At 38.0% G+C, this 134820-nt stretch overlaps 12 protein-coding genes, 1 non-coding gene and 1 pseudogene across 17 annotated transcripts; 9 read left to right on the forward strand and 5 right to left on the reverse strand.

Annotated features, from left to right (window-relative positions):
- The first annotated feature begins 2132 nt into the window (after positions 1–2132).
- On the forward strand, positions 2133–10476 carry LOC131307963 (uncharacterized). Of its 4 annotated transcripts, none has more exons than XM_058334740.1 (18): positions 2133–2288; positions 2415–2475; positions 2821–2857; positions 3835–3965; positions 4104–4190; positions 4286–4364; positions 4747–4880; positions 5172–5311; positions 6049–6099; positions 6206–6288; positions 6384–6438; positions 6550–6667; positions 7005–7521; positions 7623–7836; positions 7979–8049; positions 8542–8710; positions 8804–8933; positions 9526–10476. In XM_058334740.1, the coding sequence occupies exons 1-18, from the start codon at positions 2184–2186 to the stop codon at positions 10227–10229; spliced, it is 2886 nt and encodes a 961-aa protein (XP_058190723.1). In that variant the 5' UTR covers positions 2133–2183; the 3' UTR covers positions 10230–10476. The 4 variants fall into 4 exon arrangements, with proteins under 4 accessions (XP_058190723.1, XP_058190725.1, XP_058190724.1 ...); XM_058334742.1 differs by having other exon boundaries at positions 6550–6661; XM_058334741.1 differs by having other exon boundaries at positions 4107–4190.
- A 6665-nt stretch (positions 10477–17141) lies between these two features.
- On the forward strand, positions 17142–22948 carry LOC131307965 (beta-galactosidase 3-like). The gene is made up of 18 exons (XM_058334745.1): positions 17142–17432; positions 17534–17629; positions 17723–17835; positions 18125–18191; positions 18275–18367; positions 18690–18824; positions 19040–19128; positions 19213–19318; positions 19577–19664; positions 19772–19890; positions 20339–20503; positions 20622–20800; positions 20894–21003; positions 21155–21264; positions 21538–21648; positions 21741–21854; positions 22342–22544; positions 22641–22948. Exons 1-18 carry the CDS (start codon positions 17265–17267, stop codon positions 22756–22758), a joined length of 2184 nt encoding a protein of 727 aa, XP_058190728.1. The 5' UTR covers positions 17142–17264; the 3' UTR covers positions 22759–22948.
- A 5731-nt stretch (positions 22949–28679) lies between these two features.
- On the forward strand, positions 28680–34523 carry LOC131307964 (beta-galactosidase 3-like). The gene is made up of 18 exons (XM_058334744.1): positions 28680–28930; positions 29046–29141; positions 29259–29371; positions 29472–29538; positions 29674–29766; positions 30049–30192; positions 30366–30454; positions 30535–30640; positions 31024–31108; positions 31201–31319; positions 31750–31914; positions 32143–32321; positions 32415–32524; positions 32671–32780; positions 33055–33165; positions 33282–33395; positions 33758–33960; positions 34054–34523. The coding sequence occupies exons 1-18, from the start codon at positions 28760–28762 to the stop codon at positions 34169–34171; spliced, it is 2193 nt and encodes a 730-aa protein (XP_058190727.1). The 5' UTR covers positions 28680–28759; the 3' UTR covers positions 34172–34523.
- On the reverse strand, positions 34247–38067 carry LOC131307966 (purple acid phosphatase 2-like). Its single transcript, XM_058334746.1, has 8 exons — positions 37511–38067; positions 36771–36971; positions 36545–36656; positions 36105–36334; positions 35547–35685; positions 35083–35303; positions 34717–34838; positions 34247–34618 (listed from the first exon to the last, which is right to left on the reverse strand). The coding sequence occupies exons 1-8, from the start codon at positions 37694–37696 to the stop codon at positions 34420–34422; spliced, it is 1410 nt and encodes a 469-aa protein (XP_058190729.1). The 5' UTR covers positions 37697–38067; the 3' UTR covers positions 34247–34419.
- A 3439-nt stretch (positions 38068–41506) lies between these two features.
- Positions 41507–45225, reverse strand: LOC131307967 (purple acid phosphatase-like). The gene is made up of 8 exons (XM_058334747.1): positions 44595–45225; positions 43949–44149; positions 43738–43849; positions 43398–43627; positions 42809–42947; positions 42461–42681; positions 42091–42212; positions 41507–41995 (listed from the first exon to the last, which is right to left on the reverse strand). Exons 1-8 carry the CDS (start codon positions 44775–44777, stop codon positions 41797–41799), a joined length of 1407 nt encoding a protein of 468 aa, XP_058190730.1. The 5' UTR covers positions 44778–45225; the 3' UTR covers positions 41507–41796.
- A 12487-nt stretch (positions 45226–57712) lies between these two features.
- LOC131307969 (pentatricopeptide repeat-containing protein At4g37170-like) lies at positions 57713–63380 on the forward strand. 2 transcript variants are annotated; one of them, XM_058334749.1, is made up of 3 exons: positions 57713–60212; positions 60294–60422; positions 62437–63380. In XM_058334749.1, exon 1 carries the CDS (start codon positions 57876–57878, stop codon positions 59970–59972), a length of 2097 nt encoding a protein of 698 aa, XP_058190732.1. In that variant the 5' UTR covers positions 57713–57875; the 3' UTR covers positions 59973–60212; positions 60294–60422; positions 62437–63380. The 2 variants fall into 2 exon arrangements, with proteins under 2 accessions (XP_058190732.1, XP_058190731.1); XM_058334748.1 differs by having other exon boundaries at positions 57713–60422.
- A 30-nt stretch (positions 63381–63410) lies between these two features.
- LOC131307175 (DEAD-box ATP-dependent RNA helicase 35-like) lies at positions 63411–65589 on the reverse strand (annotated as a pseudogene).
- On the reverse strand, positions 64559–67523 carry LOC131307970 (FHA domain-containing protein At4g14490-like). Its single transcript, XM_058334750.1, has 3 exons — positions 66197–67523; positions 64854–64998; positions 64559–64750 (listed from the first exon to the last, which is right to left on the reverse strand). The coding sequence occupies exon 1, from the start codon at positions 67427–67429 to the stop codon at positions 66197–66199; it is 1233 nt and encodes a 410-aa protein (XP_058190733.1). The 5' UTR covers positions 67430–67523; the 3' UTR covers positions 64559–64750; positions 64854–64998.
- An 8637-nt stretch (positions 67524–76160) lies between these two features.
- Positions 76161–77170, forward strand: LOC131307971 (major allergen Pru ar 1-like). The gene is made up of 2 exons (XM_058334752.1): positions 76161–76448; positions 76625–77170. The coding sequence occupies exons 1-2, from the start codon at positions 76265–76267 to the stop codon at positions 76912–76914; spliced, it is 474 nt and encodes a 157-aa protein (XP_058190735.1). The 5' UTR covers positions 76161–76264; the 3' UTR covers positions 76915–77170.
- A 2092-nt stretch (positions 77171–79262) lies between these two features.
- LOC131307176 (E3 ubiquitin-protein ligase RSL1-like) lies at positions 79263–83495 on the forward strand. The gene is made up of 2 exons (XM_058333586.1): positions 79263–79935; positions 83327–83495. The coding sequence occupies exons 1-2, from the start codon at positions 79319–79321 to the stop codon at positions 83493–83495; spliced, it is 786 nt and encodes a 261-aa protein (XP_058189569.1). The 5' UTR covers positions 79263–79318.
- A 4165-nt stretch (positions 83496–87660) lies between these two features.
- Positions 87661–93172, forward strand: LOC131307177 (E3 ubiquitin-protein ligase RSL1-like). The gene is made up of 4 exons (XM_058333587.1): positions 87661–88461; positions 90601–90714; positions 91058–91243; positions 92971–93172. Exons 1-4 carry the CDS (start codon positions 87899–87901, stop codon positions 93170–93172), a joined length of 1065 nt encoding a protein of 354 aa, XP_058189570.1. The 5' UTR covers positions 87661–87898.
- Positions 93173–99337: 6165 nt separating this feature from the next.
- On the forward strand, positions 99338–101206 carry LOC131307972 (uncharacterized). The gene is made up of 2 exons (XM_058334753.1): positions 99338–99719; positions 101040–101206. Exons 1-2 carry the CDS (start codon positions 99391–99393, stop codon positions 101089–101091), a joined length of 381 nt encoding a protein of 126 aa, XP_058190736.1. The 5' UTR covers positions 99338–99390; the 3' UTR covers positions 101092–101206.
- A 5127-nt stretch (positions 101207–106333) lies between these two features.
- LOC131307179 (formin-like protein 3) lies at positions 106334–108363 on the forward strand. Its single transcript, XM_058333588.1, has 2 exons — positions 106334–106767; positions 108333–108363. The coding sequence occupies exons 1-2, from the start codon at positions 106334–106336 to the stop codon at positions 108361–108363; spliced, it is 465 nt and encodes a 154-aa protein (XP_058189571.1).
- A 10071-nt stretch (positions 108364–118434) lies between these two features.
- On the reverse strand, positions 118435–118541 carry LOC131309039 (small nucleolar RNA snoR100). Its single transcript, XR_009194713.1, has one exon. It is a non-coding gene; the product is annotated as a small nucleolar RNA snoR100 (small nucleolar RNA).
- Between the last annotated feature and the right edge of the window lie 16279 nt (positions 118542–134820).

Here is a 134820-nt window from a genome sequence, read left to right on the forward strand (position 1 = left end):
CATTAATCATTGGTTAATTGGTGAGGTTTTAACAATTTTAAAGTGGTTTTCCTTTCAATTATCAACGATGGTAGGGGGAATGTGGGGCCCCCCCTTTGCGTTAGAATCAAATTAAAAAAAAAAAATCTTGATTTGGTGATGGCTGGAAAATGCTTTTGTGTGATGGGGATCAGTTTTCAAAATCTTAGGTGATGTAATTTGTGACACGGATAGGGACCCATGTGGATAATGTTGGTGGGTCCCACGTTGGACATTAGTAAGAGGAAAAAATAAAAATAAAAAAGCCTACCAAGCCTCTTTTCTTGGTAATATTTAAAGTCAAAAAAAGTGGCGTTGCCCTAGGCTCGAATTGGAATGATTAATTAAAAATATGATACAGAGAAGCGTATTGAAAAAGCAAGTATAACGCGAAAACAAATTTTTTTTAAAAAAAAGATGTTGATTAAAATATTAAATTTTGAGCCAAAAGATTATAAAGATTCGGTAAAAAGTGCTTTTGTACACGTTTACGCATGTCCTTCGTAAGCATGAGACGAAACGAGACGTAGTTGATAAAAAAAAGTTGAACGATGAAGGAGTGATGGTTATTCGTTCGAAATAAATTGGTTCTAGTGTCCTATAATTGGATTGACATCCACAAAAAGACTGATTTTGAAGGACTGAGTGGACCATCGGGAGACGATGACGTGAGTCTACTCGGCGGTGTGTGCTAGTCACCTAACCAACGATCGTGCGGAAAGATACAAACGTTGATTGATATCCGCAATATGCGTGTTGAAATATGGGTAGCTTAAGCGAGTTGAAAAACCTTGTGAGCATACTCTACAAACAAATCTGTATGAAAGATGACTTTGAGGTCCTGTTCAGCTGCACAAAAATGATAAGAAATGATGGAAAAATCAACTTCTCTGTGATTTGCTTCAACTTTTTTATTGAAAAATACTTTCCTGCAGAATATGTTTTGCCAAAATGAAGAAATTCTTGTTTTTTGCAAGATTCTGTCAAGAGATCACAGAAAATAAATTTCATTTTCTTTTACTTCCCCTCACTTTACTTTTCCTGAAAACCAATTATTCATTCAATATTTTCGACAACTGAATGGAACCTGAGTGACCAAATCAGGTTGTCTGCGTACTGTGTCTACTTTGAAGATCAAATGACTTGTTCGGCCCGTAACTTGTTCGGCCCGAGGCCCGTTCTTTTATCCTTAAAGGATGTATGAACTACAAATGCCTTGGCAATCTTTGGCCCACGGGAAAAATTCGTAATAACTTGTTTTTTTTTTCCTTTCCAATATTTTATACTCCATGTATCAGCGGAGATTAGTGGAAAATTAGTAAGTTAGTTCATAGGGAGTTTAGAGGGTGTCCATAGCCCTGAACCACTACCATCCATCTCTCATGAGGCTCGAACCCAAGCCTCTACTAAGAAAGCGGTGTGTGATCCAAATTGAACTTTGAGCTCAAATTACTAATAACTTAACTAACTTATATTCTCCATAATTTCTCCTTTAGGTCATGTTTCCTCCAATTTTTTTCACTCCAACTTTTTGGTTTAGTTTAAGTTTTTCATACTAAACTAATTTTTTTTTGTCAAAAGTTAAGTCGTTTCCACTAAAATAAAACATCAAACACATTTTCTTCTACTAACCCAACCCATTTTCTACGACTTTTAGTTTAGTGAAATAACTTGACTATATAGATAGCTACTAGAAAACACCGTTTAGTTTATATTCTCTCATTTTCTCTTCCTTTTTTTCATGGGTTCCAAACAAGCTAACCGCAAAAAATTCTTATAGTTTCGTTAAGTTTTCAAGTCGAGTTTTTTCTTTTGTTTTGCTCGGATTAGTCAAGTTATTTCAACTCAAGGCTAAGTGGAGTTTGAAATTTTTTAACAATTTTTTTAAAAATATTCAAATTTTCAGATTCATCTCGACAATAGAAAATTAGAAATGCACTCCTATAAAAATGTGTACGAAACTTTGAAAAAAATTTCAAAAAGACAAAATACTAAAAAAAAAATAGTCCACCAGAAAAAGTAACAATCGGGTCTAATCGCACCAATAGGCCCAACCCAACATGTCCGATAGGCCCGACCCAACTTGTTTGCAAAGCCCATAAATGGCTGCCAGAAAAACTCTAGGTCGCTCTCCTCTTCAGTTTCTCTCCCTTGGCAAACGAACGATGGCGAAGGAGAAGACGACGACGAGCCAGCAGGATGGCCAACACAAACACTGCCCTAACACCGTCTTCGTCAGCAACTTTCCCTACTCTTTCACCAACTCTCAGGCACCTCCTCTCTCTTTCTCTCTACATATTTTTATACGTATATATGACACATATAATGATGTATTCTGTTTGAACATGCGTTTTGGTATTGAACGTGTTTTTGTGTTGGAAACTTTGATGTTTCAGCTGGAAGAAACATTCAGTGAAGTCGGCCCAATTAGACGATGCTTTATGGTTGCCAAAAAAGGTAGTATCCTTCAGCAGTAATTTGGTTGTTCGTGTTCAATTCTTTGAAATGGTGTCTTTTCACGTATGGTTAGTTTTGATTGTGGGGAAGACAGACAAAAAAAGAAAAGAAACTTTTTTAATTGCAATGTGATGAGCTAGGAAACTGATTGTCAAAGCTAATAAGTGACTTCAAAATGTTGGTTTCTGTTTTCTGTTTTCTTTGGACTTTTGGGCTTCGTCAATGAGGCTCTATTCTAGCTCATTTTGATGGTTTATTAAATTTGTTCAGTGCTTACTAATACTAATACTAATACTAATACTAATCGTAGTTCTTCAAATTTTTTTTTTTTTTTTGTGTTTGCAGGATCCACTGAACACCGTGGTTTTGGTTTCGTACAGTTGTAAGTTCTTGCTTTCTGTCCTTGATTCACTATTTATGTTAGGGTTTTCCGACCAGAATGAGAAATTACACTTGTTGCAATGCCTTCTATACCTATCATTGTTTTCACCCAGTGCACAGTATGCCATATTTTCTCTTTTCCGAAATTTTGAGACTTTTGCATTTTTCGCATTGCTGTGTCGATTTGGGATATTGGGTAAATCAGTATGCTTTTAAATTCATTGAAAATTAGTTTGCAATTATGGAGTGCATTAGTAGAGAACTCTGACCAAATCTTGTTTTAAGTATTAGGACCTAATAATTTGCATGACTTGAGAAGAGCTGAATGAGAGAATATTGGCAACTATGAATCTGAAGTCCGACTTGTAATTGTCTAGCCGGATTAAGTTCAAAGTTACCTGATCCTGGCTGGATAAGTGTTTAAGTAATAAAGCTGCATGGCCTGCTTTTGTATTAGGCATTTTCGGGTAACATGTTCTACCCAGGTAGTTCATGATCGGGTTCCTCTGTTTCTCTATTAGGAAAGTGAAAGAGGTTTCTCTAGAATAAAACTCTCTGAATTTTGCATAGCAGTTCGGAATCAGAGAAAAAAGACGGAACAAGTTTCCAAACGAGTTAGCTACATTCTTGCACATTTCGGACTTTTGTTGTAACAGAATGCAAGTATGTTAATTGGAATAGGAAGAGAAACATGGCAAAGCAAAACTTATTTTGTTTCTTGGTATGCAGTTATGTTTTCATGACTTTTCATTAGGACATATTGTATCTTTTGTACGTAGGATCCTATGGGATATACCTCCTCTTCCTTCTTTTTTGTCAATCATAAATGTTTCATGTAAGTGGTTAGTTGAATTCTTCCCAATGTCTCATGGCGCAATGCTTTGATGTTATGCAGCTTTTTGGTTAATACATTTCTTGTTTTGCTTTGTTTACGTATTGTTCCCCTTTTAATCCCTCACAATTTTGCATGCACTTTAGTGCTGTTACAGAAGATGCGACCCGAGCTATTGAGCTGAAAAATGGTTTATCTGTTGGAGGCCGGAAAATCGGAGTCAAACATGCTATGCAGCGTGCTACACTTGAGCAACGTCGATCAAAAGAGAATAAAGGTTGATCAGACCCGCTTTTGTTTCTTGATCTTTAAGTTTTATGTCATTGTCTTATTACTCGCTTTTAGACATGCCTGAGCTGGCTCACATTTCCAGTGGTGGTGCTAAATTTTCCTTTCACTGTGATCTTTTTATCAGAAGATCCTACAAATACAGAGGACGAGAAGGGTGATGTTTCTTCTGAGGTAGTCAAGCATAAGCAAGCTTCAAAATCTGAAGATAAAGGTACTGGGTTGTTTTGTTGTGACTAATATGTCCATAATTTTTTTTTTTTTTTGTTATCATCCACTATTTGACGGTTGTGTTGTTTCCAAATGTAGTTGAATCTGCAAAACCTAGGAAAGTCACAACAGCTTTGAGTGGTACAACTACTGGAGGAATAGGTTCAGATAAGCAGAGGTACCTAACTATTGACTATTCTGCTTTATGTTTCATGTCGAAGATCTTGAAGTACAAGGTGGGTGAGGAAGAGTATTGATGTAGTCATTTCTAATATCTTTCTTCGTGTTAGCTTTAGGTTTGATGATCTACTCTTTAACAATGCTCTTGGTGCTTAGATTTGTCATTTACATGTCCATAAAATGGATTATTCACTTTAACTGTTGAAAAGGATTGGTAGCAAAATTGTAATCTAAGTGGATTGCTTGCTTATTGCTGGAACATTTGACTGTAAAATTATAATTTATGCGGGTGGCGATTGCTGAACCATTCTATGATACGTTTCTGTTATTGTATTTGTTGCGTTATTCTCATATTATGTGTTTGTGTTGATGTCAAAAAGGGTTGCTAGGACAGTCATATTGGGTGGGCTTCTTAATGCTGATATGGCGGAGGAAGTTCACGGTTGTGTGAGGGAGTGTGGTACTGTATGTTCTACTACTTACCCTCTTCCAAAGGAAGAACTGGAATACCATGGTGAGGTCATTTCCGCTGTTTCTTCACCTGATGATGAGACCCTTATTTTCCGTATTATGTCTTTTGTTTCTTTCTAGGTATTCACGTAAGCTGAGTCTACCTATATCTTGCTTAAATACACTGAATGACTCAGTTATCATGTTGAAGGATGTAATTCATTTAATAATGCCAATACTTTGTTTTATACTTCTCATTTCTTAATTATGCCAATAGTGCTAGAATCCGGGACCACTGTACTTATACTATGGAGTTGAATGATTAAGAGGCCTCAAACATGTGAAATTGTTGCAGGGCTTTCTCGAGATGGGTGCAAAATGGATGCTTCATCAGTACTTTATACAAGTGTTCGATCAGCTCGTGCTTGTGTTGCTATGTTGCACCAAAAAGAGATTAGTGGAGGATCTGTTTGGGCAAGACAACTAGGTGGAGAGGTAATGTTTCCTGGATTTTTTGATGGTATTCAATTTATGTTCTTGTCCTATTAAAAGAGACTCACTGTTGTTTGTTAAGATTTCAATTTGCTTAACATACTGTAATAGCTTTCAAACAGTGAACAATGTTATCAAGTGTTTTGGTTTTCTTTCTCATTCCCAAGAACTTGCGTGTTAATTTGTTTAATCCGGCACTTTGAGTCCATTTGGATGCTGGAAGTTGTTTATGGTACGTAAGAATGTTGGTTCTATAATATTGAAATGAAAACCTACCTTAGAGTGTAGTTAATGCTTCTTTTGGTCTTAACTTAAACTTAAATTTTTTTTTTTTTAATTCAGTCCATTCTTCGTACTTATTTCCCATCCTTGAACTTAACTTATATTGTAATTGTATGTGTGAGGCAATTAAGTTTAAGTTTAGAAGAATGGTCGAACTTAACTTATTTTCATTTAAGTTCCAAAAGGGGAGAAAATATAAGCTAAGTTTAAGTTAAGGCCAAAAGAACGCAGCCACACACACTTACATAAGTTTAAGTTTGGTGATAAATATTGCCACACATACTTTGCATAACTGATGCATTGGATGACTGCTGGAGACTGTGCCACCATCATCTAGATCTAGGTTTTGGTTAGGTTTTAATAGGAGTTCGATATGGACATGCCGACATGGTAAGCATTTGCCTGCTATTTGATTAATGCTTTAGTGAGTCTAATATCTTAGTTCGCTTTCTTACCAGGGCTCTAAGACTCAAAAATGGAAGCTTATAGTCAGAAATCTTCCTTTTAAGGTTGGTTTTATCAACAATATCACTGTTTTCATACATATGTTTGCATTCATATATCAATGTTATGTATCACTGGTTTCATACATATGCTTACAAATTGTAAGCGCAGGCTACTGTTAGCGAGATAAAAGATATGTTCTCATCGGCAGGCTTTATATGGGATGTGTTTATTCCTACAAATTCTGAGACAGGGTACATTTTCTAGTCTGACTGTCATTCTTTGCTGTCCATTAGATGTCATTTCCTCATTTCCTCATTTGTTTATACTGGTTATGCTATTTTTGCAGGTTTTCAAAGGGGTTTGCATTTGTTAAGTTCACGAGCAAGCAGGAAGCAGAAAATGTATGTATCTTTACATGTGATCTACACCAAATGCCATGAAAGCTTTAGAGTTCTCCTAGGTTACACCTTTATAGTTTTACTCTTTTCATCTTCTTTCACCCCACTTTTCAGGCCATTCAGAAATTTAATGGGGAGAAAATTGGTAAAAGACCCATTGCAGTTGATTGGGCTGTTCCAAAGAAAGTTTATGCAACTGGTTCTCAGACTGTTGCTTCAGAAGATGGTAAAAGTACTCAATTGTCTTCTACCGTATTCAATTGTGTGTTAACAACTTAACATATCAAGTATCAACCTTCTGCTAGGTCTATATTGAGTTACTTCTTATTTCGTAGAATAATTAGACTGTTTAATGCATTTGTTTCCAGCCATTTTTGTTGCATTGCAGTTTTTCATGCTCTGATAACTTTATGGCTTGTGTGAGTAGTTTCTTGGAATGCTTCTATCGGAGTGTTCAACTGAATCCACTCCTTTTTGTAGATTGTTTACCCAAAGTGTCTGGATGTTTTTTACTGTGAAGTTAGGATGATAGCTTTGCATGTCTCTGAAGCATAACTTGTGTTTTACAGGACAAGACGGGAAGGGTGATGATGGTAGTAGTGATGATTTAGAGGATGATGATGTGGGTAGTGGTGAAAATTCCCAACAATCTAATGGGGGTGACGGTGCTTCTGATGACCCTGATGTGATAGGGAAAGAAGACATCCCTCCTGAATTTGATTTTGATGAGGAAGCAGATGTTGCAAGAAAAATTCTAAAGAATTTGATCTCATCCTCAACTTCAGAAATATCTACTTCTCTCAATTATGATTCAGACCCACCCAAGGAAAGCAAGCATGATGAAAGGAATGATGTACCAAACAAGCCATCTGACGAGTCTGCTGATGTGTCAGGCATAACAAAACCAGATAATTCCGAAAAAATTAAACTGAGAGATTTCAAAGAGGGAGATGGAGAAGATGACTTGTTGAGAACAATCTTCATAAGCAACCTTCCTTTCGACATTGATAAGGAAGAGGTGAAACAACGTTTTTCTGGATTCGGGGAAGTGCAATCTGTCTTCCCTGTTCTTCATCAAATCACCAAGTATGAGTAGCATGTTTTATCCTTCATTTCAAATATTAGTTTTTATATTTATTTGTTTGACGGTAAATCACTGGAATGCTGTGTTATCTTTACCATATTAGGCGACCAAAAGGAACTGCTTTTCTCAAGTTCAAAACAGTTGATGCTGTGGATGCAGCATTTTCAGCAGCCAATGCTGCAGCTGGTTTGGGAATATTTGTAAAAGGTAGGCAGTTGAAAGTTCTGAGGGCTTTGGACAAGAAATCAGCTCAAAATAAGCAACTGGAGAAGACCAAAAAGGAGGAACATGACCACCGCAACCTTTACCTGGCAAAGGTGAGTTATGTGACTCCACTTTCGTCTCTCTCTCTCTCTCTCTGTTGTCAGGCTGTTGTTTTCTGCAATTTTATTGGGCTACAGGTGATCATTTAAGCGTGCTATTTACCCTTTTTTTTTAACAGATTTGTTTTATTTCCAGGAAGGTCTTATAGTTGAGGGGACTCCAGCTGCTGAAGGTGTTTCAGCTAGCGACATGTCTAAGCGTCAAATGTAAGTACTAAAAGCCTTGTAATTATTTATTTTCGTGGTAAAAATCAAGAGAGAAAAAAAGTATATTTTGCTTCAACTTTTTTTAGTTAACATACAAGGTATCACTCCTTGGGCTTGTCCAACACATTCCCTGGATATGAAAAATAGAAATTAGCCGTCCAATATAGCATTTTGGGTGTCCCAAACGGGTTGTCCGGTTAGATCTGACGTCAAGGTTTCACAACATAAGTTGCTGTTTGCCAATAAAAAAACACATAAGTTGGTATTTTTCTTTAGGAAGATTCTTATCGAAATCAGTTTTTTTTGGGGGTTGGGGAAAAAGATATGTTAGAATTAGAAAAGGATGAATCTTGAGAGTATCCCTGAAAACAGCTGAAAAAGGGATATGCAACAACTAACGAGATATGTTTTATCCACGTCAGATGTGCTTCTTGTTGCTTTTATGGAATTTCACTTTTCACAGCTAGAGTTTAATGCATGCATACTACACAGGTTGGAAAGGAACAAGACGATTAAGCTTAAATCCCCGAACTTCCATGTTTCAAGGACGAGACTTATCATGTACAATATGCCCAAGTCATTGACTGAGAGAGAACTTAAGAAGCTTTGTATAGATGCAGTTACATCCCGGGCTACGAAGCAAAAACCTGTGATTCGACAGGTCAGCTGGAGAGTAATCAATGCCTATAGTTTTACCATCTGCATAATTCTGTTCACATGATAACAGTTCCCCTTCACTTCGCTGCTCATGCAGATAAAGTTTCTGAAGGATTCAAAGAAAGGAGAGGTTGTCAAGCAGAACCATTCACGTGGAGTTGCTTTTGTTGAGTTTTCAGAGCATCAACATGCACTTGTGGCTCTGAGAGTTCTTAACAATAATCCTGGTAATTTGTTTCCTTTATAAGTGGGAAATTGGCATATTGTTCTGTTCGTTTGGTTATTCACATCATTTTGGTACACCCAGTAATTGGTTCAGAGCTGAAAACAATCAGATCGTATGAAGATAGTTTGGTGATTAGATGCACATTCAGACATTCTGGATATTAGTGGGTTTTTGGTGTGGGTGGGATCTGTTTATGCGGTCTGTGTGGTCTTTATTTTCAATCTTTCACACCTCGGAGAAAAAAATTGCAATTAGAACCTTTTGCAAAACCTATTGTGTCATCTTTTTAAGGTATGCCCTTCATGCTTGTGACGTTTCACAGTCTAACTGGAGATCAAGAGTTAATCCATCCATATATTTCCTTAACATTGTTACGATTTCATTACTGGAAAACTAGAAACAAATGACATAGCTCTCAATCTCATGTCATATGGGACGATGTGAGAAATATGGAAGCTATTTTAGGGGTGTTAAGCATTCTTACACAATTAGTACTTGATCCCTCTCCCTTTACACATGTAATTTATTTGGTTGTCTGAATTTTCTCTTATATGTGGTGAAAGTGCTAAAGGGTCATTTGTGCAATTTTTCAGAAACTTTTGGCTCAGAGCATCGTCCAATTGTGGAGTTTGCTCTTGATAATGTTCAAACGCTGAAGCTCCGAAAAAGTAGGTTTGAAGCACAACTACAGGGTTCACATGGTGATGCAGGAAAAGGCGTGCATCAAAACAGTGATTTGCAAACATCTGATGCCCAACCAAACAAGATTTCCGGAAAACGGAAATATGAAGGCAACGCTTACCCACTGAAGGCTCCTAAAACTATAAAACGAGATGGAATAGAGCATAAAACACCGGGAGGGGTTGCCGCTGAAGAAAGCAGAACTTCTAAGAAGCAGAAAAGTGATCGCACCAGCGGAAATGGAAACAAATTCACGTCAGTTTTAAAACAGGATCGCTCAAGACAAATGGTAAAGAATAATCAACATGGACGGAGTCACAAGGATCAGAAATCTCACCCAAGTGAAGATCAGGCAATGAATGCTCTTAAATCCACATCTTTAGAGGGTGGTCTTGTGCCCATGAAAAAAAGGAAGTTGCCTGATCAGAAAGAACAGCAAAAACGTCCTAGTTTAAAGAAAAGAAACAAGAACAAAGACCCTTTAGGGCGAGATGTGGTGGACAAACTGGACGTGCTCGTTGAGCGATATCGAGCCAAGTTTTCGCAACATAATTCTGACAGAACGGATGGTGAAAACCAAGGTTCTAGACAGATTCGAAGATGGTTCGAGTCCTAATTCTATTATTGTTTTTTTCGTAGCTTCGGTTTGATTCCTCTATAGATCGGGTGTGTTAATTAACTTGAAGATTTTCAGTGCAATTTTGAAGAACCTTAGAATTTAGGCAATCTGTTGTGTGTAAGTTATGGTCTAGTGCTTGGAGATGTCTTTCCAGGATGGGGTTATAGTGAATGAATAAAGTTGTGGGATGGTATTATGGAATTTTCCTTCGATTATTATTGTTGTTATTATTGTCTTTGATAAATTGTCCCAAATTCTTGACAGCAGTTAGAGTTACGGTGTTAAGTTATTTTGGAGAATAAAATTAGGGGAGTGATTATGCCACTCCTATTTTTGCTAATGCCACTCCCCATTGTCTTTATTAGATGATTTAATTTGTGAGAGAATGGGAGTGACATTAGAGAAAAGGGGAGTGACAAAATCAATTCCCTAAAATTAATTTGAAGATTTTCAGTGCAACTTTTAGTGCTCCCTCCGTCATTATTTATTTGTCATTTTTCGAAATTCATGTCATTTTTTAATTGATTATATCTTGTAATTTATAATCTTAGAGGCGATTTTGAAGATATTTTTTAGAATAATTAATTAAAATCTATCAAACAAGATTCATATTACATATAAAAAGTATTAACAATTAAAAAACATAATCAATTTTCTACTCGGTTAGAATATTACAATATTACGAGGGACTAAAAAATTGGGATGGGAGAGTACTAACTTTTGCCCAATCTACCGATCAGTGTTTTTGGCCTTTGGAATTTACTTCAAAATGGAGTAAAGTACAGTTAGAGCTAATGAGTTTTTATTTTGGCTTAATAATCTTGCTTGATTTTTTATTTTTATTTTGGATTATAGAAGTTCCATTTGGTGACCTTCAAGTTCAAGTTTCTTTACAGAGAGGGAGAGAGAGAAGTTTAAAACATTACATCCAAATTATAATAGGAATAGGTTCCCATCCATAAATGGACGTTGTCCTTTTCTGGCCCCGGACTTGTACAAATATCTTCTCCTCTTCCGAATTGTTGCACCCTCTGTCTCCTAAAAATTTTGAGGTAGTGCCGCTGGCAGCGGCGGTGGTATTGCGGAGTTAGTCAGAGAAAAATGATTGGGAGAGAGTTGGAATTGAGACGAGTACGAGAGAGAAGAATTTGAGGGTTTGACTGTGTTGCTGAACCACGATTGTTGTAAAATTTTAAAGTACTCATAAGCGAAGTATAATTATGTAAGTGCGATGTCGAACCCACATAGGCTTGTGTATTTTTATAGGAAAACTAAATAAACTTAAACTGACTAAAACCCTGACCAGGCTGCCCTAGTCGACAAAAATTGTGATTTGTATTTTAACTATGAACTAAAAATAACAATAGTGAAAACAAACACATAAGTTGACGATTGAACGAACTTGATCAAAGGAAAGTGACAAAGGTTTCAGAATTCACATTTTTTTTGCCGTTTAAAAAAAAAAAAGCCAGCAAGTCAGTCAGAATTTTGGTTAATTGTTTCTTTTATTTTTCTTTTACACTTGTTGAATTGTAAACTCATTCATGATTTGGTTCTGAATTCTCTTACTAGGACCATGGAAACAGTAGGAGAATGGATTATTGTTTGGGCTATGGCTTGCTTCTTTTTAATTTAACTTTTTTCTTTGTTTTGTGTTTTATCATCTTTTCTAAATTTTTGTAGGATTTGGGTGATATTTTTTTGGATTAATCATTTAGCCTCAACGAGAGGAGTACATCTAAAATGTACAAAATTATTACCGAAAGCAAAAAAAAGTTCACTAAAGACAAAAAAAGTATCAAATGACTGCCTTATATGTCTAAAATGTCGTCTTATTTGAATATTTTCAACATCGGTCCATATTTTTCTACTTTTTCGATTCGAATGGTCGAGATGAACGGTTAATCCCAAAAATGAAAACAAAAACCTAGACAAAAAGTTTCAAAATATAAAAAATATCAAAATAAGTTCCAGATTTATAAGTTAAAAAGAACGCAGATTGTTTGAGCACATAGGTCCTTTTTATTGTTCTCTATCAGTGTAATAGCACATCCGTGCCTGAAGGCACGACTCAAACAATCAGCACACGCAAATAAATACTGAAATCGCGTGCAATATATCAACTCCCTGTCCAACAAATTCAACCATGCGAAATCTAATAACCCATTATCCATTGACATAGTTAACTTGAATCAAAATACCATCCAAAACACCAAAGAAAATAAAAAAAATGATACACATCAATGAAAATGCGTACCCAACACAAATATTTATATAGAGTCTGCGGTCAGTCACTTGGTTATAAAAAAAACCATGCGGATGTTTATTGATATAGCATATAGCATTAAATTGCTACAAATATAGAGTCAAATGAGCAATTAATTCTCCAATTCTCTACAAATACTTCCCAACTAATACATACTCGTTGATCTTTTTATATTTTCCTTGTTAACAATATTTTTTAATAAACTAATGACATTGGGCATGTGATATTTTTATTCCATCGCATACTTGGACACTTGTGATTTTTCTTGGTAATTGATAGTTGATTAACTTCATAATCACATGTGCAAATGGTCCATGAAAAAGAAGAAGCATAAAATGGTTTACATTTACTGTATATAATAAGAAAGAATGGTTTACATGCATGCTCACAGAGAGCACTATTAGAGCTTGAAGAGCAAAAGTGTTTTTCAGCATACAGTGATCACCAAATTGGACCGGGCAACATCCCGCTCGGATCTTAATCCGAGCAACGGACGGTCAAGACATTTATGCATTCGGATTAGATACAAGCCCTCCGTGTCAAAACGAGCGGCCGGATGGGACACTCCAGCATCTCCCAATCCCACCAAATTAACGCCAATAAATTATGTAGAAATACAAACTAAGAAATACAATAAGATAAGAGGCTTGAAAACAGCTAAGGAATAAAATTACCTTGTCACGGTACTGTCAATTAATTTGTGTAGCTGCTTTAAGAACAAAGAAGGCAATCAAACATAAATTTGTGTAGTTGCTAAGCTAATTGTTTGACTTCAAATTGGAACCCTCAGTATATACACTCTAAGATTAAGTTACAAAAGGTAGAAGTTTTCTAGTAAAAAAGCCGAACATTGTACCGGGATTGTCCCACCTCTTCTAACTAAGCCATGAAGATGGAGAAATTTTTGGGTGCCGGGTGCATGAGTATTACGTGATGAGGTTTCTATACAGTGATCAAGTTCTTGGAAGAATAAATCGAAGGGAGATTTTACATATCATTTACCGTTTTTAAAATACTACATCAAAACGAGCAACTTTGTAGAGATCGAGCAACTTCAATTGACAATCGAGCAACTTTAGAGAATAAAATTGATATCACAGCCACTCTTTTGCCTGTCATCGATAATCCAAATTTAGAAGTTGGGGAAAGAATAAGTTGAATTGAGGTTGGGGCTGAGCATTCATGAGTGATCATAGGGGTTTTCCATTATTAGAAGCCTTGGTTTCCTGTGATTGATACAACTTTTTCCTTTACGGGTCCGTTTGATTAGAGTGAAATAATATTATGAGTCCACTTGCTTAGAGTAGAAATAATAATAAACAATACAAGAAAGAGCGAAAAGTTGATAATTCTACTTTTGTGGTGTTTAATTGATTGCATGCCATGAAAATAGAAGAAAGTGGTTTTTCTAAATTTCCTATCATTTCCCTTTTCTTTGGACGTTATTACAAAATCCAAACACAAATTTGAGATTTTAACCTCAAGGAAAGAAATTAATGGGTTTTCTTTTTCTTGTTTGATTAGAGGTGTATTGCTTTCGTTTTGTTAATTTACTTGCTGTAGGTTGGTACATCCAGTAGCGGATACAGGATTTGTACTCAGTAGGGGTCCGAATCACATATATTTTTACATTAATAAAAAAACATATAGTCTATAAGATAAATTTTGCTACTTACTAATTTTGAGAAGAAGACGAGATTGTGTACATATATGCATATTTGCAATTAATTTTATAACCACAACCAAAAAATAGTCTATAATTGAAATTTTAGGAGTGTTCTTCACACATTGTATAGCAACTTTATGAACTTTTCTTTCATTCTAGCTAGAGACTTACAGGACCGATCTTATAGAACTTTTCCAAATTAATTTAAAAGAGAACTTGGAAAACAATTAGAGAGATAATTGAGAGGGTGTGCAGGGGCCCGGGCCCGGGCCGACGCTTGCACCTCCCTACATCCGCCCCACGGTACATCATTATAGATATTTTGCATGAATGATGAGGGATGGGCATGCATTGGCATGAGTTTTCCCTAGCCTCCATGGCTCCGTACTACCCTAAAATATCATTACAGAGAGAAGAAGATCAAGATCATGATATAACGTTGTCTGCCAATTGCTTGCCATAGCTCATTTGGCAGGTAGCTAGCTCATTTGACAAATACTTCCTTATTCAAGAGGAAAGTATACAGCCAAGAAAAAAATAAGAATGCCAGCCAGAAAAAGCATGATCACATGCTGTGCTGCTTTGTCTCTTCTTCTTCTTCTTCTTCTTCTTACCCTTTTAGGAGTAGTTTAGCTAGCTATGGAAAACACTAGTTTTCATTTCTTCTGCATCTTGTGATCTTGTCTTGAATCACTTAAAATTTATACACATTAAGACGACCAAAATATTCAAAAAGCACGCCAAATCGTTGGCCAAAAGAGTTGGATTTGTTTACTCATCGACCCATCTAACATTTGATTGGATTTTTTGCTCCGATTTAGTTCCGAGTGTGCGAATGGTGGACAAACTCAGACCTTTAATGTGCGAAAAAGTGCAGACGTGGCACAACCTTAGCGCTCGGATCGAACATCTCCAAACCATAGCCGGACTAAAAGATGGTGTAAATACATTTTAAAGAGGTCCGAACCCGGATCCAACAAGGTGCAGTCTAGGTTGCGACATAAATCAAAAGCATCAAAATACTGTATTTATTGAACATTGAGACAAGTCATATACAAGAATCTAGACAAAAATCTCGTGAACAAACTTTCATTGCTGAACCTATTTTGTCACTTGGTTTGTTCGTTGGTCCTCACAGGGAGTCACGGAAATGGTGCAGAGGCAACTATAACTCTTTTTTTTTTCCAGGTCCGTTTACCCGCACCTCAATTATTTTCTTCCCATGTCCGGTTGAAGGCTGGCCATCTACGCTGGTATTAGGGGATTCACAATAGATTTTTTTTTTCTTACGACCTGACCCCAAGAGGTTGCCAAATTTCGAATTCAGGATGCCCAAGTTTACACTTCATCCCAATAAAGTACTACCTCTGTCCCAATTTAATTGTTACTTTTGGAAGTTCGTGCCACTTTTCAATTGATTATATTTTGCAATTTATAATGTTTTAGGTGATTTTGAAAATATTGTCTTATAGAACAAATCGAAATCTATCAAACAAGATTCATATTGGATATAAAATTTATTAACAATTTAAAGATATAACTAGTTTTTTTATCGACAAGTAAATTAGGACGGAGGGAGTAAACTATACTTGAGCTAGCCCTTAGGTGAGAAAACTATACTTCAAAGTAGTGTGTGGACAAATATTAAAGTGAAGAGGGTTTGAAGAAATGGCTCTCATTCACATGTGGGAAAGGTATTGGAGTGTGGGGTCACACGAGTCCTAATTTTCAAAAGGCCACTCTTACATGTACAAGCATCCTATGTGATGGATGCCCCAATTTGCTATGCTGTTTTTTCTTTATTATCCTATGCTTCCTATTATCCTACGCAAACATTTCATTTAAAAAAATGAGCTAATGAATGTGTTATTGTTGGGGAATTAAGTCGCTCATTTCACAAGCAATCAAAGCATCTAAATTTTCATTTCTTTTTTTTCTAAAATCAAAGCATCTAATAGCTGTTGGAACTTGTTACATACATACATACATCCCCGCCACGAGATCCCCTGTCCGAACAGGGGCCTGTCCGACCCCCTCTTAACCGTTGATCTCGCAAATCAACGGTTGAGAAGGGCCGAGCACTCTTTACTCCAAAATGACGTTGTTTTGAGCAAGAAGTGCTCGATCCATCTCAGCCGTTGATTTACGAAATCAATGACTGAGAAGGGTGGGATAGGCGCCTGTCCGGATGGGGTCGGCTAAGGGATCCGATCTCTACATCCCCACGTCCATCTCTCTCTCTCATGGATATGGATTTTGTACATGCATCGATCCCCACATCTCTGTCATACAGTACGCTGATGAAAGATTCTGTTATGACAAACACATGAGCATGAGAGATTATACGTACCACATAAAGATTATGTGCTGGTTGCTCAATGAAAACTGAATGACTAAAAACTATATTTTCTGTGATTTTTTTTGAGAAACAAAAAGGATAATAAGTGTCCATTTTGATCATTCAATTCGTTACTTTTTTTATACTCATCCATCTCATATAGTTTTTTTATACTCATCCGTCTCATAATTGAATTTCGGTTATTAAATTCTCACTTGTTAAGTAGACGAGTATTTAATATGCCCTTAAGATCAAAACAAAAGTACTTTTTATTAAAATCAACCATCTATCGCAACTGTTCAGAGTTCTCAAAATGGACGTGCATTTTGAAACATTACATGATAGAAGAATTGACCAAAATTGTACAACGGAAGGATCAAAGTCGCAAGTTTTAGATTATCCCGAGTAATTAAAAAAAAAATTCAACTTCATTCCGTAATAACAAACCACACGATTAAAAAAAAAAAAAAACTATTTTGGGTAGTTTATTTTGCCAAATACAAATAAAATGAGATATTGAATCTGATTTTTTTAAAACCTCAACCGTAGTTCCCGAAACGCCTCTTTAAACCTCTTTAACACGTACTCAGCCGAACACGGCCTTAATATTTGGCTTTCCCACTTCTCTTTATGACTTTTGAGTTGGTCTCAGTGCTCTGTTCTTTATTATCACCACCTTGAATTGCTTTCCCTCCACGGGAGAAATATACTCTCTCTCCTTCCCCCACCTCTCTCTCTCTCTCTCTCTCTCTCTCTCTAGAAATGGAAGCTAACTCTGCTTCCAAATGGTGTTTACTCTGCTTGTTTTTGATTTGGGAAGTCCAATTAACACAATGCAGTGTTACTTACGATAATAAGGCACTGATTATCAATGGGCAGAAGAGAATTCTCTTCTCTGGCTCCATACACTACCCAAGAAGCACCCCTCAGGTCCGAAATACTTTCCCTCACTTTCCCCAGAAAATGTAGCTCCATTTGGAACATTTTCTTGGCAAAACGTTTCAGTAAATCGATTTTTTGGTATCATCCAGATGTGGGAAGGTCTTATACAGAAGGCCAAAGATGGAGGCTTGGATGTTATTGACACATACGTGTTTTGGAATCTTCATGAGCCTTCAGCTGGCAATGTACTTAGTTTTTTTTAACTTCATTTTCCTCAATTTTTTTTCTGTGTTTCTTGGTGAGAATCTAATTAATTTTTTCTGTTTGTGGGTTTTTAGTATAATTTTGAGGGGAGATATGATTTGGTTGGATTCATAAAGATGGTCCAGAAAGCAGGGCTATATGTGCATCTGCGAATTGGGCCTTACATTTGTGCAGAATGGAATTTTGGGTGATTACTTCTCTGTTTTCATATTTGCTAGGTTTTTTTTTTTTTTCCGATGGAGGAGCTGTATTGGACCCGACCGCGCAACCCAAACCTCCGGGAGCTAGCGCGATTACACCAGTCACGGCCCTCCACTTATTGTATGGTACTCACCCGGTGGAAAATCGAACCCCAGACCTTAAGGATTACCCCAAAACCTAGGCATCCGCCCGAACCACTGGGGCAACCACCCGTGGGTGTGTTTATATTTATGCAAATGTTTTTTGTTTTTTATTTTTTCCTGTTTTGCTTTTAGGGGTTTTCCTGTTTGGTTGAATTATGTTCCAGGCATCAGCTTCAGAACAAATAATGAACCCTTCAAGGTCTCTCTCCCTCTCTCTGCACTAATCAATAGTCAAATTTCTATGAATTTTTCCATTACTTTGATTGATTCTTGGTTTTGCAGATAGCAATGCAGGGGTTCACCCAAAAAATTGTCCAAATGATGAAGGATGAGAAGTTGTTTCAGTCTCAAGGTGGTCCCATCATCCTCTCTCAGGTCTGCCTTTCCCTCAATATTTTACTGCGTTATCGTTTTTTTTTTTATCTTTTCCTTTTAACAATGTGCTAGTAGTATATCTATCCTTTTTGGATATGAAAATAAGGCAAGAAACAAGAAAAAAGACAATGTACTAATGAGATAAGGTCATGTCCGATTGAGCGGACTAATAACGAGACACAATTAGTAACACGGCATTACCAGCGAACCGTACACCTTATGTTTTGTAGCATTCTTTGTCGAAGGGATTACTTAAAACGTACAATGCGTAATGCCTGTAAGAAACCGTTGTTTCACATGTCGGATGCATTTATCTGGGCAGATTGAGAACGAGTATGGGCCACAAAGCACCAATGCTGGTCGTGCATACATGAGATGGGCAGCGGAATTGGCAGTTGAATTGGGTACAGGAGTCCCGTGGGTTATGTGCAAGCAAGATGATGCTCCGGATCCAGTGGTAATCAATCTCGCTGCATTTGACAAATGAAAATTATCTGTAGCTTAGCTCCGTTTACATTTGTATGATTTGTTTGTCCGAGTAAATAAGCTTTATGCCATATTCTTCTTTTAGTTTTCTTGCAAATTGTTCTTAGTCACTTCACTGTCCACTTGTGAAATTTCTTAGCAATAGCCAATATGTAATTCGAGTTACTTGCAAAATCTTGGTAACAGATAAATACGTGCAATGGCTTCTATTGCGATTATTTCTCTCCAAACAAACCTTACAAACCTGCAATGTGGACTGAGGCTTGGACTGGCTGGTAAGTTGAAAAGCTAGATAAGGTCTCTTGCAAACCTACTCCGTTTAGATGACATATTTACTTGCTCTCTGGTCAATCTATAAGGTTTACAGAATTTGGCGGCCCCATTCAGCAGCGTCCAGTTGAAGATTTAGCATTTGCAGTTGCCCGGTTCATTCAAAAGGGAGGCTCCTTTGTGAATTACTACATGGTTAGTGTCGACTGCACGTTACTATGTTAAAATAGCATATTGTTGAGAATTGTCGCTCACAGAAACACAAAGTTATTGTTGTGAATTTGTGATCATGAGCTTGGTTAGTGAGAAAATTAAGGAAAAGGAGTCAAATGGGGACTAGCTTTCTTAATTTGCTAAGAAAACATACTAGAAAATGAAGCTTAAAATCTAATTCAGCTGAACTGTACAAACTTTATTCAGTAGTCGCAGTTGTAATCTTGGTTTTTTCGACAGTATCAAGGAGGAACAAACTTTGGAAGAACAGCAGGCGGCCCTTTCATCACTACCAGCTATGACTATGATGCTCCTATTGATGAATATGGTGAGAAAACCTAACACTTCTAATGCACAAAAATTAAAACTCCACTCTTAAATTTGTTTGAGTTTTTTTTGTCTGTAGCTAATTGCTTGATTGTTCAAAATGGACAGGCTTGATTAGGCAACCTAAGTATGGCCATCTGAAGGAGTTGCATAGAGCTATTAAACTATGTGAGCGAGCGTTAGTTTCTGCTGATCCTACCGTTACTAAGTTAGGAAGTTATGAACAGGTTTGTCGCCTTCTTCAATTTCAAGGATGCTTACCGAACTTTGAGCGAGAATGAATTCTAATGAGGTGTTTGGATCATGGATTTTTGGAGGAAAAGGAAAAGACAAGAAGATAATGAAGTTGAATGTATTTCTTTGGATGCCCTATTCTTTTCAGTTCCCTTGGTAAATCTGTCCACTAATCCAATATTCAAACTCACCAAAGCAACTATACAGCTAACATATTCCAGGGCAGATAATCGAAGAGCGCATGCTACAATGTTCCCATTTTCGCCAAATCAGCAGGCTTTTGAACAACTTGTAATAATTCTACTGGCATTGGCATACTAGAAGACACTATTTCTTGAACTTGTTTTGAAGCTTGCCCTATTATCTATCTTCTATTCCTTGATTAAACCATTCATGTTGCTTTTTTGTGACCAAATTGACCGGGATATTAACATCTTTCAGGCACATGTATTTTCTTCCAAGTCAGGAGATTGTGCAGCTTTTCTTTCCAACTACCATACGCAGACAGCTGCGAGGGTTAGATTTAATGACATGTACTATGACCTCCCTCCTTGGTCCATCAGCATTCTTCCCAATTGCAAAAATGTCGTCTTTAGCACTGCCAAGGTAAAAGATGCAACTGCTAGTTTAAGGCGGAATTGATTATGTTTCCATGTAGCTAACTGATTTACTACTAAGGTTCATATACTGAAGTTTTACAAGAGTATGAGATGGTCCTTCGCAGGTTGGAGTTCAAACATCCAAGACGCAGATGTTGCCAACCAATGCTAAGCTTCTCTCTTGGGAAACATTTAGTGAAGATTTGTCTTCTGCTAATGATGATATGGAGTTTAGAATAGTTGGTCTATTGGAGCAACTAAATGTTACCAGAGATTTCAGTGACTACCTCTGGTACTCGACTAGGTGAGAGATTGAATGGAATTAAAAGTATTGCATTTTAGAATATTTTCGTAACTTGTATTGGTGTTACGTTTTCTGATAAGATAAACAATCCAGTGTTGATATTAGTCCATCCGAATCATTTCTTCGTCAAGGCCAGCATATCACGCTCACTGTGCAGTCAGCTGGTGATGCATTGCATGTGTTTGCGAATGGACACCTATCAGGTAAATTGTTGAATTCTGTGTCTTTAAATTAGTAGTATTAAATTAATTCCAGCAAGTTCTCACGTAAAGTATCAAGAAGAGATAAGAATTTAGTAGCGTTTTTCGTTTTTCGTTTCACTTGAGAGATCGTTCTGTTGTGCTTGAACTACAGGGTCTGCTTTTGGATCTAGGAAGAATAGAAAATTTACTTTTACAGGAAAAGTCAATCTACATGCCGGAAGAAACATAATTTCCCTTCTCAGTGTAGCTGTTGGATTGCCGGTTAGTTTCATAAATCTTAGCATCAGAATGAAATTTTTATAGAAATGCAGGAATTCTATACGACATAGCCTACATATGCTGCATTTAAGAATAGGAAACACCAAGAATAGTTTCAAAAATATTCATCGATCATATTATTCACTGTTTAAAGTATTTCTCAAATAGATTTTTTTGCTTTCAACTACTACTGCAACTGATGACAGAAGTAGTTGCTGTCTTTTATTTATTTTGTTAGTTTACATGAAATTTATCAAGATTTGTTTGTTGTTGAAGAACAATGGGGCCCATTTTGAGACATGGAACACAGGAGTACAAGGACCAGTTGTTCTACATGGTCTAGACAAGGGAAAGAGGGACTTATCCTGGCAGAAATGGTCATACAAGGTTAATGAATGAATCCTATTGACTTGTGTATAATCTTTTGAGTTTTTCTTCTTCTTTAGAAGTTTCACCTCATTAGTGCCTTGATTCCTCAGGTTGGGCTCCGAGGAGAAAGGATGAATCTAGTTTCTCCAATTGAAGTTTCATCTGTTGGCTGGATGCCCGAATCCTTATTTGCAAGAAGTCCACAACCCCTTACGTGGTATAAGGTACCAGAAAAATGGAACACCTCTCATAGTATACATTTAGCTAACGTTAGGAATTAGGATGGTATCGAACGGAATGTATCCAGTTCTTTGTTATTTCCAAGTAAAGGTTGAGATGTTCTGTCACGGGTAATTACTTCAGTGACCATGCTCCATACTCCAGAAATTCCTTTTTTGAAAGTTACATGTAAAGGTAGTTTTTTTTTAACAACACATACATGTAAAGGTATGTAGTGTCTAGTCAAATGCTGAACTAAAATAAGACTCAAAGATCATTGAATAATGATGAGCTGCGTCAGATCAAATTGAACAGAAGTGAGATAACCTAAGAACAAAATGAAGATATTTGGTGTTTGTAATTGGCATTGAGTTTTTCGTTTCCTGTCAGTGAATTCATCTTAAGATCTTTTCTAACCTGAATCATAGAACTCTCATTCCGATTGAAAGGAAATTAAGCATTATTGCTCTGCTAACCTGTTTTGTATTGCAGGCTTATTTCAATGCACCGGATGCAGAGGAGCCACTGGCTCTAGACATGGGCAGCATGGGAAAAGGTCAAGTATGGATCAACGGGCAGAACATTGGGAGATATTGGACTCTCTCAGCTAATGGAAACTGCACGGGGTGTAGCTACTCTGGAACATTTCGACCTACAAAGTGTCAACTTGGTTGTGGGCAACCAACTCAAAGATGGTAAAGACATTCTGAAGAGCATATTTTTGTTTCTGTTTTCTTTACGAAACCGGTTAGATAGCCCACTGCTAATTTCATGAAATTTTGGGTGTGAAGGTACCATGTTCCTCGGTCATGGTTGAAGCCAACTCATAATCAACTGGTTGTTTTTGAAGAACTGCATGGAGATGTATCAAAGATTGCTCTTGTGAAAAGATCCGTCACTTATTCCTAGGGGATGAAAGACAAACGCCCATTGTCATTGTATGCTTCTGTTTGCAAATATCGGGAAAGCAAATAAAATCACACATAAGTTATAAAGGCAAATGCAAAATTTTACAAGAAGCTTCTCAATCACAATGCTTGTAGTTGAATGGAAAATTTAATGCAGAGTACACCAAAACTAAAGAAGCAGTACCACGCCATCCGTGCTTTTGTGTTTTCGTCTTTTTGTTTTTACGATAGACTTGATAGTTGATATGATGATCTTTGGACGCTTGTACAATCATCAACAGAATGTCAATATCGGTTAAAAAATCACAACGAATCAGCTTCCACAGCATACCCATCCTGATTACGGTGCCAACTATAATTAGCATGCGTCTGTTTCTTAATATCAAAAATGGCATGACCAAAATTGGCCTCGCGAAAAGCTGAGTACTTTGCCTGTGGCTCTGTCATGCTGCACCAAAAAATAAGAATTCCATTTTCTTGTGCCGAAAAATTGGGGGAAGTCATATCAAAGAATACCAATTCCAAAGCATTACAAATTACGCAAATCTTACTTGGCTGCCAACCCTTCAAGAATTTCAACCATCACCAATGGTTATGCATACAGAGGCAGATTGGTCTTTTACTGGAGCACAGATGCCATACAAAATGTCGTAAGCAACATTGAATACGTTACTGTGATTTAGTCATGTGAATTCATTAGCAATAGAAACAAAGAAATGTTTCCGCAGATGGGGAATGTCCAATATATACATCCTTTCTTCAAAATTCAAGCCGGTAATTGAAATTTTGAAGTTTCTTTTGATTGTCAGGTCAACAAAAAAATACAAATTTGAAATTGAATTTCATGTATTTCCAACAACTTTGACGACATCGTAATCGCAGAAAGATAATATCTTACATGATAAAAGTGCTCTTGCCAATCGTTCATGACCAGCAAATACAACATCCACTATGTGCTGTACAAAGTACAAACCATGGCTCATACATCACTCTCATAGTTTCACCTTCAGACCATCTCTTGTGACCTGAACTGTAGAGTCTGGCCCGTACTTCGGTCCAGCCTAACAGACATGCGCCTCTAGCGTTGGGGTTCATCCGGCTTCCTGTAGTTGAGTGCTTGACAGATGATTCCGTTCCTGGTTCGGCCCACTGCACAAGGCAGTGGAGTCCTCAGGCCATTCTCTATACATGAGGTTTGCCCAGAATTCCTTGGAGAAAAACAATATAAACACTGGTGGGAGAATGTTCTTCTCCATCGGAATTGGTGCTCATCAACTCTCTCTCTCTAGGGAATCTTCTCTCTGAGAAATTTTGAAAGGAATGTCTCATATTTACAAACAACATAGACCAGTGTTCAGGCGTCAGGTGGTGTGATAATGTGCTGACACGTATCCCTTCTGTACCTCCTGACCACAGGGATGATATCACCCATCGCGATTGTCTCGTGGGTATTCGGGTGCGCAAGTGCCCCTCTCCCAGCGAATCCCTCTTCTTTAATAGCCAGCAAGCTACTAAATTCCCTTCATTGCCAATTGGCTTTGAGATGGATATAAAGTTTCTACAGTTATGCATCAACTCTACCAAAGAGTAAAAGAAGGTCCCGTTTCCACTGAAATTTTTGCACCGTAACTTATTGAATTTTGTGAAGCCGTTAATACTAAACTAAGTTTTTTTGTCGAAAGCTAAGTTGTTTCTACTAAACTAAAATATCCGACATGTTCTCTCACAAAATACCCAACACATTTTCCATAACTTTTAGTTTAGTGAAAATAACTTGGCTACGAATAACTATTAAATTAAAGATGTCCACAGCTTCTAGCTTACCGGAAATGCCCCCAAAGTGTTATAAAAGCTTTGGGTTTTCAATTATAAATTCATCTAATGACTAATGATGGATTCAAAATTTTAGTTCGGGATTTTCTCTTTCCACAGTGTTTTGCAATGTATTACTGTAACTTCTTAAACTTAACCAAAGATTTTTAAATATCGACACTAACATTGAGCACGCGGTTTCGCGCCAAGCACGCTCGGGTGGCATTAGTATACTAAAAAATTATCTAATCTGCCGGTATTTGAGATGAGATCAGCCCTTACATTAATATGCATGTTTTAAACCCCAATCTGCTCTAAGATTTCTTCTACTAGTATTTTTTTTTTCTCACTTGGGACCAGTCTCCTCATAGGCAAGTTGCACATCTGAAATTCATTTTCAAATCCCCAGCAACAATCTCGAGGCATAAGACAACCATGCATCTTGCAGCTGCATCTGGATAAGTTGAATCTTGAGGCATAAGACAACCATGCTTCTTGCAGCTGCATCTGGATAAGTTGCATTTGCATCTGTTGTTGTTGTTGTTGTCGATCGTTGTCGTTGTCATTGTCGTTGTCGTTGTTATCCGTTCAATGTGTTCAAAACGTGATTTTAAGGGTACCCGCGAGAAACCAGCAAAAAAAATGACCGGGAAGGGCTTCATCAGAGCAGTTTTTGTTTGTTTTTTATCGAACGGTTCAAACAAAAACTGCTCGGATGAAGCCCTTCCCGGTCAATTTTTTTGCCGATTTCTCGTGGGTAACCTTAAAATCACGTTCTGAACACATTGAGCGGCTCAGATCATCGAAATTCGATCGGAAAATGGGAGAAATGAGGAGGTTCGCATTTTAACTAAAATAAAGACTCCCTCATTTGAGACTGACTGTGTGTGTGTATATATATATATATATATATATATATATATAAATGAAGATAAGACCATGGTAGCTCCTCGGTTAATCCGCTGGATGAATGGATTTTTTTACATGCATCTTAAGTCTAGGGCTGCTAAACGAAGCAAGCTATTCGAGTTTAAGCTCGTGTTTGTTTGTTAAAAGCTTGTTATATTATCGATATCAAACTAACCAGTCTCCTCATAGGCAAGTTGCACATCTGAAATTCATTTTCAAATCCCCAACAACAATCTCGAGGCATAAGACAACCATGCATCCTGCAGCTGCATCTGGATAAGTTGAATCTTGAGGCATAAGACAACCATGGATCCTGCAGCTGCATTTGGGTAAGTTGCATCTGCATTCTTTGTTGTTGTTGTCGATCGTTGTCGTCATCGTCGTCGTTGTTTATATATATAGAAATGAAGATAAGACCATGGTAGCTCCTCGGTTAATCTACTGGATGAATGAAATTTTTAACGTGCATCTTAAGTCTAGGGCTGCTAAACGAAGCAAGCTACTCGAGTTTAAGCTCGGTTTGTTCGTTAAAAGCTTGTTATATAATCGATATCAAACTAACTAGTCCCCTCATGGGCAAGTTGCACATCTAAAATTCATTTTCAAATCCCCAGCAATAATCTAGAGGCATAAGACAACCATGCATCCTGCAGCTGCATTTGGATAAGTTGAATATCGAGGCATAAGACAACCATGCATCTGGATAAGTTGCATCTACATCTGCTGTTGTTGTTGTTGTTGTCGTCGATCATTGTCATTGTTGTTGTTATTGTTGTTGTTTATATATATAGAAATGAAGATAAGACCATGGTAGCTCCTTGATTAATCCGCTGGATGAATTGATTTTTTTACATGCATCTTAAGTCTAGGGCTACTAAACGAAGCAAGCTACTTAAGTTTAAGCTCGTGTTTGTTCGTTAAAAGCTTGTTATATAATCGATATCAAACTAACCAGTCTCCTCATAGGCAAGTTGCACATTTGAAATTCATTTTCAAATCTCCAGCAACAATCTCGAGGCATAAAACAACCATGCATTCTGCAGCTGCATTTGGATAAGTTGAATCTCGAGGCAAAAGACAACCATGCATCTTGCAGCTGCATCTGGATAAGTTGCATCTGCATCTGGATAAGTTGCATCTGCATCTATTGTTGTTGTCGATCGTTGTCGTTGTCGTTGTCATCGTCGTCGTTGTTATTGTTGTTGTTACTGTCGATCGTTGTCGTCGTCGTTGTTGTTTATATATACATAAATGAAGACAAGACCATGGTAGCTCCTCGGTTAACCCGCTGGATGAATGGACATGCATCTTAAGTCTAGGGCTGCTAAACGAAGCAAAGCTACTTGAGTTTAAGCTCGTGTTTGTTCGTGAAAAGCTTGTTATATTATCGATATCAAACTAACCAGTCTCCTCATTGGCAAGTTGCACATCTAAAATTCATTTTCAAATCCCCAGCAACAATCTCGAGGCATAAGACAACCATGCATCCTGCAGCTGCATCTGGGTAAGTTGCATCTGCATCTGTTGTTGTCGATCGTTGTTGTGGTCGTCGTCGTCATCGTCGTTGTTATTGTTATCGTTATCGTTGTCGTTGTTGTTATTATTGTTGTTGTCGTCGATCGTTGTCGTTATCGTCGTCGTTGTCATCGTCGTTGTCGTCGTCGTTGTTGTTTATATCTATAGAAATAAAGATAAGACCATGGTAGCTCCTCGGTTTATCCGTTGGATGAATGGATTTTTTTACATGCATCTCAAGTCTAGGGCTGCTAAACAAAGCAAGCTATTCGAGTTTAAGCTCGTGTTTGTTTGTTAAAAGCTTGTTATATAATCGATATCAAACTAACCAAGCTTGAATATTTTTTTTTTTTTGAAGCTTGTTAAGATTTCGAACGAATTCTCAAACACATACGTGTGCTACTACTCGGCAATTCTTCGGCTTAGTATGTATAAAAATTTAAGCTACTTGAAATTTGTTCGTGTTTAGCTTGATTAAAGCTCGTTTGATATTGGTTCATCTCATAAATAATTGAACAGATTTTTTAAAGCTCGTCAAGTTATCAAACCAAACTTGATCAGCTACCTGCTTGGGTCGTTTTACCGCCTCTAATCCCCACATCTCTCCCTCTCATAGATATTCCCCCGGATGAAAGATTCTGTTACAACAAACGTACATAAGCATGATGCCGTAGAAGAATACCAGTAGTAAAAAATACGCGCGACATAAAGATTGTGTGCATGGTTGCTAAATGAAAACTGAATGACTAAAACTATCTTTTTCTGTGATTTAATTTTGAGAAACGAACAGGACACGTGTCCATTTTGATCATTCAATTCATTAGTTTTATACTCCATCCGTCTCATAATTGACGTTTCGTTATTAAGTTCTAATTTTAGTAAAGCGATAAGTATTTAGTGCACTTTGATCTAATTAAAATTACTCATTATCAAAATTAAACCCAACAATAATGAAGGTATTTTTGGAAACTTACAAATACTTTGACATTGACTTTTCAATCCAAAATAGAAAATTGACTTAAATTATACAGCAGAGGAAGTAAGTCATAAATTATACAACAGAGGGAGTAAGTCGTAATTTTCAGATTGTCGCGAGTAAAAAAATAAACTTCATCCGGTGATCATAGCCACATGATTTTCAACATATTGTATTAGTAACGACTTACAATTTATTTTTTTTTATAACTAAGTGTTCGAACCGATTTATGCACATCTTAAAATGACCGGCATCGATGGTTTACTGTCCAAAGAAAAATATAAAGGAAACCCTGGATCTGAACTTTTTAAACCTCAGCTGTAGAAGTTGACTAAACGCCTCATAAAGTAAACCTTTTAACATGTATTCCTATCTGGCCAAACACGACTTTAATATTAATTAACCAAAAAAAAAAAAAACACGGTCTTAATATTTGGAAGGGGTTGTAGTGTGGTAGCCAAACTACACCGTGTAGTACAGTCGATCTGATCGTCTATCTTGATATGAACGACTCGGATTTAATTCGAACTCCTACAAATCTGAGCCGTTCATTGTTCAGAATTAAATTCGAGCCATTCATTGCCGAGATAAACGGCCCGATCGACCGCACTACAGGATGTGGCACAGGTGGCTTCCCACCCTCTGCAGTTCTCTTTATGCATTTTGAGTTGGTGTCACTGTCAGTGCACTGTTCTTTATTACCACCTTCAATTCAGTGCTCTGTTCTTTATTACCACCTTGAATCGCTTTCCCTCCGCGGGAGAAATTTACTCTCTCTCTCTCTCTAGAGATGGAAGCTAACTCTGCTTCCAAATGGTGTTTTTTTCTCTCCTTGTTTTTGATTTGGGGAGTTCAATTAACACAATGCAATGTTACTTACGATAGGAAAGCTCTAATTATCAATGGGCATAAGAGAATTCTCTTCTCCGGCTCCATACATTACCCAAGAAGCACCCCTCAGGTCAGAAAAAATTTCCTTCACTTTCCCCAGAAAATGTAGGCTCCATTTGGAAAATTTTCTCGGCAAATTGTGTTAGTAATAAATCAAAATTTTTTTTTCTTGGTGTATTATTCAGATGTGGAAAGGTCTTATACAGAAGGCCAAAGATGGAGGCTTGGATGTTATTGACACATATGTGTTTTGGAATCTTCATGAACCTTCATCTGGCAATGTACTTAGTTTTTTTCTTTCTTACTTCATTTTCCTCTCTTCTTTTTCCCCCCTCTGTTTTCTTGTAGTTTGCAATTGGTGATTTTCTAATTTATTCTTTTTGTTTGTGGGTTTTTAGTATAATTTTGAGGGAAGGTATGATTTGGTTGGATTCATAAAGATGGTCCAGAAAGCAGGGCTATATGTGCATCTGCGAATTGGGCCTTATATTTGTGCAGAATGGAATTTTGGGTGATTACTTCTCTGTTTTTATATTTGATGGGTTTTTTTAGCTCATTTTTTTTTCATCCCAATGATTTATTTCTTTCTTATTTTTCTGTTTTGCTTTTAGTGGTTTTCCTGTTTGGTTGCACTATGTTCCTGGCATCAGTTTCAGAACAGATAATAAACCCTTCAAGGTCTCTCTCTCTCTCTCTCTCTCTCTCTCTCTCTCTCTCTCTCTCTCTCTCTCTCCACACTAACATTCACTAATCAGTAGTCAAATTTCTGTGGATTTTTCCCATTACCTTGACTTCCTCTATTAAGTTTTGCAGATAGCAATGCGGAGGTTTACCGAAAAAATTGTCCAAATGATGAAGGATGAGAAGTTGTTTGAGTCTCAAGGTGGTCCCATCATCCTCTCTCAGGTCTGCCTTACCCTTGAATGTGTATCCTTTTCTGATCTAAAAATAAGGCAAAAAACAAGAAAAATATGATTGTATTAATGAGAAAAAGGTCATGTCCGCTTGAAAGGACTAATAATGAGACAACTAGCAACGGCACATTTCCACTGTTTTGTATGGTTGCTTGTCCAACGGATATGTAAACCCTCCACTAGTTGTCACGTTCAGATAACGTGAGCTTACATATTTGTAGGGCCTGTGAAAAATAGTTGTTTCACATGTCGATACGTGTATATTTCTGGTCAGATTGAGAATGAGTACGGGGCAATAAGCAAGTTATTCGGCAATGCTAGTCTTGCATACATGAGATGGGCGGCGAAAATGGCAGTTGAATTGCGTACAGGAGTCCCGTGGGTTATGTGCAAGCAAGATGATGCTCCGGATCCAGTGGTAACCAATCTCATTGCATTTGTCAACTGAAAATTTTCGTTTTCTTGAAAATTGGTATTATTCGCTTCACTGTCCACTTTTGGAATTTCTGAGCAATTAGTCTAGTATTTAAGTCTTTCGCATTAGCAGCAGCCAATATGTAATTCGAGTTACTTGCCAAAACTTTGTAACAGATTAATACGTGCAATAATTTTTACTGCGATGATTTCTCTCCAAACAAACCTTACAAACCCACTATGTGGACCGAGGCTTGGACTGGCTGGTATGTTGAAAAGCTAATGTCTCCCTTAAACCTACTCCGTTTAGATTGCATATTTACTTGCTATCTGGTCAATTTATAAGGTTTACGGAATTTGGTGGCCCAATTCCGCGGCGATCAGTTGAAGATTTAGCGTTTGCAGTTGCCCGCTTCATTCAAAAGGGAGGCTCATTCGTGAATTACTACATGGTCAGTGTCAATCCCATGTTATTATGTTGTTGTGAATTTGTCAATTTGGGTAATGAGAAAAAGCAAAGAAAGGAGTTAAAAGGGCCTAAATTTCTTTATTTGCTAAGAAAAAACATACCAGGAAATGAAGCTTGAAATCTGATTCAGCATATAGATTAAGATAATTGTTCAAGTTTTATTAAGCAATAGAAGCTTGAAATTGTGATCTTGTCAGCTATTTTTTGTGGTGTTGTTGTTTTATATGTTTATTATTCAAAAAATTGAGAGGCTGAGTGGTGGGTTGAGTTTTCTCGAGTAGCAGTTGTAGAAGAGTCTTATTTGCTCTTTGAAGCTCTCTCTATGCATTTCATTTCTTTTTGTACGGATCTTGTTGCTTTCGACAGTATCAAGGAGGGACCAACTTTGGAAGAACAACAGGCCCTTTCATCACTACCAGCTATGACTATGATGCTCCTATTGATGAATATGGTGAGAAAAGCTTAACACTTTTTTTTTCCCCATTCTTGAATGTGTTTTTTTTTTTGTCTGTAGCTAATTGCTTGATTGTTCGAAATGGATAGGCTTGATTAGGCAACCTAAGTATGGCCATCTGAAGGAGCTGCATAGAGCTATTAAGCTATGCGAGCGAGCTTTAGTTTCTGCTGATCCTACCGTTACTAGGTTAGGAAGTCATGAACAGGTTTGTCACCTTCTTCAATTTCAAGGATGCTTAACTAAGCAACTTAGAGTGAGAATGTGTTCTAATGAGGTGTTCGGATCATGGATTTTTGGAGGAAAAGATAAGAAGCTAATGAAGTTGAATGTATTCTTTTCAGTTCCCTTGGTAAATCCCTCCACTAAAACATGATGCAAACTCACCAAAGCAACTATATGGCTAACATATTCTGGGGCAGATAATCGAAGAGGGAGGCATGCTACAATGTTCCCATTTTTGCAAATCAGCAGGCTTTTGAACCTTTTTTTTTGGATAATTCTGGTGGCATACTAGAATATACTCTATTTCTTGAAGTTTCTTTGAAGCTCACCCTATTATCTATCTTGTATTCCGTGATTAGATGATTCATGTTGCTTTTTTGTGACCAAATTGACCGGATATGAACATCTTTCAGGCACATGTATTTTCTTCCGAGTCAGGAGACTGTGTGGCTTTTCTTTCCAACTACCATATACAGAGAGATGCGAGGGTTAGATTTAATAACATGCTCTATGACCTCCCTCCTTGGTCCATCAGCATTCTTCGGGATTGCAAAAATGTTGTCTTTAACACTGCCAAGGTAATTAGAAAACGATACAAACTGCAGGTTTATGATCTTATATTATGCCTTTCTTATATTGCCTTAAATCACTTGGAGCATGCTCTCTTCACCCACCTTAAGTACATCACGTGTTCACCACATCAATGGACTATCCTTTTCTTAAGCAGTTTGGAAGAACACTATTTAGGATTTTCTAGGATAAACATATATACCGAATTTTTACGAGTATGTGATGGTCCTTCACAGGTTGGAGTTCAAACATCCAAGACGCAGATGTTGCCAACCAATGCTAAGCTTCTCTCTTGGGAAACATTCAGTGAAGATTTGTCTTCTGCTAATGATGATACAAACATTACAACAGTCGGTTTATTGGAGCAACTAAATGTTACCAGAGATATCAGTGACTACCTCTGGTACTCGACTAGGTGAGAGAATGAACGGAACTTAAAGTATTGCATTTTAGAAGTTTTTGATAACTTGTATTGGTGTTAAATTTTCTGATAAGATAAACAATCCAGTGTTGATATTCGTCCATCTGCATCATTTCTTCGTCGAGGCCAGCCTATCACACTCACTGTGCAGTCAGCTGGTGATGCATTGCACGTGTTTGTAAATGGACAACTATCTGGTAAATTGTTGAATTATGTATCTTTAAATTAGCACTAAACTACTTCCAGCTAGTGCTCACAATCACGTACATTTGCAAGAAGAGATAAGACTTTTGTTTTGTTTTTCGTTCTCTTGAGAGATCATTCTGTTATGCTTGAACTATAGGGTCTGCTTTTGGATCTAGGGAGTACAGACGATTTACTTTTACAGGAGAAGTCAATCTGCAAGCTGGACCAAACATAATTTCCCTTCTCAGTGTAGCTGTTGGATTGTCGGTTAGTTTGACAGAACTAAGTATTTGAATGAATTTTTATTTTATAGAAATGCACAAATTCGATACGACAAGCCTACATATGCTTCATTTAAGCATGGGAAACACCCACAATAGTTTCAATAATATTCATCGCATTATTCACTGTCTATTAAGTATTTCTCAAAGAGATGTTTTGCTTTCAATTACCATTTGAACTGATGACAGAAGTCGTTGCTGTCTTTTATTTATTTTGTTACTTTACATGAAATTTACCATGAATTTTTTTGTTGTTAAAGAACAATGGGCCTCGTTTTGAGACATGGAACTTAGGAGTACTAGGACCAGTTGTTCTACATGGTCCACACAAGGGAAAGAGGGACTTATCCAGGCAGAAATGGTCATACAAGGTCAATGAATCCTATTCATTTACTTATCAGAAAAAAATCCTATTCACTTGTGTATAATTTTATGAGATTTTCTTCTTCTTTAGAAATTTCACTTTGTTAGCGCTTTGATTCCTTAGGTTGGGCTCAAAGGAGAAAGGATGAATCTAGTTTCTCCAATTGGAGTTTCACCGGTTGGCTGGATGCCCAAATCCTTATTTGCAAGAAGTCCACGACCCCTTACATGGTATAAGGTATCGAAAAAATGGAATGCCTCTCATAGTTTACATATACCAAAAGTTAGGATGGTATCGAATGGAAGGGGTAATTACTTCGGCGACCATACTCCATACTCCAGAAATTCTGTTTTTGAACCTTAAGGGTAAAGGTAGTTAGTGTCTAGTCAAGTGCTAAACTAAAGACCATTGACTCTGACAGCATGATGAGGCGCATCAGATCAAATTGAACAAAAGTGAGATAACCTGAGAGGAAAATGAACTTTTCATTTCCTGCTGGGGACTTTATCTCAGATTTTTTCTAATCTGAATCATAGGATTCAGATTCTGATTGAAAGGAAACTAAGCAATATTACTTTGGTTACCCGTTATTATTGCAGGCTTATTTCAATGCACCGGATGGAGATGAGCCATTGGCTCTAGACATGGTCAGCATGGGTAAAGGTCAAGTATGGATAAACGGGCAGAACATTGGGAGATATTGGACTCTCCATGCTAATGGCAATTGCACGCAGTGTAGCTATTCCGGACATTATAAACCTACAAAGTGTGAACTTGGTTGTGGGCAACCAACTCAAAGATGGTAAAACTTGAAGAGCATCTTTTTGTTTCTGTTTTCTTTACTAAACCGGTTAGATGGCGCATTGCTAATTTCATGAAATTTTTGGGTGCGAAGGTACCATGTTCCTCGGTCATGGTTGAAGCCAACTCATAATCAACTGGTTGTTTTTGAAGAACTGCTTGGAGATGTATCAAGGATTTCGCTTGTGAAAAGATCATTCACTAATTCCTAGGGGATGAAAGATGAATACACATTGTCATTGTATGCTCTATTTGCAAATATTGGGAAATCAAATCTAAATCAGATATAAGTTATGAAGGCAAATGCAAAATTTTATAGCAAGCTTCTCAATCACAATGCTTGTAGTTGAATAGAAAATTTAATGCAGAGTACACCAAAAATAAATAAGCAGTACCACGCCATCTGTGATTTCGTGTTCTCATCTTTCTATTTTTACGATAGACTTGATAGTTGATATGATCATCTTTTGACGCTTGTAGAATCATCAACTGGATGCCAATACCGGTTAAAAAACCACAACGAATCAGCTTCCACAGCATACCCATCTTGATTACGGTGCCAACTATAATAAGCATGCGTTCGGTTCTTAATATCGAAAATGGCATGACCAAAACTGGCCTCCCGAAAAGCTGAGTACTTTGGCTGTGGATCTGTCATTCTGCACAAAAAATAAGACTTCGTTTCTTGCGCCGAAAAAGTGGGGGAAGTCATCAAAGAATACGGATTCCAAAGCATAACGAATTATACAAATCTTACTCGGTTGCCAAGCCTTCAATATTTCCACCATCACCAATGGTTATGTATACAGGGGCAGATTGGTCTCTTACTGGAGCACAGATGCCATTCACAATGTTGTACGCAACATTGGATACACGTTCCTGTGATTTAGTCATGTGAATTCATCAAAAACAGAAATAGGAAATGTTTCCACAGATGGGGATGCCTAATACATGCATCCTTTCTTCAAAATTCAAGCGGGTGATTGAAATTTTGAAGTTTCTTTTGATTGTCAGGTCAGCAAAAAATACAAATTTTGAAATTTAATTTCGTGTAATTCCATCTCAACTTTGCCTACATCATAATTGCAGAAAGATAATATCTTATCTGATTAAGTGCTCTTACCGATCGCTCATAGGCGTGAACATGGCCAGCAAATACAACATCCACTTTGTACTGTACAAACCATGGCTCATACATCACTCTCATTGTTTCACCTTCCATGTAATGGTATTTATAACTATTATACCATGGGGAATGCATAAGAACAATCAACCATGGTGTCTCCTTCCTGTTTACTTTTGGTAGCTCTGCCTCAAGCCATTGGTATTGAGGAGTATATTTGCCTAACATCAACCAAAGACAAAATGGTGAACATAAGAAGAAAAATCATTTCCCATAGAATACGTATGCAGAAATAGAACTAACCACAGAATGAGCCACACGGTGCAATGTTGATACAATTAAGTATGCATGCAGCCCATGCTCATTTTCAGTACAGCTGTTTTATTTGGCTGCGAGTCTTTTGTGCATAGTTTGGGATACAAATGTCCGGAAATGAAGTAGTGAAAATGGATCAACATCCTTACCGTATGCTGAATAGGAAGACAAGACAATGATGTATGCCGAAGCTCTCTTGATTGAGTACCAAAAGGGAGCAGTACTATCCGATGCTTTATAGGGAACATAATAACGGTGAGTATAAGGCTTAAAGGGTTCTGTTTCGCCCTACAAAAAGGACACAATTTGGTCACATTACATCTTATTGAACACCTCTTTAAAGCTATAGCAAACTTATGAACAAGACTTGGAGTATAAGACTTGGAGTATACGAGCATCTTATCGTGCAGAATACATTCAAATGTTATGATTTTTAGAATTTTTTTTTTCTCAATCAGCAGTTACAAAAGTGTCTGCAGCAATCTACATAATCGATCACACAAAGAAAGTATATTGCATCAGAGAAGTTAAGATATACTCCGTATTTATCAAGAAACATGGCGAGATAACTTTTCTGAAGTCATATTCAAACTTTGGGGCAATACAAATCCCATTTTTGGAAAAAGTAGATCGTGCAATTTCAATTTGGGCAAAAAAGAGATTAGTTGCTCCTGACCTGAACAAAGAAAACCATGTATAATGCTTACAATTTCAGGGGCAAAATCAAGCTCATGATTTCCCGCGGTCCAGATCCAAGGTTGATAGGCGGTAATTCTCTCAACAAACCTTGCCCAAGTATCCCATCTTGTATTATCATGATTTGGGTAGTTATCTGCATAAGAGAGGTCTCCCACAAAGAGCACTGTTTTTCCCTTTGATGGGTTTAATGCATAGTGAGTAAGCGTCTTGTTCGAATCATAGCTTTGACCAAGATCCCCTACAAAAGGTGCACAAGAGACTAAATGAAGAAGAAATGCAAAACAAAACACAAACAAAGGCCCAGAGATCCACCAGTGGTAAGTTAGCAACACCAATAACAGCCGCGGGCATGTATAGAGCTGGTTAAAAGAAGTTGGAAAGAAAATGTAGACTCCGAGAGAAATTGTGTTACTTGTAATAATTAAAAATGCACATGTTAAGGAGTTACCTATAAGACCAAACGTATACGGGACATCCGGACCAACCTCAGGGGGAGTTGTAAACCAGAAAGTTCTTGTTGTTTGTCCAGTCCCAACTTGATAGTAATATTTTGTGTTGAACTGCGCGCCAACAAATCGAGAAACTGAATCAGTTTTTATACTTGTACCGCTGTTCAACGACAAACTATAATCTAATATAGCCAACAAATATAGAGCATAAAGTAGAGAGGGGACCTTCAAATTTGTAATGGTGCAGTGATGAATGTAACCAGAGGTATAATTGTAGAATTTGTAGGTGACAACAATGCCCTTGGCCTTGTTCTTGAGCTTGCTATTCTCACTCCAGTAAAGGACTGTACTTGAACCAGGTTCATCCATGGTGACCCATGACACTATCATCCCCTTCCCCACATGATCTCCTTGTGTTATATGTACCTTAATTACAGATTACCCATAAGTCAGAACACACTATAGAATAGCCCAAATTAAATGAGTAAATAAAAAGAGTTTTCTCCATATAAAAGCAAATTTTCTAGGGAAAAGCATCAAAATTGTATGGAAGGTAGGGGTGGGTTTTACCAAAAAAGGATTAAAATATGGGATTTAATTAAAAAATTCCAAAAGAGAAAGATGAGAAACAGTTCTCTCCCCAAAACACATTTTAATTCAAAGAACCACCAAAAGGGATCATAAAAGCTTACAGAAACACTTCAAGTAGTAAAACATTTACTTGAAAATTGTGAAAGACAGTGGTGAAAGGAACATTGAACCGCAGAGAAGAAGAAAAGGGAAACACCAGCACGGTGGTTAAGGCTGGAGGTTCAGTCCGGACGGAGTTTTGCTCTCGCTTTAATTGGGCTTCTGCTAGTGGACGGCCGAATTGGTCTCCGAAATTAGTTGAGATGCGTGCATACCGACTCGGACGCTTTGAGCTATCAAAGAAAAGAAAGAGAAAGGAAAAGGGAAACACAAACCTGTTGGGGCGCATTGTAACCAGCAGGCGCGCGGAAGACATCACTGTGAAGGGGCATATCCACAGTTTTCTCGACAGGCCTCACGAAAGCACTAGTGGTTCCTCCATTACAGAAGAGTGCTACTGCATTCAGAAACAAACCCAATATTGCAAGGCCAGAACACCCAGAAACCCCTAGAAAACCCATGTGTGTCCTGTTGAAACCCAATCTCCTCCACCATTCATTCACAGAATTCCCTATATATACACATTTATAGCATACAGAGACTTTTTTTTATAACTCAAGGCGTTCAAGCCAACTTACTATTTCCATCATCCACTTGCGAGAGTTTTAATAGCATAGTGTGATTTTACTCTCATCAGAATATAATTGCGTCCGAAGTTGTTTGATGCATATGAATTTATGTGCATTGAACGACTTGAGACATAATTGTGTCGTAAAATTGTTTACATAGACACATACATTCAAGCTTCAACGGGTTATAGTCGTGATCAGGACGGGGTGTCTGCAGCTTTTTAGCAGTTGCAGGGTCAGAGAAACTAAAGAGACGTACGTGGATTTTTTTTTCATTTACTTAAAAAGTTAAAAGTTTGACTTGTGAAGTCATAATTATCCACGAGGGAGAGGTGCAGATTTTTATTTTTATTTTTATAATCAAGAAAGGTGCAGATAATTACAAGAAAAAATGTTTAGCGTATGGTTCCGGGACTGTTTGGGAAAATAGAAAGAAAAAAAAGGGGACAATTTGAGACTTTGAGTCCAGTTCTATAGGCCTACCACCAAGCTTATATAGTCCCCGCTTAATTAATAAAAATCAACTTAATATTATAAGCATATTCGCAAGATTACCTTTCCCTGCTTTAGATGTGGACGAATCTTTATTTTTTTTTTCTGATCCGCAATGTGGACGAATCTATGGTAGGCCGAAAAAAGTGGGAAAGTGCGAAAAGTTTGAAAAAGTGAAAGAGCCCAATATCATGCCTCAATCGTGAGAGATTCTTCAAATTATTGGGGCATCACCTGTCTGGGGATGCTGCCAAGCAGAACCCTGTAAAGCGAGTGCATAACGATTGATTCGGCTTTTTATCTTGGCAATCAATAACTTAGCTCTTAACTGAGTAATCAACAATTTAAATTTATATGTGCTCAGATTCAATCCGAGCCATCCGTGTTGAGATGAACAGCTGAATCGATCGTTCAGCACCGCTTTGTAGGGCAGCAAGCAGCATCCCCTGTCCTACGGGTTTTTAGCCTATAATCCTTTTTCACTAAACGTGGTGTGACTCCACTCCACTTGTAAGATAAGTCTTGAGATATTCTTTATTCCACTTTACTTCACTTGATAATATATTTTTCACGCAATATTTCTGATTATTGAACATAACCTATTGTTGAACTCTCGAATCTTTTTTCTATTTTGACTTTTTCTTGCTAAGAGCATATCCAGTCAATTTTTAAATCTTCATTTTAAAGAATCTCTCCTCCAAACTATGCTTCATTTGAGTTTTTCAAAATGGAGTTCTTCAATTATGAGAATAATTCAAAAAATGAACTTCATTTTGTTTTCCCACTTTAAAATGCTACTATATTTTTATCCTAAAATGTGTTCACAATACCTTTTAAATGAGACCAATAACCAATATATATAACAACTTATTTAAATATAAATACTAGAGGGAACGTTGAAGTTTGGAGAGGAATGGATAAATTTTGAACAATGAAGAATGATGATTGGAGTTCACGTAAATAGTTGTATTATGCAAAACTTAAAACTATTTTGATTCTTACAAATAAAGAATTTTGTTAGAAATGCTCTAAGGTAAACGAGATTAGCGGGGTAAGAAGTGAAGAGAGATAGAGGAATGAGAGTAATAATTGGAGAGCAAACTTATTGAAAATCAAGCTGATAGGTTAGGGGTGGTTCTGAAAACCTAAAGCAAACAAAGCCATCCTCATTGCATCTCAGCCAATGGTTTCGTTTTGATTTTGAATGGTCTAATTTCATTTTAAAGTTCAAACCGTGTTTTTATCCACGGGAAAAAAAACCTGGAACATCTTTTGGGGGCAGAATTAAAAGTGTATTCCACAATCTCGAATCTCGAGAGCCCGAGGCTCGATTGAAGCAAATTGGGAGACCTTGTAGTGCAGCCGTGCAGAAGTGCCTGCACTACTGGGTCCAGGGTAGCGTTTGATCACGTTGCAACCATCACTTAAAAAAGTGTGTTTGGCAAAGTCATGAGGTAATAAGAGCCTTTGAATGTGAAAAAACAAGCACTTGGATTGGACCAGAATATATGACTATTTGCAGCCAATGCATGGGTGGACCAGAGACACCAAACTCTCTCAACCATAATTAATGGTCATTTCATTTGGGGGTCCTACTTTGACATTCTTTGGCTTCTTGCCAAAATTTTCTAACCCGTTCGGACAAATAAGCCATAGTGGCTTATTTTTTGTCCTTATTCAAATTTTTTTCGTATCACTTGGCTTATTGTCATTTTTTTGGGGATTATTGCATCCTTACGATAAGAGGAATCTAAAAAGTAAAAAAATTTGACCGAAATTCAATTTTTTTTGAATAAAGACGAAAAAATTGACTTATTGATTTACTTTCGTCTTTATTAAAAAAAAATTGGATTTCGGTCAAAATTTTTTACTTTTTAGATTCCTCTTGTCGTGAGGATGCAATAATCTCCAAAAAAATGACAATAAGCCAAGTGATACGAAAAAAATTTGAATAAGGACAAAAAATAAGCCACTTTGGCTTATTTGTCCTTGCTCGTTCGGACAAATAAGCCATAGTGGCTTATTTTTTGTCCTTATTCAAATTTTTTTCGCATCACTTGGCTTATTGTCATTTTTTTTGGGATTATTGCATCCTCACGACAAGAGGAATCTAAAAAGTTAAAAATTTTGACCGAAATCCAATTTTTTTTTAATAAAGACGAAAAAATTGGCTTATTGATTTTTTTTTTTGGCTTTATTAAAAAAAAATTGGATTTCGGTCCAAATTTTTTACTTTTTAGATTCCTCTCGACGTGAGGATGCAATAATCTCCAAAAAAATGACAATAAACCAAGTAATACGAAAAAAATTTGAATAAGGACAAAAAATAAGCCAAAATGGCTTATTTGTCCGAACACCCAAGCTCTGCTCTTACCTCTCAAACTACAGTACTATTTTTTTTTTCCCACAGGTGCTACAGGTACAGCAAGAACTGTGCAAACACCATGTACAACACCCTTTTGGACTTGTCTCGGGTTTCAAAAAATGATCAGAGCTGCTCATTTTGTTTAAAATAATTTTTTTAGAGTTTCTGTAAAAAACTCAGCTCTATCCAATATCGGTAAGGAAGTTTACAAAACGTCATTTTTTGCTTCATAATTTAGCCTATATTCTGAAGCAAAAAATGATATTTTGTAAACACACTTACAGATATCTGGTGGAGCTGATTTTTTACAAGAATGCTAAACAAATTATATGGAACAAAATGAGCGACTCCGATCATCTTTTTGGAACCCAAAATGGGTCCAAAAGGGTGTTGTACGCCGTTTTTGTACAGATCTTGCTGTAATTGTATACTTCCCGTTTTTTTCCCTCCCTCTTTGTTTTTTTTTTTTTTTTCCCTTTTCTAACGAATTTTTAAAAAAAAAAAAAACGATAATGTAAATGAAGGGAGAAAAAAAGTGTTTTTAGTTGCAATTGTGCCGCAAATTCAACCACGAATATGATTCATCAGAGTATTTTTTTTAAACGCATCGAAGGGTATCTATGCAAGGGTATTTGGGAGTTGTAGGCTTTCAAATGACAATTATAAGACGTAGGTGACTCATTGCCATTCTATTTAAGTCATTTCTTTTTTTGTGTGATTAATAATGCATTGATCACTCTCTCTCATTTTACTAACAATTTGCTTATCGTCTTTCATGCCCTCGGATTGGGCCTCGAGGATTAGTCGAGGAGGGTGTAAACTAGGCCGGATACCTAAATTATTACAAAAATCTTCCATGCCCTTGGGAATTAATTCACAAATCCAAGATCAAGTGTGCAAAAAACAAGATGTTTAATATTAACAGGAGGAAATTACTTGTATACATGTTGAAGGAAGTGCACATCATGTGCCAATGTAAAAGAGCTCAATTATTGAAACTTTGAAGAAAAAATCACCAGAAATTCCAACTTATTACTCACAAGACTTCCAGAGACCAAAACCACCTTCTGCTCTTTCGGTTTTCCTTTTCCTTTGTTTTCAAACCTGTATGGGGAGAGCAAGAAAGAATATGGCATCAGGATTGGGCTTTGGTGGAATCGTCAACCGGGTACCAGTACCGGTTGAAAAACCATTGAGAATCAGCTTCCACGGCGTAACCATCTTGATTACGGTGCCAACCAAAGTAAGCATGAGTTCGGTTCTTAATCTCAAAAACGCCGTGACCAAAACTGGCTTCGCGAAATGCAGAGTAACTTGGCTGTGGCTCTGTAAAGCTGCATAAACACAGTGACACAAGAACGTTAATTATTTTCGGGTAGACCTAAACATTGTAAGCGGCAATCATAGAAGCTTGTGTCTTAAATCTTACATGGTTGCCAACCCCTCAATGTTTCCTCCATCACCGATGGTTATGTATACAGGAGCGGATGTGTTTTTCACAGGAGTGCAAAGGCCATTTGTAATATTGTAAGCAATGTTCGAGTATCGTTCCTGTCATACATTTATATGCATTACAAGTTAAATTGCGGGAAAGGATTAACTGTAACTTTGTGCAGAAAACTAAGTTGTAACTTGACACTCTAGACATAATTCTTACGTAAGGAGAAGTTCCAAAGTTTTAAATTTCAAGTTAATTAACTAGAATTTCATGATTTGACATTCATGCGTTTTTGCTTCTGCTGTAAAATTTTCCTCCACATGGAAAATATCTCCGAGTCCTGGGGCAATAGTGGACTTACAGATCGTTCATAAGAATGAACATGACCAGCAAACACAACATCAACTTTGTACTGTACAAACCACGACTCGAACTGCACTCTCATGGTTTCGCCTTCCATATAGTGATAACTGTTGCTATTATACCATGGCGCATGCATAAGAACAATCAACCACGGTGTCTCACTCCTGTTGACCTTTGGAAGCTCTGCTTGCAGCCATAAATATTGGGGCGTATACTTACCTGAAACAGATCGATAAGTAGAGGTTACCTTTATCCGTTAGAATTTATATGGAACACGCGCAGGAAATGAATTTTGCTAGAAGTTGGATTTGAATTCGAAACGAAATAAAAGAATCATGCTTCTTACCATAAGCTGAATAGGAAGATAAAACAATGATATGTGCCGAAGCTCTCTTGATTGAGTACCAAAAAGAAGAGGTACTATTGGCGGCCCTATAAGGGGTATGGTACCGATGACTAAATGGCTTAAATGTTTCTGTTACACCCTGCAGAAAAATCACCACTCCCATGTTAGAATTCCACTTCTTCCAGTAACAGTGATAGTCCAGTAACAGGTTAGAACTAGATTCATATATCAAGTAAGATCAAAATGCCGGTTGAGGCAGTAGATGAAACGCATAATGATAGCACCAAAGCCATCATTTTCCACTAGAAGCAAGTTTAGCAGTTTAAGTTTCAAAACTCAATGTATAGCGTAAAATTATGATTAGTTTCCAAATACTAGAAAATAAGAAAATAGACAAGGAGTGTTCGGTAAAATAAAAAGCATCTCCCTCCAGAAGAGCTAGAATTCACTTCAGTAAAGAAAGTCGATAGAGGGAAAATTTAAGTTCAGATATCTGATGAACTCAATTGGACATAGTGAAATGAAAAAACAAAATAAGTTCATTGTTGAACCACAGGAGGAGGTGAAAGGGCAAATAAAGGGTGCTTACAAGTTCTGGGGCAAAGTCAATCTCATGATTCCCGGTAGTCCAGATCCAAGGTTGATAAGCAACACTTCTTTCGGTGAATCTTCCCCATGTATCCCATCTTACATTGTCATGAAATGGATAGTCATCTGCGTAAGATAGGTCTCCTACAAACAACAATGTTTCACCCTTTGCCGGGTTCAACTGGTAATGGGTAAGTGTCTTGTTTGAATCAAAAGTCTGACCTAAATCTCCTGCACAAAATGTTGGCAAACCAAAAAATTAACTTATCCGCAAACAACAATTAGACCAACACAAAATTCTAGAATTTTCCATAAAAATAATCTGCCAGAGGATAGTTTACCTATGAGACCAAAAATATATGGCACATCTGGACCGGGTTTAGGAGGGGTTGTAAACCAAAACATCCTTGTTGTGTGGTCAATCCCAACCTCATAGTAGTATTTTGTGCTGAACTGCACACAAATTCCAACCGTTAGAGACTAAGACAAACTCACATGGAGCAGAAGACAAAACGGTGGATATATGAACAATGAAATAGTATTGAAACTCGCCTGCAGGTCTCTAACGGTGCAATGATGGATGTAACCGGAAGTATAGTTGTAGAATTTATAGGTGACAACTCTGCCCACGGCCTTGCACTTTTCCGTGTTTCTATCAGTCCAGTAGAGCACTTCACTGGAGCCAGGTTCAGCCTCAGTTACCCACGATACAATCACTGCCCTCCCCTCATGGTCTCCTTGTGTTATATGAACCTGAGACAAATAACCCACATTTCGTCAATTTCTCTATTTTCATTCAAAATGACATAACTGTGAAAAAAACATAAGAAACAAGTTGAGTTTGGCGTTAAAAAGATTGTATCCCCCAAGCCGTGAGTTACCCCCACTTCCTGAGATCCACTATCGCACCCAATACAAAAGTTCATAGTATAAAGGATGTTCTCATGTCAATAGTATTCCAAGCTATCCTGTGAAGATAATTCCTTCTACGTTCAAAAAACGCTTTCAATTTTTCCTACATAAAACTGATTTTGAAAACTGCAGTACTATTTTTAAGTTCCCCCGAAAGACCAACTTGCAATAAGGTATACAAGCGAGACAGGCCTGTTTGGTTTGGCGTTTTATTTGCACAGCAAATAAACCAACAAGACGCCAAACCAAACGGGCATGAAATCTGGAGGGAATGAAAAAAGCTCACCTGTTGAGGCGCATTATAGCCAGGAGGCACCTGGAAGACGTCGCTATTGAGTGGCATATCAACACTTTCCTGCACTGCCCTTCTGAAAACGCTTGTAGTTCCTCCGTTACACTTGACTGCTCCATCAAACCCGAAAACCAAAACAACAACAAGAGCAAGAAGAAAAGACCAAGAAAATCCCATTTCACCAATCTTCACCAAAAACCCAACTCAAGTCAATTCCATATCCCCAGTCCCAAGTATATATAATGGGGAGCACAAAATTGTCAACAGATTAAATTCGCATCCCTCAAAAAATGCTGGGAATCTTGTTGTCTGGGCTGTTAATGTTTTCGAAGCCATGGGATAAAGCAATCGTTCAACATTAAAATATTCAAGTTGACTCTGTGCTGTCTCGATTGCCTGAATGCAAATTGTTTGACCATTTGTGAAGCCATGATCTGGGGAACGTAAATTGTGCGTGGTCTTTAATTAACTCTAGTCTAGTCTTGGTGAGGTTATAGTAGGGTTCGTCGCTGTTCAGCTTAGAATAATTATAATCAAACTGCCAATCGAAGAGAAGGTCGCCGGCCAAATTTTTGGGGTCATTGTTGACTGCTGAATCATTGCCAACGATGTTACTTGTGATCTCGAAAGTAGAAATTGTTGGAGTTTTTCAAAATAAAAGGTTGCGGGAGGTTTTTTGTGAAAAGGTGTCGCACGTTTTCACATGGGGTATGACTTTACGTGAATAGTTATAACACCTATTAACTTAGGGTGTGACTATTAGAATGGGGTGTGATTGTTAGGAAGGGATATGATACATGGGGGTGCCTCCAAGAGGCATGACCCTTCCTAATTAATTGTTTGCATGAAAAGGTGCCTACTAAAAGGCATGATCCTTTCTCATAATTAATTGTCTTCAAAAGACATACCCTTTCTAATGTGTGTTTACAAAAGACATAACCTTTCACGTATGGGTGCCTATAAGTCTATAAATAGGCCATTGGTTAATTCATTTGACACACCAAAAAAAAAATATCCAGATACTCTCCTGCTTCTCTGTCTCGTTGTTTTCTATACTGTTATTCCGTTATTCTGCAGAAACGGAATTAACAGTCCTTGGTTCAATTGATTCTCTTAGGCTCGGTATTCTGTCTGTCCTTCGTTTGTGCGGACGCAGGCAGAAGATCATTGATCGGGCTTCGTTTTATCCTCAGAACAGATTCGCTGTAACCCGGTGCACATCAATTGGTGGGGGCGAATACTGTTTTCGGAAAGCGACGACGTAACGTGACTCGAAGCGGTTTCCATCAGTTTGTTCAAGTTTCAGAAGGCTCCAGATTTTGAAGGTTCCAATTTTTGCACCAACAATCGAAAACAGTAATTCTACCATGGCTTCAAAATCGTTGCGAGCGTTGACACAAGATTTCGTGAAATTGGACAAGTTTGATGGCGGTAACTTCAGACGTTGGCAAAAGAAGTTGCATTTTTTGCTTACGACTCTCAAAGTCGTGTATGTTCTCACCAACCCCTTTCCGGAGGAGAATGAAGATGAAACATTGGAGGAGGCTCGTGTGAGGAAGAAGTTTGAAAGTGATGACTATATTTGCAAGGGTCATATTCTGAATGCACTTTCGGATGCTTTGTTCGATGTGTATTCGGATACGGAGACTGCAAAGGAGATGTGGGATTCCTTGGAAGGGAGGTATTTGACTGAAGATGCAACAAGTAAGAAATTTCTGGTCAGTCAATTTATGAACTACAAAATGATTGATAACAAGTCTGTGATTGATCAGTTGCATGAAATTCAGCATATCTTAAATCAGTTTAAGGTTAAGAACATGAACATGGATGAATCGATCATAGTGTCGTCTGTGATTGATAAACTTCCTCCCTCCTGGAAAGAGTATAAGAAAACTCTTAAACACAAAACTGAAGATCTTACGCTGGAACAATTGGCTGTCCATCTTCGGGTGGAGGAAGAGTCAAAGCGTCAAGAAAAGGAGGAACTTGGAGATAATATCTCCAAGATCCATGTGGTTGAGGGAGGAAAGAGTACCAACAAGGGTAAAGGTAAACAGAAGCAGAAAGCCCGAAAGGGCGATGACCGTGGTGATGAACCAAAAGGGAAAAAACCAAAAGTTGTATGTTGGCGTTGCGGTCAGCCAGGGCACTTCAAGAAGGACTGCAAGTCCAACAAGAAGAATGATCCAGGGGCATCGAGTTCAAAGAATAACTTTGTGGCTGTAATATCCGAGATTAATGTTCTCGAGGATGCTGATAACTGGTGGATCGACTCAGGGGCTACAAAGCATGTGTGCAATGATAAGAGGTTCTTCACCGACTATGAATCGGTTGAAGATGGTACAGTTCTTTACATGGGTAATTCATCAACTGTTCTTATCAAAGGCAAAGGAAAAGTGGACTTAGAGTTCACTTCTGGGAAGATTCTGACTCTGACTGATGTTTACTATGTACCAGAAGTTAGGAAAAATCTTGTATCTGGAAGCCTGCTTAATAAGCATGGTTTCAAGTTAGTGTTTGAGTCAGGCAAATTTGTTCTGTCTAAGAGTGGTACTTTTGTTGGGAAAGGCTATTTGTACGAGGGCATGTTCAAGCTTAATATTAATAACACAGTTGCTATTTCTGCTTACTTGATTGACTCTCTTTCTTTATGGCATAATCGGTTGGGGCATGTTAATACTAGGAAAATGGATACTATGGTTAAATTAGATTTGATACCTAAATATGATGTTGACATGGTTGATAAATGCAAAGTGTGTTCGCTTACTAAAATAACCAGAGTTCCATTTCCTAAAATTGAAAGAACAACTACTCTGTTAGAACTTGTTCATAGTGATGTATGTGACATGCATAGCACTCCAACTAGAGGAGGTAAGGAATATTTTGTAACTTTCATAGATGACTATTCCAAATATTGCTATGTGTATCTATTGCATTCAAAAGATGAAGTTCTTGAGAAGTTTATTGCTTTTAAAACCGAAGTTGAAAATCAATGTGGAACAAAGATAAAACGTTTAAGGTCTGATAGGGGTGGTGAATACCATTTTCCCAATTACTGTGAATCAGTTGGGATCATTCATGAGAAAACTGCACCATATACTCCACAGCAAAATGGAGTTGCTGAAAGAAAGAATCGGACTTTGACTGAGATGATTAATGCTATGCTTAGCAATTCAGGATTAAGTAGTGGTATGTGGGGCGAAGCCATACTTACTGCTACTTATATTTTGAATAGGGTGCCTCTCAAAAAGTCTAATATAACTCCTTATGAGTTATGGAAAAGAAAGAAACCGAACCTAAGTTATTTCAAAACTTGGGGATGTAGAGCAATCGTTAGATTGCCGAAACCCAAAAGGAAGAAGTTGGGTGAAAAAGGAATTGAATGCATATTCATTGGTTATGCTTTACTTAGTAAAGCATATCGGTTTCTGGTTTCTGAGCCAAATGATTCAGTTGGAGTAAACACCATTATTGAATCACGTGATGCAGTATTTTATGAGAATAGGTTCGTATCTATTCCAAAGGTGCCTAATCAAGAGAATGAGCCAGACTCTGTGGAGTCTGACATAGAGGCGGAACCTACGGAACATGACGGACTTAGGAGAAGCAAAAGGGCTCGAGTTGCTAAGTCATTTGGTCCTGACTTCATAGTTTATCTAGTTGAAGGAACTAGAAAGATTGCAGATAATCATTTCATGATTTCGCTTCATGTGGAATCAGATCCCTTGACCATCGGGGAGGCTATGAAATCACAAGATTATGCTTTCTGGAAAGAAGCAATCCAGGATGAAATGGATTCTATTATGGGTAATAATACCTGGGTTCTTGCTGATTTGCCTCCGGGTTCCAAAGCCATTGGCTGCAAATGGATTTTCAAGAAGAAAATGAGGGTCGATGGTACAATCGACAAGTTCAAGGCACGGTTGGTTGCCAAGGGCTTTACGCAAAAAGAAGGTATTGATTATTTCGATACTTATGCTCCGGTGGCAAGGATCTCTACAATTAGAGTACTAATTGCGTTGACTTCCATTTATAAACTTGAGATTCACCAAATGGATGTTAAGACTGCATTCCTAAATGGTGAGTTGGATGAAGAGATTTATATGGAGCAACCGGAGGGTTTTGTTGTGCAAGGTCAAGAACACAAAGTGTGCAAACTTGTTAAGTCTCTTTACGGACTTAAACAAGCACCTAAACAGTGGCATGAAAAGTTTGATAAGGTGATTGTATCAAACGGGTTTAGGATACACCAGTCTGATAAATGTGTATATAGTAAATTTAGTGGTAATCGAGGTGTAATCATATGTTTGTACGTGGATGATATGCTTATCTTTGGGACTGATCTAGAAAGCATTCAAAGTACAAAGGATATCCTTTCATCTAGTTTTAGTATGAAGGATATGGGTGTTGCTGATGTAATTCTGGGAATCAGAATTAAGAGACAAAAAGGAAATTTAATCCTTAGTCAGTCTCATTACATTGAGAAAGTTCTAAAGAAGTTTAATCACTTTGATTGCACGCCGATTTCTACACCATTTGATCCACATGTTAAGTTGTATCCTAATACTGGTAGAGCAATTTCACAATTAGAATATTCTAGAGTGATAGGAAGCTTGATGTATGCCATGACTTGCACGAGACCAGATATTGCATACGTTGTGGGGAAACTAAGTAGGTACACACATAATCCGAGCGATGTCCATTGGCACGCAGTTAATCGGGTATTGAGGTATCTAAAGAAAACTATAGACTATGGGATGGTTTATAGTGGTTATCCTTCGGTTCTAGAAGGATATACTGATGCTAGTTGGATAGCCGAGAATGAAGATCACTTGTCAACAAGTGGATGGGTCTTCACACTTGGTGGAGGAGCAGTTTCTTGGGGATCTAAGAAACAAAGTCTCATTACAGACTCAACTATGGCAGCTGAGTTTGTAGCACTAGCAGCAGGGAGCAAAGAGGCAGAGTGGCTGAGAAGTATGTTGTGGGAGATACCCATGTGGCCAAAACCTATGCCACCTATATCTTTGCATTGTGATAGTCAGTCGACTCTATCACGGGCTTATAGCCAGGTGTATAATGGAAAGTCCAGGCATATAGGACTTCGACATAGCTATGTGAGGAACTTGATTACAGATGGGGTGATAACCATTGATTATGTAAAATCAAGTCAAAACTTAGCTGATCCTTTAACAAAAGGTCTTGCAAGGGATTTGATGTGGAGAACATCACAGGGGATGGGACTCAAGCCCATTGAAATTTAATCACTCTTGGTGGAAACTCGACTCAACGCTTGAATAACATCAAGTCTTGGGTTCAATGAGCAAAGTACACCATAAGTTGTGGTTGCAAGCATTTTCCGATTTTATCCATCCCATGGTAAATGCTTGGTACCTGTAATGTAAACATGGAGGTTAAGCTACTTAGCTTTTAATAGACTTCTAACGGTTTGTTAGGTTTCAAGTGCTGTAGTTACAGGGGCACTTTCAAAGTCTACCTATATGAGTGTGAAGGTGGTGCCGCCTTCTATGGGTTCAAGGGCTAAGACTCTAGAGCGCTCATGAAATTCAGGATAAAGACACACGGCCAAACCACGTGTCGGCAAATTTGAATACCTGAGTCAGGCAAGATGCGTGCGTGAGACATGTCCGGTTAGTCATTTAAGGATCGCTAGTTCAAAGACAAGTCTACTATGCTTTCCAACTAACTTTGATGTGTTTTCACTAGGTGAATGGTTCAAGTCGTGAGACACCTTCATTGATGCACAAGTCTTTTCAAAGGAACCAAGAAAACTTTTTCTTTATTTCGAAAATGGTGGGGGATTGTTGGAGTTTTTCAAAATAAAAGGTTGCGGGAGGTTTTTTGTGAAAAGGTGTCGCACGTTTTCACATGGGGTATGACTTTACGTGAATAGTTATAACACCTATTAACTTAGGGTGTGACTATTAGAATGGGGTGTGATTGTTAGGAAGGGATATGATACATGGGGGTGCCTCCAAGAGGCATGACCCTTCCTAATTAATTGTTTGCATGAAAAGGTGCCTACTAAAAGGCATGATCCTTTCTCATAATTAATTGTCTTCAAAAGACATACCCTTTCTAATGTGTGTTTACAAAAGACATAACCTTTCACGTATGGGTGCCTATAAGTCTATAAATAGGCCATTGGTTAATTCATTTGACACACCAAAAAAAAAATATCCAGATACTCTCCTGCTTCTCTGTCTCGTTGTTTTCTATACTGTTATTCCGTTATTCTGCAGAAACGGAATTAACAGTCCTTGGTTCAATTGATTCTCTTAGGCTCGGTATTCTGTCTGTCCTTCGTTTGTGCGGACGCAGGCAGAAGATCATTGATCGGGCTTCGTTTTATCCTCAGAACAGATTCGCTGTAACCCGGTGCACATCAATTGGTGGGGGCGAATACTGTTTTCGGAAAGCGACGACGTAACGTGACTCGAAGCGGTTTCCATCAGTTTGTTCAAGTTTCAGAAGGCTCCAGATTTTGAAGGTTCCAATTTTTGCACCAACAGAAATTTCCCAACTGGGACGGCCCCAGCCGGGCAATAGAAAAACAAGTGAAGATGTTCATTTTTGTTTTGTTTAGCTTCTCGGTCAAAATGTGTATGCAAAAGGTTTCCATTTTTAAAGCCTCGTGACGAATTCTTTTAAAGCCCAAACATGCAAGCTTGTTCGTTTTGAGTCTCAAAATCTCTGCGCATGGTTCCTAATAAATTTTCGTTTTCTCTATCTATCTCTCTCCACTCATTACTCTTAAAAATATTTCTCAAAATCCAAACCGAACAGGGTCGTAGGCTTTGATGTACTTCAATGCCTACGACAAATTGTGTATGCAAAAGGTTCCATTTTTCAAGCCTCGTGACTCGTGTAACGAATTCTTGTAAGCCCAAACATGTAGGCTATTGGACTTAAAAAATAAGCCAATAATTTAGCCTAACTTTTTTTTTGTGTGTGTGGCCAAAATAGGCTTTATATAGACATGTTTGTCTTGAAGTTTAATGTTAAATTTATAATAGTCGGTAAAATTTTTAGTACAAAAATATTTTCATCTTCTTTCTTTGCTAAACAATACAAACATATTTTTGTTCAATTGATGTCTAATCAGGATGTGGTTTTTTTATGTATATACTCACTCCGTCTCTAAATAAATGTTCAGACCGCAGATCTAGGTCTCTAAAAAGATGCATTTTTTCTTAAAAGAAATTAAAATTTTGTTTCACAAATCAATTACTCCCTCCGTCCCTTTTTTTTGTGTCCATTATTCCATTTTGGGCTGTCCCTTAATAAGTGTCCATTTTGTAAAGTTATGGGGGTAAAAGTTGGTGCATTGTCTATTTTGTCCCTAAAAGTAGATTTTATTTTAAAAAGTTAGTGAGTAAAAGTGTAATGATGATGGATAAGTAGGGAAAGTGGAGAAAAAAGTTGATGTGAAAGGTGTAATGATGATGTTTTTTTAATAAGTTGGAGTTACGAAGCAGGACACTTAAAAAGAGACGGAGGGAGTAGTACTTTCAAGTAGTGAAAAAGTTTAAATTTTTTAACAAAAAATGCATCTTTCTAAAGGTCTATCTTTGCGGACCGGACATTTATTTAGAAAGTGAGAGAGTAATAATTTTGACAAATCGAAACAAAATGTGAAGGCCACCACCAATGGTAAATCGATTCCAGATTTTGGGCACACGTACCCGGGCCAAGGTTTTTGTTTGGTTTGACTTTCCCCCCCTCTCTTTTGTGGGAAAGGATCCGGTTAATTTGGTTTCGGACCAGTTTAATCCATTTAGTGGATTTGAGCCGTTTAAAAGTGTTTTGGACGGCTCAGATTTAAAGAGGTGATTTTAAAAAAAACAAAAACACAATCTTTAAATTTGAGTCATCTAAAACACTTTTAGACGATTCAAATGTTCTAAATGAACCAAACTGGTCCGAAGCAAATTGAGGGCATCCGGTCCCCTTTTTGTTGGCAAGACAAGAGTACAAAACACGAGGAATTGCCAAAGTCTAGGAGTTTTATCCGTCTCCCCTCGAAAGCCTTTGCTTTTGTTTTTTTTATAGCTAGGTGACAGAACCAGCTTACGCGCGTCACGATTTATTCTAGAGATCATAAATCCATCTTCTACTAATGGGAGGCTCACTTGAAGTCGGAGCAAGTACTTTGTATGGACTGAATCCAAAAAAATTGATAGTACCTGAAAGGTTTTAAACTTGAGACTCTAGGATGAAACGGACCCCCAAGTCTCAGGCTTCGACCTCTAGACCAATCCCTCGGAGTTCCCTTGAAAGCCACTTTTATACGAATAATTATTGAGTGTTGCTATTGGTACATATAATATGTACATACAATGTACATATAGATTTTGTAGGGCTCAATTCGGGTCCCACAAATATGATCCGAACCGCTCATTATTTTTAAAACATCTTTTTATGGAGCCTTGTAAAAAATCAGCTCAATCCGATATCGGTAAAGATTTTTTCTAAATTTGTTGGGGCGAAACTAAGCAGTTAAGTAGTTTTGCCTCCACAAATTAAGAAAAAATTCTTACCGATATCGGGTTGTGCTGATTTTTTACAGGGCTCCATAAAAAAATGTTTGAAAAATAATCGGCGGTTTGAATCATCTTTATGGGACCCGAGGTGGGCCCCACAAAACTGATATGTACATAATATGTACATTTCATATGTACCCTAAGCATTTTTGATAATTATTCAGGGGTTCTATGGCACTTCCACGTGGTGCCACATCATCTTTTTGCACAACAAATTTCAATAGAGTTCATAAACTTAGTAATGGACTTCATGAGAATGTGTGTCAAGAGACTCAAGACCACCAAATAATTTTTCTTATACAAGGAGTGCAGAGTCTGAACGCTTGATTAAAAAAAAAACCGCATGTGCATCAGTTTTTTTTTTTTGCTCGGCAGTGCATCAGTAATTTTTACTAGTCCGTAATATATTAAACCTGTAATCGTTAGACATTTTAAATGAAGTACGAATAAAGAATGAAAAATGATATTAGCACTCAAAAAATTGATGCAAGTATTCCAAAAAACAAAAGAAAATGTCTTTGGAATTACACTGATTTTGGTGTGTCTATATCAAATTTTGAAGTGCCGATATCATTTTTCTAAAGAATTAAAAATATATAAAAGCTTAATCACGAACAACGTGATTAGAGTCACATATTGACGAAATCAACCAAGTGTGTGGTTGAAGATGCATCAGGAAAGGGTGCAGAGATATAAAACAACAGATAATTGTTCCAAGAGAGGACAACAAATTAACGGTTGTCCAGCAAGATTTGAAGTCTATGTTGGGAATGACGAATCCTAGAACATCGAGAGATTTTTCAGTGTTGAGCGGATATATCCCACGTGATACTCGTTCGGTACTGAATTTTTTTTTCCAGAACATCAAGTTTAAGGGGGAATGTTGAAAATATAAAACAACAGATGATTGTTCTAAGAAAAGACAACAAACGGTTGTCCAGCAAGATTTGAAGGCTATGTTGGGAATGACGAATCCCAGAACATCGAGAGATTTTTCAGTGTTGAGTATACCTCATGTGGTACCCGCTTGGCACTGAATTTTTTTTTCAGAACATAGTTTAAGGGGGAATGTTAAAAATAATCTTGATGATGGAAGCAAGAAGAAATGAGAAGAACCAAGAAGCAGCTAGAAGAAGAACCTTACCTGAAGTTTCCTGCCACCATGTGTTCAACATGAAGCCTCCGTATCGTAATTTTCATCGCTATCCGACTCATTAGATTAATTATTTTTACTAGAAAAAATAGTTTGTTTTTCAAAACCTTTGGTAGTATTTTTACTCGAAAAAGCAATTTGTTTTTCTGATCCTTTGTTAGTACTTTTAGTAGGAAATAAGTCTTGATCAAAATGTGTAAGCTAATAATTTTGAAATTGCCCTACTATTTCTTCCACAGACATTTCAGGTAATTTTCTCTTACTCTCCAAAATGTCAAATTTAGTTTTAAATCGTTCAGGAAGATATCGCAAATTTTTTTTTAAATTGTTCAGGAAGAGATCGCAAAATTTTCTTGACAACACGAGATGGAGTAATAGGCTCACCCAAAGTACAGCTGGTGTTGATTGAGTTTGGCGTAGAACTCGTCAAATGTCTCATCTTCTTTCATACGCAGCATTTCAAACTTGGTAGTGACCCGTTGCAACTTCCCTTGCTTTACTGTATTAGTTCCTTCGTGCGTAGTAACGAGAATATCCCACGCATCCTTTGATGTTTTGCATGTAGATATACGATGGAACTCCTTTTGTGTTGACATGAGTAAAAAATACATTTAGTGCCTTGCTACTTGCTGCACGCTCTGCCTTCTCTTCTTGTGTAAATTTCGAACTAGCCTTAGGTGCCGAGGTTCCCTCAACAGTTACAGTTGGCGGTGTATACCTCACTCCACATGCATTCCAAACATCTTCATCAATGGCCTTTAAATAGGCCTCCATCTTTGCCTTCCAATGATCAAAATTAGTGCGATCCAGAACAGGGGGCCGATTCGTATTTAACTCCATTGCACCTTAAGGATCCACTAAGAATTCGTACAATTCCAAAATATAGCGACCCGCTCTGATACCAAATGAAATGAAATTTCTAATGTGATGCTAAGAGTACTTATTTTGCCTTACTAGATGACTTCAAACACACCACAAAATCAACCAAAGAAAGGAACACCAATCTTACGTGGAAAAACTCCAAAATCGGGTAAAAACTACAGGAAGGAATCATGCACTAAAACAAATGTACGATTACAAGCAATCTTAACACTGACCGTGTATCCTCACCACGTGTCCTAAGATCTACCTGCCGAATCCACGTTCATCGTACCTACTGCGTGATCGCCGAATCCTGAATCCTCAGGCCTTCCAGAAACCCTTTCGAACTCCACGAAAGGATGCAAATCAAAGATTGATTGTAGATGAACTTATCCTCTTGAAGTTGAAAGATTAACACCAGAACACCATGGATCTTTAATGCTCTTCAAGATTCACGAAACCAATCCCTTAATAGGATTCTGAAATATCAGACGAAAACTAACGAAGGCTGCTGTATAGATGTTGAAGTAGAGAAAAAGAAAAACCAGCCTCTCGAAGGAATTTTATCACCAATTAATTAATCAAACTTCGGTCGGTCTTCGAGCGGCAACCAATGCTCACGTTCAAAGGAGTATATATATGGAGATTTCCCGCCAGCCAGAAAGAGAGATGCTCGTCCCTTTTTCTTTTTACCTCTTCGACCTAATGGGTTGATTCTTATTAAGGCCCCAAAATGCATTTGAGCAAAAACCAAACCGGCTCAATAAGAAGTTGATTTTGCTGGAGCAAAATACCCCGTCTTCCAACTCTTTCACGAATTGGCCCAATAAGAACTTGACTTACATCTACCGCACTAAAAAATAATACAATATAATGATTCCTTTCCACATCCTAAACAGACGTGGAAATGTGTTATTTGGTCTTGAATGTGCCAACCAAAAGGGAGCTCGGCCTATGGAGCTTCAGCTATGTTAGTTTTTTTTTCTCTTCTCCCTTCTTTTGTTGTATTATCAGTTTGAGGTCATGACAGGTTGACAAACAGTGTTGGAGTTGAGAGTTTCTTACTGTCTTTGAGTTGACATGTCCCTTACGGTTATTGAACTGGAAAATTATAGATTACGTCCTGATTCCCATGTTATGATTGAGTGTCAAAGTAGTAAGTTCAAAGCTCATTACTAAAATAGGTTATGTAGGCAGTTTTCAGTTTTCACTGGGCAAATTCTTAATTTTGTAAACCATCTCACCACTTGAGGCTCTCTCTGACTTTAGGAAGTTATTGCTGGATCAGATTCAGTCATCAAAAGGTAGATACACCAGCAATAGTTAGAATCCTTAATTGCAAAATTCTAGATAGTCGATATTAATCTATATATCCAGTAACTGTAAGAGCATAAGCAATGTAATCAAAATTAAAAGGTTGTTAAAGTTAACAATGTTTGCTCAAAAAAGTGCTCACATTGTAATAACCAAACTCAGCAACCTCTTAACAACTTATCGAATTTTGACTTTTGAATAATCAAAACTAACTACTTTTTGCCAATAATCAAATCTAATAGTCTCCACATTTTCTCAATCAAGTACACCCATTATTACACAAAACCTTCTCTCTCTCGCTCTCTCAACAACGTTTTCAAAAAATAATTTTTAAAAACTATTTTTTTTAGAAACTTTAAAAAAAACTGTTATTTTGAAAAATTGTTTTATTTTTTTTGAAAAACCGTTTTTTATACACACACAAAAAATCTTTTTGAAAAAACTAATATTTTTCACTAAACTATTTTTTTTAAATTATTATTTTTAAAAAAAACTATTCAAATTATTATTCATAGTTTTTAGAATTTTGTAGTTTGAAAAGGTGACGTGGTAAGTTTTGGTTATCCAATTTTAATTATTACACTGTAGATCTCTACGTTGCTAACCTTAGCAATGTCTTAAATGGATAATCAAAATGTAATGTGACAACTTTTGATTATCCAATTTTGATTATTACATTGTGGATGCTCTAATTTCCCTTTAATTTTCGGTTATTAATAGCAAGCCCTTATTTATTGTCCATGATAGACTTTCTAAAATCACGTGGTTTGCATATGATCTTGCGCTAACTGAGTTTTTATTAGTTTGCCAAATACAGGATCAATATATAAATGCCTATAAATACTTGGACAACTGTTATTTATTTATTTATGAGATTTATGGTAAGATTTTAATATCCCTACGTAATTTTCTAATAGAATATCCTTAAGCCCATGAATTTTTCCTATACTAACCACCACCTTGGCACCTTTTTATAAATTTAGTCATATCGTGATAAAAGAAAAAAAAAAGGGTTAAAAATGGAAAGAAAAAAAAAATACTCCACCAAACTAGGAGTAGAAGTTTAAAAGTTAGAGCCCGTTCCACAACACCTTCTTAAGATTATTGGGCTTCTAAATTTTAACAAAAAGTTTACCCATAGCTCTATTTCCACTCTATTTCACCCCTTGCCTCCTTTTTTTTTTTTTTTTTATCGGAATTTTGATTTTGCCTTCAGAATTGGAAATCAGATTATTTATCCTTAGTTTAGGACTTTCTTTTATTTTTCTTGTCCTTTTTTTGGGTACAGTTGACACATATAAGTCATAACAAGCAAACCTCACTCTCAAATCTCAGATCAAAGATTCAAGATTGTCTCGTGATTCCTTCCGTCTTCTGGAAACCATGAGAGCTAACATACAATCCTATCTCCATAAATTACTCAAACCTATTTCGCACCCTCCCTCCTCTCTCCTCCATCTCCACACGACGACCTCCACTTCCCCCCATCATACCCAATTCAATCCAAACCCACCATGGAAATCTCAAAACAAGGACGAACCCACAAACCACTCACAGAGAGACAACAAATTCAACGAAGCAATCGACGTTCTCTGCCAACAAAAGCGCTTGAAACAAGCAATCGAAACGCTAGACCTCGTTCGCTCTCCTCCCGCTGCCGCAACGTACTCGGCCCTCATAAACCTCTGCCTGCACCTACGAGCTCTCAAAGAGGCCAAAGGGGTCCACGCGCACATGAAATCATCCGGCTTCGTACCGGGTGTTTTCATTTTGAACCGCCTGCTTGACTTGTACTGTAAATGCGAGAGCCTTGTGGATGCGCAGCAACTGTTTGATGAAACGTGCAACAGGGATTTGTGTTCTTGGAACATTATGATATCTGGGTATGCGAAGGCGGGGCGAGTTAAGGAAGCTCGGAGCTTGTTTGATGGAATGCCTGAGAGAGACAACTTTTCTTGGACTGCGATGGTTTCTGGTTATGTAAGGCATGACCAGCCAGATGAGGCATTAGAGTTGTTTAGAGTAATGCAAAGATACGAGGGTACTAAGTGCAACAAGTTTACGGTTTCTAGTGCTCTATCTGCTTCTACTGCCATTCAGGCTTTGGGCATTGGGAAGGAGATTCATTGTCATGTTACGCGTATTGGATTGGATTCGGACGCTGTAGTGTGGAGTTCCCTTTGTGATATGTACGCGAAATGTGGGAATATAGATGAAGCGCGCTACATTTTTGATAAGACGGTGGATCGGGATATTGTTTCGTGGACGGCTATGATTCACAGATACTTTGAGGATGGAAGGAGGGAGGAAGGATTTGCTTTGTTCTCTGACTTCTTGAAGTCGGGTATGAGGCCTAACGAGTTCACATTTGCTGGGGTTTTAAATGCGTGTGCAGTTGAAACTTCAGAGGACCTTGGGAAGCAGGTTCATGGCTACATGACACGGATTGGGTTTAACCCCTTTTCATTTGCAGCAAGTTCTCTTGTTCACATGTACTCAAAGTGTGGGGACATTGACAATGCAAAAAAAGTCTTCGACTTGATGCCTCATCCGGATTTAGTTTCGTGGACTTCCCTCATCAATGGATACTCTCAACATGGTCAACCCAACGAGGCTCTTCAGTTATTTGAGTTGCTACTCAAATCGGGCACTAAGCCTGATCACATTACGTTTGTTGGGGTTCTTTCAGCTTGCACTCATGCTGGATTAGTTGATAAAGGGCTTGAATACTTCCATTCTATAGAATGCAAACATGGGCTAAAACATTCAACAGATCATTATGCATGTGTGATAGATCTTTTGAGCCGATCTGGAAGGTTCAAAGAAGCTGAGGATATGATTGATCAAATGCCCATGAAGCCTGATAAGTTTTTGTGGGCTTCCTTGCTTGGTGGCTGTAGAATTCATGGAAACCTTGCACTGGCTAAACGAGCTGCAGAAGCATTGTTTGAACTAGAGCCCGAGAATGCGGCTACTTATGTTACCCTAGCCAACATCTCTGCCACTACTGGTAAGTGGGGTGAAGTGGCGAAGATCAGAAAAACTATGGATGACAAGGAGGTGGTAAAGAAACCAGGTTTAAGTTGGATTGAAATCAAGAGAAAGGTCCATGTGTTCGTAGTGGGAGACTTATCCCACCCAAGATCAAAGGAAATAAACGACTTTTTGGGGGATCTTTCGAAGAGGATGAAGGAAGAAGGGTATGTACCTCAAACAGAGAATGTGCTGCATGATGTGGAAGAGGAACAAAAGGAGCAAAATCTTTCCTATCACAGTGAGAAGCTTGCAGTTGCATTTGGAATTATAGCTACTCCTCCGGGGACGGCAATAAAGGTTTTTAAGAATCTAAGAACTTGTGTTGACTGCCATATGGCCATCAAATTTATATCCAAGATAGTTGGGAGGAAAATAATTGTGAGGGATTCAAATCGGTTCCATTGTTTTGAAGATGGAAGATGTTCGTGTAAAGACTATTGGTGATGAAGGCTAGTGGCCAATGGAAAGGGAAAGCAGGATACGTTTTGCATATGGGTTTCCTGTAAATTCATTATCTATCAGAGAGCGTCTGTTCTCTTCAATGTCAGCCTGGAAATGTAGTTTAATCTTTGAACCAGGTCAACTTGTGCAGAATGATGTCCTGTGTACAACCCAGAGTTCATCATAGCATCGGAAATCTGTCTGTGGATTCGTGGAATGAGAAAATAAAAGCATATTTCGAGAGTTCAGAAGCTGTAAAGAATTGGATTGTAGAGATCATTAATTATTTAGAAAATAACTGGTACTTTTAAACCGACATAACAGATTACAGTAAAAAATAAGGACATTGTGTCCTTGAATGAAGGTTGAGTGTCAACGATCAGTTATGAAATTCAAAGTCGGAGCTGAAACCTCCTATGCTGTTGCGAGTTCAGAGAACTCCTGAACCTAAAGGTGATTTTCTTCACAGTATGATTACAAAGTCATTTGCTATGTTAGTTTTTTTCTCTTCTCCCTTCTTTTGTTGTATTATCAGTTTGAGGTCATGACAGGTTGACAAACAGTGTTGGAGTTGAGAGTTTCTTACTGTCCTTGAGTTGACATGTCCCTTATGGTTATTGAACTGGAAAATCCTAGATGACGTCCTGATTCCCATGTTATGATTGAGTGTCACAGTAGTAAGTTCAAAGCTCATTACTAAATTAGGTTATGTAGGCAGTTTTCAGTTTTCACTGGGCAAATTCTTAATTTTGTAAACCATCTCACCATTTGAGGCTCTCTCTGACTTGTAGAAAGTTATTGCTGGATCAGATTCAGTCATCAAAGAGGTAGATACTCCAGCAATAGTTAGAATCCTTAATTGCAAAATTCTAGATAGTCGATATTGTTGAAACTTGAAAGACACTCCGCGATGAACATATTCATCTGTGGAAACTTTTCATTTCTCTTCATTTCCCCTAACTGGCCGGTAGTTAAAGGAGAGAAGGAATCCAAGGTGGTAGTTGGTTCCTGTTCCACTTTTCTCCCAAGTCGGTAAAATAATGCCTGCCAAACTAGTAAATTAACCTTATGTGCCTCTCTACTAAATCTTCATTGCTAATTTGTTATGAGTTGGATGCTTTAATACGGTTTTAATGCTGGTGTTTTTGTACAGTCTATTTCACGCACCTTTCTATGTGCTATATAAGTGCACTTTGTTCCTTCATGATTCATATATTCTAGATCCTTTGCTTACCTCTTCATGTGGGAGCGGAGATGTACATGTGTGATACTGTTACAATTTGTCTCACATTAGCAAAAGAGGACCTCCCCTACTAGCATATGAACCTTGTGAACCTCTCCACTTTTTGCGAGTTAATTTTGAGTTGAATGCTTTAATACTTCCCGTTGAAGAAGTATATACCATACCTCACAAACACGCCGACCTTTATTTTAAAACGAAAATCATAGAGGGGCCCATTGAAATTTTTTGTTGGATTATTATAAAGAGTATAAAAGAAGTGCCCCTTAAATTTTTTTTTTTTTATAAAAAATTGAAAATCTAAAGCGACCGCAACTCAAATTTTACATCAAGATTGATTTAAACCTTGAGACCTCTCGAAGGTAAGCCCTTTTGGAGCTCAAAGCATCTCCAACCTTGTTTCCAACTTTGGAGGTGTCAAAATCCTACCTCTGTCTCAAATTTATATCATGTCATATAATGTTTAACTTTTACCTTGTTTGGCCTCCTATAATTGTATTAAGCATATTAATTTTATATTTCAAAAAGTGTGGCCATTAAGTTATTGAGAAAAAAGTGTTATGAGATCAATTAGGAGAAGAAAAAAATATATGTAGCTCACATAGTCTAAAGAAATTCCAAATCTCATAGACAAGATCTCGCAGTTTTTTGGTCAAACCCTCAAGAATATGTAGCTCTGCATGATTGGATCCCATTTGGATACTCTCTGATCCAATTTATTATCGAAGGTAATTTCCGTTGGGGCTGCTTTAAACGAGTTCATTCAGTTGTCTGGATACTTGAAACTAGGAGCATCTTGTAGCTTTATACATGTAGTTTCCATCTGGGACTTGCAGTAATAATGAATATTGAACCTGTCTCCCCTCCTTTTAATCACCTGTCTCAAGTACTCCATCAGTTCCTTTTTGTCTGTCCGTCTTTACAATCAGGGAGGTCTCAAAATGTATGCCCACTTTGAAAAGTCAAATGATAAAACTTATCATCTTCAAATGGACATGTTGAAAAATCGCAGACAAAAGGGAATGTTAGAAATTAATACCCTTTGATTTGAGTTAGTGCATTACATGGTTTTCCCCTGAAAAAGTTGGATCATCCGCTACTTGTCCTCTCAATTACGTTTACCGACTTCTATTTGAGATTTCCATCGAGAATTATGCTTTTCTGCGAATTTCCTCCATAAAATATAAAATTTGCATACTTATTTCGTAACATTTAAATTTTGTCCAGTTTTGACAGCTTCTGGGGATGCTAGTGGATTATGCTGCAGCAAGGGAACTACTTTGGGTAATAAAGCTGGAATAAGATTATCCCAACTAAAGTTGTGTTGTTTAGGGGAGGCATGGCAGGGGATTTGGTCTGTCCGGTGTGTGGGCAAAGCGAGGAAACTGTTGAGCATTTATTCTTTGAATGTGACTCTGCGCGTCGATTGTCGGGGGCGTCTTGTTTGGGTTTGGATTTTACAGTAGGGTCCGTAGGGAATCCTGTTCCATTTAAGGAGTGGTTGCTGGAATGGTTTTGAGGGGCACCAGATAGGAGCATTGTTACTGACGGGATTTGTGTGCGATGGGCTATTTGGCGTGCTCGGAATAGAGGTGTTTGAAGGAGTTAGTGATGGTGCGGAGTAGGGTCTTCAAGTTGTGTTTTTTTTTTTGCGGAACAGTATTCGGTCTTGTTGGGAGAGGGACAGGAAGGCCGGGATCGAAGGTCAAAATGGGTTGCCTACCAATCAGTTTGTCTGGGGTCGTTACAGTCAAGAAGTTCATGGGTGGATTCCTAAGTTTTTGGTAGATGGAGCATGGTGCAGTGAGTCATGAAGAGGAGCTGTGGCTTGGGTTTCTTTGTCAGCTTTGTCCTTCGTTCAGGAGAACAATGTCAGGAGTGTGTTTGCATCTTCAGCCACTTGGCCTCTGGTTGTGTTACGCTGGGCACATCGAAAAAGATTCAGCAAATTAGAAGTGCTAACGGATTGCTTAGTGCTGGTTCAGGCTTTGCAGTGTATGGAGCGTGCTGATGTTTTTGTCAAACCTGTAATTAGGGATATTCTAGGTTTGGTGCAGAACTTTGATTATGCGGCAATCACTAAAGTTCCTAGGAATGCTACAAGGTCTATAATCTTGCTAAGTCTGTAATGTATTAATGCTATAAGATCCTATAACTGTAAGATGGACAAAGAACACAACAGACTCAATCCCGAACAAGGATTTATCGACAGATCTACAGGCAAGCATGCCAAACAATTAAGAACAAAAGTCAGCTTTAGGGGCTGAAGTACACATTCTGGAATCATTATAGAGAGTTGTATGGCAGATCAAAAAAAAGTACACATCATTTTTCCCCTCTATAACCTCCAGAGCCAAAATAATCCCTCCTAGAGCTAGCAATCGCCTGGCTTTTCTGATGCTCCAACTTGGGGCAATCACGAATTCTATGACCAAGTCCACCACAATAGCCACAACCTTTTACTCCACTAGCATTGGTGATTGCCTCAACATCTTCCATAGGATCATTAAGCTCCGCCAAAACCGGCGGTATTCTCTGTTTCGCTTCTTGCAACAGGTGCTTCAAGTCAAGAAGCGTCGTCTCACTTTGATTCTTGTTAATAAATGTAGTTGCTATTCCCGTTTTGCCACATCTTCCTGTTCGTCCAATCCTAACATAGTTCTCTATTTCAGCAGGCATATCGTAATTTATAACGTGCTGAATGTCAGGAAAATCCAAACCCTTTGAGGCCACATCTGTTGCAACCAATACGTCTTTATTTCCTGCTTTGAATGATGAGATAGCATATTCTCTCTCCTCCTGATCCTTCCCTCCGTGAATCAACCGCTTCAACTCCTTTCATAAGTAGGTATACGTGGATATCGTCCACGTCAGCTTTGTTCTCACAGAATATCAAAACAGGAGGAGGGGTCTTTTGCAAGCATTCGAGAAGGTAAACAACTTTTGCCTCTTGCTTTACGTATTCCACCTCCTGAATGACGTCTAGATTTGCTGCCCCAGCCCTTCCTACATTAACCGTAACAGGTTTAACGAGGGCACTTCTGGCAAAATTTTGAATCTTTGTGGGCATAGTGGCAGAAAAGAGAAGAGTCTGTCTTTGAGCTTTGAAGTGGTCAAATACTTCTCTTATGTCATCTTCAAAGCCCAGATCCACCAATCTATCTGCCTCATCTAGAGTTAAATACCCGTGGAGAAGCAGCAATACTATGAGGACCATAACATAGAAGCTAGGCAGAATGTAGTTCAAAACATCAAAAACATCACATAAGAAACTAACAAATACAAGCCAATCATCACATCGTTTGTTTTTTCCCTCTAAAGCCAAGGATTTGAAAACTTAAAAGTGCGGAAGCATTATTGACATAAAAAAGAAACCTGTCAGAGCCTTAAGGATTTAAAAACTTTACAACATAAAGTGACCTTACACAAAACAGGAAATTGTCAATTTCCCAACCTTGGAGTGTCCAAGAAAAATGCTGAATATACACGATACATACATGTCCCCTGGGCAGCATCCTACCTTGTTCCTAGTTGGCAATACCTATAGGAAAATAATTAATGTTCATAAGCCAACCGCTTATTTGAGATACTAGCATATCATAATTATGTCATAAAGCTCACAAGAAAAGTTGCATCGTACAAACCTTGCATAGTCTTGGGGTGAACATCCAACAGTTTAACATGAATAGGGGAGTGACCCCACATGGTGTGAAATGACCAAGTCATTGGCAGCTGGTGCCACATAACATTCCTCTCTTATAACCCCTTCGTTGGTCATAGCATCTTCACCTTTAGATGGCAAGGTGTTCATCGAAGTAATAGAACCATCGCTTCTTAAACATAGTCATTCTCATAAAATCATCATCTTCAAATAAACAGTTCACAACATATTTCCATGGCATAAAATGAGAGGGCACAAATCATGCTTTTTTGATAACATGTTCATATATCATTTCATAATTTTGAGCATATGAAACACATAAAATTATTGGCTTGAAAAAAAACCAATATAACTATGGTTAGAGTACCTCCCCTAACAAAGTATCTAGCTCATCATGCGTGCGATCTACTCCATTGAACTTGTACCGAGAGGGAGAGGAAGAGGAAGAGAATCCACCGAGGCAAGTTTTCTGGCTAGCGATGCGTCAGATAGAATTTGGGTTCAAAAGTTTACTTTTTCCTTTTCATTTCGTTTCTTTCCAATCACTGCGCACAAGTCCTATATAGAACTTTTAGGAGCTTCTAATGAAGCAACCATCATTGCATTTTAATTCCAATGTGACACGTGGCAACCATGACACGTTGTGTGCACCTTTTTCTAAAATTCTGTCCGGTATTGGCATACCAGTCCGGATCACAGTCTTCCAAAATTTCCCACATAACTTAATGAGAAGTGGGTCTATTTATCAATTAAGCTTTATCTAATATGGCATTGAAAATCGGGATTTTACAAGACTACTGCAGGAATTTAAGTACGTAGAAATGTTAAGAGTCTAATAACATGGGTCAGTAGGACAAGTACATGCTTGTGACTGGTAATCCACAAATTGCCTAGAAAACCAGATGACCCACATGAGTTCAACATGTAATGAAAATAGAATATAACACTAATGGTAACCAAGTCCAACTACCATGACCGGTTCACATACAACTAATTACAAAACTAACAGAAATAATCACATAGCTCAGAAACATAATGACTTTGAGCTAAGCAAGTGACAAAAAAATGACACATTTTGGACATCTATATGACCGATCAATCAATTAACGAACAACAGAATTGGAACTCACAGTTCTTGTGACCTTTTCAACAGATAGTTCGATTGCTGTTGTTAGTACCACCGTACCAGTACAAAATAATCCGACACTGAAGCATTTTTTATGTCAAAACAAGTGAACAAAAAATGCAATCCAGAAAATACATCAGAAGCTGAAAATTTCAGTTACCAATTAACATGAAGTACAGCTGCTCTTGTCAATCGCCTACCTAGCTTAAAGGCAGTTTACCCTTTTCTTTTTCACTTTTTTGCTCCAAAATAAACTGCTGAACTCGCTGTGCCATCTGATTCATCTGCAAAATCATCTCTTCAGTCTCATCATGTATCTGTTTCGGCAAATAAACCTCTAAATAATCGAACCACTCATCCAGGGTCATCTTCTCTAAGTCCAGCCCACCACCTTCCCCTACTTCACCTCGAACAGCTTCTGACTGCTCATTCAGTAAACTCTCTTCAACTCTTTCACACTCCTCATCTCCCTTCTCATCTACAACCTTATTTTCGACACTCTCCAATGGCTCACCCTGCAAATTCTTCTTTCTCCTCGTACCCTCTTTGATCATTTTACCGACAATCTGACTTGAAATCTCAACTACATGACACCCATTTCCACCTACACTGGAATTCTCTTTGTTCTTTGAATTCTTTTCAACTTTTTCGCACTCTTTCTCTTCTTTCTCATCTAAGATCTCATTTTTCACACTCTCCAATGGCTCATTCTGTAAAACCTTCTTTCGACTCCTACCCCCTCGGGTCATTTTATCAACAACTTGACCCGATGTCTCAGCTTCTAAATTGGAATTCTCCTTCTTCTTCGAACTACGAGTGATCCTGGTACTCAATTCCCGCCCCTGTTTCGTCCTACTTGGGCCCACAGTGTCGTTTTCTCCTACATCATTGACCTCACACAAGCTCTCTTGAGGCTCAACGTTCTCTTTCCTCGGTCGACCTCGCCGCCGAGGATTCTCCACAGGCTTTCCCAATTCTCCCCCAAACCCTAACCCTAGCTCACTATCTTCACCAATCGAAGTCAAATTCGCCTTCGAACCACCACCGCGCCTAGGGTTCCGCCGCAACCGACTGGCACCGCCTCCGCGGTCCACCGCCTCGATCACCACCTTGATGGACGTGAACTCGCCGATTTTGATTACGTCGCCGTTTCGGAGATGGCAGGGGGTCTTAGGCGTGAGGTCGGAGCCGTTCAACACGGTGCCGTTCGAGGAGCCGACGTCGGTGACGAGCCATTCTCCGGATTCTGTGGAGTCGATGGAGAGGTGGTTGGTGGAGATTCCGTCGTCGTTGATGGGGAGTTTGCCGTTGCGGACAACTCGGCCTCGACCTCGGCCGATTTGGATCGTGGATCCGGGTGGGAATTCTAGGGTTTCGCCCTCTCGCGGGCCTTTCTCCATGATTAGCTTCAAAGTTGAGCCTTCTTCCGCCATTTTCGTGCCGCAGAGAGAGAGAGAGAGAGAGAGAGAGAGAGAGGTTTTTCAGAGGGAAAGAACAAAGGCGTTTGAATGAAAGAAAGGGCTTTGGGATCGATACTGGAGAGGAAAGAGGTTTCAAATTTTGGGGAATTTTAGATTAGACCCCCTTCAACTATCTTTTATTTTCAAGTTACCCTTTTCCGTTTAGAGTCAGACACTTTTCCCCCTCAAAGTATAAAGATAATAGGAGAGAAACGGAATCAACGCTGTTAAGAGACAACTGTACGCTTTCACCCTTCAGGCCTCAACCATCTCTACACATTGACATTGTCTGTAAAAAGGGTTTTTTTCTGTCTCTAAGGTGTTTTTTTTTTTTTTTTGTTAAAAATGTTTGTTACATGACAAAAAATTGTAAAAAGTGGGCTCCACTTTTATGTATTAAGAATGCGCTAAGTTGGGGGAAGATAGTATTGTAGTGGTAGATCGAATTAGAGTACGTTAGTATAATAAAAAAAACCCATTTTTTGGAGATAGAGAACAAATGTAAGAAGTAATATATTTGTCAAAGAGTACCGCTGCCTTTTACACAACGGGAACGTACATAGGCCACATTGTTACACCAAACAATTTGACAGTTAAAAAAAGCGTTCAACCCGTTCTATGCACAGGGCAAAATCTGTTTTATGCACGGGCAAAACTAACATGCTCAGACGAGATTAACATACATGATGTGTTAATCGTGAACATTCTCCATACAATTAACCCATTCTAGCGTTGAGCCTTAATTATTTCTCCTGTTCTCTTTGTCTGGATTTTCGGCCGCAACCTAAGCCATTGTTAAAGAAGAAAAAATACAGTGATTTATAACCTTACACGTATATATAGGCATTTATGTATACGTATATATAGGGTGACTGAGCCTTGATTATTTCTCCTGTTCTCTTTGTCTGGAATAGTGGGATATGACCCAACCCATTTACAACTTGCCCATTTTGATCTAAACTCGCCCATTTGACACCCCTAAATATGAGGCAGTTTTTTTTTTCTTCTTTTTCTTCTTTGCAGTTGAGTTGGGAAAAGTAGGTGGTTAGAATCGTGGGTAGAATCGATGTAGGTGTTTTTTTTTTTATTATTTAAAAAAACACGTTTTGTCACAATAATATATTGAAGACTTGGAGTTTTGGAGGCTTTGAAGGTTGGGACACATTTCTATAATATATTAACACATTTGGATAGAGTATAGATCTAATTAAAGAAAATAAAATGAAAACACCATTAGGAAAGAAAATGTGGGAATATTAAAGAAAGAGGCAATAATTCCGTTAATTAGGAGAGGGACTGTGGGGGAAGGGAAGATACATGACAAAGATAGAGTGTTTGACTTACTACGTATGGATTGATCAATACGAAAATGGTGAAGATTAAAGAACAGGAAAAGTGAGGAGTTGCATTGGTGATGATTAATAAAATTTGAAAAATGGTGAGGAATTGCATGAGAAGATCGTTTTAATTAGTAGAAGAAGAGAAAAGGAGGAAATAGTAGACGTGGGGACTGGGGGGAATCTTGGTTTGCACTGTTTAGTAAGTAGGTGTCATTGTCACTCATGCGAAATAAAAGACCTTTTTTTACTAGCAAAATGAGTGGAAGCCAAGTGGTAGACACCCTATACTCCTTGCATAAGGTGAGCGTTAAAACCCCACCCTCTTCCCCCTTAAAGCAGTAAAATAGGATTTGCACCGTAAAAAAAAAAAAAAAAACTCTTTTATTATGTTGTTATTGTGTTATTAACCATTATTTGGTTCCTGGAGAAAGAAAAGGAATAACTTCCAAAACTGGTTCAACTTTTGTTCCAATTTCCCCGTAGTTTCCTTCTTAATATTTTCCTCATATTTTCGGTTGGCTTCCCCCAAGTCATAAACAAAGCATTAATTTTAATTATTTCCCCTGCACAAATATTTCACATTTTCACTAATCCAAACACAGTCTACCAGCTCCAATGCACTTTAATGAGTTGTTTATGTATCTATTCATGTCCGATGAACTAATTTTTAACGAGCATTTCGTTCTTTGCGAGATTTATGTGATGAATAGTTTTGGTTCAATGTTATGAGCCCATTTAGAGAGGTATGGAAGAAAACTGAACCTAGTTAGCCCTAAGTCATATAATACGCGTGCGGGGCAGTATGAGTACGCACATGGGTGCGAGCGTGTAACATTTTGAAAACATTCCTAACCACCACACTTCGTGATAGCAAAAATATGAAGAAAAAAAAATGAGCACAGAGTGGAGCGAGAATTAAGAGCAAAGACCCGCGGAGGATCGATCCTAGGAAATATTATGTGACTAAAAGGTCAGCCCTTCTGGAACAACCGCTCTGCTTTTGGTCTTTCCTCTCTCCCTTTGAACCATTTAATCAGAAATAAAAGATGGATTTTGAGACTTATATATCAATATGCTCTTGTATCCATTATTTTTTCCTGTAGGATAAACTCCACTTCTCTGCTTCTGCTAATTGAGGAGGAGTTTATCAAGATAAGGAAGTGGAAACTATCATTAATATCGATAAATGGGACCATTAGGAGCCGAAACGAATCAAATTGGTTTACTTGGGCTTGCAAAGTTATACAATTGAAGCCACAAAAGAGAAAGTGCCAAGAGAAGAACCAGTGCAACTGAAGAAGTAGCCAGAGTAATGAGAACTGAATTAATCCTGCCAGACGGACCCTTCAACCTGTGCACAATCTAGTTCATAGGTTATGCCATCAAACACCTTTTCATTCCTAAGCTTACACGTTCGCCACAAAATCATCATCAACAGAGTTAATTTGTGATCGATCCTCCTCGTTTGTTTGCTTCCATGTCAATTTACCTTACCGAACCATGCTAGAATAGATGCTTGCCCATTCACGTTTGGTACATACCCCAACAGAGATAATCGCAACAATAAATGGGCGAAGAGACATTAATTCAAGAAAAAAATGTTGGGAATGTTTCGCAATCAGCACTACACACAAGACACAACAAAAATGAATTTGAACAATCCTTATAATATCTAAGGTTTGCATTTTACAATCTCCAACCAATTAGGGCTAAGAAACTCAGTCAAAATGAATTTGAAATAGTTGCTGGTGATGCGCCTTAGGCGCAAATAGAGTGCGCCCCGGCGCATTGAAATTTTATCTTTTGAGGTAATGCGGCTCAGGCGCACTGGAATTGTGCCCCTGGCGTATCGTTATTTTCTCATTTGATTTTAGTTTCGCCCTGGGTGCATCTCATGAAGTTACGTACGTCCTTCTTGATGCAAGTTTTGCTTATTGTGGGTTCATGTTCTCTATTCCTTGAGACTTCTAAAGCTTCAAAAAGAATGTCAAACTGCAATACATTCATGGAAACCGACTCTTCAATTCCTTGGGTTCACTTTGTGTGGTTTCCCAGGTGGTCTTTTGTATCGTTCATGGCAGGTTTTTCACTAAGAATAGGTTGGCTTCATCGGGTGATCTCTGAGGACTCTTGTGTTCTATGCTACAAAGGGAAAGAGACTCATAGACAATCACGTGTTCTTCGAGTGCTAATTCTTCTTTGCAGAAGTGTGGTGATGATTCATTTCCTCAGCAATGGTCAGATGTTCTGGACAGGATGGGGTAAATCTAACCCCAGTATAGTGCTCATAGACGGTCACGTGTTTTTACTATGTTTCGATATCAATTCTTTGCTTATTTTTCTTCCTTTTGATTCTCTTTCGAAACTATTGGTTTATGGGGATAGGGTTTTCCTCTCTTATGCTTGTCATGACTCGTGAAGAAGAATGAGGACCAGGCTTAGCAACGGCCATGTACAAAAGCTACTACTACAATTACTATGTTTCGATATCAATGCTTGCCGCACAATCAACTATAATGCCTTAATTCCGCAAAGAGAGAAACTTATTCACGGAGCCGTTGCAAATAGGCTATTTACAGAGCCGCATGATCTCAGCCGTTTGTTTTGACAATCAATGATTTCGATACGTTTTTAAATTTTGACCGGTAAGCTTTACCGCAGTGCAGTGGCAAAATTACACAAGTTAATCTCAATTAATGATTTAATGGTTCAGATGACAGGCACGGTATTAGACAACATAGATATTGAGGCGTTGGAGTTTATCCGTTAATATGATGTGCTACCTTAGATATACACGTTTGAAGTGCAAGTGGTGCAGAGGAGACTAGAGTCACTGGTTGTTTTCTTGGATGGGCTTGATGTTGGATTAGATTGCTAGTATAATTTCCTTGTATAATTTGAGGATGGCTAGCTAATTTTACAATCTACTATGAAACCCTCAATGAGATAATTTGCTCGGAGATCCAAAATTTTCAATGAAATCTTCGCGGATGGTACTCTAGCTGAATCCCAAGGTACTGGCTGCTTGTGCCTCTATTGACCTGGAACAATTCTTATAATGCTAAAGGGTTTGCATTTTACAATCGCCAATCAATTAGGAATATGAAACTCAGTAAAAAAAAAAAAAAATGAAGTAGAAATAGCATCACGGATTTGTCCCGAACACTTCCGAACCCCGATTTTCACAAGGTTTGAAGCGTTGGAAAGCTTGTGAAGTCTACTTTATAACCCAATAGTTTGGATCTAAAATTATATGACCAATTTACCCTTAGTGAGTTGAAAATTAAATCATATCTGTAAAGTACTCACATCTCTCTCATTGTAAATGAGATAAAAACCTACTATTATATATGGATAAAGAGAATTTTCAAAGTACTAAAAGATAGAAAAATCCAAACATGAAAAAAGAAAGAAGTTTAGTTTCAAGTTGAGAAATGTGTTGGAGAAACAAAAGGTAATGAGGGCAATCTCAAAGATTTCAGAACATTATTCTGAAATCAGTTCAAGTTGAGAAATGACGTACACTATTTATGGAGATTCTAGCAGGTAGTGGTTAGTTTCATATCTACCCATATCTGCCACTGTTGAATTTTTGTCAAGAATGGAAACATGGCAAAATCTAACACAAAGTATTGCCAATTTTCAAAATGTAGTTCACTACTTCATACAAGATCAAAAATAATTAATGTACATCATCTACAAAAGATTGGTAGAAGATAAATAAATATATATATATAACATATACAAACAAAGCTCTCTCTTATAGCAACCAGCACAATAAAAACGCGCAGAAAATACAAATATACTGCATGTATAAAAGATAGATAGAAGTGTTACCTCGGTTGCCATCTTTAGCACAAGCAGCGAGCAAACATCCTTTGTGAGTTCCCTTCAAAAAAGTTCCATCAAGAAACAGAAGAGGTAGACAGAATTTAAACCCGTGGTTGCAAGCTGCAAACCCGACAAACAATCTCTTGAAACGCCGGGCCTCATCGCTCTCTAAATCACATGCGCTATCAGGATTTGAAGCCTTAAAAGATTTCACAAACCATGTTAATTCCTTAAATGATTTTGTATAATCCCCATACACAAAACTTCTAGCCTTCTCAACACCGATCTGTGCTCTTCGATAAGTCACATCTACCCCATAGCCTTTCTCCAACTCCTTCCTAACATCAATTGGACGTTTCGACGGACTCAACCGAATAGTTTCTGAAAATATTTTGCCTATCAAATGGGAACTACTAATCGACAACGATGCAGCCCCACAAGAATGCTCATTCATCAATTATTTTATCCTAAACAGTCCACTTGGCTTTTCCACCTTGGCCTTCACAAACCATGTGCAATGCAATGTACGACAACGTGCTTTCACAGTCTCAGCATCATTCTTGTGCAGACCTTGGGTTCGTATAGTTTGTATCGTTTACGTAATTCTCTTACTACTGTTTACGCTTTGGGGCGATTATTTTCGTTAGTAAGTATGAGCTCATTGTGGACATAACTTATGTGTAAGTAATACTGAGCTAATCGTCTACATAACTTGACATGTTTGGAGGATACGTGGTGATACTGTGAACAGCTCTTTGTCGAGCTTCAGACCTCATGTTTTGGTTTATATAACAGATAATATACAGATTTTGAAACCCCTGTTTTAGCTGTACTGGGTTCCTTGATTTCAGTTCTTTCTTTTGTTCTATTTTGAGCTCTTCAACTTGGAAATTTTAGCTCTTGCCTGCTCTAAAGTTGTATTCATCGACAGCTAGGCTTTTTGTTTTGGAGTGGGATTCCTGTGGGAGGAATTCCGCTTCCTGTCTCAACTCATTTTCAACCTTAGGATGTGACAATTTGGAGGCGTGTAATCTGGTTTACGTGAGATTGAACCTGGTTTACGTGAGATTGAACGAAGTCACAAACAATTTGCTCCCAAGGTTTTGGCCACTCCAGCATTTTGTTCATTGAATCAACTCTACTTTACTTGTTTTGCCAATTGTCAACTTATTTTAGTTTCTACTAGAATTCAAAATTTATAATCTATATAGTTACAATCAGAAGGGAATGGATCTCGTCAGGACAGAATGGTCCAGTTATGCCCATTTGTGGGCTCATTCCCTATGTGCTTTGATGATCAAAGCTGTTCAGTTTTGTGATCTTGTTGAGTATACCAACTTAACCAAAAATCACGTTGATCCGGTATGAGTTGATATGAAAGGGTAATCTGTTCTGATCATTGAAGTGAGCTAAAAAATTGCACACAAACGAGCATAACCGAACAGATCAGTCGATTTTAAATTATTATTTTTTATCCCCAAAAACGCCTTAAAGGCAAGAGATCCATCCCTCTAATCAGAAATCTATTTTCACACAATTTCTACCTCTACCGCAAAGGCACAAACAATCCAAGGTACATTGTGTATTTGTGTGACGAGTAAAACAGGGATGCTATCTCAAACAAACAACCCAATGCACATTGTGTGCTAAGGGGGTACGGATTATAATTCGGAGACAAATAGTCCCCGCCATTAGAGCATTTTCGGTCATGACTCTTATTTTCTGTTTGGAACCTAGGAAAAGTGAGGGGAAAGAAAAGAAGAGAGAAATGAGAGGAAAATTTCACTATTTTAGAATTTATTATTTTCTCTTCTTTTTCTATTATATCAAAACAATGGTAAAGAATTTTTTTAAACTTCCCTTTCTTTTCCCTCACTTTTTGTAAGTTCTAAACAAAGCATTAAGTCATAATCAACTTTTCATTACTTTTTATTCTTCATGTTCCAAACAGAATATTAAAGCCCCGTTTCGCTAAGGTTTTTATTTGTTAACTAGTCCAAGCTCGGCCTACCTATTAATGTAATCGTGACTTACATACCAAAAAAGACACTTCAAAAGCTGAATGAGAAACTTTAACAGATCTGAAAAGCACAACTTGGGCGGAAATTAATTTGTCTTTTCACGTGGAAAAATCTTTCAGCTCATCTAGAAGACGACCGCACATTCAAACATGATAGGCTAATACCATTGACTTGATAATTTATTTTTGTAACTCGGGTGCCTAGACCATCTTATGCGCACCTCGACTAATTTTAGGAAACCGATCCAACCGTGCATTTGCGGGTCTCAAATAGAGACAAAGCAAAATTCTGTATGGACTTGACCCCAAAAGAATTGATAACAACTGAATGATTTCGAACCTAAAACCTTAAAGAGAGAGCAAAAACCACTAAGCTCCAAGCTTGATCACGGAGCCAAACCCTTGGGGTTCATTGACTTGAAAATTTGAAGATTCAAATAAAATTACCTTTGAGCAAGAAATATGCCCCCGTTGCTGGAAAAGAGCCCTTGTAGCCGACTCACAATGAAGCACAAATACTTCTCGATGGTAGTCGTGTTCGTACCACTCGAATACACCATACTTCTTCAATTTTTGCGGATAGTATTTCAAAAGCATCCACAATACAAACTATACATTGTTAAAGTATTGCGTAGTTTTCGAATTATCTAGGTCACGTATCCGAACTTCTATAAAATCAACGCTGTGTTACTTCTTGCACAATTAGAATAAAATTGTCAGGAATAGACTATAGAGAATGTGGTTGCCCAGTACGTAGTTTACTCAATACTTAAACAGAAACAAATAGTGGAATCGAAATGATACCTTTTCATATATAATTGTTTGAATCTTTCTTTTGTAATAAGTATATTCCATGGCGATAGAAAAAATACGTACGTTCCATAAAATTGAATATCTAAAGTTAAACAAGTTTTAAAAAATTATGTTTCGCTATTAAAAAACCCGTTGAATAAGTAACCCTGTAAAGTTGTATACAATATATTTGCCTAAGGAAGCGACAACGGTTTCTCACCATTCTTGTGATACGCGTAGTACAATGCTAAAAATTATAAAATTAGATTTTATACTAACAAATGCGGTACTAACATCTATTAATTCTTTCATTTTTTTCGTACCTCGATATCGATGTCATGTCTTACCCATATCCTGTATTGGTAAATCCATTACTTCATAGCCTGCTCACCTGCAGGAGTTCAAACCATGCACCCTTTCCCTTCTCCTAGGATAGATAGTTACCCTGTGCAAAATTTAGATCCACTTAATTAGATCCAATTACAAGAATATTTTTTTCCTTAGTTAAATTGTTTCTTTAATTATGTCAATTATTAATACAGCAATTACGTTGTGGACTGTTTTAAAAATAAATCTTATAAAACCATTTCTCTAATTGGGTCAGAAAACTTTATTCTAGTACGTAGTTTATTTTTGCTTGTAGTTTAATATTCTTGGTATTCCTTTCTTTGAATGGTCTACAGAGCCACCAAAGGGAGCTAATTAACCTTATAAATAGCTCCTCTTGTTCTCCCATTTCCCTCACACCAAGCTCTTCTCCACCTACAAACTAATCCTTCTTCTTCTTCTTCATTTCTGCATTCTAAGTTCTTAAAGATCATCATCATGGCTCCCATCACTTACGATATGGAGGTCACTTCCTCAATCCCGCCCGCCAAGATGTTCAAGGCCTTTGTCCTTGACGGCGACACCCTCATCCCCAAGGTCCTCCCACAGGCCATCAAGAGTGTGGAAACCCTCCAGGGAGATGGCGGAGCTGGAACCATCAAGCTCACCACTTTCGGCGAAGGTTTGTTCACTCACTCTGTTCTTTCTCATGACCAAATTTTGTTGCTTCTTTATGTTATATGTTCGGGCATATATGATGTTTTGAATTTACTAAGATGCAAGTAATCAGGAAGCTCCAATTTGGAACGAAATCGATATTGTATTAACGAAGCTGCTTTTTAAATCTCCAATATGCAGGGAGCAAACACAAGTGTGTGAAACACAAGGTTGATGCCCTCGACAAAGAGAACTTCACATACAGTTACAGCATCATCGAAGGTGATGCTTTGGACGGTTTCGAGTCAATCTCTTACCACATCAAGATCGTCCCCTCTCCCGATGGAGGATCCATCTGCAAGAACAGGAGCATCTACTGCCCCAAAGGTGATAACAAGGTCACAGAAGAGGAAATCAAGTCTGGCAAAGAGAAGGCTTCAAGCATCTTCAAGGCTGTTGAGGCCTACATTTTGGCACATCCCGATTGCTAAACTAATGATTAGTTCTCGGATTCCAAGTTGAGAGCTTGAGATATGTACTACTATGGGTGTGCCTTTACTCTATTTTTTTCCCCTTTTCTTGAGAGGAAGTGCCTTTAGTTAAAGGCGTGGTTTTCCGTTGTGTGTTGTGTGTTGTTTGCCACTTTCAGTCAATAAGAAGGACACTATAATGTTGTCTTTCATCCAGGATTGTATTTCGGGATATATGAATTAAAGGTATTTTAAACATATAAGAACTTCGAGATCATACTTGTCTTCTGTCAAATACTGCTTTGAAAAGATGAACTTCGAGATCAATTATTGATGTATCAAGCATATCTGTTAATCAGGACTGAATCTGCATATCTGTTTCAAGCAATCAATAATCATGTCATTAGCAAATCAGATAGCAATTGATGTAGATGGCCATATTGCCAACATTTTTATTTCGTGCTACAGATTCCCCAAGCAAGTTGTGTCTAGTATTGTGTTCAGCTTGGGTTCGGGTTTAACCAGGTTAGCTCGCCTTGGGCCAGATCTAGAACCGTTCTCAACTATTTGTGTAGCCTTGACAAGGATGCCAAAAATACATGAATTGTAAGTTTATCTAGAGGAGATACAGATTATAGAGCACTTCTCATTCTTCACTGCCAATGCTGTAAAGGATGGCCATGAAAGTTTTCCCATTAGTTGAAGGGTTAAACTCTCCATGGTTCACAATTTCCAAAGCAGCATTTAAATGAAGATGGAGGGTAAAGAAAGAGGTACCAAAAACATAAAATTAAAACTACCAGATGGGACTACTGTACAGGGGCAACTGGGGTTTATTGCATATCCTCAAAGAACAGAATTCAGTTAGGCTAGGAAAAAACAACCCTGTGGGGAATTTTGCCAAGGGCTACAAATCATGGAGTTAAAAGGGTGTTTCCCTGACAGACCCAAAGGCATAACAAGCTGATGTGTTTCTCTATTTGGGCTTCGTCCATAGCCAAAAAAATTCAAACCTTCCATTTTATAGACCTCGATGTGTGGAATAGTCCTGAGAAAAAATTAAATCGATCAGACATTAGTAATTCACTGAGCAAATCACGGTTGTCTTGGATATGCTCGTGGGGCTGATGGAAAAGTTCTTGGCATTTTGTTAACAATGCATCCTGGAATCAAGTTGTCAAGAATTGCAGAAGCTCTTGCCATTCGTGATGGGTTGAAGCTGGGGATCTCCTTAAAACTTACCCAGGGTGTATAGAATCGGATGCAGAACCGATTGTGAGGAATAGAATCGGATGCAGAAGCGATTGTGAGGAAATGCACAGAGGCACATGATCAACCCACTGACGTGATAGTGCTCATACATGACTGTCTTGTTTTGAAGAATCATTTTGATTACGGTGGATTTAGTTTTATCAAATGTGAACGTAATTGGGCTGCACACAACTGTGCTCATAAAGCTCTTTTTAATGGTTTGTCTGATTTGTGGACGTTCTTTTTTTTAGTATACATTTCGCCACTGCTAGGATAAAATTTATGGTTCCATCCTTTCCCTTTCTATGCGACATTCGAATGGTCTTCATCAAACCATCTATAAGCCAAAAGAATTAAAAAGGAACCTTTCATCAAACAATTTCTATGCGAAAATTATGGTTGACATAGTGGGTAATTAATTAACGTAGAATACCTTTGTGGAATCCGATACATGTGAGCGATTATGTTCGATTGACATAGTGGTCCATTCAAAGGGGAAAGTGATTGCAATTAGAGGCAAGGAGGAAAGTTGAATACATGTTTTACCTGTCTTGGGTTTCTGTTTGAAACAGTTTGGTATGTTTTTTTTTTATCCCTTTGCATAGAATCACTTTGTCGTGCAGCGGAGTACGTGAATGGGTAGTCGGCGCCCTTGGTTGTCGGCTGCCAAACTTCAGTGGATGCGAAGAATGGAGCGGTGAAGCAATTTTGGGAAGCGTTTACTGTTTCCCCACCTAATGAGTTGTGTCCTTTGGAAGCCAGGAGAGGCTGTCGTTGTTTTGTATCAAATCCGTTGGAGCCATGTCGTTTGGGAAAGAGGTGTAGAGGGGAGCAAGTACTAATTGCAAGTGTCTAGGGGTATTTGTGAAAAATAAAAAGTAAGAAACACTTTCGTACATTTAAAAAAAGTTGTATAAATTACTTATTTTTTATTTTATAGAGACAAGTCATTCTATAAAATATCTCACATTTTATATTATAGTAGTTATTTGACAAATCCAAACACTGTCTGGGAGTTCCAATCCGAATAGGAAAAGAAGTCGAAAAGAGTTTCTCCTTCTTCCAAAACCCTTCCCATTCTGCAACCAAAATTCCGTGCAGTTTAAAAGACCCAAAAACAAAACCCAGCGATAATGACATATACTCCATTCATTACTCAAAACCAAACTTCACAATGGGCAACACAAACTCAACAAAACCCCAACAAGAACAACCCCCACCCCCTTCCCAACCCGAACCCGACGACGATCCCTTTACCTGCGAAATATGCATCGAACCCGTGTTATCAAACAACAAATTCCGCAACAACAGCCTCTGCGTTCACCCGTTCTGCGTCGACTGCATAACCAAGTATCTACAACTCAAAATCAAAGACGATCGAGTCGCTGGTATCAAGTGCCCCGGACTAAACTGCGACCGGTTGCTGGACCCACTCCGCTGCCGGACCCTAATACCTCCGGAAGCGTTCGACAAGTGGTGCGACCTGCTATGCGAGAAGGCCCTGTTGGGGCTCGACAGATGTTACTGCCCGAACCGGCGGTGTTCGGCCGTGGTGGTGAACGAGTGTGGGGGGGTGGTGAAGAGAAGCATGTGTCCCAATTGTAAGAGGCTGTTTTGCTTTTCCTGTGAGTTGCCGTGGCACGCGGGGTACCGGTGCGAGGAGAGTGGGCAGCTGAGAGATGAGAATGATGTTGAGTTTGGGGTTCTTGCTGAGAGGAAGAAGTGGATGAGGTGCCCACAGTGTCACCATTGTGTTGAGCGAGTTCGTGGTTGCTCCATTGTTAAGTGCAGGTTCTCTCTCTCTCTCTCTCTCTCTCTCTATGTGTGTGTATATAATATGTACATCGGGACGGACACCCAAAAAAACATTTAAACAAACATCCAAAATCTCAATATCATAGTTCTTGATCGAATTTTTATGATCCGAACCGTTCAATGTGTGCAGAATGTGATTTTAAGAGTGCTCGCGAAAAATTAGCAAAAAAAATGACCGGAAAAGGCTTGATTTAAGCAAAATTTATTTGAACCGTTCAATAAAAAACTGTTTGAAACTATTGGGATCAAGCCCCTTTCCGGTCATTTTTTGATTTCTCGCGGATACCTTTAGAATCACGTTCTGATCACATTGAGCAGTTCGGATCATTAAAATTTGATCGGAAACTATGAGATATTTTTTTAAGTGTTTTTTTGGGTGTCTCCGGAACCGCTCCATACATACATTTTACTAGTTATTAAATTGCTAGTAAAATGTCATTGTTGCGTCTTGTGGTGGCCTAGATCCATCACTGCACATATTTTAGATGGTTAATTTATGAAAAAAAAAATTCTCGGCAAACAAAAAACTTTTATAAAAGCTCGAAGATGTAGGTGGCCTAGATCCATCACTGCACATATTTTAGATGGTTAATTTATGAAAAAAAAAATTCTCGGTAAACAAAAAACTTTTATAAAAGCTCGAAAGGGTACATCGAGGGATAGAACAAGAGAAACACAAAGTGCATCCCAAAAGGAATGAAAAAAGAACAATACAACGTCCAACAGAAAGTTGGATGAGAAACACCTCAAAGGTAGATTAAAATTTCAGTTTACAAATTCCATCCAGGTATCCCTTAAAGTCTTCTACCGTATATAACTTGAGATCGTGCTTGGTTCTCATCCACATAGCCACCCTTATTTTGATTAGATCCGGCACATCCCAAACCCTCGTAGAAGCATTGTTGAGACCAAAGTGTTGCACAAAAGCATGTTTCCCAAATGTCTTTCTCTAAATTCTGAAATCTGTTCCCAAACCACCAGTTAGCAAGAGCCTCTAAAGATGATGGACACACCCACTTAACATGCCATCAATCCAAAATCAAAAGACCAAACATCCCATGAAAATTGACAATAGAGTAACAAGTGGTGGGGTGTTTCCAAATGCAGAGAGCAAAGGGGACATACCAATAATTGAGATTCCGTAATGATGTTTTGACTTTGTAGAAACCTTGTTGCCACTCGCACCTGAACAGTCATCCAAGCAAAAATTTTCACATTTGGAGGACTCAAGTTTTTCTACAAAGAACCCAGCACTCTGAGATCCTTGACTAACCATGCAAATCCCCATGTCTATAAGCTGATCTCACCATAAAGCACTTATCTGCTGTCCATTTCCGCTGTAAACAATCAGGTTTGGAGGGGTCTAAGGTCATGTTCTGTAACCTCAACAGTAAGCCCTCCCGTTGTTGAGTCTCACAGTCGAACAACCTTCTTCTAAACATCAAATCCCACCTTCCATTTACCAGACCACCTCACCCTGTTGATTAGACGCTGAAAACAGCCTTGGATATTCTTCTTTGAGAGCTTTATTCCCCAACCAAACATGATTCCAAAAGGATGTTTCAGACCTGAGTTGACCTGCACACGAAAACCCTCCTGAAAAACCTTTCCAAGGCATGATTCCAAAGGGATGTTTCAGACCAGAGTTGACCTGCACACGAAAACCCTCCTGAAAAACCTTTCCAAGGCAAGAATTAAGGTCCCCAATAGAACAAATATCCCTCGATCCAAATGTTAGAAACTGAACCTGACCTGGGAATATAAGGCAGCCAACAAATCTGGTCTAAGTTATACTACTTCCGTTCCGATTTATTTGTCCAATTTTGGGTTTCCAACTTATTAAGGAAATCAAATCTAATCCATTAATTTGAAAATCTACATAATCTGAGCCATTGATTTTGAAATCGGACAGTCAATTTGAACATGTATAAGTCAAAAAGGAGACAAACAAATCAAGACTTACGGAGTATTTTCCTTTAGTAACCTTTACCTAGAGAGACTCCTTATCTTTGCTAAACCTCCACCACCACTTTGAAAGGAGTGGAATTGATTTATGTGGAAAGTGTCTAAATATGTGAATTTCTATGTGACTAGTAACTCGTCCTTTTGCTTGCACAGTTAACTATGTCAATGAGACTCGCTTGGTTGGGTTGGTTAGAGCATTTTCAATCCTTACCCTTTTTTTTATTCAAATTTGGGTAGAAATTTGAGTCAAAAGCGTGATTTGGGTAAGGTATCTCCAATGTTAAACCTATATTAGTATCCAAATCTATTCTTGAATAGCACATTTGTAATTAATGATTGACAAACTTGTAATTAATGAGAGTGAAAACAGACTTTGAAAAAAATGAGTATGGGTTTGAATCTCCCCAAATTTGGGTGAGGAAATGGGTATAACTCAAAATGGGCCGGTAGATAAATTAGTATAACATTGGAGATGAGTTTTTAAGCTTTTTATTCAAATTTTGGGTATGAATAATAAAATGGGTAAGGATTGAAGATACTCTTATTTGCTTTATGCTTTTAAATTTTTAATCAACACACAGAATAAGCTAGGAAATAATAAGTGGTTGCAAAACAAGTTTGCGTATTCTTCATATGGCTTTTAAAGCATCTCGATCCAATGGTTCATGCCATTTTTGGGTGCCAAAGTCAGATTTGGCATTCTAATTTGGCCAAACTGCTCCAGTGGTGGGAGAGCCAAAATTTGGCACCATTCCTCAACTACCAAATGATACTTCACTTTCTGGAAACACAAGTAACCTGGGATTTGAGTCGTTTGACTAACAAGTAACAACAAAATGGAGAACTTAATTGGGTAGTGTCAATTCTTCTTCTTCTTCTTCTTTTAATTTGTTGTTTATTTTTTTGGTGGCCAAACTGGTGAAAATCTGAGAGCAAGTTTATCAGTAATTAGGTAAAAAAAACTTGTGAACAATGCATATTTTTTATTTTACATACTCACATTTCTTTCAATACTATACCAACACTATCTATTTAACATATCCTCTATTAAAATATATTTTCTTTCTTTCTCTAACAATGCACCAAAGTACAACTTTTTAAAAAAAAAAGAAGAAAGAGGAAGAGAGAGGGACAGAGAGAGGAGAGAGAAAATAATATTATAAATTACATACCAGATGAATAGTGGATAGGTAAAAATGGCTAAATACTATTCATAAATACATTTTACCTTTATGTTTACCTACTCTACTGTAGGAATACTTTTTCCCTTTTGGTGAGCCAAATTAGCTTTATAGCTATTTTGGCTTTGCTGGTAAACTTGCTCTGAAAGGGAAATAAAAGTATGCGGGGGCAAAAAAAGAGTGATCTGATTCTTGCTTGCTTTTTTCATTTGGCAATGAAGATGTGGGAGCCTTTTCTGCTACAATTGTGGATGGGATGTTCTTCGACAAGGTTGTGGCTGCAACAAAGGAGCTTATAGACCTGGGGTTGGTACAGTTCGTACTAGTATCATTTGTGCAATTCTCTATCTGCTACTATGTATGTTTTGGTACTATAATTATCGCATGTAATTACGAGCTCATTGTCGACATAACTTATGTGTATGCATGTAATATTGAGCTTATCATCTATATAACTTAGGACATGTTTGGAGGATACGTGATGTTACTATTAACAGCTCTGTACTCTTAATTTTCTGGAGCTTCAGATCTCATGTTTGGGTTTTTAAAACCGATAAGTGGTACCGGTTTCTTGATTTGAGTTCTTCTTTTCTATTTTGAATCCTTGAGCTTGGAACCGATGCAAGTATATTTTGAGGCGTGTGATTCGGTTTAGTCAGTGTGATTGAATGGAGTTGCAAACAATTTGCTCCTTAGGTTTTGGCCACGCCAGAATTTTTGTTTTTGTTTTTTTTTATCGGCAAAATAAATTTTATTACTGGGAAAAGGGGAGGAGAGATCCAACCAAAAGTTGGAAATATACCTAAAGGGCAAAGTCCAAACACTTGGGGCCTATAAGCCCAAATACAACAGTTAAGATCACAATCAAAGGTCTACACACCCAAATTATTACAATAAAAGCACAAAAAGCCCAAACAACTAGCCCAACATCAAAAAGCTCAAAACCAAAAACCTAACGACTGAAACATCTTCCACCCACAGCCACCCATTCTACCACCGCCGCCATCATCAATCAGACAACCACGTCACCGTCTCTTGCCTCCTCCCAAAACAGACCGAATCAACCCAGAGGAGGTCTCGATCAGGAGAGTAGAGTAAGGAGAGAGAGGGAGAGAGATAGCAGGAGAGAGAGGAGGAAAAAGAAGCCCGGGGTGGAGGGAGGGAGGGGCCTCCCCCCGGCGGCGACAATGCCGAAGAAGAGCCCTAGTCGAAGATAAGTTTAGAGAGAGAGAGAGAGAGATTGATAAAAAAAAAAAGTGATTGCACTTGACAATTGCCAGAATTTGTTCATTGAAGAAACTCTCGACTTTATTTGTCTTTGACAATTGACAACTTATTTTAATTTCTACTAGAATTCAATATTTACAACTGTAGTTATAATAATAAGAAGGGAATTAATTATTGAATCTTCTGCACTCCATTAATGTACTAAATGGTCCAGTACGTTATGCCCGTTCGTGGGTCCATTTTGGATGTACGTTGTTGATTAAAACTGCTCTATTTGAGAGCTTGTCGAAAATATCAACTTAACCAAAAATCTAGTTGATCACTTGATCTAATATCACTTGATATGAATTTAAAATAAATTTGGGCAAATTTTCGTAGTCGTTCCTCTAGTTTTACGGTTGTTCTCAATTTCGTCCCTCTAGTTTCATTTGATACCAAATAAATTATGTAGTTTGTTTTACGTTTCAAATTGGTAAAATCGTTAACAACGTTAATGAAACTAACAGAAAAATATGATTAAAAAATTAAGTGCTCCAATTTTTAATCCGGTTGAACCGATGCGAAGATCTTATTTTTTTGATCATTTTACCATAGATGGTCGTAATGAATTTTTGGCTCTAAGGGCTTTCAACGAGCATCCGAAGACTCCTTTAAGAGGCCTCAGAGCCAAAAATATATTATGACCATTTAAAATAAAATTATCAGAAAAATAAGATCTTCACACCGGTTCAAACAAATTAAAAATTGGAACACTTAATTTTTTAACTATATTTTTTAATATATAAACGGTATATGAGTTAGATGGGCTCCAATATAATTTAGTGTTGCAACCGTTTTCCAAGATATATATTTTGACGATATTCTCAACGAGCTCTGCAAAAGTAATATGTTCCGATCATCAAAGTGAGCTCAAAAAAATGCTCACAAACGACTAGCAAGCATAACTGAACAGATTAGTTCATTTAATGGACTGTAGAGATCAAATTCTAATTATGCACATTGTGTGATATGCTCGTAAACTTAGAGAATGAGCAACACAGTCACAATTAAATTGTGGCCCATACAAGCAGGGACAGATTCAGAAATATAGTCTAGTGGGGACACTCGTTAATCATAATGACGAAAATTCAACTTTTTTAGTCAATCACAATAAGATAGTACAAAATTAAGACATGCATTACTAATTACAAAATGAGCGTAAAATCTCAAACAAAAATTTTAAAATATGTTTTAAATAAACATCGACAAATTTTAGAATGATCGAGCTATTTTTGTTAATGACTTTATTTTAAAAAATATTTCTCCCAGACAGTTAAAAATAAAGATAATAAAAAAAGAATAGCTCCAAATAGACAAACAACTTGCAAGGTAATAAATATAAATGCACCATTTGATGAAATTCAGATATAAAATTAATTCTATATGTGTATTTTCGAGATATATGCAAGTGTGTATATTTATATATTAGCACACTTTCATAATTATGCTAATTTATATAAAATATTTTAATTGTATTTTAATTTCGAGTGGGGGCACATGCCCCCTTTAGATCCGTCCCTGCATGCATACAAGGTTGTGACTTGCTCAAGAACGAATATGTATGGAATAGAAAGTTTCCAACCGCCCAAGTGAAGAAGTGTTACAAATAATAAAGAAACTAGGGTCTCGTTCAGTTGCTAGGAAAGTACAGGAAATGATAAAAAAAATTAACTTTTTCATAACTTTTTTAGTGTTCAGTTGACAGGAAAGTAGTAGGAAACATGTTTTTAAGTTTTCGTACAAGATTTACTTTCTTGCAAAAGTTATCTGACTAAAAGCATAGGATTTTGCGTCACGGAAAAAATTTTCTTCGTTGTGGGGCCAAAATAATTGGCGGGTAAGAAAAAAAGCGAATGACACCAATACCCAAAAAATACGAATTAGGCTCTTAGAAAAGCACTTTGAGATTTACGTGAGCAACAATAATTTTGACCATTATAATGTTTTCTGAGATAATTGTTGTCGAAAAAGATTGGTAGTTTATGTTTTTAGAAGTATTTATTTATCTTGTCATTAATATTCAATTTTGTTTTCTACTACTCCCTCCGTCCCTTTTTTTGTGTCCAGTATTCCATTTTGGGCTGTCCCTTTATAAGTGTCTATTTTGTAAAGTTAGTGGGGTAAAAGTTGGTGTATTGTCTATTTTGTCCCTAAAAGTAGATTTTATTTTGAAAAGTTAGTGAGTAAAAGTGTAATGATGATGGGTAAGTAGGGAAAGTGGAGGAAAAAGTTGATGTGAAAGGTGTAATGATGGTGTCTTTTTAATAAGTTGGAATTACGAAGCAGGACACTTAAAAAGGGACGGAGGGAGTAACTAATTGTCAATGAGTTTTTGTATCGGCAACTAATCAAGCACGGTTATTTAGCATTTGTTGATTAAGTTATCATTTACTTATTTTTAAACTTCATTTGTTAGATTAATTACCAGAGGATGTCAATTTAAATGGGAGATTTGCTCATTCAGAAGATAGCAAATTGAATAGGAAATTCCAAGTCAATTTTTTAATTTCACGTTAAGGCTTTGCATTAGATAAAATACATTTTCCGTATGTGTTAATTTTTGAAATATGATAGCCTATTATTTAGCTCTCAAAGTTACTTTTATTTAAAAAGCCATGGAAATAAAAATAAAGAAATTTTTCATAAGTGTCTTTTCCAGACAAATGAACCACTAAACTTTTGATTTTCTGCAAAAAAAATTTGTCAAATGAACACTCACAGGAAAATAGATTTTTTTTTCCTTTACTTCACTTTTCTTGAGAATAACTCTCCGGTACAACATTCATGAAATGTGCTACACACATTTTATCAAGGAACACTCAGGAATACACAAAACAACTTGGCTTTTGAAAAGTCAATGTAGGAGGTGAGAAAAACTTGTCAAACCCCGAATTCGTTAAGATATATTTAAATGAATTTGGGAGGAGATTTTCGAAGAATGAAATAGAAATCTATCGGGAAAACACTCTTTTCATCGTATTATTCAAGGAAAACTGCTAATCTCTCTTTTTCGCTTGTTGAAAGAAATTATTAAAAGAGGAAAGGAAATTTTCCAAAAAACTTTCGTTCCTTAATTATTTGGTTCCTAGCAAGAAAAAGAATAAGAGAATTTTCCAAAAAGAAATTCATCCCTTTCTCCTCATTTCCCTCTTAATTTTGCCGTTCTTTCTTGTTCTACTAACACTTTTTTATCCTCTCATTCAAAACAGAGCATGAATGTTTTCTTTTTAGAAATACTCCTACTTAAATCAAACTGTGTTTGAAATCGTTTGAAATACGAGAGCCTACATTCATCGAACGGCTCTAGATGCAGCAGCGTTCTGTTGTTGTGTTCAGCACCTGTTCTTTGACGAATCCAAACACCGTCTATGAGTCTATCCATTCCAACGGGGAAAGAAGTCCTCCATATCCAAGAGACAAGAGTTTCTCCTTCTTCCAAAACCCTTCCCATTTCTGCAACCAAGATTCCAATTAAAAAGAAATACCAAAGCAAAACTCAGCAATAATACTCAAAACCAAACTTTACAATGGGCAACAAAAACTCAATAAAACGTCCCTTCACCTGCGAAATATGCATCGAACCCATGTTATCATACAAAAAGAAGTTCCGAAACAACAACCTCTGCGTCCACCCGTTTTGCAACGAATGCATAGCCAAGTACGTACAGTTTAAGATCGAGGACGAGCGGGTTGCTGGAATCAAGTGCCCCGGATCAAACTGCGACAAGCTGCTGGATCCGCTCTGCTGCCGGGCCCTGATACCTCCCGAAGCGTTCGACCGGTGGTGCGATCTTCTGTGCGAGAGGGCCCTGTTGGGGCTCGACCGGTGTTACTGCCCGAACCGGGTTTGTTCGGCCGAGGTGGTGAACGAGTGTGGTGGGATCGTGAAGAAGTCGATGTGTCCCAATTGTAAAGAGTGGTTTTGTTTTAAATGTAGGGTTACTTGGCACGCGGGGTATCTGTGCGAGGAGCTGAGAGATTGGAGTGATATTGCGTTTGCGGATTTTGTTGCGAGGAAGAAGTGGATGAGGTGTCCAAAGTGTCGACACTTTGTTGAGCACTTTTATGGTTGCTCCATTATTAAGTGCAGGTTCTCTCTCTCTCTCTCTCTCTCTCTCTCTCTCTCTCTCTCTCTCTCTCTCTCTTTCTCTCTTTCTCTCTCTCTCTCTCTCTCTATATATATATATATATATATGTATGTATGTATTTATGTATACATTCAGATGTTCGAGAATGCGTTGCATGTGCAAATCGTGTGATGCAAATATTGTATCTGATCAAATCCAGGTTGCCGACATACCTTCATTTCCATTCCAAAGATGAAAAGATGTAATGAAATTTGGGTTGTGAAAGTAGGAAAAAAATTAGAAAATATTTTGAAGTGATATTTTTTTTTCCTTCCCTTTCTGGCAGTTTCTTGAGGTAGTTAAAGGGAAGGAGTTTTTATTTAAATTTTCGGTTAGAGTACAAAGAAGGGTAAGGGCTTGAGATGCTTCTTAATTTGGCAATAATTTTCAAGTATAATGTTATTGTTTGAATTTTTGGTGGACCTAGATAAATCACAGCACATATAATTGTATGCACATATTTTAGCTTATGGAATATTTTATGCTAAGTGCTAACTACTGCTTTAAGGTGGTTAATTAGTCTTTTCGAGAAAAAAAGAGAGAGTTAATTTGTGAAAATTGCATGTAATGATGTTAGTTAAAAGTCAGCTAAGCAAGCAAAAGGCCGAGTCCCTAATCAAATACAAACTCACTTATTTTCGTACAAAGAGACCGATTGAGTTTGGTTGCTTTTTCTTTTTTTCTTTTTTTTTTGTCACACGTTACACATGATGGAGGAGTTAATAAGTTAGTTCACAGGAAATTGAAAAGTTGTCCATAACCCAGAATTCACAAACACCCATGAGCCCCTCAAATTAAAGGCCTCCGACAAGGGATGACTAGAAAATACCATTGGGCTACATATTTGCAACTTTTGATGATCTTGTAATGTGGCTTCTTTATTTTTCCAGAAAAGTTTCATTAAAATCTGGATCATTCAAAACACGATCCAATGGCAGCTGAGTGGTCTGCACGAAATGCTCCGTCCAGGATCCCTTATCTGATCCGGACTATATATGAAAACTAATGAGGTTCCGTTCCACCAAGATTCTTATTTTTCATTTTATAAGATGGGTCATTCTCTCATAGTACATCAGCTTTAATTTAAAAAATAAGTACTTATATAATTAAAATTTCCCTTAACGGAACAGGACTTGAGGACATCTAACAAAGTCCTTCCATGAATTGGAAAAAGTTTCCCATGATAAACTTGAATGTTGCGAAAATGATAAACTTGAAGGTAAGGCCTGCCAGGCCATATGCCCCATTCCCTAATCAGATGTTTGGATGTGAGCTATACTCCGCGAGGAGCCAAACGGGCGTATGGCCTTGTGCATGCCTTGCTGGCCATTTGACTTCTCTTCCCGTGTGACTAGGAATGCTCAGTGACAACCTCTCAGTTGTCACCGCCTGGCCTCTTTTGCTACCGTGTGGTCAGCACCAATTGTGTTCGGGCAAGGAAGCTTACACTCATTCACATTGGTTCATCCTGCAATGCCCTGGGCCTTTTGCTCTTCTAACATATAAGGTGGCCGGCCATTCGTCAATTGACATAGCTCTTGACTATCTTACTGCTTTCACCCTAGGACATGGATTGATGCCCAACCCATCGATGATTCCAGCCAGAAAAGAAAGAAAGATCTGCAGAACGGGCCGGCAATGGACTCTCTTTAGGAAGAAATGAATGACTGGCTAGCTCAACGAAGTGGGCTAGGAATCAACTCCCAATTTGATTCCATAGTCAAGCCTTCTTTTAGGCGGGGACCAGCAAAATAGGGGACGTGAGATGCTTGAAACTTTCGATTCTCTTAGATGTCACTGGCCATTGAATAGATATTGAGGCTCTCTCCTCATCTGCTATTTCTTCTTTTGATTAAATCCCAAACCATGAGGAAACATAAGAAATCTGGGATTTGAGTCATTTGACCCGCAACAAAATGGGAAAAATGTGTAGTACTGGCAATTCTTGATCATCTTCATCGTCGTCTTCTTCTTCAGTTTGTTGTTTGTTTTCTTGGTGGCCAAATAGTTGAAATCCCGAAAAAGGTCATAAAAAAAGGTCTAGGATGTTGGGAAAGAAAGCCTAATCTGATTCTTCCTTGCTTTTTAATTTGGGATTGTAGATGTGGGAGCAGTTTCTGCTACAAGTGTGGAAAGAAGGTGAATGCCCACAGGTGTGACTGCAAAGGTAAAGCTAACAACGAAGATACAACTAACAACAACGAAGATACCGATAGGTGCACATGCACGGGTGGTTTCTTTTTTTTTTTTCAAAAATTTGTGTGATTCTCTTACTAGTACTGTTTCTGGGTTCTATAGTTTCCCCGCATTATCTTGACCAATTATGAGTTTTTTTTTTTTTTTTTTTTTACACGGACAATTATGAGCTTATGTGTAAGTAATTTTGAGCTTACTGTCGACATAACTTGTGACATGTTTAATTGTATTGGGTTTCTTGAATTCAGTTCTTTCTTCTTCATATATATTTTGAGCTCTTGAGTGTGAAACCTATGCAAAGTATATGTGCTGATATGTTGAGCTTTAAATCACATCTAAAAGAGTGGCACACATGTATTCTAGGCGTAGGGATCGATGTGCACTGGGCAATTTCGGCGGGTTTAGGGACAAATTCTCAACCAACTCATATTTGGCAGGTTCAATGTTTTTTGCCCGTAACCATCCTTCACAACTTCTAATGGGTTGGTTGAGTTACTTAACGGTTTTGAACCATGTATTAAGGCAAGGTAGGGGTAACAATTTCGAAATGTAATAAAAAAAATCTAGATAAGATAGCAAAAAATGAGACACAAGATTACCTTCCATTGGGCATTTATAAGAGCAAGTTTAAGTACAAGAACAAACTTGATTTTAAAGTTTATACTTTATAGCAAAGTGCATGGTATTTTTCAGCACAACGTAGCAGGTTAGGTGTTTTTTTTATATCCAGGTGTCGGCCGGGGCCGGACTAGTTTACGTGCACATTGACTAATTATGAAGGACTATAAACCCATTGTTTGCTAGCGGGAACATCACTTAAAGTCGGAGCAAATGCTTTGTCTAGACTTGCTCTAAAATAATTGATAGCACATGAGAGATTTTGAATTTGAGACCTTAGAAAAAAACAAATCCTTAAAACACAGGCCTTGGCCTTAGCCCCGAGGCCAACCCCTTGGGCTTAGCAAATTGGTGTGTTTCATGGCGAAATTAAGAGAATTTAACCTGCAACCCAACCCACTACCACCCAGGTTATCACCCGTCTAACTCGACTCGTTCATTCGCTCCAAAATTGCTGGTGTCCGTAAAGATGGGCTCGATTTTATTCAATTTTGCGATTTTTTTTTTTATTCAGGAATGGTATTTCTGTTGGGGGATTTCCTCTTCCCGTCTCAACTCATTTTCAATCGTACGATCGATGCGATAATTTTGGGACACTTTTATCCTGTTTATGTGCGTTTGAACAAAGTCACAAACAATTTGCCCCTAGATTTTGGCCACAAGGGAATGGAGGAAAATTATTCCTTGGATATTTCTGACTTACACAAGTACTTGTTCATTTTTTTTTCGCTCCAAACTATTATTCCTTACACAAGTACTTTTAAACGGTGACGTTATCACAATCAAGACCATAAGATAAAGCCTATAAACATTTTGTTGCCGATGAAAAATAAAAGAGATATAAAGCCTATAAACATAATCAACACGAGGACAAATTATTCTATGCCTCTAAACACAAGCCAGGGACAGACCTACCCGGGGGTACGCGGAGTCATGTGCCCCCACTCAAGACACCCAAATTTTTTTTTTTTTTTGTAAGATTATATGTTTAGCATAATTATACGGGAGTTTTATATAATTAGCATACACACTCGTGTATTTCTCAAAAATAATGATGCATGATTAATTTTGTTCTTCAACTTTCATTTTATGGTTCAATTATTATTATTGATTTGTAAACTATTTGTCTGCTTAGAGTTTGTATTTCTCGATTTTCTTTAATTTTAACGGTCTTTGGAAAATATTTTAAGAGAAAGTCATAATATCGTTTTTAAAAACTCGTCGATGCGAATGCAAATTAAATCATATATAAAAGTTTCGTCTAAGATCTTGTGCCTATTTTTGGATCCTTTTATAAAATTAAAGCATGCACTATAAACTTTTTATAGTTAATAGTGCATGTCTTAATTTTTTATGATTGTCCCAATCCTATGCTGATTTTTTATGTGTGGTTCCTACCACCAACTGTATGAACCCACATGAATGTATGGTGAAAAGAGTTTCGAGCACCGTCACGTGATGCCGCAGGTGCATTGAATAATTGCTCCAATCTGAGACTTCGAATCCTACTAGGAAATGGAACTAACTGTGAGAGCCTATAAGTAGAAGGTACGGAAGAACCACCTAGGCAGACTCAAACGAACGAAACAAAGCCCTTTTCAATTGAGACAGTTTCTTCCTGTACGTGCTTCATTCATGGATTCCAAACCCCTGTTCAGTTATCAAAGAGTTCCCGATCCAGGAAGTACGGATGCGCGATATCGTTTATGCGAATCTACATCATTTTGTTTATTTCTGTGGTCTTTCCTACTCCTGTTAAGTGGTCTCGATGATATAGCCTCACCGTGTCTCGATGATCTAGCCTCACGGTCTCCTGCATCTTGGAAACCGATGGCCACAATCTTGAAAAAGGATGCCTGACAGGTTCGCGGGATGATTTATGGCATTTTTGCTACTATCCTTTCTGTTGCAATTAATTGGAATAAGAGTTCTACGGAACCATATCCTCCCGAGATAGGAAAATTCATCTCCAAAGCTTTAGGTCAACAATACAGAACTCATGTTGCGTTTTGTATTTGTGCGTGGATTCATCTGTGGGCCCGCCTAATAGCCGGAGGAAATTGGTTGTTTGTTGGTTCTCTATCCTCGGTATCTATCGCCTTCGTTGTCCGATTCACGGCGGTAGCATCTAGCATGGATTCTTCGATTTTGGCAAGGTAGGTTATGGCTCAATCTACTGTGGTTGCTGTTATTCTCGTTTTCCAAGGCTATTTCTTTCAGGTTGGCGTCTCATTCATTTCTTTCCTAGCTCCCAGCAATCTATGCCATGGTGAGTTAGTATATATTGTTGGGTTTTTCTCAAAAACCATTGCGGAAAATATATAGTTTCATGAAATTGTTTCGGATCTACTTCTTACGTGTACGTAAAGTTTCATGAGGAAGGGTTAGGGTTTTACCTTTTCGGAGTTCAAAAACAAAACCCTACTTCTGGTTATGAAAAGATTGATTCCTTCTTGCTTCTTGCACCCCAAAAAACCTCAACCCTATGACCCAAGAGAAATTAGCCAATAGGGTTTGTGGGAACCCTAGAATATTTCTCCCTTCTTTTAATCTCTCAATTCTCTCTCAATATTTGGTAGGAGGAAAAATTGCCGTGTACTACATGAGAGAATTAGAGATATATTTATAGGGATAAATTTACTTGGCCAATAAGTCAATCTCATGTTGGGCTAGGGTTGGAACCTATGGGCTTCTTGAGGCTTAGCTAAAACGGGACTCACGATCTCTCATCTCTATGTGTGGTGGCCCAATTAAACCAAAATTAATCCCACTATATAATTATTGCTGAACTCTAGGCCTCAAGAATATTAATATATTGTTCCCGATAAATGCCAATACTGTAATGTCGAACCCCTTCACTATGTAATGTCCATAAGTAGCAATTGGTCATAATAAACAACTGTCACACCAAAGTATACTTATATTTTAATTCCATTGAATACTAGTTCATCCAGTTTTAGTCTAGAAAAATATTTTAATGAACACTTCATTGAAATGACTAGTACTAGGTTTAAAGACTAATCCAGTGAACTAACTCAAGGGGACATTATACTCTGTAATTAAATAGAGAGTGAATTCCATCTTGAAAATAATGTTCTCACAGTCCTAACATAAATCACCCAACCTACCGAGGTGTTGATCGAATTAGACCTCACTCATTAGTGACTCAAAGTGACATAGGCTAGAAACTTAAGTTCATTAACTTTCTCAGGATTAAGAGTGAATTACAATTAGCACTATAAGATTCACACTTAAGTGGACAGTGGTTAAAATAGTGAGAGTCTTATGATGGTCCTTCAGTGTATACCAAATACACCAACATATTAACTTGAAGTCTTTCACTTCAATAATTGAGATGGATCATTCTATCTTATAGAAGTTAATCATGTTGCAATTGACCTGATAGATAGTCCATTCTTATTAGCAATTGTGAATAATTCAAATTACAAACATTGGTAATGTATGAAACAAAGCATTTCAGAATAATAAAATAAAACTCTTATTGATAATGTAAATAAACAATTATTGGTTCTGAGGGCATAAAACCAACATATATATCTTCTTGTAATCCCTTGCAATTACTTTTGTGCTTGAAATTCGTTTACCTCTCTCGAAGTAAAGCTGTATAAATCGAGTTTATGCAGTTTCCAATATCTTTTGGCTAATTCAATTACTGGGCTATGTTAATGCTCTTTATGACCACCTGGTACATATAGTCCAAAATGCATAACACTACACTGGTACTAATAAACTTGTTTTAATCTCCTTTTTGTTTTCTTTCCTTCCAGCATGATTCGTTAGCACCAGTTTCTTCATTTGAGGGCGAAGAGGAAACGAGATCAAAAACTGGTGGGCAAAATCAGAATGTTGCTAACAGCACGCAACTCGGGTTGCGATGTGGATGAAGGCAAAATTTGATATCAAGGTCTACACCGTAGAGGAGTTCAAGGTTTTTTTAGATGGTATCCGAAAACTGAGATTGTAAGGTTCGTAGTTTTTTGGTGTGCCATTCAACTATCTGTTGGATGCGTGTGTATGTATTAGTGTATCTTTTGGTGTATCAAAGCTCTTGTGAGTTTTGAGTCTTCCCTCGATGTACCCTCTTCGAGTAATATAAAAATGTTTCGTTTACCGAGCAAAAAAAAAAAAAACAGCACGCAAATGGCGATCAAGGTCGCAAATATGATTGAAATGTCTGCTATTGTGGCTGAAAATCAGAATGTTGCGAACACCACGCAAATGGCGATCAAGGTTGTAGATACAGTTGACGTGGCCGAAAAAAGATTGGATTCAGTGGAAGATAAGTGGGTGGTTGATATAAATTGAGGAATGTGAAGGATTCTGCGGCAGCAAAAGCAATGTTGGATGTAGAGACTAAATGCTCCCAATTTTGTTGTTTCATTTGCAGCTTACTTTGAAGTTGAATAATTTAAGTGTGGCTTTTGCTTTAATAATGTACTACCTTCAATTCGCACCAAAATATTTGTCCGATTTGTAAAACGAGTATTTTCAAATAATAAATTTTCTTCAAAAAAAAAAAATTCAAACTTTTTTCTCACAAATTAAAGAACTCGTTAATATCTAGTGAATTGTTGAAAAAAATTTGAACTTTTCTTGCAAAAATTGTATAAGTTTTAATTTTTCGTTTTGTAGACCAGATAGATATTTTGGGACAAAGGGATTCTTAGTTTCAGGAGTGTGTATTGATTTGTTTTAATATTTTTAAAATGGCAAAGACTTGGGATTTGGTATGTTTCCCCAAGCTATTGGTGGTTATTTGAAATCTTTTATACTAGTTTGAGTTAAATGTCTATTATAGTAGTTTGAGTTAGATGGCCTGTTTCAACTAATATTGGTGTCCTGTGTCAATAATAGGAGACTAGTATAATGGACTTTGGGAAAGACTACAATACACATATTTTATTTGGGTGTTTATCATATGCACTTCCAAAATATTATGAATTGTAGAGAAAATATTTCGAATCGTATTGCTAAAAAGTTATAATTTTAGTATAAAAGTTACAAATCCTAAAGTTACTAATTGTATTACTAAAAAGTTTTGATTTTATAGTATAAAAGTTACGAGATGCACCAAAATGTTAAAAGGCGGTGGGTATCTAGCTAGCTAGTGTAACAAACAGGCAGTGGGTAGGCTCTCCACCTTAGTTGTCCGAGAGCTAGAGGAGAAGTTTTGAGAAGCCTAGATTTCAAGCGAGGGGGCGAGGAGCTCAAATACATAAACGGTAACAAGGAATATGAAAGAAAGGAAGGTAAGTTGAATAGAGAAGGATATGTGGAGGGTGTATACGGAAAGTTATGTAAATATCTAGGGAAGGTAAGTTGGATCCATATGAGAAAGGAAGGTAAGTTGAAGCGAGAAGGGTATGTGGAGGGTGTATATGAAAGTTATGTAAATATCTAGGGAAGGTAAGTTGAGGATCCAGATCGTTACAGGGAGTCGGTGTTGTGGCTCTCCCCGGTAAGGTTTTTCCAAGTTCATATATATTGTGTGAGTGTGTGTGTATGTATGTAAGTATATATCGGGGCGGTTCCGAAGACACTTAAAAAAACACTTAAAAAAACTCCCCCAAGTTTCCGATCGAATTTTAATGATCCGAGCCGCTCAATGTAATTAGAACGTGATTTTAAGGGTGCTAGCGAGAAATCAGCAAAAAAAATGACCGGGAAGGGCTTCATATAGTTTTTTATTGAACTTTATTGAACGGTTCAATAAAAAACTGCTCAAATCAAGCCCTTCTCGGTTAGTTTTTTTGCCAGTTTTTAGCGGGCACCTTTAAAATCACGTTCTGAACACATTGAGCGGCTCGGATCATCAAAATTTGATCAGAAACTATGAGATTAAAATTTGGAGGGTTTTTTTAAGGGGTTTTTGAGTGTTCCCGGAACCACCCCGAATATATGGAATTTTTCCTCTGAAATTAGTGTGTGAATTGTGTGTGATGTCCCTCCGGTCCTAACAAGGTTTGTTTGGTATAAATCTGCCTCATTTGAGGCTTCGTTTCCACTAACATTTTTGCACTAGAAATTATTAATGGCTTTTGTGAAATTGTTAATACTAAATTCAATTTTTTTAATTAAAAGTTAAGTTTTTTCCTCTAAACCAAAATATCCAACACATCTCTCACAAAAACTATCTATTACTTTTAGTTTAGTATAAACACTTGACTACAAAATTTCAAGCTCACCGAAAATGCCCCTTGAGACTTAAAATTGACAATCAGCAGGCAACGGGAACGGCAACGAACGACGACGAACAAAGGGCAAAGACTTGACTAGGTGGATTTGCCCTATAAATCATCTTCAATCGACTTGATTCCGAAGGGGTTTTTTTTGAACTGGAAAAGTTTCGAGGTTCGGGAGAGGTAATTTCCGTCTTTGTTGCTTAGAAGTATTCCCATGTGTTTGTTCTTGATAAGAAAAAACTTTTTTACGGAACTCCATAAACGGAACTGAATTATGCGCGTTCAAAAGTGTTTTGAACGATTTAGATTTTTAAAAAAAATTATTCTTTGAAAGAGTTTAAAATTCGAACCATTAATTACTGAAATGGACGAAAGAGATTGTGCTGATTCTGTTTTTCACTTATTCACGTAGCTCCCTGAATAAGTATCTCTAGTTTGTTCTAACCATTTTTTCTCTTTTTTGTCTTCCTGTCCCTTTCATTAATTAAGTTAAGTTATAACCCCATAAACCAGGTGGCATTGCTACCTTGGATTCGTAATTTTTCCTTCTGAGAGAATATTCCATGTCCTTAGGGCACCGCCATGTGATGCCCCAGGGTCCTTTTCGACCACATAGTGGATGTGATCTCCACACTTATTTTGGTCTCATGCCAAAATGTGTGGTGGAAGGAGACCCACAACCACAAGGGCATGGAATGATTTTTCTTCTCGAAAGCTGTAGCATTTCACGTGAGAAAAACTCGTCAAACCACGATTTCATCAACAAGCTTGGCCCAAGGACAAGGTCTGAGAGGCCCGGGCCCCAAAGTTTTGGGCCCAAAGTAGGAACCCCCTCTGAAGTAAGTATATATATTATTAGTTCCTTTTATAGGATAAATACTTTTTGTAGTTTAGCGGTAATTGATTCTATTCCTAAGGCGAGACTGGAGTTCAAAACTCGGCACTCAAGTGATATTTGTGTTTTTTGAAGTGTGTTTATTTGCTAAAAATAATTCAATTAAAACTATGGTTTGAACACGTGTCAAAGAAAATAGAAGCCACGACCCAATCCAAAAGAACCAAAGCATTTACTACATTCAATATTGACTAATATGATTATATGTATAGACTTTTTATTATTCTTTTTAATTTCAAAAATAAGTAAGGCCTCACCCCACGATTTTGCCAGAGCTCCAAATACATTGGGCCGGTCCTTTCATCAAGATATATTTGAATGAATTTGGAAGGATATTTTGGACGAATAGAATAAAAATCTTTGAAAATCACCCTTTTCCTCATTAGTGTGTTTATTTGCTAAAAATAATACTATTATTCAATAAAAATTGTTCATCTATCAGGATCTGATTAGCTTGTTGAAAGAAATAAGAAGGGGACAGGAAATTTTCCAAAATATTTTCATTCCTTTTTTTTTTTGGTAAGTAATATTTTCGTTATATGGTTCCCAGAGAAAGAAAAAGGAAATTTTCCAAAAGAAGTTCAACCTTTTCTCCAATTTCCCTCATAATTTTACCGTTCTTTTTTGTACTAGTACTTTCTTTACCTCACCTTCCAAATATAGCGTTAATTTCCCTTTTTGAAATATCCGGTGATGGAGTCTAACAGTGTTTGGAGCCGTCCGATATGCGTGAGCCCATACAAATCGAATAGCTCTAGATGCAGCTGTGTTTTATAGTCGTGTCTTTGACAAATCCAAACACGGTCTATCAGTTCCAATGGGGAAACAAGTCCTCTATATATATCCGAGAGACAAGGGCTTCTCCTTGTTCCAAAACCCAGCAATAATACTCAAAACCGGCCAAAACCTCAGCAAAACAACAACCTCTGCGAGAACAACCCGACGATCCCTTGATCACCTGCGAAATATGCATCGAACCCATGTTATCAAACAACAAGAAGTTCGGAAACAACAACCTCTGCGTTCACCCTTTTTGCAACGAATGCATAACCAAGTACGTGCAGTCTAAGAACGAGGAGGAGCGGGTGGCTGGAATCAAGTGCCCCGGATCAAACTGCGACAAGTTGCTGGATCCGCTCACCTGCCGAGCCTTAGTACCTCCTGAAGTGTCCGACCGGTGTTACTGCCCGAACCGGGTTTGTTCGGCCATGGTGGTGAAGGAGTGTGGAGGGATCGTGAAGAAGTCGATGTGTCCCAATTGTAAACACTGTGTTGAGCACGTTCATGGTTGCTCCATTCTTACGTGCAGGTTCTCTCTCTCTCTCTCTCTCTCTCTCTCTCTCTCTCTCTCTCTCTCTCTCTCTCTCTCTCTCTCTATATATATATATATATATATATATATTTATGTATACATAAAAATGCTTGAGAATGCGTTGCATGTGCAAATCGTGTGATGCAAACTAATTTTTATATTTTTTTGGAAAAGCTTGTTAATGCAAAAGATGTATAATCACACAAAATATGTATACATAATACGTACAGGCGCTTGAGAATGCGTTGCATGTGCAAATCGTGAGATGCAAACCTTTATTTTTATTTTTTTTTGGAAGAGCTTGTTATGCAAAAGATGGAAAGACGTAATAAAATTTTGGTTGTGAAAGTAGGAAATAAATTAGAAATTTTTTTTCCCTTTTTGGCAGTTTCTTGAGGTAGTAAAAAGGAGTGATTTGGGAAACTGAAAGTGCGGGATATTTCAAGGAGTTTTTATTTAAATTTTCGGTTTGGGTAAAAGAAGGGTGAGGGCTTTAGATGCTTCCTAATATGGCCAATAATTTTCAAGTACAATGATATGGTTTGATTTTTTGGTGGCCTAGATCAATCACTGCTCCTTTTCTTTTCTTTTTTTAATCAGTCGGTATAGTTAAAATTAAACAGGGACTAAAACAGTCAGTTTACAGAGCACACAGCTCAAACTAGAAGAGAACAATGGCAAAACAATGCCCAAACTAATCAGTCGGTATAGTTAATTTGTGAAAATTGTATGTAGTGATGTTAGTGAAAAGTCAGCAAAGCAAGCAAAAGGCCGAGTTCCTAATCAAATATGAGTACAACTTCAGTTATTTTCGGACAAAGAGACCAATTGGGTTTGCTTGCTTATTTTTACTTCATAAATATTTGCAACTTTTGATGATCTTATATATAATGTGTTTTTTTTTTTTTTTCCCAATGCTTTTGATATGTATTTTATGTTTGTTAGTGGGGAGAGGAAAAAGGAGAGAATATATCACGAAATTTATAAACTAGAATTCTTAACTTGAAACTCGTAAGTCTTAAGTCTCAACCAAGTGGGTCAGTGGAAAACAATGAGGACATTTTATAAAGTCCGGCCTTCCATGAATTGGAAGTTGAGAAACCTGGGATTTGAGTCATTACAAAGGAAGTTAAATGTGTAGCGGCGCCAATTCTTCATCTTCGTCTGTCTTATTCGTTTGTTTGTTGTTTGCTTTCTTCGTGGCCCAATTTTTGAAATCCTGAAAAGGACATTAAAAAAAAAATGGTTTAGGATGTTGGCCGGGAAAGAAAAGCCTAATCTGATTCTTCCTTGCCTTTTGTCCTTTGGGGATTGTAGATGTGGGAGGAGTTTCTCCTACGAGTGCGGAAGGAAGGTGCATCAACACTAGTGTTGCTGCGAAGATAAAGCTAACCACGAAGATACAACAAAAAAGGAAAAGCACACGGACATCAACAAAGAACAAGTCGTCCCACACCAGTGTTCTTGCAATGATAAAGCTAACAAGGAAGATACAACAAAAAAGGAAAATACATCGTGTGTTTGGATATGTATTTGTGTAGTTGCTGTGACTTTGAGTATATTCTTAGTGGTTTTACATGCCCGCAAGCATTAACTTGACCAATGATGAGCTTATTGTCGGACCTGACTTATGGGTAATTAGTAATTTTGAGCTTATTGTCAGACATACCTTTTGACATGTTTCAACGATGCTATTAAGTTAGTCTTAGAACATGAATTCTACTCCTAATTAATTATAACCCAGAAGTGGGTTAGTAAATACCAAAAATTTAGAACAAAGTTAAGACTTTGATTTGTTGGGGAGGATTTACAATGAGGCCTAAAAAGGCTATTTATAGGAAAACAAAGATATGCATGAAATAACTTCCTAACTTTTTACTACTCTTCATTCTTCTAATTTGTTTCCAAGTGTCCAAATAACTTTCCATCAACTTCAAAGTGGTGTAGGAGCACGCCAAATGTCCTACATGCAAATAACAATAATAAAAGAAATACTAATACTAGTTCTAATATTAATACGATTACTTAATAATAATAATAAAATAGGTTGCATTACCATAAATGCCACATTTCGGTCGATCATCGATATGCGGTGAAATATGGTGTAAACAGTAACACAATAATGTAATATTAAAAGATGCTGAAAAGTTGATCTTAGCGGGAGTACAATAATGTGATAGTAAGTTGCGAGATTGTCCGAATGCGAGGGAGGTGTGGGACTCCCTCCAAGTCCCACCTAATATGCATGACTTTTACATTGCAAATACATCATCTTGGGTAAAATTAAACTGTCAATCTAAACATTCTCTAACCAACTATTGGACGACCATATTTCCTATTGTTTGTTGGAACATTTGGCTTAACAGGAACCGGAAGGCATTCGGACAACATACTATCACTCGGGATAGCATCGTGAACTTGATCTTAGTGGGAGTACAAGAATGGGAATGTTTGGTTGGAAATCGAGTTAGTAGCAGAAGACCAACTTGGATCATCGCATGGTGGAAACCTCCCAAGGTTAATGGGTTTAAGTTGAATTCGGATGGAGCTTTCAGACTGAATTCTTCCAAAGCTACCTCGGGAGGCCTTGTTAGAGATCACCATGGAAACTGGGTGGTTGGTTATTGCCATAACATTGGTGCTGCAACAAGTCTAGCGGCAGAGCTATGGGGCTTAAGAGACGGCCTTCAATTGATAGACTACGTCTTTCGAATATTAAAATCGAGACTGATTCAATGGTTATGGTCACTTTAATTGCTAAATCATGTGAAGATACACATCAACTTAGTGCCCTATTGAACGATTGTAGGTACCTCTTGCAAAAATTAGGAGTCACGGTGGTGATGCATAGCTAACGCGAAGGCAATGAATGTGCGGACAAATTGGCCAATTTGGAATTCCAAATGGATGTTGGTTTTCACCTATTAGATTTTATGCCTACTGGTGTTTCTTTTTTTTTTTTTAATTAAGGGCGGATGGCTAAGGGGTTCTTTACCCTAGACTATTGTATTCAATTTCTAATTAATGGTAATTCCTTTCCAGTTTACCAAAAAAAAAAAAAAAAGTTGAAGTCAAGTGGAGAAATAGAGATGGTAACTCTTCCCAATAACGTGATCATATTGTTCAGAGAGCTATTAATTAAAAATGGCACTTATTAAGGTACGGAAAGTTCGCACACCCAATCTTTTGCCTTTTAACCGAAGAGGGCCGAGGTTTTCTTTTCTTTTTCTTTTTTCATGTTGCAGTGCAAAGGGAACTGTTAAATTGTTTATCAGTAACTCATCTAAAAGCTTAAACTGTTAGAGATAATGAAAACTTCATTATTTATACCTTCAACCAAGGTTTTCAATACCATTCCGTACCGGCCGGTACGCACCGTTTTAGACAGAATCCGATATCTTGAACCCCATATTCCGTTCCGCTCTCAATACCAGGCTTTACAGGTCAATACCAGCTAATCCGGACGATCTCGGCCAAGATGGGCTTACCGGAGATTTCGTCCCGTATTTTGCAAACAGAACCCAGAAGATGATCTAAGCCACCATCGGCCGATCGGAACCTTAGAGAACGAGAGAGAGAAGATTGATCGGAGAGAAAAGAGAGGAATCGTTTCTCCGGGAACCTTGTCGTCGTTTCCCCGGCTACTCTGTCGTTGGAACAAGAAAGACAAAAATGACCTCATCTCCAACGCAAAAATGGCACCTTGCCATTTTTCACTCCTCCATTAATTTAAAAAACCCATAAAAATGGAAATCCTACCAAATCAAAAAAATTTGAACCTCAGTCACCGGATTTTGTGACAATCGAAGTCGCCGGAGCACAATGAATCGGTGTGATAGAAGTTTGAGATAGAGAACATGCAGAGCTCGTCGGAATCAACTTTGTCCATTTTTCTCCTTCCTTTTTTTTCTTCCGGTAATCTGGTTGTTAATGGATCTTGCAAGAACTAGAGAAGATATATATATATATATATATATGTTGTTGCTCGGCTGTGACCTCAGAAGAGATAGCAATGAAAGAGATCGATATTATCAAGGCTAACAAATTACCCAGTGCTTTTCTTATTCCAACAGTAAACTAGATGCAATCCAACGGCTCCTATTATTCCAACAGTAAAAAAAATACTGTTATAATTATATATATTGTAGTTGCGGTAAATCTGAAATGGTATCCGGTATTTGACCGGTACCGGTACATACAGTACTAGTAGAAAAACCGGTACCCTGGCCGGTACGGTATTCAGAACCTTGCCTCCAACACACTCCCTCACATGTAGCCAAGCTTTCCTCCATAAGCGGGCTAAACACGTGTAAATATTTTAATATTAGGTAGGCGGTGAGGTTCGAACACAGAATTTATTGCCTACTCTGAAACCATATTAAATTGTTAACCACCAATTTATCTAAAAGCTTAAGCTGTTGGAGAAAATGACAATTTTATTAGCAATAAGTCAAGGTATTTTCCCTACAAAGTTTTTGTTGTAACTGAAGTAATATTACATCAGGAGCAACAAATAGAGAAATTAAATCAATTGATAAACTAAAAGCCTCTTTCGTCATCAAGTCGGCACATTTGTTCGCCTCACGAGGATCAAACCTCAGTTCCACCACCTGAAAATGATCAAGCAACCACGTGCACTCGGCACTAAGATCATGCAAAGGATGTGAAGCACTACTTTGTTGATCCTTGATCAAACTAATAACATAATTATTATCCAAACTAACTTCAATCCGAGACCAATTGTTAGCCCAAGCGAGAGATGTAAACCATCACGCAATTATCGTGGTTGATTTCTTTGTGAGTTACGGGGAATCAATCCAATCAGCTCTCTCCATGCAATAAACCAAGCCCACGGGCTCAGGGTTTGGCTTTTTTTGGCATATCTATCTATCTATCTATCAATATACGATAAAAATGTGTGTGAGCCTCTAGAATCTCCAAATTTTAAATCCTTATTTTCTAGATTTTTTATTCTTTATAAAAAAGAGAGAGATGTGGAAAAGTGGGGGAGAGAGAGACTCATGGGGGTTGAATATGGAGAAAAAATTATTCTATGTCCCTAGAATATCATCACGTGATACTCTAAAATTATCAACTTGCATTGTGCATAGAATGAGATAAGGGCCGGAAAAAATATGAAATTATTTTTTTATCAACTTGCATTGTGCTTGTTTGATGCACAAGGACCAAAAACCCTCAATGTAAATTTTTTTTTTATCTCATGCATTGAATGGTCACAAATGCTAATTTCAAACTATAATGATGGTGGTTCTCTACGTAACCTATCTCTAGCCCCAAAAATCAGATATTAACCATTCTCTCTGCGATCTCTCTCGACGCCGCGATCACTTTTCAAAGTCTCCGGAGTCACCACGGTTGATGGCTGAGATTTGAGCTACCGAATTATTATTCCCCCCCGTGCCATGTGCCCCTAAAATCAAATGTCAACCTGGTAATCTTCAAAGGGAGAGAGGAAAGACCAAAAGCAGAGCGGTTGTTCCAGAAGGGCTCACCTTTTAGTAGTGCCGGTCTCGACATTTGGGTTGCCCAAGTCCGACATTCCGCTTGGTTGCCCACTCGAAAATTCTAATCGCAAGGAAGATTTGCAGGGAACCACGCAAGGAAAAATGCGTTTGGGCTCATTACGGGTCTCACAAAAATCTAGAAAAATATCTAAATTTTTTTGAATATTATTTTATGGGGCCCTGTAAAAAATCGGCTCTAAGGGATATCGATCGGTAAGTATTACTTTTGGATTCGTTGGGGCGAAACTGCTCAATTCGCCCATATGAATTCAAAAGTAACACTTACTGATGTCCGTTGGAGCTGATTTTTTACAAAGTCCTATAAAATAATATTAAAAAATTTATGGGTATTTTTCTAGATTTTTGTGGGATCTAGAATAGGTCCAAACGAATTTTTTCTTGTGTGATTGTCTGCAAATCTTTATTGCGAATAACAGGGCTCGTTGCCCACTAGTGTTAAATATAAAAAAAAGACATATAAGCAACAAAAAAAAGGACAAAAAAAAGATTATATTGTCCATTTAGCTTGAATTACATCATCCGTCCCTTCTCGTTTTGGCTATAGCGTCCCTTTTCTTTTTTTCTTCTTATCTGATAGCTCTCCTAATTTTCTCTCTTAATAATTTGACCTCCTAATTTCTTTTTATCTGTTATTTACCCCAAGTATGTAAAAACCTCTCTTTTACTCTCCTAATTTTCTTGAGTATCATAATTTTTTAAAGTAGGTGGAAACTAAACATATTTACTTTCTTTTAAAAATTTGTACAATTTTTTTTGGATGATGTCCCTAAATATATTTTTTGCTGGATTTTTTTTTTTTTTTTGTATACATACAAATTTTTTTTTTTTGTTGCCCCTTGCCGGGGGTTGCCCGAGCCGGCCGGCTTGCGGGGCTTACCCCTGGCCGGCCCTGCCTTTTAGTCACATAAATATTTCCTAGGATCGATCCTCCGCGGGTCTTCGCTCTTGATTCTCGCTCCGCACTCATTTTTTTTTCTAATTTTCGCTATCACGAAGTGTGGTGATGGCTTGGAAGAGAGAGAGAGAGAGAGAGAGAGAGAGAGTTGACAGAGAAGAGAGACAGAAATGGAGCACGGCGTGGAGATCTGCAGCGGTGTCACGGGGGCGTCTACAGGTACGACTTCTTCCATAGCAGCGCCACAAGCAGAGGAAACATCCGGTATTTCGACTGAAGAAGAGGACCTTCTGGAACGACATCAAAGGAAATCCCCAGCCACCTACCAACCCTCACCACCTCCTCCACCATCATCAATGGAGAATTCTGTCTCCCTTAACAAACCTTTTCCGCCACCACCCCCTACGTCACTCACCCCTCACCCACTCACTTCTTTGCCAACCACCTCCACTCTGCATTCTATTCAAACCCCACTTTCCTCACCCACCCCTCCTGTTCCCGCCACCCAAACCCCATCACAACCCCCCTTATCTTTCAAAGATACCCTGAATGGTGTTGGTTCTTCTCAACCCAACCTATCTATGGACCATAGTTTTAAATCGTGGTATCGGTCGCGGTATATCGGTATCGGGACGTATCGGTGATACGTCGCGGGAATCGGGTGTCGCGGTCGTGAATTTTTAAAAATCATCAACATGTATAAAACTTAAAAAATATACTTTTGCGGCTTTTGCTCCTAACATTGGCTTAAATTATCACATTTTAATTAATTTAAGACATGTAATAACCCATTTTCTTCATATGAAATATCCGGTAATTTATCAACATCTGCAAGTAAATAAGATTTTACAAATATGAGAAAAATGCAAAATTATGAGTTTCGATATAATTGACATAAACAACAAAAGTAAGGTGAAGACATTAAAATAATACACCATAGGGGTTTTACATTACATAATCGCTAGCCACAACTAGTTTCTGTTGAAACTTTAGTGTGTATTTGTAAAACATGGTGTTTTTCTTTAGTCCCATATTGGCAAGTTACAAAACTTCTATCTACTTTAAATGAATTTGCACTTTAGTGGGTTTGTGAATGAGGATTCAAGGAGAGGTCTCGCGCACTCAGGAAAATGGGCGGCAATTTGAAAAATTGATTCGGAAACCAGTTAACCTTGTGCGCGTCATGAGTTATTTGCGTAGGGGGGGTGCAAATCCGGGATTTGAGCCTCGCGCATGCACTACTATTAAGCCCACGTTTTGCTAAAATTCTGAAACGTTTTTTTTCCTTTTTTTCTTCCTGAAACGTTTTTTCCCGAACCGGTCCACAAAAATCCATTACAGACCGATACGTATCGGAAATTGGCTGGTTCACCTGTGATTTCTAGTCTTCCCGTTATACCGGCCTATATCCGAACTGAAACCCTCAAATTCCGGTACGAACCGGTCGATACGGTTCGTACCGGCCGATATTAAAAACTATGGTGTAAACACACTCTAAGCATAAAACTGTGTTACAATCCTACCATTTTCCATTAATCAAAAAGGTTTACAAAAGGTAACCAAGTTAGGAAATACTCACAAACCACTTGAGACACCTAACTCCATCTCTTGTTGTAGTAACCCAGCACTCCTCTTTGATTGAATGGACTCCACAAGCTCGAGTGACTTGATATCTGAATTAAACTGGCACCGAATCCATCTATCTCATGTAGTAACAAAGGCACCGATGCATGTATGATAATTATGAAGATTTTTTTGGGAAAAGAAATCAATCTAGATTCTAGAGTGCATTCATGGAGCGTGAGAGAATAACACTAGATTGACAAACAAAATAATTAAACACTAAGTTTAAATATTTTAATGCATCAAAAACAGAAGAATATATGAGGGAATGTTTCTCTCTCTCTAGAAGTAGGCTAATGCCCCAGTCAAAAAGAAGAAATGAAGTCATGGGAGCTTTTATCGCGGTGCCCAGAGCTAGCATTAGCGCTGGGTGAGCACCCTTCAAAAAGAAGCCCAAAGAAAGGGAGGGACCAACAGCTGACCAGAAGGCGAAACTAAGGATTCCATCTACAAAGAATGGGCAAAGCGGGAGTGCTGGAACCTAATCTCCCGCTTTACTGCCGTCGAAGGGATAATGTAATTATGTTCTTTTATCCCCTGTTCTAGGCGCAATTCGTGGGCAAAGGCAAAGGCCTAGAGCTCAACAAAACTTCATCCCAAGCTACCAACTCTTTTCCGGATCGCCAGACCAACTCATAAAAATGATGATGATACTCAAAATTTCCCTGCGAAGCATCCAAAATATGTGTAAGGCAGAAATAACGGATTTTGCAAGTTGGATCCTTCAAGCTGGAACAAAGCAAAGCGCAATTAAGCCCTATACACGCGCTGCATGAGCGCTAAGGGCTCACAAGAGCCACGAGTGTTGAGGGAGTGGTAAGGGCTCGCAAGAGCCACGAGCAATGCTGAGCGCCACTCTTTGATCAAGAAATAAAAAACACCTATGCCTTACAAAAAATTTAGCTATCAACAAGGGGTCCAAAAACAGCATGAAAAGCATCCTAAAAGGTCTAAAGCAAGAAGCAATAAGTGTTAGTAATTTATTTATTTTAATAATGGATATCTGTAATCTTAACGTAGAGAGATTTATAAGTATTTAATAACATAAAGATCGTAATATAATTGAGATAAGGACGGAAATGCAATTATTATTCTGTAGTGGATTGAATTATAATTAGTGAAATAAAAAATAGAATTCTGGTGGGATTTGGTGCAGGATAAAATTGTCATTTTCATCTAAAGAGAACAAAAGAGTGTGTGTTTATTAACTTTTGAACAAAAAGTAAAAAGTTTTGTACTGTAGTGCAGAGAAATGACATGCAAGGACATAAATTAAACTATTAAATATTGTGTTTTGACATTCTTAAAGTTGGCCTACTGGGCTTCCATTAGCCGGACCGTTCCTCAGAAGATTCTGTTCTTTAAGAGGCAATTTTGCATGGTTAGTATCCTCACAATCTATGATAACAGAAGTTACAAAAGCAAAGTTATATCAGGTAGAATAAGGAAGAATAAAAATTAAGGAAATAATTAAAAAGAGTAGACAAAATGCTATTCCATTACGCAGCACAACTAAAAGAGGAAACCAGAATGAATCCACCTCAAATGGTGGTTATTTCAGGATGAGATTTGACAATCTAAACTAATATAGAACAAGAAGATATAAAGATATAATCACAACAGAAGAGCCAATACTAAAAGTTCAGATGCAACAAATCTTGCTATGTTGTTTCCATTTCAAAGCGGGAGTGCTGGAACCTAATCTCCCGCTTTACTGCCGTCGAAGGGATAATGTAATTATGTTCTTTTATCCCCTGTTCTAGGCGCAATTCGTGGGCAAAGGCAAAGGCCTAGAGCTCAACAAAACTTCATCCCAAGCTACCAACTCTTTTCCGGATCGCCAGACCAACTCATAAAAATGATGATGATACTCAAAATTTCCCTGCGAAGCATCCAAAATATGTGTAAGGCAGAAATAACGGATTTTGCAAGTTGGATCCTTCAAGCTGGAACAAAGCAAAGCGCAATTAAGCCCTATACACGCGCTGCATGAGCGCTAAGGGCTCACAAGAGCCACGAGTGTTGAGGGAGTGGTAAGGGCTCGCAAGAGCCACGAGCAATGCTGAGCGCCACTCTTTGATCAAGAAATAAAAAACACCTATGCCTTACAAAAAATTTAGCTATCAACAAGGGGTCCAAAAACAGCATGAAAAGCATCCTAAAAGGTCTAAAGCAAGAAGCAATAAGTGTTAGTAATTTATTTATTTTAATAATGGATATCTGTAATCTTAACGTAGAGAGATTTATAAGTATTTAATAACATAAAGATCGTAATATAATTGAGATAAGGACGGAAATGCAATTATTATTCTGTAGTGGATTGAATTATAATTAGTGAAATAAAAAATAGAATTCTGGTGGGATTTGGTGCAGGATAAAATTGTCATTTTCATCTAAAGAGAACAAAAGAGTGTGTGTTTATTAACTTTTGAACAAAAAGTAAAAAGTTTTGTACTGTAGTGCAGAGAAATGACATGCAAGGACATAAATTAAACTATTAAATATTGTGTTTTGACATTCTTAAAGTTGGCCTACTGGGCTTCCATTAGCCGGACCGTTCCTCAGAAGATTCTGTTCTTTAAGAGGCAATTTTGCATGGTTAGTATCCTCACAATCTATGATAACAGAAGTTACAAAAGCAAAGTTATATCAGGTAGAATAAGGAAGAATAAAAATTAAGGAAATAATTAAAAAGAGTAGACAAAATGCTATTCCATTACGCAGCACAACTAAAAGAGGAAACCAGAATGAATCCACCTCAAATGGTGGTTATTTCAGGATGAGATTTGACAATCTAAACTAATATAGAACAAGAAGATATAAAGATATAATCACAACAGAAGAGCCAATACTAAAAGTTCAGATGCAACAAATCTTGCTATGTTGTTTCCATTTCATGTTCCTGGGACCAAACAGTGGAAGTTCTGGCCTTGCTATCCTATGTGTTCCACTGTTCCCTCCTTTCTTTGCTCGATTGAGAGTGATTCAGCTTTTAGTCCTTCCAAAATGTAAAACTTTCTCACCGAAAATATATCCGTGGGAAAGCTTAGGAGACATTTAGCAACTTTGTGGTTGATCATTTCAGAAAGTAAATTGAGTCAAAACGACCAAATCTCAACCAAACGTAGGTTTCATAAACAACACCTGTTTAATTAGCACCAATCATCTACAGCAAATCCACGTACTGGGTCACATTCAATTTCAATTAGTTCAATTTTCACATTCTTAATCCTTTGTTATTTCATGTCATTTTGCCAAATTAAGGTTCATTAAGACAAAGAAACAAATTAACACCACAAAATAACAAAGCAACTCAAAGTAGATACAGTAAATGCAGCAAAAGAGTTGGGCTGAATTCCGCCAATACTTAGAGCAAACATGCATACATACATCATAGTTAGCCAGACAATGAACACTCTAAAGATCAAACCATATCATAAAAATCATCAATTTATTTCTTTGTATATCAAAAAGACTAATCATATCAAGATATAATCTAGCCTCTGGTATTGGTCATTGCCGATCACACAACTCCCGTAACAAAGAGAGAGCCAGAGACATCTCGCGCTCATGGAGCTCAACCAAGGCCGCGTGCTGAGTACGGATGGTCTCCTGGCAAGCACGGATGGCTGAAAGCTCGCTACGGATGCCTGTGATCTCGGTAAGCAAAGCTGGAGGAGGAGGAGCGGCTGCAAGCTCTCTAAGCTCGCTACGGATGCCTGCAATCTCGGTAAGCAAAGCGGAAGGAGGAGGAGCGGCTGCAAGCTTGCTACGGATGCCTGCAATCTCGGTAAGCAAAGCTGGAGGAGGAGGAGCGGCTGCAATCTCGCTACGGATGGCTGCGAGCAGCTCGATACGCAATTCAATAGAAGCCGGGGCCAGAGAAGGAATCGGGTCAACGACAGGCGCAGGGGGAGGAGGTGGGGGTGGAAGTCCGGCCGACGGCTGCAAAGCCCGGAAACTCGTGTCCCAACGGGATTGATCAAAATACTTAAAATTACATGCCTCATCCTCATCGCTAGGTATGTTGTAGTACTGGCGAACTAAGGTAGTAATCAATGTGGGGAACGGCAGAGCACGAGCAAGGGCCGATGGGGTTTGACGGACTTTTGATGTTTCGTAGAACTTCAGCATCTCCCCCCAAATCAAATCCGGGATCGATACCTCGTATCCCTTATGGAAGGCGTACAGAGCCTCCAAGAACGTCCCGTTCCGCTCCTCGTGGTGGCCCGAAACACAGACGTTTGCCTTCAAGACCGAGTCAATGAACCAAACTCGTGCGGGTAGAAATGCACGGCGAGTGTGTGATTGGCGGCGGCCGTAGCGACCCCCGCACATGTCACCAACAATCCCGTCAAACGTTACGCCATCCGGAAATGGTGCATAACCAGAAACAGCTCTAGTACAGTGAAGTGCCGCGGCAATGTCACGGGGTGTAACCGTGACGGTTACACCATCGATCACGGTGGATAGCTTGTCAGGCTCGGCTTCAACCACGACCATATTCTGATAGAATAAGCGACTAATACGAGGATACGCCGAATCGAAGGGCCCAAACAAACCCTCGAGGTCTCGCCGTTCGAACTCCCGTACGGCCCAGCGGGTGTCCTCGTTCTTGCGGAAGAACTCGTCGACCTCAAATGGCGTGGGGAGCACCAAAGGGCGAGAAGCCCAATCTGTCAATGGCACGTCGAGTTGGGTGGGAGGTGTGGAGGAAGGCAGTGGCTGGGCGGCAGGATTCCGGCGACGCGGTCTGGTGGAAGCCGAGGAAACGGAGGTGCTCGGTGCAAGACGAGCTTTTTTTCGGGAGCGAGGATTCATGATTCCGTCGAAGAGTGGTCACCGGCGAGGATTTACGGTGGCCGCTGTGAATTCTTGGGTTTTAGAAGGGGAGAGGGTCAAATGAAGGGTTTTAGAAGGGGATTACTGTCTTCGTTTTTAGGAAGAGTATTACCTTTCTTTATTGGGGGAAAACATATCTTTTTGTTAGGCGTCATTTCTGTTTTCCTTTTAGTAATTTTTATATAAACATATCAAAATCTCCCAATGGCTTTCCTTCCAAAATTATGGAAAAGAAGGAGAATTTTTTTTCTCTGGTTAAAATTGTGAGATTTATCGATCATGGAAGGCGAGAGGGTAAAATCAATTTTGGTTCTTTTTATTTATTATCAGCAATTTTGGCTCTCTTTTTTTAGTCGCATATTCCTTGTTGTCTTCCTTTTTTTTTTTTGGTCAATTAATAGGAGGAATAAAAATGTGAGGAAGGGGAGAGGGTAAAATCAATTTTGGTTCTCTTTTTTTAGTCGCATATTCCTCATTGTCTTTTGTGTGTGTATGAGAAAGAGTAAGAAAATCAATTAAAATGATAGAGCAATTGTGAGAAAGAGTAAGAAAATCAATTAAAATGATAGAGCAGTTGTCTTCCTTTGTTTTCAAAACTGGACATCAATTTTCTATAAAAGGTTCTTTACATCTCAAAATAGAAAAATGACGATTTTCCATAAAAAGTTCTTTACATAATTAAATTAAAGGTATAATTAATCCACAAAGATTTCATACTTCGGTGGGTGCATACCACCCTTGAATTTCGTAAAAATTCTTAATAGTTTAAATTCACAACATCGGTTTTAAAATTCTAACTATGAAAAATCATACCATTTGCGCATCAATTCATGGCAAGACAATGTTGCAAAATCATACCATTTGCGCATCAATTCATGGCAAGACAATTCATGGCAAGACAATGTTGCAAAATCATACCATTTGCGCATCAATTCATGGCAAGAGAATGTTGCAGCGTATAAATTCATAACATCATTCTCTAAAATATGTTCTAGAAGTTTTCCGGTAATTAACTTCAATCTTACTTTAGATGGTTCAAAACTGATCACATAATTAGAGCTGGGCAACGGACACGAAACATGATAACACGATATGAACCGAACATGAAATTAGCGGGTTAGGGTTGAACATTTCTGACACGAAACACGAAAATGACACGACTCGAGAACACGAATTCTAAATGGGTCGGGTTCAGGTTGAATACGCAAGACACGAAATTGACACGACCAACACGGTTACTAATCCGTGTCACCTATTCACACGAACACACACACACACACACACACATATATATATATATATATATATAAAATATGGTATATCTGTAATTCTATATAGAATTGGGCAACGAACACGATAATATGACATGAACCGGACACGAAGTTAATGGGTTAGGGTTGAGCATTTCTCGCACGAAACGCGAAAATGACACGACTCGAGAAACACGAATTCTAAATGGATTGGGTTCGGGTTGGGTGGTTTGTGACACAAACCCGATTGACACGACACGAATACGACCCGTCACGACGTGTTACCCAGGTCTACACATAACTTACCTGTGGTTTTGAAATTGTGAACCATAAGGGATAATGTGGTTAGATTTAAAACAGGAGAAGAAACAAGGGACATGATGAGAGTATATCGGTCTTTTAATGTTGTGTCCGTTAATATGGATGAAAAACATGACGGCAGGATGTCTATCTGCACATTTTCAAAACCACAGGTAGGTTATGTGGTCAGTTTGGAACCATGAGGGGGTATCCGCACATGACGATAACCACAGGGGGGTCAAAGTGGACTTTGCCCAAAAAAGATTAATGGACACCCTATTCAAATTGATATACAATAAATGACTGCGGTGAATAAACACCAACATGAATCATGATCATACACTCGATGGTGCATATTAACTACATCTTCAAGCTGATATAATATTCCGCAGAATTCTTCATATAGACGACGTAAGTGGATCATTGAATAACAGGACTAATTAACGTACGGAATCAAAAAGTGGATCATTGAAGCCCACATAATGATTTAGGACAGCTCGATTGGATGCTATTATTGAAATAAAACTGTGACATAAGTTTTCTCTTTTAAAGGAGATATCTACTTGGCACTAGGATTGTATACTTGTACGTACGCTTGATAGCTAACACTCGTCCTAATTATTGTGAACCTAGGTTTTTTAGGCCATTCAACATTTTCTACCATTTCTTTCCCTTCTACCATTTCTTTCCCTTTCCCCCCCCCCCCCCCCCCCCCCCCCTTCTCCTCAACACTAAATCCTTGAATCCAGTTGGAGGTAATTCAGCTTGAGCTTCACAGTGTTCGGGCCTTTGGGAATCCTTTGAAACCAGCGGTGCATGCTTCTACCAAGCTCTCTGACGTTTCTCCTGGTCTTATGGGGTCTTTTCCAATGATCTCTCCATTTCTCTTGCTTCCAGATACAGAAGTCCAAATGAAAACAGCTCCTATCTGAATTATGGGAAGGAGATACAAAAAATAACTTGAATTCCTCCCACATCATAGCTTGACTTAGTACAAAAAAATAAGTTAAATGAGTTGTGAAGGAGTACCCTTCTACTTGAAGCCACTTGTAGTCATATTAATGGCTGTGACATTGTTCTGAGACATTCAACAAACAATCGGAGTTTGCATATGTCTTATAGTAACAGTACAATCAAAACCAGAAACATCACATCCTTAGAGACTAGAGAGGGATGCATAATGCAACAGAGGCGTTAGCCCTGCTCATCCACTTGGCGTGGTGTTAAGAAGGGATACAACCTATTCATGCAAGGATCCCAAACACTCATAGGAAATGGATCCTCTTCATCTTTCTGGATGACCAATTGGGTAGGAGATGGACCTCTTTGATCCCAAACCTCTGGGCCTCTCAATTAGTTCACTATTAGTTCTGGCTACAACATTCTTAGATGCGCCATTCATACTGAACCCTATCCAAATTGGACATGGGTCTGGAAACTGCCATGTAACGACCCTTGCATCCAACATTTCTTCTGGCTTTTGGCACAAAACGCCTCCCCACGCGTGATAATCTATTTCCAAGCTAGGCGTATTAGTGTATTACTCCTACTAAGGAAGACACCTGCCATGTTCTGCGCAAGTGCCCACGAGCTGCACCCATTTCCAAGCTAGGCATATTGGGTTAAAAAAACCTTCACATTTGTGGATACCATCCTCCTGGAGTCCGTTGGAGTCTCATCTTTCTCTTTGCTTGTTAGCATATTTGGTGCAACTGGAATAGCAATCTCTTCGAAATACAACCCAACTCGAGTTCAAACCAGCCAACTCAAGTTGCGAAAACCATTTTAGCCAAATCAGTGGAATGGTATTTCAATGGTTTTCACGACTTCTGGGGGTGTATATATTGTACATGATTTGGGCCTGAGCCTGGGGAAATTACTAAGGATTTTCTGTACCTACACGTAATTTTCCCACCAAAAAATGCAGACTATTGGGGTCGCATACCCTTCACGACCATGTCTCCAAACTGGCGCTAACCACGGCAAAACAAAAACTTTTTGCCTATCAGATTTTGGAATAACCTGCAGCAAACAAAACGTTAGAAAAAAAAAAAAAACAGCTACACGACTTTCCACCTCCTCCCACACCCTCCACAGCAACCGAGTCACCTGACGCCGCAGCCGCCCAAACAAACGGCACACCTTCACCACAGCCGGCAAACCAAGCGCCGCTGCGAACCAACGCCACCCGCCACCAAAGCCACCAGCACACCATCGCCCCGAGCAACAACAGATCCCGCCATGCCGCCGCTGGACATCTCCCAAAACGTTGCCTGGGGCAGGAGACCCACGCCAACTGCATCCTCTGCTCGCCGTTAAGCAGATCCAGCAACCCCAAGAAGATGAAGCCGGCGAGAGGAGCGAACCTTGCCAACCCAAGCCGCCGAACGCCCAATCCGATAAGCGCGTACCAGCGGGTGACCAAAACAAAGGATGGACGAAGCTTGATAGAAGGGAACCAAGAGTGAAGGAGGAACAGAGGAGAGGAGTACACTCAGAGGAGTACATCAGTGACCACTTGTATGCGTAAGAATCGCCCTTATTGTTATAGTACCTAAAATACACCTAAGATCATTTACAGCTCTCCACCATTTATCTAGATTTCTAGTGTTATGCAAGGAAAATATACGAAAAATCTTGAGACATTGCCATCTCTTCCTCCCTCCGCCCCAACCATGCCAGTGGCGGCTCCAGGAATTTGTGATAGGATGTTCATAAATTATTTTAACTCTACTAGCTGATATATTAACCAATAATATGTGTACACAATCTCATATAGTTGTATAAATAGTATGGTAAAAAAAAAAAACTTCTATTCTAAAAAAATTAATTACGAGGCAAAATGAGACATTAAAAAAATAGTATATATATACTCTCTTTTTTTTAAAAAAATTAATTTTTTTTGAAAGTTGAATTTTGCAGTAGATAGTGTTTCGAGAAAGGAGGGGGTAAAATTTTATAGTTGTCGTAAATGAATTTTCATATTTTGTGCCAACGTTTAACTAACGTATTAATCTACTAAAACCCTTGTGAAAGAAATTATAGCAAGTATGTTGGGGTTGACCTTCTCAAAAATATGTTCTTTAGGATGACATGATGAATTTTCTATTTTAGTCTTAAATTCGAAGAAAAATTATTCAAGTTAATGGGATTTACAATGTAGATGAAATTTTTTAAAGCTTTGTCTGTAATTTTATAAACTAATTAGACCAAATTTTTTTTGTCATGAATGCGAAATTAACACATTTAGACCATCGACAATAAAGATAGAAAGAGAACGCAGTGCATAATACTTGCACCAATAGATTCTTCTTTTCACTTTGTTTTTACAAGTTTTTTTTATTATGATTATGAACTTTATTTAATATAATGTGTTAGGTATTCAAATACTCCTATGAATAACCTGGATTGATGGAGTGTAAATTGGGTTGTGATGGAGTGTTCCATTAGTTTTGGGTTTGACGTTCAAGACTTTTAGAATTGAGTGTTCATTGATATTTACGTTGGGTGTTCAAAGAAAGGCTAGCCCATAATTTATTTTCACATGTATTCTAAGCAAAAAAAATTTGTCCGAGTGTTCAGTTGACCATGGAACTCCCCAAGTGGAGCCGCCTCTTACCATGCCTCCCTTCTCCTCCTCCTTCACCACCACCACTAACACTACCTCACCACAGGGACTAATATTTAATCTTGCGTTTTTAGTTTTCTGTGGTTCAATACCGCTATCACTACATAGCTACCACCATCACTTCACCACTACTACCACCCCATTGCAAGAAGAAGAGATTCAAGGAGATCCATCCATGAAGGTTTCATTGAAAACTTTGGATCTCTCTACAAGCATGAGCGGCCAATCTTCCTTCAGGTTTAGACAAAATCCTTGCAACTTACTTTGGTTTTCATATTTTATACCATAACAATTATTTAATGATTTAACTATTTTTTGATGTTTCGGGCTTTTGATATTCATCAAATGCATGGATATTTTTTCTTATCTAGCATATGTGATTGGTTTCAGTGATATCAAAAACATAGATGTATAATAATTTTATTTGCAATTGTAATCGAAAATTAAAATAAACTACAACAACAACAACATAACATAACTCATCTAGTCCCCAATCATTGGGGGTATGGGCGGGGGATGATTGGAGACAAACCTAACCTTTGGCAATATATGCACAAAGTGGTTACTCTCAGAATACCACTAAAACAGTGGCCCCCCTAAACCTCCAAGAACTGAGGAGCTACAAGGACGTTTTGTTGTAAAACCATGCCCCCAAATCAAAGCCAAATGGCATCAGAGAGGGTAGGCCTAGAGACCAAATCAATTTATGTGCACATTACCATGCTTCCTTCATTGATAGTCCAGAGCATCGGTATGCACAATTGAAAATTAAAATAAACTATGCTTAGAAAAGAGGTATTGTGCTTTGATTACATCCAAAACGATCCAATATGGCAATTTACTAATTTAAGATGGGCTATGTCAATTTTTCAATTCCATCAAATTATTTTGCACACTGCTAAGGCTTGTGGCCATGGTTCGTCAATGTTAACTCACCTTGATAGGAGCCTCATGGATAGAGAATTGTTTGAGCAATTAATAGTGAGAAGAAAAATGGTAACCAAGGTCTTGTGCTTAAACTGGATTTTGAGAAAGCATATGACAGTGTTAATTGGAGTTACTTGTTCTCTATGCTTAAGAAGTTTGGGTATGGCAGAAAATGGATTTCTTGGATAAAAGGCTTGTACTTCAACTGCTTCTTTATCTATCTTGATACTGCTTCTTTATCTATCTTGATAAATGGGTCTCCTACGGCTGAATTTTCAATGGAAAGGGGTCTTAGACAAGGAGATCCTTTGTCTCCCTTGCTGTTCAATATTGTGGCCGAAGGGTTAGATATTCTCTTTGAAAGAGCAAAGATGGAAAGGGTGATTTCACGGGTTAGAATGGGTGAAAATGGTCCAGTCATTTCCCATTTACAATTTGCTGCAAAAATGACAGAGGAGGTGCAACCTATCATGGAAATTCTTTGTACATTCCAGTTAATTTCTGGTTTGAAAATCAATTTTTCAAAGAGTCAATTGTGTGGCATTGGCATTCCCGAGGATATAGTACAATCCTATGCGGAGATTCTGGGCTGTAGAGTGGTTAGTCTCCCCTTCAAATATCTGGGGTTGCCTTTGGGGGCTAATCCTAGAAGGATTGATACTTGGAAACCAGTTATCGAGAAGCTTGAGAAAAAACTTGCCTTTTACAGCAGGAAATACATTACTCTCGGTGGTAGGTTAGCTTTGATCAATTCCAACTTGGGAAACCTACCACTATACTACATGTCCTTATTCAAAATGCCCTTCACAGTCGCAAGGAAGATAGAAAGGATTCAAAGACAGTTTCTTTGGGGGGATTCAAATGAAAAAGAAGATTGCACATGGTTGGTTGGGATAGGGTGACTAAAAGTAAGAAAAGAGGGGGTTTGGGTGTTAGAAGACTTCTTATTCAGAATGAAGCTTTTTTATGCAAACGGTGGTGGAGATATGGTGTAGAAAAAGATGCACTTTGGGTGAAAGCTATCAATAGTAAATACGGGATGACAAGCTCCAAGTGGTTACCATCCCAATTAAACAACCAAAACAGCTTTTCTAAAATCTAGGGGGATATATGTCAAGTTGGTAAAGAAGGTGCAAATCTGGAAATGATTATTGCTGAAGGTTTTTGGATTAAAGTTGGGTCAGGGCAACAAACCTCTTTTTGGAAAGATGTATGGTGTGGCAATCAGGCCTTGAGAGATGCATACCCTAGACTGTTTAGAAAATCCAATCAAAAGAATTCCACTGTTGAGGAAATGTATGACTCTTCTAATCTGGTATGGGACCTTACTTTCAGTAGAAGAATATTTCCTTGGGAAAATGAAGAGGTGAATGAACTGAAGCTGAACTTGAATACTATAACATTGCAGCCTAATGTCAGTGACTCACTTTGCTGGAGATGGGACAACCAAACTAATTCCTTTTCTGTTAAATCTTGCTGCGTGAAGTGGGAAGATGATTTCAACTCACAGAATCATATTGGCCCATTACGCAAAAGGATTTGGAAAAACTTATGCCCTTTTAAAGTGGAGGTATTTGTTTGGCAGGCTTTACAAGAAAAGGTTGCAACTGGTTCAGAATTGAAAAAAAGGAATGTTTTAAACTTAGAGGATACTTCTGTGGGACTTTGTCCTTTTTGCTCTTTGGAAGTAGAAACTGTGCCTATTTTTTTTTTTGCACCGTACAATATCATGGAGGATATGGTCTACAATCCTGGATTGGTGGGGGTAATATGTGGATGTGCCCATCCAGTCTATATGAGCTTTTGTGTTGGTGGTTCACCAATAAATTCAAATTGGTGGAAAAAAGGAGTTGGGAAATCTGTTTCTATGCTATCATCTGGTCCATATGGATCGAAAGAAACCATATTTTGTTCAGAAACAAAGCTTTTGATGAAAGGGCATTGGTGGAAACTATTAAGACAAAGATGGCTATTTGGCTGAAAGCTTGCTATAATCTCAAAGAGTATTCAATGGAAGACATTATAAGATGCATTCAAGGGGTCAGGAAATTGAAGGTGGATAAGATTCAGGGTGTTTAAGTGATGAGGCTGTTATAGGGACTTGGGGTTGGTTTGACATGTGGATAGGGACTGGCTGTGGTCAGATTTTGGTATTATGGGTGATGTGTAGTGTGAGTTAATGTTGGGATGAATGGTAGTTGGGTTTTTTGATGCTACAAGGGGAGTGGTGGTCTCTGGTTGTTCTCTGCTTTGGTGCTTTGATTTGGGTCATTACAATGATTGGGGTGTTGGGTGAGTCAGACCTTCAGTTGATATTAACTCTGTTTTCAGTTTTTTTAGAATTTCAATTGGCCTTTTCTCAGTAGATGATGGGGCTTTTGTCCTGTGATACTGAGTAAAGATTATTTTTGTACTTGCTCTTATCTGTGGGTGATGGTAGATGATTGAGACTTTTGTTCTATGATACTATTCCCCCCTTGTACCTCTCAAATTTCAGAATGTTTGGATTCTCAAGTCCGAGGTGGATTGGACATTTGTTCTATGATACTATCCCCTACCCTCCATATTTTATCAAGTCTGGTTCTGAGAAACATGTAGAAAGCTATCAAGAAGGAAAATCATGTTGGAGGCTGATAGTAGAAGATTGGGACTTCTGTTCTTTGATACTATCCCCTCTCTAATTAGCACAAGTTCTGCGTTTTATTTTGGTATCTATGCGGAAACTCAAGTCTGAGGTTGATAGTAGAAGATTGGGACTATTGTTCTTTGATACTATCCCCTCTCTACTTTGCACAACACAGCTGAAGTGGATCTTATGGTGTCTATGAGTTTTATCAGAAATTTTTCAAGTATTCCAGTGGATTGTTTATCTCAAGTTTCTGGGTCAATCCCAATTATAGAAGCAATGGTTTGGTTCTCTTAGTTGCAGGATTATGGAGCACAGATTCAAGTCCATGTTCAGGAGATAGAGCTGTTTGGAAAGTGCGTTAGAGTTATGGTGTTGTTTCTCTTTTATATGGGCATTTCATGATCTGGTTTTAGTCTGTTCAGTTTTCCCAGTATGTCTAGGGGTTTTTAGTGACTGGTTTATTGGATTTTTATCTCTGTTTTCGGGTTGGTGTCTTGCCAACCTTCCCCTCTTTTGGTGGCGGCTGGTAGATGAATGTTCTCGGCCTAGGTGCCAACATAGTTGAGATGTAGGTCTGTGGTTGTGATGCCTCTTTTTCCCCGTTTCTGTTTAATTTTTGTAACTTCGGTTTGTTGATTAATAAAATCTTCTTTGCTGATAAAAAAAAAAAATGACCACATTTTTTTTTTTGTTCCAAAAATTCATTTCATTACAAATGAATGCATTCGAAGACACTGAAAAGGAAAACTACAACCAGGGACGGATTTAGAAATGTTGTTTAGTGGGGCACCTTGTTAATCCTAGTGACGAAAATTTATTTTTCTAGTTAACCACAATAAGATCGTATATAATTAAGGGATGTATTACAAACTACAAAAATATATACAGTAACACATACTTTCGCTTAAATTATGTAAAAATGAGTACAAAATCTCATACAAAATTTGAGAGTATGTTTTACATAAACATTGACAAGTTTTAGAATGATCGATATATATAGTTTTATTAATGATATTATTTTAAAATATTGCTCTTAGACGGTTAAAAATACATACAAGTAAGAAAAAATTAATCTAAATAGACATAGTTTGGAAGCCAACAAGTATAAATGCCCCATATAATGAAATTGAAACATAAAACTAAATATATATGTATATTTTTGAGATATATGCAAGTGTGTATGTGTGTAGTAGCACACTTAATTTCATAATTATACTAAATATATGAAAATATAATAAAATTATTTTAATTTCGAGTGGGGGCACGTGCCCCCCTTTTCCTCCGTCCTTGACTATAATCAACCCATCACAGAGAAATACACATGAATGCAACTGAGCACATTCGGTACTCAAATTTTGAGTATCATGTAATATGTCCTCATTGCATTGTTGGAATATATGAGAAGTGCGGTTTACTTAATAAGAGCGAAAATGTATACATGTAGTCAATCCAAATGTATAGAGCGAAAACGTACACATTTAGGCAGTCCAACATACATTTGTTGTCTCTTTTCAATGTTTCAATGTCTATTGCTACCTGCAATATCTCAAGTGGTTCTTGTGATTGCAGGTTGCCACGTCGATTGCACAAATTTTGATGTTATTTTGGAGCCTTAAAAGTCTCAAGAAATGATAAATGCACACAAAAAATGATCTAATTAGCGATCCAAATAAGCGCGCTAGGAGCGTGGCCTATTTGCGCCTAGGCGCATTAAGACAGTTAAATACACTGATGCGCCCGGGGCGCACCATGATCGCGCCTGACGCAAAAATAAGGTACCTAAAAAATATGTACTCCTGCAACAACATCCGCGACCACAATTTTAACCCGTATACCACCACCCTCTTATCACTTCCACTACCAACAATCACCACTCTACCACCACCACACCCCTACCACACCTCTGTCATCTCACCACCAAGTTGGACGAGATTCAGCTTGAGCTTCATAGCCTTTGGGAATCCTCTGAAATCAGTGCTTCCGTCATTCTCTCTGACGTTTCTCCAGGACTTATGGGGTCATTTCCATTGATCGCTCCATTGCTCTGTTTCTGTTTGTGATCATCACCAATCTAGCCATCAACAACATTAGCATTGAGATGGAAAGGGTGAGTAAATGGTGATCGATGGTGGTCTGTAGAAGGTCCGTGTAATCTATGAAAGGGGCAGGGAAGAGAGGGGTAGAAGCGTGATGGGTTTAAAGTTACATTAGGTTGAGATTTAGACACACACGAACAAACATGACCATTGATATAGCTGTATCGCAATTTGAACCCTCGGAAACAAGAAGTAACCAATCTTATCCGTTAATTAAGCACGCCAAAAAGCTCATTCCTTGGACTTGTGTACATTTTCAAAAAACTACATCCTCATTGTATAGACTAACGCGTGCGGCATTCAAAGTCCTAAAAGATGGTGGGATCGAAACATAAAAGTAATAATATATTTTGGTTTATGAAAAGTTGGTCGAAAGTAGACCAATTCAAGGATTATCAGAGCCACTAAGTCTAAAACACGTTTTCGTGCCCTCTCACTCATTCTAATTTCCTTTTGGTACTCCCATTCCTAGTTCTAAGGTATTCATTTATTTCTTAAGAGTTCTAGTGAGTTCATTGGGCTTTTCGCACATCATTAGGAAAAAAATACCTTCATTTCTCAGACTATTTTATACATACAGGCACATGGATATAATATAAGACAACAACATTCATCAGTTGTACTAATGGGTTGTTCCGTATTGCAACTATGAAAAGTCAAAGAACGAAACAATGTACGCTAGGAATTACTAGTAGAGCAATGCTAGGAATACAACTTTAAAACACATCTGCATCTGGAGGCTCCAATGCACGTGGATCCACGTACATCGAAGGAGTTGGGGCCACAGTTGCGTTCCTGGACTTATTGTTACTAGTAACCTGATACGTAGGATAAAATAAATGGAAGAAAACAAAAAAAAAAGCTGATAAGAAAAAGTTCCTGAACCGAAGACAAAGTCAGGTGGAAGTGGGAATTCACTTCTGCTCAATGTGTCGGCGCTCAACACTAACAGTGGCACTAAATTCAGCAGGAGAAACAAGATGGAGAACAAGGTTTGTTGGCCGTGTGTTTCTTGGTCTCTCATCTTCTCCTTGGCCTCCAGCAGGGCTTAAGAGTCTACTTCATGGCTTGTTGAGATACTAGCTAGCTTTCATTTATATGAAGCCAAAAGGGGTGGATATAGCCTTATCATTTACATGAGAGCAGAATCAAGCACCAGCCAACACACTGTAATTTAGGGATCAAAAACCACTGCCAATTGGATAAATCAGAGAAAAATTAAGTAGCGACATCGACCAATAGTAATTTGATTTACTAATCCACTGAAATCTTGGCTCTAGCAGAAAAGGAAATTCACTGAAAACAACTCTCACTTGACCATAGTAACTGTTCCAAACCAACATTGACGTTGTAAAAACAGTTGCATGGTTAATATCTTTATAATTGGAAAATGGTGGGAGTCGTGGTACTATCAGTCAGTTCATAAGAATGAGTAGCAAAATTGCATTTTTGTCCTTCCCAAGAGAGGTTGGTTCTAGATCATCCCACAAATATCACTCTCTTATAACGATAAGGTGAGGAGACATCTTATCACATCTTTTGTTACATTTGTACAAGGGACAAGTCAATAAGAAAAGACATTTATCCCATACAACAAACAATTTCTCTGAACTCTGATATTTCGTTGATTATGTTCACAGTTAATTGAAAGAATGAAACAGGTACACATGAAACTTTCAAATTTCTTTGCAGCTTATGGATGTGGGCATGTGGCAAAGTAAGAATTGAAGCAGAAATCTTATGGAAATTTCAAAGATACTGAAGATAGCAGAAATCTTCTTGCAACTGAACTTAAGCTAAAAGCTCTATTCAAAGGCAGAGGTTAAAAAAATCGAAATATAGCTTCTAATAAAAAGAAAAAGAAAAAAGCTTTTAAAGCCTTCTAAAGTTTTTTTTTTTTCTTTTGTAAAAAAAGCTTTTAGCTTAAGTTATAAGCTGCGGCAGAAAAGCCGCGGCCCACATCAAACATCGACTTAGTAATCCTTCGAGAAAAACCATATTTGATACCTGGTACGTTTTTCCAATACAGTTTTGCAGCCGATGCGTGTGCAAGCAAGATATGATGACCAGCAACTTATGGCTCAGTTGGGGAGTCACCCTTAGAACAATTGCCTACCCCAAATGGGGAAGAGCATCGCTGAGGTGGTGTTTCTCCTATATCATGACTACTTATGGTAAATACATTGGCCTCATTCAAGGTAGTCCACTGCAACACCCTATAACCAAATTCTCTAAAGCACACATAGGCATATGCTGTGAAGTCTTTCCCTGCATCGCCACATAACTGGTGAGCTTCGTTACTTATATACATCGTACATTTTCTACTTCAATCAGGGTACCCTAAGTTCTAGAAGTGAGTGATGCTAAAGGTGGCGGAAGTTGAGAATCATACACAATTTGTCTACTGAGCCATCCACCATATTCATCTTCAAGAATCGGAGGGAAGTCAATGTGCATCAATGTAACATGTGCTTGGATTCCTGCTTCTTAAGAAAGCCGTATCAATAGCAGGGAGAAGGGGAGATATCATTATGTTGTCATTGGGCTTTTTGCACTTCACCAAAGCACACAAAAACTGCTTAATGATCGGGATTCACCTAAAACGTATGCCCAAGACAAGGCTTTTACATTTACAAAGCCAAATTTTGGTTTCAATAGCCCTTGACAACTACAACCAATTATAGGACATGTTACTGATAAAGGTTTACGAAAGAAACTCAGAAATGGTTCATTTCAAATTCTAGGTGTAATATTCTCAATATCAAAATAGAGCATCTTACTAACCGCATTTCATAAACACAACTTTACTACTATTTATAAGGTGTGATTACACAATCTTTTAGTTCTTTGAAAATCCTCTTTACTCATATATAATAGGTCTTTATTAGATTTAAAATGAAAGAGATGCGAGCGTTTTACCGAATTAATTAATTTTTTGGCACGTTGAGGGTAAATTCGTCATATCTTTTGATGCAACGATAATCTTTTATCCAAACTACTTGGGTTAGAATCTAGACTCAACAAGCTTTTTAACGGTACAAACCTTGCAAAAAACGGAGTTCCGGAGCGCCCTATACAAACCCGCGAAGTTTGACTACAGTTCTAATGCGCCCTAGGTGCATGTGTAAGCGCCCCTGTAGCACTAAATTGCGCCTGGGCGCATTCTCGAAATTTAAAAAATTGACCAAACTTTGGGGTCTTGCCACAGACACTCTCGAACTCCGATTTGCAAATGATTTGAACCGTAGAAAAGCTTGCCTAGCATACTTTCTATCAATTTAATTTGGCTCCAAACTTATTTATGCATCAAAAGATATGACAACTTTACCCTCAACAGGTCCAAAAACAAATTATTTTGGGAAAATCTGTAAATTACACCAAATTTAAACCGGATCGAAATCTATTGTATGTCGAGAAGAGAGGGTATTCAAAGTCCCGAAAGATGGTTGGATCGAAACATAAAAATAATATATTTTGGTTTATGAAAAGTTGGTCAAATTTAGACCAATTCAAGAATCGTCGAAGCTACTAAGGCTAAAACACGTTTTTGTGCCCTCCCACTCATTCTAATTTCTATTCAGTACTCCCATTCCTAGTTCTAAGGTATTCGCTTATTTTTCTTAAGAGTTCTAGTGAGTTCATTGGGCTTTTCGCACTTCAACAAAGCACACAAAAACAGCTTAATGATCGGAATTCACTTAAAACGTATGCCAAAGACAAGGCTTTTACATTACAAAGCCAAATTTTGGTTTCCATACCCCAACAATGGCCCTTGACCACTAAAACCAATTATAGGACATGTTACTGATAAAGGTTTACGAAAGAAACTCAGAAATGGTTCACTTCAAATTGTAGGTGTAATATTCTCGATCTCAAAATGGTGCTTCTAACTACCTGCTTTTCATAAACAAAACTTTCTACTATTTATAAGATGTGATTACACGATCTTTATTTCTTTGAAAATCCTCTTTAGTCATATATAAAAGGTCTTTATTAGATTTAAAATGAAAGAGATGCGATCGTTTTACCGAATTAATTTATTTTTTGGCACGTTGAGGGTAAATTCGTCATATCTTTTGATGCAAATATAATCATTGATCCAAACTACTTGGGTTAGAATCTAGACTTAACAAGCTTTTTTACGGTACAAACCTTGCGAAAAATGGAGTTCCGGTGCGCCCTATACAAACCAGCGAAGTTTGACTACAGTTTTAATGCACCCTAGGCGCATCTGCATGCGCCCAAGGCGCACTAAATTGCACCCGGGCGCAGCCTCAAAATTTCAAAAATTGACCGAACTTTGGGGTCTTGCCACGGACGCTCTCGAACTGCGATTTGGACATCGTTTGAACCATTGAAAAGCTTGTCTAGCATACTTTCTGCCCAATTTAGTTTGGCTCCAAACTAATTTATACATCGAAGGTTATGAAAATTTTACCCTCAACAGGTTGAAAAACAAATTATTATGAAAAAATCTGTAAATTACACCTAATTTAAACCGGATCAAAATCTACTGTATGTCGAGAAGAGAGGGTATTCAAAGTCCCGAAAGATGGTTGGATCGAAACATAAAAATAATATATTTTGGTTTATGAAAAGTTGGTCGAAATTAGACCAATTCAAGGATCGTCGGAGCCACTAAGGCTAAAACATGTTTTCGCGCCCTCCCACTCATTCTAATTTCTCTTTGGTACTCCCATTCCTAGTTCTAAAGTATTCACTTATTTTTCTTAAGAGTTCTAGTAAGTTCATTGGGCTTTTCGCACTTCTTCAAAGCACACAAAAACAGTTTAATGATCCGGATTCACTTAAAATGTATTGCCAAGACAGGGCTTTTACATTACAAAGCCAAATTTTGGTATCCATACCCCAACAATAGCCCTTGATGCATGACCACTACAACCAATTATAGGACATGTTACTGATAAAGGTTTACGAAAGAAAACTCAGAAATGGTTCACTTCAAATTCTAGGTGTAATATTCTCGATCTCAAAATGGAGCTTCTAACTACCCGCTTTTCATAAGCATAAGTTTACTACTATTTATAAGGTGTGATTACAAAATCTTTTATTTCTTTGAAAATCCTCTTTACTCATAAATAATAGGTCTTTATTAGATTTAAAATAAAGAGATGCGAGCATTTTACCAAATTAATTAATTTTTTGGCACGTTGAGGGTAAATTCGTCATATCTTTTGATGCAAACATAATCATTGATCCAAACTACTTGGGTTAGAATCTAGACTCAACAATCTTTTTTACGGTACAAACCTTGCGAAAAACGGAGTTCCGGGGTGCCCTAGACAAACCCGCGAAGTTTGACTACAGTTTTAATGCACCCTAGGTGCATCTGCATGCGCCCAAGGTGCACTAAATTGCGCCCGGGCGCAGCCTCAAAATTTCAAAAATTGACCGAACTTTGGGGTCTTGCCACGGACGCTCTCGAACTCCGATTTGGACATCGTTTGAACCATTGAAAAGCTTGTCTAGCATACTTTCTGACCAATTTAGTTTGGCTCCAAACTTATTTATACATCAAAGGTTATGAAAATTTTACCCTCAACAGGTCGAAAAACAAATTATTATAGGAAAATCTGTAAATTACACCTAATTTAAACCGGATCAAAATCTACTGTATGTCGAGAAGAGAGGGTATTCAAAGTCCCGAAAGATGGTTGGATCGAAACATAAAAATAATATATTTTGGTTTATGAAAAGTTGGTCGAAATTAGACCAATTCAAAGATCGACGGAGCTACTAAGGCTAAAGCACGTTTTCGCGCCCTCCCACTCATTCTAATTTCTCTTCGGTACTCCCATTCCTAGTTCTAAAGTATTCACTTATTTTTCTTAAGAGTTCTAGTGAGTTCATTAGGTTTTTTGCCCTTCATCAAAGCAAACAAAAACAACATAATGATCGGGATTCACCTAAAACGTATGCCCAAGACAAGGCTTTTATATTTACAAAGCCAAATTTTGGTTTCAATCACCCTTGACCACTACAACCAATTATAGGACATGTTACTGATAAAGGTTTACGAAAGAAAACTCAGAAATGGCTCACTTCAAATTCTAGGTGTAATATTATCGATCTCTAAATGGAGCTTCTTATGACCTGATTTTCATAAACTCAACTTTACTACTATTTATAAGGTCTGATTACACAATCTTTTAGTTTTTTGAAAATTCTCTCTACTCATGTATAGTAGGTCTTTATTAGATTTAAAATGAACGAGATGCAAGCGTTTTACCGAATTAATTAATTTTTTGGCACGTTGAGGGTAAATTCGTCATATCTTTTGATGCAAATATAATCATTGATCCAAACTACTTGGGTTAGAATCTAGTCTCAATAAGCTTTTTTACGGTACAAACCTTGCGAAAAACGGAGTTCCGGGGCGCCCTATACAAACCCACGAAGTTTAACTACAGTTCTAATGCGCCCTGGGCGCATGTGTAAGCGCCCCTGTAGCACTAAATTGCGCCCGAGCGCATCCTCGAAATTTCAAAAATTGACCAAACTTTGGGGTCTTGCCACAGACACTCTCGAACTCCGATTTGCACATGGTTTGAACCGTAGAAAAGCTTGCCTAGCATACTTTCTATCAATTTTATTTGGCTCCAAACTTATTTATACATTAAAAGATATGACAATTTGACCTTCTTTTTTTTTTTTGGTCAAGCATAATACTAGATTAGATTACGAACAAGAGAACCACGTACGGGTTACACACAAAGTCATTAGGTCCATGGCCTAGACAAAGCGCTTGAAATTAGTCTAACACCTGCCTGATATTCAGGCGGTCACGAAGGACAAATTCCCTAAGAGATATGGGCATGTTCATAACAAAAACGAGCTCATCCATCTGCTCGATTCCCATTCTTGCGAGGTGGTCCGCACATTGATTTGCTGAGCGATAGGTGTGCTCGATCAAGGTATTTGTTTTGGCCATGATGAAATGAGCTTCATTTATGAGCACGCTCTATGGGTGATTGTGTGGATTCCCTTCCTTGATCAGGTTGACCGCTGTGAGTGAGTCGGATTCAATAGTCACGTTCTTTAGTTTCCTTTCCAGGATGATTCTTAGCCTTGTGTAGATGCTCCACATCTCTGCTTCCAGGCTTGATGAGAATTGTCTCATTCCGTAAAAGCCCATGATCCAATCACGTGTGTGATCTCTGAACAGTCCTCCAAAGCCTCCTCTCCCATTCATTTCGAACCAGCAGCCATCCGTATTGAGCTTGACATTACCTGTAGAGGGATTCATCCAAGAAATTAGACAAGTCTGATGAGAGCCCATAATGAGAGGGGACTTGAATGCTTCCACAATTTCCTTAGAATAAGTCATGATATTTCTGGCATTAACCCAGCTTGGGGTTTCAATGTTTTCAAAACTTTTCTTATTTCTATCCTTCCAGATTTGCCAAAGGGAAGTAATAAACAGTATGTGCCAAGGAATATCATAGCCATTCTCAAGGATTTTGTTACATCGCAAGTTATAGGAAACCCAATCTTGAAAGGGAGTCTCCAAGTTCCCTCTCATTAAATGGCTCGAGGGAATGTTACTCCAAAGTTCTTTTGCTTTGGTACATTCCCTGAATAAATGGGAGATGGACTCAGGTACGGTACTACATCTAGGACATAATTCAGAAGTATCAATTCCTCTTCTGGCCCGAAGGTGATTGGTTGGCAGACTGTTATGGAATATTAGCCAAATAAAGGTTTTAAATTTTTCAGGTATTTTAAGCCTCTAGAACCATTTCCAACCCTTCAGATCCGAGTCTCTTTTAGTTAAGAGGTCATACGCAGCAGATATAGAGAATTGGCCATTACCAGAGCCAACCCAGCTAGGATGGTCAGGTCCTTGGGGGAGAATAGGGAGGGGAATAGAATTAATGGCCTCCAATGTTTCTGTGTCCAGAAACTGGGCTATCTCACCCAAGGCCCATTGACCATCTAAGATAAGATTTTCAACCTTTACAGAAGAGATGGTATGAATACCAGGATGGGACACTGCCAGAGGTTTGTCCCCACACCACCAATCATGCCAAATGCTCACAGTTTTACCATCACCAATGATCCATTTTACTCCCTTATCCATGACTTGTTTAGTATCTAAAATGCTTCTCCAGAGATGAGAAGCAGACCTCCTCCTGGGCCAAGAAGAGATGGATTGATTTCTCAAGTACTTATCTCTAAGTATAGATACCCAGAGTCCCTCTTCCTCCTCATTAGAAACTTTCCAAGCCAGTTTGGTGAGGAAGGCCAGGTTTTGGTCTTTGGCTTTTTTAAGCCCTAGACCACCACCCTCCTTACTCATACACTTTGTCCCACTTCACAAGGTGCATTTTCTTACCTCCAGGGGTATCACCCCATAGGAAGTTCCTGTTCACCCTGTCCAATCTATCACAGACAGTGGAAAGTAAGTGCATGGTTTGCATAGTGTAACTGGGAATGGTAGAAGAGACATGCCGAATGAGAGTACTTCTACCCGCTAGCATGAGAGTGTTAGCAACCCATCTAGCAAGCCTATTCTGGACCTTCTCAATAATATGATTAAAATCTTGTTTGGACACTCTCTTATGCATCAAAGGAACGCCAAGATATTTTCCTAAATCATTCGTGAGTTTGACGCCACAAAAGTCGCTTATTCTCTTAGCCTTGTTCCTTTGGACATTAGGGGAGATAAAAATTTTGGATTTCTCCAGGCTGATGGTCTGACCAAAGATCACACAAAAATCATTTAAGACTTCCATCATGGCTTTCACAGTGTTCTTCAACTGGTCGAAAAACAAATTATTTTGGGAAAATCTGTAAATTACACCTAATTTAAACGGGATCGAAATCTATTGTATGTCGAGAAGAGAGGGTATTCAAAGTCTCGAAAGATGGTTTGATCGAAACTTAATAATAATATATTTTGGTTTATGAAAAGTTGGTCGAAATTAGACCAATTCAAAGATCGTCAGAACCACTAAGGCTAAAACAAGTTTTCGCACACTCCCAGTCATTCTAATTTCTATTTAGTACTCCCATTCCTAGTTCTAAGGTATTCGCTTATTTTTCTTAAGAGTTCTACTGAGTTCATTGGGTTTTTCGCATTTCATCAAAGCATACAAAAACTGCTTAATGATCGGGATTCACTTAAAACGCGCATATGCCCAAGACATGGCTTTTATATTTACAAAGCCAAATTTTGGTTTCCATACCCCAACAATAGCCCTTGACCACTACAACCAATTATAAGACATGTTACTCATAAAGGTTTACGAAAGAAAGTTCAGAAATTGTTCACTTCAAATTCTAGGTCTATAATTCTCGATCTCAAAATGGAGCTTCTTACTACCCGGCCTGCTTTTCATAAACTCAACTTTACTACTATTTATAAGGTGTGATTACACATAATCTTTTAGTTCTTTGAAAATTCTTTTTACTCATATATAATAGGTCTTTTTTAGATTTAAAATGAAAGAGATGCGAGCATTTTACCGAATTAATTTATTTTTTGGTACGTTGAGGGTAAATTCGTCATATCTTTTGATGCAAATATAATCATTGAACCAAACTACTTGGGTTAGAATCTAGACTCAACAAGCTTCTTAACGGTATAAACATTGCGAAAAACGGAGTTCCAGAGCGCCCGATACAAACCCGCGATGTTTAACTACAATTTTAATGCGCCCTAGGCGCATGTGTATGTGCCCCAGTAGCACTAAATTGCACCTGGGCGCTTCCCCGAAATTTCAGAAATTGAGCAAAACTTTGGGTTCTCGCCATAGACACTCTCGAACTCCGATTTGCGCATGGTTTGAACAGTTGAAAAGCTTGTCTAGCATACTTTCTATCAATTTAATTTGGCTCCAAACTTATTTATGCATCAAAAGATACGACAATTTTACTCTTAATCGGTCGAAAAACAAATAATTATGGGAAATTTGTAAATTACACCTAATTTAAACCGGATCGAAATCTAATGTATGCCGAGAAGAGAGGGTATTCAAAGTCCTGAAACATGGTTGGATCAAAACTTAAAAATAATATATTTATGTTTATGAAAAGTTGGTCGAAATCCGACCAATTCAAGGATTGTCAAAGCCACAAAGGCTAAAACACGTTTCCGTGCCTTCCCACTCATTCTATTTTCTATTCGGTGCTCCCAGACCTAGTTCTAAGTTATTCGCTTATTTTTCTTAACAGTTCTAGTGAATTCATTGGGTTTTTTGCCCTTCATCAAAGCAGACAAAAACAACTTAATGATTGGGATTCACCTAAAACGTATGCCCAAGACAAGGTTTTTATATTTACAAAGCCAAATTTTCGTTTCAATAGCCCTTGACGACTACAACCAATTATAGGACATGTTACTGATAAAGGTTTACGAAAGAAAACTCAGAAATATTGGTTCACTTCAAATTCTAGGTGTAATATTCTCGATCTCAAAATGGAGCTTCTTACTACCCGCTTTTCATAAACTCAACTTTACTACTATTTATAAGGTGTGATTACACAATCTTTTAGTTTTTTGAAAATCCTCTCTTCTCATGTATAATAGGTCTTTATTAGATTTAAAATGAACGAGATGCGAGCGTTTTACTGAATTAATAAATTTTTTGGCACGTAAATTCGTTATATCTTTTGATGCAAATATAATCATTGATCCAAACTACTTGGGTTAGAATCTAGACTCAACAAGCTTTTTTACGGTACAAACCTTGCGAAAAACGGAGTTCCGGGGCGCCCTATACAAACCCGCGAAGTTTGACTATAGTTCTAATGCGCCCTAGGCGCATGTGTAAGCGCCCCTGTAGCACTAAATTACTCCTGAGCGCATCCTCGAAATTTCAAAAATTGACCAAACTTTGAGGTCTTGCCATAGACACTCTCGAACTCCGATTTGCACATGGTTTGAACCGTAGAAAAGCTTGCCTAGCATACTTTCTATCAATTTTATTTGGCTCCAAACTTATTTATAAATTAAAAGATATGAAAATTTTACCTTCAACTGGTCAAAAAAAAAATTATTTTGGAAAAATCTGTAAATTACACCTAATTTAAACCGGATCGAAATATATTGTATTTCGAGAAGAGAGGGTATTCAAAGTCCCGAAAGATGGTTTGATCGAAACTTAAAAATAATATAATTTGGTTTATGAAAAGTTGGTCGAAATTAGACCAATTCAAAGATCGTCAGAACCACTAAGGCTAAAACAAGTTTTCGCACACTCCCACTCATTCTAATTTCTATTCAGTACTCCCATTCCTAGTTCTAAGGTATTCGCTAGTTTTTCTTAAGAGTTCTAGTGAGTTCATTGGGTTTTTCGCACTTCATCTTTTTGCTTAATGATCGGGATTCACTTAAAAT

Source organism: Rhododendron vialii, chromosome 11a, assembly GCF_030253575.1.
Source record: "Rhododendron vialii isolate Sample 1 chromosome 11a, ASM3025357v1".
Lineage (NCBI taxonomy): Eukaryota > Viridiplantae > Streptophyta > Magnoliopsida > Ericales > Ericaceae > Rhododendron > Rhododendron vialii.

Coding starts and splice junctions, on each gene's coding strand:
- LOC131307963 (XM_058334740.1), top strand. CDS start 2,184: ATGGCGAAGGAGAAGACGACGACGAGCCAGCAGGATGGCCAACACAAA. Junction 2,858..3,834: donor GGTTTTGGTTTCGTACAGTT/GTAAGTTCTTGC, acceptor CATGCACTTTAG/TGCTGTTACAGAAGATGCGA. Junction 4,881..5,171: donor GGAAGAACTGGAATACCATG/GTGAGGTCATTT, acceptor AAATTGTTGCAG/GGCTTTCTCGAGATGGGTGC.
- LOC131307965 (XM_058334745.1), top strand. CDS start 17,265: ATGGAAGCTAACTCTGCTTCCAAATGGTGTTTACTCTGCTTGTTTTTG. Junction 17,630..17,722: donor ATGAGCCTTCAGCTGGCAAT/GTACTTAGTTTT, acceptor GTGGGTTTTTAG/TATAATTTTGAGGGGAGATA. Junction 18,192..18,274: donor CAAATAATGAACCCTTCAAG/GTCTCTCTCCCT, acceptor TTGGTTTTGCAG/ATAGCAATGCAGGGGTTCAC.
- LOC131307964 (XM_058334744.1), top strand. CDS start 28,760: ATGGAAGCTAACTCTGCTTCCAAATGGTGTTTTTTTCTCTCCTTGTTT. Junction 29,142..29,258: donor ATGAACCTTCATCTGGCAAT/GTACTTAGTTTT, acceptor GTGGGTTTTTAG/TATAATTTTGAGGGAAGGTA. Junction 31,915..32,142: donor TTGTCTTTAACACTGCCAAG/GTAATTAGAAAA, acceptor GGTCCTTCACAG/GTTGGAGTTCAAACATCCAA.
- LOC131307966 (XM_058334746.1), bottom strand. CDS start 37,696: ATGGGTTTTCTAGGGGTTTCTGGGTGTTCTGGCCTTGCAATATTGGGT. Junction 36,972..37,510: donor GTTACAATGCGCCCCAACAG/GTTTGTGTTTCC, acceptor TCTGTAATTAAG/GTACATATAACACAAGGAGA. Junction 35,304..35,546: donor GTCTTCCTATTCAGCATACG/GTAAGGATGTTG, acceptor GGTTGATGTTAG/GCAAATATACTCCTCAATAC.
- LOC131307967 (XM_058334747.1), bottom strand. CDS start 44,777: ATGGGATTTTCTTGGTCTTTTCTTCTTGCTCTTGTTGTTGTTTTGGTT. Junction 42,682..42,808: donor ATCTTCCTATTCAGCTTATG/GTAAGAAGCATG, acceptor GATCTGTTTCAG/GTAAGTATACGCCCCAATAT. Junction 41,996..42,090: donor ATTGAGGGGTTGGCAACCAT/GTAAGATTTAAG, acceptor GTGTTTATGCAG/CTTTACAGAGCCACAGCCAA.
- LOC131307969 (XM_058334748.1), top strand. CDS start 57,876: ATGAGAGCTAACATACAATCCTATCTCCATAAATTACTCAAACCTATT.
- LOC131307970 (XM_058334750.1), bottom strand. CDS start 67,429: ATGGCGGAAGAAGGCTCAACTTTGAAGCTAATCATGGAGAAAGGCCCG.
- LOC131307971 (XM_058334752.1), top strand. CDS start 76,265: ATGGCTCCCATCACTTACGATATGGAGGTCACTTCCTCAATCCCGCCC. Junction 76,449..76,624: donor GCTCACCACTTTCGGCGAAG/GTTTGTTCACTC, acceptor TCCAATATGCAG/GGAGCAAACACAAGTGTGTG.
- LOC131307176 (XM_058333586.1), top strand. CDS start 79,319: ATGGGCAACACAAACTCAACAAAACCCCAACAAGAACAACCCCCACCC. Junction 79,936..83,326: donor TGCTCCATTGTTAAGTGCAG/GTTCTCTCTCTC, acceptor TTGGCAATGAAG/ATGTGGGAGCCTTTTCTGCT.
- LOC131307177 (XM_058333587.1), top strand. CDS start 87,899: ATGGGCAACAAAAACTCAATAAAACGTCCCTTCACCTGCGAAATATGC. Junction 88,462..90,600: donor TGCTCCATTATTAAGTGCAG/GTTCTCTCTCTC, acceptor TTGGGATTGTAG/ATGTGGGAGCAGTTTCTGCT. Junction 91,244..92,970: donor AGGGGTAACAATTTCGAAAT/GTAATAAAAAAA, acceptor ACCCCTGTTCAG/TTATCAAAGAGTTCCCGATC.
- LOC131307972 (XM_058334753.1), top strand. CDS start 99,391: ATGTTATCAAACAACAAGAAGTTCGGAAACAACAACCTCTGCGTTCAC. Junction 99,720..101,039: donor TGCTCCATTCTTACGTGCAG/GTTCTCTCTCTC, acceptor TGGGGATTGTAG/ATGTGGGAGGAGTTTCTCCT.
- LOC131307179 (XM_058333588.1), top strand. CDS start 106,334: ATGGAGCACGGCGTGGAGATCTGCAGCGGTGTCACGGGGGCGTCTACA. Junction 106,768..108,332: donor GACCATAGTTTTAAATCGTG/GTATCGGTCGCG, acceptor CCCCTGTTCTAG/GCGCAATTCGTGGGCAAAGG.